Below are 141,576 nucleotides of genomic sequence, written 5' to 3' on the forward strand. Positions count from 1 at the left end.
TATATTTGTAATCTGTAAAAATTTAATTGTTCTAGGCGGTCATAAAATGGTTGAATGCACAGGTGTGGGTCTGTGCACATTTGTACTCCATGTGTTAGGAGTGACTGACGATTCCTTTATGTTGTTTTTCCTCATTCAGAAGTAAGCAAATGGTGAAAGCATGCAGTAAGCTGGACAAATGACTGCTCAGTCTAGGACAAGTGGGGAGGGGTTATTGACTGGGAAGATGTGCTGTGCTCCCCAGCAAGACCACCCTCTGGCCATTATTAAATTCATTTTACTTTAATAACAGTTTGCTAATATCAAACCATTTCTTTAAGACTTTCAATTCACTTTCCATTATATTCAGAAGCCGTTCCTAACTTTCCCAGAGCAATATGTATTAGTGTCATCAGCAAATAAACAAATTTTAACAATGTAGTCACTTTACAAATATTTAAATACAGTATAAATAACTTCAGACCTAGCACTGAACCTTGTGAAACACCCCACAAGTAACCTTCAACAAATTTGATTTTACATAAATATCATTACATATTGATATATACTGTCAAGATAGCTTCTTAGCCAAGAGTATTCTGCCCCTGTAATACCATATCTCTCCATTTTTTTTCATTAATAAGCATTGATCAATAGTATCAAATGCTTTTAAGTCTAGAAGCACCCCCACTGTATATCCATTGCAGTGGATACCCCTTCTACCAGTTGCATAACTGCCATAAAAGTGGACCTATTTACTCTAAAACCAAACTGATGGTCACTCAACAAATTGGCAAGTGGGACAAAATCAACAGCTGGGAAGATGACAAAGAATACTCCCCAGAAACACCAGCAGCTAACTAGACTGGGAAGTTTTACAGCGTAAAACTCTGAGGTACGGATAGATTAAATTTAAATGAAAATTATGTAAAATTTTGAGGTGGGTCAGGTAAAAATTTTGCGGACGAAGTGTCAGCAGAATGGTGTCAATGTGGAGACTGCACACAAAACTGAAGTATTGCAGAAGAGCTGGCCAAGAACGACCGGAAAGCAGGCAAGGTTAAGGGGTCGGCGGCAAAGTGAAGTGTGCTGAAGGTGGACGACGTGGCAGATAGGAGGTGGGAGAGCAGAGAGTTAGACCACCGCTGTCACCAGAGCTTTGGGCAGAAGTTCAACATCCTTCTCAGACTCTTAAACGATTTATGCAATTTTTAAAAAAATCGTAAATAGACTAGCATCAATAAAATATTTGAATATAATTACAGCCTCTTAATGAAAATAATTTTCAATTAAAAAAAAAGTTGCTTATGCATCTTCCTATATACTGATTATACAACACAAAGGGAATCTGGTGCTGATTCCAAGTAGCACAGAAGAAAAAGCAGGGACTCTCCTGGTGCTTGCTGGACTTTCTTGGGTGTCCTGAAGCCTTCTTCACAACAATTGAATCTCTCCTTGAAGCTCTTGATGATCTGATAAATGGTTGATTTTAGGTGCAATCTTATTAACAGTAACATCCTTGCCATTGAAGCCCTTTTTGGTGCAATGCAATGATGACTGCATGTGTTTCCTTGCAGGTAACCACGATTAACAAAGGAAGAACAATTATTTCAAGCACCACCATTTCAAAGCATCCATTCTGCTATTCTAAGTCATCAGCATTACCTTGATCCACCCAGTTTCTGTAACTGCGTGCAGGGGAGATCCAGGGTATATGCTGGCCTTTTTGGGCAGGGAGGCTTGAGCCCTGGTCTCAGAGGTGTGAGGCAGTAGTGCTAACCGCTGCACCACTCTGCCGCCCACCGCCCGTTATTCTGTCAAATCCTAGAATCTCCCAGAAGAATTTGGTTTCATTCTCAAAATGACTGACAAATGCGCGTCAAGAACAGAAACTGACACCAAGCAAGAATATTAGAATTTTCTATTTTTCATATCATGTATAGTAATTTTATATTTTATATTTATTCACACCTCCGTCCGCCCCTCCCCCCCCCCCCCCTTTTTTTTTTTTTTTTTTTAAAAAAAGCGATCACGCAAAATTCGGAACAATTTACCGAGAACACGCCCCTCTCCACGGGTTGGCAGGCGAATACTGCAAAACCCCGATCCAGTGCTGGAAGACACCTCATCCGCCCCTGGTCTGCCTTCTTACGGCAAAGATTTAGAAAATATAAGAGAATCAGATATTAAGTTTTGCTGTAACCGGCCGCGGGAGAAGCTGGACTTTCAAGGCATGAAAAATTGTCTTCAAATCACGCAGGTGTGAACTTGAACTTTAAAGAGAATGTACTACCGCCGAGACCTGGAAGATATTTAAATTGTTTTAATAGGAAATATATATAGTTGGTTTATAGTGCTGCACCAGAGAAGAAAATACACGCATACATTTCGTAGTTTATAACCACTGATACACAACATTTCCATTTAAGAGACACAAGCATTACACTGATACACAAGCATTACACGGTTCTCTTGGGACTTCGCCATCATCAGCAGTGGATAGTTCAGGTCCAGAAAATAAAAATCCAAATCAAAGTTTTGTTTCAACCGACCAGTTGAGTAGGCTACTCTTTACTGCGACTATACTGAACTGGGTGGTTGAAACAATATCTTGGTCTAGATTGTCACTTTCTGGAACTGAACTATCCGCCTCTGGCCATCATGATAATTCGCACAGCAATTTATGCAGCCACACTGTGGCCTAACAAAGCGAGAAATGCCGCGTGACATGCTTTACTGAAGCTGCACTCAGTATAGATGCTACGATGTTATGCAGGCCAACAGCAGGAACACACAGACACACACACACATCCCCATAAACAAACCCAACACAGGTTTGTAACAACAAACATTTATAGACTGTCTCTCTATTATCTGCACAGAACACTACAACATTTCAAAAGATTGGACAAGTTACAAACCACTGGGAAACTGAAGGCAAACTGAAGAAGCTCACTAGCTCTCTCGGCTTACCCTCGACCAGCGTGTTATAGTCCATCGGTGCCTCTTTCTGATTCTTGGCTGTTGACAATGCCTGTGCACCTAGGGAACAGGACTCACAGACAGCAATAACAAAGAGGGCTTTGTGTGGGAGGCTGTACACGTCCCACACTGACGCAGGACGTGTACTATTGTAAATAACACTGTATTCCCTGCTTATCTAAAAACAACTAATAGTTTACAAATAAATAATACATAGACAATACCACACCATTAGTGCAGTGTAAATTCCAAAGCGGCTAATGTTGCAAACGCAAAGCCACAGTATGCAATGGCATTGTTCCACCAAGGACAACACGAGCATTAGTAGTTGGGAACATTACACAATAAGCCACTCGATACTTCGCAGACCCTGAACGCCACTATGCACCTGACTTCGGGAGCTTACGGCCCCGCCCACGCCCGTATCTTCAGCTAACGATTGGCTGGTGTCTCACGCCTGGCACCGCCTCCTGCGCGTCATCCCCGTTACCTTGGAAGCGCTCGCGAGGCGACTCAGTTGCTGCGTTCCGTAGGAATACTAGCGAACTACGAGCGACGGCCGAGTCTCGCTATGCGGGAGGCGCTCCGGACACATTTGTGATCCCATACGAAGTTTATTTGAATGTGATCGAAGGTGAAACAATGTCGCAGCCTCAGCGGGTTGTGCAGCTGTCCGCAGCGTCACTGGCGCTGGTCTTGGGCCGGAGCGGTCAGCGCGCTGGAGGCGGTGTGGAGGCGCAAGGCACTCACGCCCGGAGCGGACAGGACATCTTCGAAGACTTTCAGGCGCAAAACTTGCGCAGCTTTTGGAATAAAAGGCTTGTCAAAGCGGTAGCGGGTGTGAGCTTCCAGGGATGGCTGGAGAATCTGGTGCTTTTGGTGCAGGGAGCCGCGGACCATGTGGAAGTGCTGCGGGAAGCATGGATGCGCCGGGCGCTAAGGTCTCCGACGGGCTTCGTCATTAGAGCCGTGGGTACGTCCTCCAGCGCCGCCTCAGTCCGTTTCCTGTATGAAAAGCAGTGCAAGTTAAGACGGGGGGGGCGGTGATCGCGGGGTGAAGCACCGATAAACTGTCTCTGTTTTCGCTTGCAAGCTGACCAAGACACACCCAGTTGTTGAAGTTGGGAAACTTCAGAATGTGTGGCTGGCGCTCTAGCCGCTTTCATGTGGTGATGAAATTCATACTCCAGCGCTATAACAGGTAGTGTTTGTGCTGTTTGTTCAGTCTGAAGGAAGTCCCCGAGGCAGGAGTGGCCGCATGAGGGTCACATCATGGGCTTGCATGGCGGTATGAAATGCAGGACCCATGGCCCCGCTGTGTCTACCAGGTGGTCCACCGTGTTGTGTTAAGTGTCCATCGTCTGTGGGGGAGCGTAAATGGCAGGATTGTGGGGGAGGGTGACGGTGGGGGGGCGACACCTTGCTAGACTCAGGCCATTCCCATGCCTTTTGTGATGCATTAAGCAGGAGACAGAATGCACATTCACACTTTGGGGTCACCCCACATGGGAGGGAATGTGTGTGCACCAAGGGATTTGAACCCACAACCTTTTGTTAGCATAATGCTCAACTTGTTGAGCTACAGGAGAGTGTTTGTGAAGCGGTTGAAGTTCACCAGTCGTGGCATTGACTGTGAGTGGACAGCTCTCCATGTCTGGTAGACGGGATATCATTTTCCGATGACGATGGAGGCACTGTCTTCAGTCGGGGTCTTAAGCCTTCCCAAATTCTAGAATCAAGGGTTAAACACAAGCAAAACACCATTTCATCTATACGTTTAGAGACACCCCGGGCAAGGATTGGCTGATGTTGTGTGTTGATTTTAATATGCAGACATTTTTACCCAGAGCGACATGCACATGTTAGGGAGAGCAGGGTCAGACTGCAGGTTAATGGCCTTGCTGAAGGGCACTCAGCTGACCTTGGAATTAGAACCCACAACATTCAGGCTCAAAAGCTAGTTTTCCTGCCACTCCCAGTTGCCCCCCCTCACCCACACCTGCAACTTGTTCCAGGCAGTTAACCATTTCTGATGGAGCTAAAGAATAAAGGATGTCACCTCTGTGAATGTGTAAGCTGCTTTAAGGTAATTCCTGCCGTGGGAGTGTTCCCGCCTCCCATGGCCTGCAAGGGATTCCAAAGCCAGGGCTGTCAGGTGGGCAGCACAGGAAGTCACCACCCAGTGGCCCTTGCCTGGCACAGCGCCCTGTTCAACCTGTTCGGCTCCCACATGAACACCGAAACCAGAGCTGATCTCCAACAAAACAGGCGGCTAGCATGCCCCAGGGAGGGAGTAGCAGCATTTTGCCAGAACGACACGGCAAAACAACACTGTCTCAAGCCTGCCCACGCACTGGTCTACATAAGCATTAGGATTAAGTTCTGAGATCGCAGTTTGGAAACGGGCTTCCCCTCACACTGATCAGGCTTCCCGGTTTTTCCCTGGCCTCAATGTCACTTCCTGCTACACTGGTGCCATTAGAAACCTCATACTTCATCTCCAGCAAGATTGCATCAAACGCACCGAGCAGACCAGAGCAGAGCTGGCCAGACCTCACACACAAAGCCGGGGAGGGGGTCGTGGGGGCCTTTTCGTGGCTCCTGGCATGACGTGCGGTTGCCATGGCAGCCTGCGACCACTCGCTGCATGCGACAAAGGCCCTGTGTGTGTGTGACGCACGTCCTCCAGTTACCAGCAGCGCAGAAAGTCAGCCACAGGCCAGTTAGAGCCCATCATGACTACTGCCCCAACCGTCACAAACAGGATGCCGTTCACCTGGAGGACACGGTCCCCTCAGCACACTGGGACAGAGCCTGCTTTGAAAGGACACTGCCCCCCTTCTCCCAGTTCTAATTCCTGGGGTTCTTTTCATCTCCAGTTTTTCCTTAGAATCTCTCGAACAATGAGCGGAATTAGAGCAGGATATCCAGTGACAGCTGGGAAGCCCCCCCCCCCCAATAAGTCCCTGTCACTGACCACCACTACCATACACACTGTCCTGAGCTGTGTATCCCTACTGGGAGGCAGACTGTCCACCTTCCCCTACATCCGCTTGTGTGCCAGCGTTTCATTCCCAACTAAACACCTAGCAAGGGAGAAGATGAGTGTATAGAGGTGAGGTGTGGTCACACTAGCGTGAAAAAATATTCATGTCTTATTCAGATTCCTCACGTCTGGGGCAGCAATTTCATCTCAATTGAACTTTGACCAGTGAATCCACACATAGCTCAACCAATCAGGTACAGTGTGGGCAGAGTCATACTTTCAGCTTCACCAGCCGTGGAGTGACCATTTCTTTTTATCAGTTGACTGCTACAATATAAATTTGTAAATTGGAGAAAAGCTGTATGAGTGGCAGAGAGCATTCAGACGGGTCTTGAAAGCGTGATTACGGTGCATTTTATGACATCGCTAGTTAGTGTGCATCACGCCTAGCTTAACCGAGTTAGAAGGCTAATATTAGTATTTATTCCACTGTACACTGCTGATTTCACCAGTACTAACTGCAGAGGTATAAGAAAAAAAAAATAGTAGTTTTCAAATATAATCTGAAAGATTCTGCATGTTAGAAAAAAAACAGCTGATGTACATCCTGTCCTTACCTCCTTTGACCTGGTGGGGGCAGCGAGCAGACTGAATGTCCATGTTTTGCAGAGGAAGCATTTCCTGTATCCCATGACCTTTGACCCAGCCATCTTTGCATTGTCCCCGCAGGTGACTTAAGCCCTGTACAGATGAGCCCCATAACACAGTCCCAGTTCATTCCTCTGTCAGAGGTGCTGTGCTCCGTCATTTCAGACATGAATGACGCCCACGTCACCGTCACCCAAGAGGCTTTGCTCAGCCACATGGCCAGAGCCCACCCAGGTAGGTGTCACAAAGCCGCCCGGGGGGAGAGTCACCTTTACAGTGGCCGCTAACTATCGCGCCCGGTCCACCCAGGCATGGCCATCCCAGGGCCGGACATCCTGCACAGCGCGCTGGGCTCCCTCATCAAGGACAGGAAGATTTACCACACAGGGGAGGGCTACTTCATCGTCACCCCGCAGACATACTTCATCACCCACCAGCGGTGCCGGCCCTCCGAGGAAGATGACCTGCCGTCCCCCCCTCCAATCACCTACCTGCTGAGCACCGAGAGCTGCATGGAAGCGGCCGCGGCTGCAGCCCACTGCGGCTCCTGCAGCTGCTTCAGCGAGCACGCCAGCAAGAGCCTCGGGCCACCCAGCGAGCCCCGGGCCTCCGTGAAGCACCGGTCCACCTCCACGGCCCTGGACCGACAGGGGAGCCGGACGAGCACGCCTGCCGGCAGCCGCGTGCAGGAGGACAAGCCTGGGCGCCGCTTTGGCTTCAGCCTCTTCCGCCGCAACCCGGCCAAGAAGGACAGGGCTAAGAAGGAGCTGGCTGCCTTCTCCGGGCAGTTCCCCCCCGAGGAGTGGCCGGTGCGGGACGAGGATGACCTGAACAAGCTGCCGCGCGACCTGGAGCATGCCATCATCCTGCGCATCAACCCTGCGCTGACCGTGCACAACCTGGCCAAGCACACCGTGCTCATGAAGAAGCTGGAGGAACGAGGGGAGCACAAGGGCACCTCCACGGAGGGCCCCCAGCCGCAGGCCGCCAAGGCCAGCCGGAGCAGGCGGAGAGGGCGCTCTGCCGGTGGGAAGCAAGGGGACGCCGCGGTAGTGGTGGCGGTGGCAGCCGCAAATGAGCGGCGCATGGAGCCTTGTGGAGATGGCAAGGATCTGGACAAGAAGCGCATTGAGAACCCCTTCCAGGGAAGAGAGAAGGCACACAAACATGGCCACCGGGGTCAGAGGAGGAGGGATGGCAAGGCCCAGCTGCCTGACAGGGCGATCCGGGTCAGCCACAGGTCAAAGTCCTGGGATCCCTGTCAGACAGACCCCGGCAGATCGTCCGCCGTAATAGAGCAGCCCTACGAGGGCCTTTGCTCAAGCCCTGGTGGGCAGTGCAGTCCTGGTTACCCTGACGCTAGCACGCTGAGAATAGAGGACAAACTGAAGCAGAGTAAAACCAGGAGCAGGACCTCCCTGGATGGGAGGCTGGAGGACACCAAACAGGGCAGGACCTCAGACCGCAGGAGTGTGTGTGGCCAGACCGGAGAGATGGACATCTCTGTGCCTCAAGGGCCCCACACTGGCAGGAAGCTCCACCACGGGCCACCAGAGGGTGACACCTGCAGCTCCCTCTACTTGAACGAGGGCTCCGTGACCGACTGCAGTGCAACATCTCAGATGTGCACCGCCCACAGCCAGGCCTCCCACACCGCTCTGGGGGGGGGAAGTGGCGCAGCGCCGGGCAGGGGCTTCCCTGGCGATGCTAGGGAAGATTCTCGCCAGGGCCACTGCAGTGGCCCCAATGCGGGTCAATCACCCGAGACCCGGGGTGTAGGTGGGGCCAGGTGGACTTCTCAGGTGTGGACCATCAGCACAGAAGCCCCAAGCCTGCCACCCAGGGGAGAAGCCAGCAGGACGGGGCTAGACGATGGACCCCAGGGGCCACCTGAGCCCCACAACAGCCTATTTGCCATCAAAACCCATCAGGACAGACCAGCAGAGGCAGGGGAGAACCACAGCAGCCCAGGGGACAGTGGCGTCGACTCGCCCAGGTGAGCAGCCCACAGATCCAGTCCCCACATGATTAATTAAGGCCTTACTCAGGGGTCACATGACCATGACCACCACCCCCCCAACCTCCATAAGAGCTCTCCATTGCTGCATGTGTATCCTGAGCCCACTTCCTCCATCTGTCCACAGGACTCAGGTCAGCCTGACGCCCAGTGCCTGCGACGCCCAGTGCCTGCGACGCCCTGACGAGCCTGCAGCAGCAGGAATTCCTGCAGGTCACGCAGCCAAATGCGCAGCAGCCCCGCCCCCAGGGCGCACTGATGCAGCTCACACCCGTCATGAATGTGTGAGCAGGACAGTGGTGTGTCACTCAGAACACACAGCCAGCTGATGTACATGTGTAAATAGAGCCAGGGGTCCCTGCAAGAGCATTTGTGTATTTATGGCTTTCTGGAATTTTATACGCTGATTTTTGGACAAAACATTAGATTTTTACTCAACCTTTACAGTACTTTCAACCAATAAAACAATGTACCCTGTTTCTGAGTTACCAGTATCAACGTCAATGGCACGGTAAGTACATTTTTAAAGAAGTGCAAATAGACAAATCTGATGACGTTGTAGGTCCTGTAGCTACAGGTGGTCACGATCTGCAAGTAACCAGCAGTATCTGAGCATCATCTTGAACATCTGCATCACAAAAGCATTCAGAGTTCGGCGAAATTTGCTACACATGCACTGTCATGCAGTGTTTGGATATAAGTCATACAGCAGAGCCCTCTAGTGGACAAATCGCTGCAAAATTTCAGATATGGAAGAGCAATTCCGTTTAAATTGTAGTTTGCCACAGTACGAAATACACATTCTAACTAGCTTGCATTGTTTTCATTGGCGTGAGGGGGGGGGGGGGGGTAGGTCAGACAATCTGAATGCAGATGTCCAGGGTGTGTGGCACTGTACAAATACTCCAGAAGCCCACCTCTATCACATATCAATATCACAGCAGCATGATGCTAAATTCTAAGAGCAATGAGCAACTCTACTTCAACATCTGAGTCTGTAACTTGCACCAAGTTTCAGAGACTGAATAAATAGCTATCAAAACATATCCTTTAACTCTTTGAGGGCAATTCGAACAACCAAGCATTATTGTGTAGGGAAATCATTTGGAAATGGACCCTCACATCCATATCCTACCCCCTAGGGATCCATTCAAGAGCACACGTTTGGTTTAGAACTAAATCAGCCCCTAATCACACACAGTATTGGTAGGGACATGTCCTTAATCAAATCCATGCCCTTGGAACCATTCAACACCTGAGGCTCAAAGCCACTGAACACAGGACCAAAGCTCAAGGGATCACATGCTTCATACAGCCTGGTGCAAGGAATCAACAGTGATGTCATTGGCCGCAAGCCCCAATGATTATTCTTACGCTAGGAAAGCCAGCGGCGATAGACTATGAAACCTGTAACCACATCAATCCAGCATACTGAGGTACTTACACTGAACTGGAGAGAAGGCAATAGACCTTGCAGCTTGTGGAGGGAAACATCATTAGCACCACGAAGCCCTCCCACCTGGAACCATATGTCTTGCTAACGCCCCAGCAAGTCAGAGACAGGCAGCCATTTGAATGTGATGACATCCTGCCTTTATTTCATGCTTTGTACAAGGTTGTCTGCCAAATATGAACATTAATGTATAATATGCAACTGATGAATACTGAAGGGATTAATAAGCAGCATCATAGCTACAGTGGAACCGTGAAGGGCTCTGTCCGCCAAGTGGTTCTCGCTCCACACCCACCCACAGCAGAACCCCAGCTCCCTACCAGTCAGGCAGTAACACAAACAAGGGTGAACAGTCAACAACCTTTATTTATCCATATGTGTCACTCCAAACCTGGGAGACAGCTGGAACAATGGTGAGCCTCTGCGGTAAGAGGCCAATCAAAAGTATGGACCAACCAGGTTGTAACTTACTCTAATTATCTACACTGTTGCCAATCAATAGACAGGAAAATTAAAAGACAATAGTAACATATTGGAAACATATTTAATATACATAGAAGCCAAACCAAAATAAATGTATCAATGAAGTCAAAGGAAAACATAGGTTAGTATGTTTAGGAACAAAAGGAGCTAGCCAAAACCTTACAAATATTTTCATCAACAGCTTGGCATACAATTCTACACAGCATGCAATAAGGCACCTATCTCTAACACAATGATTAAGTCTATGCTACGCGCTGAAGCACAATTAGCCCAAAGCAAATTAGAACGCTCACACCCCCATAAAAACATCCCATTCGTTTCCCTTTCAATAATCCAAACAATATTCTAAAAAAACCCATGTATGTAAAATAATCGTACACAGGACAGTAAGTAGAAAGCACAAACCAATGGAATTGGACATCTGAAGATGCTAAGGTCTCAGTAAAAGCGAGCTATGCTATTTGTCTTGATAAGTACACACTACGATCTATAACACAGTCAAACTGGATAGCCTGTAGAATGTATTCTGAATAAACGTTAACTATGTGCTATACAATGCTAATTCATCGTTTCCAAAGCAATTGCAAGGAATATTCTGAATGTGTTAATATGCACAACCACATATTGTTAATATACATTTGGTATTACAGTACCAGGGACCTGGCTGGGGTCTCTTTGAAGGAGTGCCACAGGATCACAACAACCCCCCCCCACGCACGCGCCAGCAACCAACTTGCCACTGGATGGTGCCAGAGGGTCTGAAAGGCGCTCGGCAGACAAGTGCCGCGTAGATGTGGAGGGAAAGCGGGTGGCGCTAAAGAGGGCTGTAGGGGAGTCAGGGGCGCCCCCCGGAGGCACCCCGCCGAGTTGCGGGCGCGTGGACTCGTCTCGAAGGGGCACGGCTCTGTGCTCTCCATACAGGAAAACATCCAGATGATAGAATTCGTGCGGCTTGGAGTCTTAATCCTTTGCTGACAGCTTTCTAAATCCCACTCAACAATCCCCCTTAACGGGGCACGAGAACCCCGGAGGCAAACAGGTCAGAATAACCCAGAGTACCTACCGACAAACTATTTACACCATTACTGACTTCAAAGTCCACAAAGAATCGAAAGGTGGGAAATTGCACCACACACATCAATTTGTGATAAGCCAATGGTAACTGAGGCAGGTGGGCAGGCAGGACCCTCTCTGCGAGGCATCCACACCTATCTCACGCGAGACGTGTTCAGGGTCATCTGCGTGTTGCCTGAACACAACCCAGCAGCCAACGTCAAGCTGTCAGCAAAAGGTTATTTCTCCTGACACCGAGTGCGAGTCGCGGCCCAAACGTCTGGACTGTTTGAAAAGGGTCACTCATCCGGTGCAGCTTCGTATACCTGGAGTAGCTAAGGACAGGAGCGTGGCGAGAAGCGCCTGAGCCAACAGGACGCACCCACCCGCCCGCTCGCGCATCACTGGTCTAGGTGGACCCGGTGGTGTCGTGACAGAGAGGATGAATGATTAAAGCCCTTCCCGCACTGGGAGCAGCGATAGGGCTTCTCTGCATTGAGAACGCGCTGGTGTTTCAGGATAGTGGTGTGCGGGAAGCCCTTCTCTGCCTGGGCAGCCGTGTACGCGGCCTTCTCCTCCAGATGGACCCGCTGGTGCCTGGCCAGCGAGGAGGAGTGGTTGAAGCGTTTGCCGCAGTGACTGCAGCTGTAGGTCTTTCCATCTAGGTGAGTTCTTTGGTGCCTCGACAATGAGGATGAGTGATTGAAGCTTTTCTCACAATGGCTGCAGCTGTATGGCTTCTCTCCCGAATGCATGCTGCGCTTTAGGTTCGAGCCAAATGGAAATGCTTTCCCCCCCGGGTTGCAGGTGTACAATTTGTCATCCAGGTGGATGCGGTGATGCCGGGACAGGGAGGAGGAGTGGTTGAAGCTCTTCTCGCACTGGGAGCATCTGTACGGCTTCCCGCCGGAGTGGATCTGCTGGTGCTTCTTGAGGTGACGTCTCCTCACAAAGCTCTTGCGGCACATGGTGCACTTGTAGGGCTTGTCGCCCGAATGTACCCGTTGGTGCTCCCGCAAGGTGGCAGCCGCGGCGAAGCTCTTGCCACACTGGGTGCAGCGGTGGGGTTTGTCGCCAGGGCCGGGACCGCCTACGTGGATCCTCTGGTGCTGCTTCAGGTTGGACGCCGCAGTAAAACTCTTGCCACACTGGCCACAGCTGTAAGGCTTCTCGCGGGCGTGCATCTCCTGGTGCTTCTTGAGGTGGCGCCGGCGGACGAAGCTCTTGCGGCATTGCGAGCACTTGTAGGGCTTCTCCTCCGAATGCAGCTTCATATGCTCCCGCAGGGTGATGGCTGCCGCAAAGCTCTTGCCACACTCAGAGCAGCGGTGCGGCTTATCGGGGGTATGCATCAGCGAGTGGGCCTTCAGGCCGAAGGCATCCATGCAACTCTTGCCAACCACCTCCACCCCTGCACCGTACGGCTTCTCCTTCAAGTGGATTTTCAGGTGCTCCTTCAGACTGGACTCCACGGCAAAGCTCTCGCCGCACTGGATGCAGCAGTAGGGGGCTGCCGCTTTGTGAATCTCGTAGTGCTGGTGGAGGTCTGAGGCACTGTCAAACAACTCCCCACACTCATTGCAAATCAGTCTCTGGGCCTCGTGGATCACCATGCCATTTTCCGTCTCCACCATCAGTGCCTGGTCTTCCGCCTTGATTATGTGTGTGGCATCTTCCCCACCCATCTGCGTCTTGATGATGTCACCCAGCAGGCTCTCACTGGTCACACACTTGATTTCAGCCCCGGTGTAACACTGCAGGTCTGTCTGGTGCTCTGCTTTTGTATAATCGTGATCCGTCTCTGCTATGATCTGGTCGGAATCCACACAAGGGACAGAGCCCAGGTCAGCACCCAGACCCTGGATCTTAGACAAGTGTGCGCCGTGAATGTGGTCCAGATCATGATCCCGCTTCACTTCCAGAGCCATGATCTCAGATCCCGACGTATAGTGCACCTCAGTGACCTGACTGTGCGGTATGACACACTCAGAGCCCAGGGTGTCGAGCCCCGGCGTGTCACACTCAGTCTCTGACTCAGCCATTATGACGGACTCCAGCCTGACGGCTTAGCGGGCTCCTCTTAGCGAGCCGGGCTTGTCCAGTGGCAGCGCTGCCGGGAGCCCCTGCACGTTGATGCAAGGCACGCCACCTGCGAGGGGGACAGGGACATGGGACTCACATCAGGACATCGGGCAGGCTGTGCCAGCTCCCACCATGCAGTCCTTTACAACCCCCGCCCCCAACCCCCACATCAAGCACCATATATTAAACGTAAATAAGACGACCCAAAAAGGAGGATGTGTCAGGCTCCCGAGAGCACAAATCCAGGCCACAGCAGGGGACCATCACCACAACACCGTCAAGTACCTACTTCCTGGTGACTTGAAGCAGCTGCGTAGAAAACGGCAGCACACACAGGCACACTGTTCACGTACAGTAAATGCATCAACACTAAGCGACTCGTTTTAAAAGTAAAACGTATATCGCAGGTACACCTCAGCGCCCCTCTCTAACACGTTTTAAAGCCCCCAACTAGATGCCTGGGCCTATGCAGATGGAGAAGGCTCCTGAAGCACCGCGCCTGCAGATGCTGCGCCTAGGCCGAAACCGATCGCGGCCCTCCACACGCAAAACCGGGTTCAACCTCTTAAGCTAGAAAATTTAGTTTAAGGGCACCCAAAAGCGGCCGGTCATTCCACTTATAAATTATTTACAAAAGCTGATAGGCCGATCGGGGCGGCGCGCCGTACGCCAGACCGCTCGGCGCAGGCATCTTGAGCACCACTCCGCCGTAGAGCTGCCCTAAGATGGCCGCCGCCGACTTCCGCCCTTGAAAGCGCATTTCAGCGGTGCGCTCAGCCAGACAGGCCATCGCCTGTTTCACACAGTAACGAGCACCACGGAACTGGGGGTGACGACGGCGAGTCCACGGGGCGCCTTGACGGGAGCTTAGTGGTACCCGGCTGCAAGACACCGTGTTACTGCGAGCGACGTAAAAGCCCGGGAAAGGGCCCCCCACCTTATATAATCAACAAAGCAGCCGGGCCGACCTGGAGCGGAGGCCGCCCCACCACACTGGGTCTCCCTGCTCCCCTCAGTCTAGAAAAAAAGAATTTTGAACCCCGAAATGCATGCAGAGCCAGGAGTGCATGACTCCGCTGCCACTTTCGGAGCAGCGGCGGCCCGTGCTAACCGGGGCTGCCAAGGTTAGCATCCGCAGCAAGGCCTGCTAACCAGGGCAGCCCCGCCATCCTACGCCTCACGGCTCCGGTGCATCTACATCATTGCCCACATACACCGGTTTCCAGCGCGGCCACTATCGGCCTTAGTCGACAGCTTTCCCACACAAAGGCCGGGAAACTCGAATCTGGGGCTCGACTTGCAGCGTGCGCCTAGCCGCTAGCGGGAAGGCAGTACGGTAGTCGGAGACGGCTAGCCTGCAGCTTCAAGCGCCGTAACCCACTCGTTACTTACCCGAGTCGCCGTTACTTTATTTTTTATCTACCCGAAGTTGGGAAGGGAAGTTTCCCGTCGAATTTTGCGCCCGGGTCGCCTGCTTTCCAACTCTCGGCCGCCTGTCCGTCAGCTCACCCTCCTTCTCCGTTCTTCCTCTCTCTGTGTTGCGCTGGCGCCACTGATCTACTGGCGCCAACAGCGTCGACGTCCTCATGCAAAGGATTTATCGCAGGCAATCCTGTATCGTGACACGCCGCTGCCCCCTGCGGGCCGGAGGTCAGAGCCGCTTCTGTTAGGATTCCTGTGTGTGTTTTGTTGTTCAGATCTGTATGTGCATTTCTGCAGATACGCTGGACGTGCCACCCAGACGGTGAAAAACTTTGTCCCTGTATCTCCGTTACAAATTTACAAAAAAAAAAAAAGGTAATAATCAAAAGGAATACCGTGCAACAATTTAAGTAGGCAGCAGATTAAATAGATACTGGGCAAACACGCAATATTATACATTGCATTGTTTTGTCGCGTGATAAACGCTGCACACAAGTGGGTCATGAACTACCTGCGTTTGGTTTCAATTGAGTATTTATGTGATTTAATCTGACAAGTTTCCCGAAGTGTTTATAACTCGACTGACCGAGCAAATAACCAAATCATCAGGTAAGTCATGATTTTACAAAACTGCTGAACGGGTTTTTCCTGGTATTTTTGCCTCCTATGAGCAGAATGCTGCTTGTAAATGCAGTCAGTTTCATTTTCCAATTTCAATATTCTTCTTTTTGATTGTTTACTGCATTAAATGTAAAGTGGCATAATAATATAAACTGTTTAGGCAAAGAAATTTGAAAATAAAAATGATACATCGTTATGTATTATGATCTATAAAACTTAGATTACACCATTCTATAAAACTCTTTGTAACATGGTTTTTATCTAACACAAATATGATATTTGACCACAAAATATAGAGTTTTTGTACTGGGGAACAAAATATGTCCAATTAATAAATAAAATTATATGCAAATGAACGTGAGTATTTATTTATTGCACTTCTAAAAAGTCTGCACTTTTTCAGCCCCTCCGTGTTTCTTTCTACCATCCGTTTGAGAAACTCCCAGTGATTAGCAATGGCAAACGCGCACTGCGCACGCTCAGTTCTAGAAGGACTCAGACACACGTGCTGCGTATTTGCGCGTTTGTCAATGCAGGGAAATCGTGTGTGTGTGTGTGTGTGTGTGTGTGTGAGAGAGAGAGAGAGAGAGAGAGAGAGAGTGTATATTTGTGTTAATATTTACACTATTTTAGTTATATTTTTGTATTTCTCAGATTTAACTGGTGCCATGGTACTAAATTACAAAACATATTGACGTTAATGGTACGATGTTAAAGTGTGATTAAATAAACCGTTTTGGTAAACTGTGTAAAAAATAAACTGTTTTGCTAAAATAAAATCTGGCATAGACGTTTAAGGATTTAAAAAGACTGACATCATTTGCTTCATTAGCTTCAGTTTAGCAGCCTGATTGGCTGCCTTGGTCATGTGTACCGCCTCCAGGTTGAAGGTCAGAAGGATCTGGCTGTACTGGTCTCACCTGTACCCCATTCCTACCTCACATTCCTGCCTACATCATTCCAAGCTGAGTTTCACTGAAACTTGTCTCTGCCACCAGTCTTGAGGACGCCTCTGTACAAGGTGCCACCAAATGTCTCAGAGAAACGGCACAGGAGCGCAGGAACAGCCAGGCACAGTGGGCAAGGGTCGAAGGTCATCTCTCGGCCACCGCAAAGCTGAACATGCGGTGGTGCTGTGCGACTTTTGCACTGGGAAGAAGCGCAAAGCTGTCAAGTCCTGCCTGTCCTGCCTTGCCTCTTACTGCGAAACTCACCTCCAGCCTCACTACGAATACCCGGCTTTTATGAAGCATGAAATTGTCAAAGCCACAGGAAAAATCCAGGACAAGATATGCCCTCGGCATGACAAACTGCTGGAGTTTTACTGCTGTACAGATCAGCTCTGTATCTGTTCACTCTGCATGATGAATGAGCATGAAAACCACAAAACGGTCCATGCAGCAGTAGAAAGGACCGAGAAACAGGTAAGGACATAAAGTGCATGTTGGTTGCCCACCTGATTGGCCTGCTGTGAGTTTAGGTGACTCTTTAGGTGACTAAGCTAACTTACCTGAAAATTCCTGATCACAGTGTGTGCTCAGTAATACTATGTATGTTACTGTATCAGCTGAAGCTGTGGACCTATAGTACATGGCATCTTTCTATTTTAATTCAATGCATTTATTTCATAGCCTGGTGCTTTTATTGAGAGTCAATGTGAATAAGAAAGACACTGTTAGAGAAGTGATGGCAGGCACTGCACACTGGCTGTCTTATGCTTTACAACATACCTCTGTATATTCACAGAAGCTTCTTGGTCCGACCTTACTGCAGTCCCAGCAGAAGATCCAGGGAAAGGTGAAGAAATGGCAGGATCTGAATCAGACAGTGGAGCTTCTCAAGGTGGACATAGATGCTGGAGAAGGGGGAAGAGAGCTGGCTTGGGGGAAATCTGACTTAACCAATCACGTGTCTTCTCTCTGCATCTCCTGAAGCATTCAGCACAGGTGGCCTTGGAGGAGAATGAAAGGGTGTTCACCAACTTCATCCGCTCCATTGAGAGAAGACACTTTGAGGTGAAAGAGCTGATCAGAAATCAGGAGAAGGCTGCGGTCTCCAAAGCAGAAGGAGTCCTAAGCGGACTGGAGCAGGAGATCGTGGAGATGAGGAGGAGACACTCGGAGCTGGAGCAGCTCTCGCAAACCGACGATCACATCCATTTTCTTCAGGTAATCTTTCTTCTGATGTAGCAGCACACAGTAGACAATGAGTAGGCAGTGTGTCTCTTAGGACAGTGGTTTTCAACCTGTGGGCCGCGACCCCCTAGTGGGCCGCGACGGTATTGCAGGGGGGCGCCAATTATTATTAATAGAAATTGTAATATTGTTAATATAATAAAAAATGTCTAATCAAAATCAAATAAATCATAATTTGATATATAATTAAATAAATTACCAGTTTATTCAATAAAGACAATTAACAGCCTTGCTTCCGAGTACTTAGTTAACCCGACACAAAAAGCGGGATCATTTAAATTCTTTTGCAGTGGGCCGCGGAAACATATGTGTTTGGCTGTGTGGGCCGTGAGTTAAAAAAGGTTGGGAACCACTGTCTTAGGACACCTGAACTCACAGTATACCTATCTATCTCCATTCCCTTCTGAACAGAGCTGGCAGGTTTTTGGTGCCCCTTCCAACTATGAAGATCTGTTCAACATCAGTATCAACCACCAGGTTTCATTTGTTGCTCTGAGAAAAGCCATATCGGATATGAAAATGCAACTAGAGGATGTCTGCAAGGGCGAAATGGACAAGATTGCTGCTAGAGGTATATAGTCTGTATGCTTTTTGGATGTGGAACACAGCATTTTTGTTTAATCAGTCACGAATATAATTTAAAAAATCTTATAGCACCTAAATGTATATGATATAGACATGCCCCATGCTTTAAATGGCTTGTGATCATCTCATTAATACCTGCCTTCTGTTCATTACCACCCAACAGCCAAAGAGATTCAAATTATAGACACCAGAGAACCCAAGGCCAGTGATGACATCTTACCCTGTGAGCAAACACTCCTACTGGACATGAGCTGTCTGTACACAGAGAGGCTAGAATCTTCCAAGTTGAATGACGGAAAGAGCCTGTGCAGAGTGCAGTTGCACTCTTCTGTAGTCCAGTGTGCATCTTTCTGTGTGACTTCAGAACAGTCAACCCACTTCCTTACCGATTAACACAGCACAGTTTTATGGGTCTTGTGACTATGTTGTGTTCATCTCCTTCCATCAGATTCCTGTCAGCTCGTGCTGGATCCCAACACGGCCCACAAAAACCTCGTCCTCTCTAAGGGGAACACGGAGCTGATGATGAAGAGCCAAGAGCAGCCGTATCCCAGTCACCCTCAGAGATTTGACCACTGGCAGCAGGTTTTGTGCTTGGAGGGCCTGAAAGACGGCAGATTCTACTGGGAGCTGGACTGGAAAGGCAGTGAGGTAGATATAGCTGTGGTCTATAAAGGGATCAGCAGGAAAGGCGCCAGCAACAACTGCAGCTTCGGCTGGAACGAAAAGTCCTGGAGTCTGTACTGCTCACGCTCAAAATGCTGCTTTGTACACGACAGTGTGAGCACGACGCTGGCTGTGCCACATTCCCCCAGAATTGGGGTCTTTCTGGATCACCGGGCTGGAATCCTGTGCTACTACAGCATCTCCGATACAAGGAACCTCATCCACCGAGTCCAGACCGAATTTACTGAACCACTGTACCCGGGATTTGGGCTCTGGGGATACGGGTCATCCATATCCCTCCACTAGGCCCCTGACAGAATGAAGGAGACCACCCTATTAAAACATCGCACGCATTTATGATCTTAGCCAATACCTTGATAGAGAAATCTATCATAATATGTTTCCTCTCTGCAACTAAAAAAAACCAGGGTACTCACAAGAACTTGATAAATTTGTGTCATTTACTTATTAATTTTGCAATATGAAGTTTTATGTATTCAAAACTTTACATGCATAATACTTCTTAATTAAATGGATATGTATGTCAAATCAATACCCACTGCACTGATAATTACTGATTACTGCATTGGTCGAAATGATTTGAAAAGCTCCATACTTTTAACACATGACAGTATTAGTTACAGGCAAGTTGAGAACAGCAGTGTACACTCACCTAAAGGATTATTAGGAACACCATACTAATACAGTGTTTGACCCCCTTTCGCCTTCAGAACTGCCTTAATTCTACGTGGCATTGATTCAACAAGGTGCTGAAAGCATTCTTTAGAAATGTTGGCCCATATTGATAGGATAGCATCTTGCAGTTGATGGAGATTTGTGGGATGCACATCCAGGGCACGAAGCTCCCGTTCCACCACATCCCAAAGATGCTCTATTGGGTTGAGATCTGCTGACTGTGGGGGTCATTGTAGTACAGTGAACTCATTGTCATGTTCAAGAAACCAATTTGAAATGATTCGAGCTTTGTGACATTATCCTGCTGGAAGTAGCCATCAGAGGATGGGTACATGGTGGTCATAAAGGGATGGATATGGTCAGAAACAATGCTCAGGTAGGCCGTGGCATTTAAACGATGCCCAATTGGCACTAAGGGGCCTAAAGTGTGCCAAGAAAACATCCCCCACACCATTACACCACCACCACCAGCCTGCACAGTGGTAACAAGGCATGATGGATCCATGTTTTCATTCTGTTTACGCCAAATTCTGACTCTACCATTTGAATGTCTCAACAGAAATCGAGACTCATCAGACCAGGCAACATTTTTCCAGTCTTCAACTGTCCAATTTTGTTGAGCTCGTGCAAATTGTAGCCTCTTTTTCCTATTTGTAGTGGAGATGAGTGGTACCCGGTGGGGTCTTCTGCTGTTGTAGCTCATCTGCCTCAAGGTTGTGCGTGTTGTGGCTTCACAAATGCTTTGCTGCATACCTCGGTTGTAACGAGTGGTTATTTCAGTCAAAGTTGCTCTTCTATCAGCTTGAATCAGTCGGCCCATTCTCCTCTGACCTCTAGCATCAACAAGGCATTTTCGCCCACAGGACTGCCGCATACTGGATGTTTTTCCCTTTGCACACCATTCTTTGTAAACCCTAGAAATGGTTGTGCGTGAAAATCCCAGTAACTGAGCATATTGTGAAATACTCAGACCGGCCCGTCTGGCACCAACAACCATGCCACGCTCAAAATTGCTTAAATCACCTTTCTTTCCCATTCTGACATTCAGTTTGGCGTTCCGGAGATTGTCTTGACCAGGACCACACCCCTAAATGCATTGAAGCAACTGCCATGTGATTGGTTGATTAGATAATTGCATTAATGAGAAATTGAACAGGTGTTCCTAATAATCCTTTAGGTGAGTGTAGGTTTATGTGTGAGAATGTGTGTCAATGGGTCATTCAGCACTCCATCTTCCTGCTACATGTGGCCTAATACACAAGTCAATATATAAGTTGGAGAAGCCATGCACACGGTATGTGAGGTAGTGAAACGTGCCACTACAGGAGCACATGGGTGGGGCTGCATCTTTTCTGCTTCTTGGGCTAGCTATACTGAAGATGCTCCCCCTCTAGAATGGGTTTCCCCTGAATGCCACTGGAAGTAGATCACTGGCAGGGCTTGTGGTGGATGTCCATGTGCAATACTGATGAGGGAAACGCCCATGTGTTCTGCTTCAGAGCAACCTGTGGGTGGAGTTGCCTCATACCCAAAGCCTCTCAGTTACACCTGCCCTGCGGGTGTACAGTAAACAACGACTGTCTTTTTATTCTCAGACTCTTGGGTTTACAGTATGCGCAGGAAATTATAGCCGTCTGCACAGTATAAATTACAGGGATGAGTATGAATTGGATCCAAACGACTTAGCTACCAAGTAAAGAAACAAACAATAATTTCATGGCCCGTGCCTGTTTTTGACTGCCCTCCTGCTGTGACATAAGGTAGAGCAGGTTGGACCGACAAACGTCCTCATTCTTGTTGCAACGTAAAATAATTTCAACCTCCAAGATAGGCTTCGGACCCCTCGCAACCCTGAACAGGACAAGTAGTTACAGAAAATAGATGGATGGATTGAAGATATAAAACAGAGGCAACAAAACTATACTGTTAGTTCACTTTTCCATCGACAAAAATGTGTATTACAGAATCAGTTGCCTGATCAATATGTTTATTTAAAAATATGGTAGAAGGATGTGATGAACGTACTTCAGATCATGCCGAATGTGTAATCTGTGCTGCATAGCTCCAAAAGAAGGCTGCTCTGGCCGGTTGGTTTGGTTTGCAGAGCTCTAGACAATGGAGACATGCAGACAGGGGCGCCGTAAGGGGGAGGAAAGCTAGGACGATTCCACTAAAAAATTAGGAAAATAACTGGATTGGTTTGGACTGGGGGGCCTAATATGATATGCTTTCATGGGGCCCAAAATCTCTAGCAACGCCCCTGCATGCAGATGAAGTAGTTTGGAAGCTGCCCCCTCCTCAACTGATGGATTCCTTCTACCGCCGTTTTCCACCTTTGGCCTGAATGAGTACAGTAACACAGTACAGACGCTCCTCTACTTACGAACTTTCAACTTACAACTTACGAACATACGAACGAAGAGGACTGTAAGTCCACATTATTTCTTGGACTCCCGTTTCCTGTCCGCAACATCTATTTTTTTTTGCACACGATGGGTTGCCAACTTTGGTCAGCAGGAAGGCGGGAGATTTTGAATTCTGCACACATATGCACACGCATTTATATGGATATAAGAGTTTTATTACCTTTTAAATAGTCTGTAGGGTTTGCAAACTACCCCAACGCTATTTAAGTATATAGGTTTAGGTTTAAAACGGAATAATATAGATTTGCCGAAAGAATTCTTGCGTGAACGTGAGAGTCTGAAAGCACGAGTGTTACACCACCCCTGCAGACGTGATCAAAAGCAATATGAGTCTTACATTTTGTCCAATCATTTTTGTTTGTAATTATTATTATTATTATCTTCTTTGACTCTTTATTGCAGTAGTTTTGAAGAAGTGTCCGTCTATTAGCCCTGAAAGAACTTTTCCTTACATTGCAGTGCTCGATTGCTCTTCCTGGATGGATCGGGTTATCATAGGTTGACGCTATACGCCTGACAGCATTCGCTGACCATCGGTAGATCGCTGTCCTCTCCTGGTTTGTTTGTCAGTAGGTATGATGGTTTTACTTAATCTGTTAAAAAACCGATCGTGTCTGAATTGTTGACAGGTGTGTGCATGTATGTAGGTTTGTAATGTAATCCTCAGTACTGCCGGGTTTTTTAAAACTGCGAACAGTATATCGTGAACATTGAATTAAATTCGTTAGTAAAATATTAAATGTATTAACAGAAGATCATTCGTCAGGTTAAATTGACAGATATGCCAAAACATTTTTGTTTTAGGCTACTTAAACTGCAAGTCTTTTTAAAAACTCACAGAAATTATTATAGTGGTTGGTTGTTTCCTGTTTATTCCCTATCATCGCGTTAAATTTGATACCGTTAATGCTTTATTTATAGCCCAGGGATTGGTATCACTGTACGCATGTATACATTGGCGGTATGAAAGTTAAAACGTATTTCTTGTCATAACAGCACGACTGGAGTTTAAAATCAGTAGGCAGTACGGGAAAAGACGCGGATTTTAACCTTTGTACCGCGAAAGCGTAGCAGTTCGTAACGATGGGGACAGCGCACGCGAGCTAGTCTGCCTGCGGTTTCCGTTGGCGTGCTGCGGGGCCGAAGGGCCACATCCGGTGTGAGACGACTTGTAGGGGCTCTGACAACACAAAAGCGCATCTCCCTCAGTGTTTACACATTACATGTACTTTGTATTCTCAAATAGGGGTTACATAATAGGGTATGTCGAGTTTGAGCCAGTTACTGACCGCATGACCTTGATATTAAATCTGCTTTTAATAATTAATTGAAAGGCAGGCTGCAGGGAAATCAGCTTCTCACTGGTTGCATTCACTCGGGTTAAGGCTTGATGAACAGGCTGCCTCTGTTCAGAGAAGGTAGGTGATTCAGGACTGATCACCTTTCTAGTTGCTGTTAGGTCTGGAAGGGGCTATTTAGGGAATTAATATAACAAACAGCCAAACAAAGAAAAGAATGAGGGAAAGCGAGTGTGATGAGTTAGGCTACGATTTACACAGCACTGCTTCTTGTATTGGCCAAATTGGGAAGTGTTTACATGAGAGTACAGTGGTATCTATTAATGCAGACAGGGCTTGGCTAAGGTCTGCTTTAATCTGGTAAAACACTGTACCTGTTTTTTCAGTATTGCTCATAGGGCTCTGTTTGGACCCGACAGTGTTTTGCTTTTCTTTCCCCCAGAAAAATAAAGTTTACTGCAGCAAGCTTTTGAAGCAAGCTGGGTTAGAGATGGTTAACTGGTAGACCAGGGGTGCCCAGACAGTCGATCGCGGAGTAATTCTCAATCGATCGCCAAGTGCGTCGCAAGCGTCCGTGCACTTTCGCGCATGCGCCCATTTGTCAGTGTGCAGCTAATCGTGTACTGTAAACATTTAGCACGCAAACATGTCAGAAGCCAAAAGATCAAAAACGTATAACTTTCACTCAGAGTGGGAAGAGGATTGTTTTTTTTTTGTTTACTCAAATTCGTGGCTTTACCGAAGAAGGGCAATTTGGAGCGACATTTCAAAACGGTGCACAAAAGCTACGAGACAGTTCTCTGCTAAAACAGCCATACGCAGCCGACAAGTGTGAGAACTGAAAAGTTAGTTAGCAGCACAGCAGTCAATTTTTACCAAGCCGAACACCAAAAGTAAGGCTGCAACTATAGCTTTCCAGTGCCAGCGGTCTCAGTAAGGTAGAGAAATACATTTATTTACACTTTTTCAATTACCTGGATTTGTCTGGATTTGCTGTGTGCATGTTAACTATGTAGAAAGGCAATAGCTTGAGTAATAATAGAGTAATGGCTGTGGCTCCCTATTTGAACTGGTAGATCTCGGCACACTGGCCACTTAAAGTACATCTTGAGTTAATAAATGCTGGGCTCCCCTGTGGTAGACTATCGAAATTTTTAAAAAGTGCAGACTGATATGAAGTGGATGTCTGTGGTGAACAGTACCGATTCTGTCCCGGTCCAGGTTTGGCTTTTCATTTCTCTAGTGTAAATCTCGTTTTTTTGTGTCTGTAAATTTAAGACAGGGAAGTAACCATGACACCTTGTTTTTGCAGTGCTGTCCTTTACCCTGTAGGGGGAGCTCCTGGCCATGTGGTCTTTGGGACTGGGAGCAATTGGTGCAGCCATTGCAGGCATTTTCCTCGCCAACACTGATTTGTTACTGGATAAGCCAGAGCCGGCCAGTGTGGAGTACCTGGGGGAGACTGATCTGAAAACAATAGCAGATGGTAAGAAAACTATTTGTGTTAATGCAGGACTGGGCTGCGTATAGAAGGCCCTTGAGAGAGGAAGGGCCTTTTCTGATATGGTCATTGTGCATTAAGGTTAGCAGTCTGATTGTGTTATGTTTAGTTAGGAAGGCTGTTGTTTAAAGAGCAGGTCCAATGAGTGCTGTCTGTCTGTCTGCAGATGAGAAGACGTTTAAGGCTGGGTCTCTGTGGGAGAGATCCGGGGCCGTTGTCATGGCTGTGAGGCGTCCTGGATGATTCTTGTGCAGAGAGGTACCAGTGCCGTTTCGGAGGCTGGGGGATTGCTGTAGGGGGAGGGGCTGTGACAGTGTGGACTGCTTTTTGCACAGGAGGCCGCAGAGCTCTCCTCCCTCAAACCCCAGCTGGACCAGCTCGGTGTTCCCCTCTATGCTGTCGTGAAGGAGAACATCGAGTCGGAGGTCCACGACTTCAAGCCGTTTTTCTCTGGCGACGTCTTTCTGGATGAGAAGGTGAGGGGGCAGCTGGCAGGGGCTCCTCCTGTCCCCGTTGTCCCAGTGAGGTGCAGTCATGGCTGATGGCTTCTTTCCCCTTTCAGCAACATTTCTACGGACCCGCGCAGAGGAAAATGGGCGGCTTGGGGATCGTCCGTCTGGGGGTGTGGGCCAACTTCCTGCGGGCATGGAGGAACGGGCATTCGGGAAATGTGAAGGGCGAGGGTTTCATCCTGGGCGGCGTGTTTGTCATCGGAGCAGGAGAGCAGGTGTGTCTTACACAGCGGCTGCTTCTCAGTGCCGCCCTCAGATGTGAGTATAAATGAAGGCTGGGTCGTCCTCTGAACTGCCACCTGTATCCGATTCCAGGGCATCCTGCTGGAGCACCGCGAGAAGGAGTTTGGGGATAAAGTCAACATATCTTCTGTTCTGGAAGCAGCCAGGAAAATTCAGCCAGTGAAATATTAGTGTATTTTTAATAGACTGTTATTCATGTCTTCTCATGGGTCTCCACTGGGGGGCGCCATTTGGCATGGAGGTGACTGCTTCCGCCCACTAGTTTACAGAAAGTAGATTCAAATTTAGAGAAGCATCCTGAACCTGTATCACTCGCTGCTCTGTGTAAACCATGGGCTGTGCCCGGGCGTCCGCAGCCAGCTCTGTGTGCGTGCATATGACAGCCTGCGCCTAACTCTGCAGAGGGAGCTGGCTAGATACTTCACACACACACACACACGCAGCCACGGCTGAGGGCGCCCCTGCGCAGACAGGTCCGGCTGCAGCAAAGGCTCTCAATAAAAGGCATTTGGACCTACTGGTCTTGACTGCATCTTACTGGGACGACTGGGACCCCCAGAACCCGGCCCTATAAGGCCCAGGAGCAGGACGCAGAACTGGGCAACTAAATGAGGACAGCAGGAGACCCATCACACATGTAAGGACAGCGTGTTTGTTCCCCATCCCTTTATTACACACATTCAGTGCACACAATCAATACAACACTGAGATGATTACCCTCAGTCACTTTGCATATTAGACGTTTGTGCCTTTAAACAGCCATTTCAAACAATTCCTGCTGGTGGCTTCAGCTAAAAAGCAAATTCATCCCGTGAATTACACTAATTGATTGTACTGTTTTTGAGAAGCGAAACTAAGACTTAAAATCTTTTGAACACCTAAGCCACAAAGCACTGGTTTAAAAATGATGGCAAGGAACAGTGTTTCTCAGCCAGGCTGAGAAACGGTGGCCTAGAACCTGTGCAGAAGATCCATTTCAATCTTTGGCAAATGTTTTCCTTTTGCGTGTGGCCTGACCCCCATAAGTGTGTATCAAGGGAAGGTGCTCAGTCCCAGCGTGCAAAGATTGTGACTTGTGACACCATCACCATCATATTGGAGATTAATGAGGGAAACCATGTAAGAGCCAGATCTGCCTGCACAGGCTCCCGGCCAGTGGCCACATTAAGGAGGCTTTGTAACACCTGATATCGAACATGAGTGGCTGTTCTGCAGGACGCCAGCCTGCTCGCAGCCTTAAAGGTTTTAAAAGGATCTCCGATGTGAGTTTTCTACTACTGGACCACAGAAAGCACACAGCGGCTGTACAGAACACTGAAAGAGCCTCACGGATGCATAGGTTTGGTCACGATACCGTCACGACGTCTCCGAAACTGCACACGAGGTAAATACGCTACAGGGGTGTGCTGAGAGGGAAGGGGAAGCACCACATGCAGCGGGCTGGTCACACTGACCATGGCAAGTGTACAACCCACAGCGGATTCCTGCACACACACACACTGTCAGCTGGAAGACATTCTAATTGGTAACAATCGGCCAGGTTTCGCCCTGCCAGCTGTACTCTGCGTTTCCTGCACAGATGCTTCTGGAAATCAAAAGTGAGCATTTAAAATACTTGTGCTGATGGAGTGACTGAAATGAAATGAGCAGGGTTTTCAATTCGAGACAAGTCTGCACACACACGCGCACACAATTACGTGTATGTAACAGTTTGATTACCTTGTAAATGGTCTAGGGTTTGCAAACTACCCCAACGCTTTCGATGTAGCTAATTTTAGGTCTATAATGGAATAATATAGATTTGTCGTAACATCTTGCGTGAGTGTGTGAGACTGAAAGTGTGTCACGCCAGATGTGTGAGAATTGGCAACCCTGGAAATGAGACTGTATGATGAGAATGGAGCAGGGTCCAGCTGCCCTTTCAGGCTAAAACAGAACACAGCATGTTAATCCTCACATGGCACATATGGAACACTGTAATGTGGTTTTTACAGGGACTGTGGCATACCACCCAGTCTGCCTTATAAAACGGACTTCTTGTAACTGTAAAGCAGACTGTGTAACTGGCTTGAAGTCACACTGTCCAAATACCTCCGGAATGACCAGTGGCACACTGTGGCTTGCCGGTGCATCGCCCCTCTTGTGCCTGTAGGGGGCCCGGCACTGGGCCGGCCAGCTACAGGCCCTTGTTGAAGTACACTGTGACAGTGCTGGGACTGATCTCAGCCACCTGCTGCTGGAGCTCTGCCTCCAGGCTGCTCACTGCCATGGAGCTGCAGACACAGAAGAGACGGGCGTCTGTGAGCACGCTCCTACCGCAGGGAGCCAAAGGGCTGAAGGTCGGCAGCTAAATGTGGTCGTACCTCTTCTGGGGAAACAGGGCGCAACACAGCGGAGTGGCAAACACCAGACTGAAAGGAAGAAAGCAAAAAAAAAAAAAGACCGTTAGGTACACTCCTGGCCACAAGGGGGCACTGCTATGTCCGTTTTGACTAAATCACTCCCAAAAAAAAGCAGCTGCATCAAGCATCTAGGTTACATGTGTGCAGCACATCCATCAGCAGCCACTAGGGGGTGTGGCCTGCTGGATACTTACCAAATTCCCACTAGGCCCACCTGCACCGGTGCGTTGAGCACAGGAAACCTCTGGGAAGAGAAGGTGACACAGGGCATTAAGGCAGACCCTCCACAGGGCACCCCCCTCACCAGGCCGGGCCCTTCCCAGGAAGTACCTTCAGGAAAGCTTTCTTCTCCAGCGCGTTCATGATGACAGGCGGGATAGCTGGGAACAGAGAGCAGACAACTGTCCTGTCAGCCTCTGGCCTCTGGCCTCACAGCCTCCCTGCCAACTAGCTGTGGTTAGCCGGTTAGCCTAATTTCCGACACACGCCTCCGCAACAAGTGTTCTAACTGCACCGAATCTGTTTTCACGGTACACAGCGTTTTTTGCCTCCAGCACAGTGTTCCCTGCCTGCCATCCCTTCGTTTTGGTCACACACACATAGCTCACTGCATGAGTTCCCACCACATGAGTACAGGAGAACGGTGGCCACCTGGCCACCAGAGGGAGCCCTTACCCATGGCTGGCACAGCCATGCCGATCCGAGACACGACCACCTGAAAGATGGCCTGCTGGGCTGCCTTGGTGGATTCACCCAATCGGTTGCCGTTCTCGTCTGTCACCGGGATGCCGTACTTCAGTTCCCTGAGGAAGGTGGCAGATCCCCGTTAGCAGCACAGTTTAACGGCCCACCCTGCAAGCAGCACAGTCCAACAGCCCCCAAGCCTTACCTCTGTCTCATGAAGGGGATATTGATGCAATTGGCAGCAGCAACCGCAGCAAAGGGAACAAACCGGCCCATAATAGCAGGCAGGTGCTGCAGGGAGAGCGGAGAAGGGGGCTTAGAGTGACACAGGCTGGCAAGGAGTGACACAGGCTGGCAAGGAGTGACACAGGGAGCCCTATGCAGACAGCAGTACCTTGGTAAGAGACTTCAGCCCCAGTGCTGTGACTACAGCCCCAGTGGTGGCACTGACATACGCAGCTCCCAGCTGACTGCGGAAACACAGGAAGGACCACATGTTGTCGGAGCTGTGCCACGTGGTCATGACGGGTCACATGACTGCCGAGCCATACAGCTGCATTTCACAGGGGGAGGACAGCCCACACCCCCCAGGGGAAACCTACTTTACAGTGAGCGGAGCATCCCCGCTGCGGTTGGTGTAGTTGACGACGGCGTTGAAGGACTGGTTCACCCACTGCCAGAACACCACAGCTGGAGTGGTCCTGTGGAGGATAGCCAATGCAGACACAGGGTGTCAGGGTCGGTCCCGGCCTTGTCTGTCAATTCCCTGTTTGGCCAGCAGGTGTCACTGGCCATCCCGTTCTTTTGTTTACCCTTGTTTATGTTCCAGTATGGATCTTTGTTTTGTTCCTTTGTTAGTTATCCCTGCATGTATCTAGTTTGTCGTAATGTTCTATAACCCTTGCTCCTAGTGTTTGAATCTGTAGCGATTGTTTAATACCCTCACCTGTTCCTCGTACTCCTTGTCCTTAGTGTTTTGGTTGATTTAGTAATAGCACACATCTGTCCCTTGTTGCCTTCAGTGTTTGTGTATTTCACTGCCTGCCCTTCCCTCGGTTAGTTGTCATGTTTGTTTATGTTTATGGTATGTGCTGCTCGTGCTGCTCTGCGGAGGTTCCTTGAATGTTTCACTGTTAGGTTTTTTTTGTCATGTTTATGTTAGCTCTTGTTAGTCCTTGTTTTACCCTCCTGCCTTTGTTTGACCCCCTCGTGATTCCTTTTTTTCCCCCCCAAGCCTTTGAGTTCAGTTAATAATAAAGTTTCCTTAGTAACTGTCAACTGTACAGTGGATTGTCCTTCCATCGTGTCCCACCATAATACAGGATGCTGGCAGCCTCTGTGCTACAATGCGTCTGTGCTCTGGGTGGGGGGGTGGGGGTGTGGCAGCGCTCACCTGTAAAAGGTGAGCATGCAGCCAGTGATCGTCATGTTCATGGGCACCTGCGCAGACATGCGGCCAACCAGAAGCATCTTCTCGCCGGTATCCGGGTGGAAAGCAGAGTCATAGATATACTTGGCCCTCCACAGCTGGTCCTCGGTCAGGCCTGGCTTCACGATGCCACGCCTGCTGACACATGATTGGTTAAGTGGTTGAGAGTGAGGCCAGTGTGGTAGAACCGTGAGACATGAGAGCAGCTGGGTGTCCTTCCTGCTCATACACAGTGCTCGTGTGCTTCATTATTGCGTCATTATTGTGTGTGCTGCTTATGGAGAAACACAGCAAGATGTTTTAGAGGTTCAGGACTTTGCTACTTAAATGCAAACCATGAAATGGAATATGAATCTTTGCACTATAGCAGAGATCACTGATCCAGACCAAAACAAAATTTTATCAGGTCTGCACATTTTTTTTTTCTATTGCCCCCCCCCCCCCCCCCCCCCACTTGGCTGACATTTTTTTTGCATGTAGTGAACGTTGGCATTGTGTTGCTGATGGAAATAGTTAGGGACCCCTGTCACATATGAATGATTAATATCAGTACAAACCCAGCTGTGAATTCTCACCAAGTACATTTCCATAGATAATTGCAAATTCAAACGAACCATTTACATGCATGCAGGCTGATCAGGCTTTTTATATGTGCATTTATTGAGAAAAAGAGTTTTTAATCACTCGGACAGCACCAAGCATGGTCAGTAACAAACAGTATGGCAGAGTCATGGCAGATCCCCCTCCCACCTGTAGCTCTCCACTGTCACCCGCGCGTCTTCCAGAGTCTCGCTAGACAGGAGGACGTTTCGAGGGTCGGTGACGGTGAAGAAGTGCTGGGCCCGACCCATGAATGTGCCCTGGTCCCACCGAGGCTCGCGGATGTTGATGTCACGGGGCAGCTCTGCCGACATGGTCCTGGAGTGGCACACGCAGGCAGAGGTGGAAAATTTCCGGTGCAGAAAGTAAAAATCAAGACCAAGATTTTGTTTCAACCAACCAGCTGAGTACTCTGTGACCGTGACTCCTTATACTCAACTGGATTCAAGATTCAAGATTCTTTATTTTGGTTAGTTTCTGAATTAGATTAGTTAGATTCTTTATTTTGGTCTGGATTTGTACTTTCTGCACCTGAAATTTCCATCTCTGTACACAAGCACACATCACATGGTGGAAATGTTCTGCATGCAGATATCATCTCACACATCACGCGTCAGTGAAAGCGCTATCTGATAGCTTGGCTGATTACGCAAACACGTCACTTTCCTTCTCTTCCAATTTGAAAGCCTCAAAGTCAGGCATGCAGCAGACCAAGGTGAGCTACTCTAACACTTGCTACAAATTACTCATTGACTGGAGTAACTCTGGGCAAAACACCAAAGCTCTTAGCTATGCACCAACAGCCTTCCTGGAAAATAAACTGCTATCTTGATGATCTGTTTAAGATGACCAGTGAAGAAAAACTTCTATTGGAAAAGGGAACACTCCTGGGCCAAAGATACCCATATTTTGAGGAAAACATGCAAACACTGAGAGAACAGGCATGGCACTATAAATACACACACACACACACACACACACACACACACACAGATTTGTATTCATATCTTTGTGAGGATTCTCCATTCATTCCTATGGGAAAAACCCTAATTCCAGCAATGACAACCTTAACCCCTACTCAGCCCTAACCAAACTTTTTTTAAATCACATTGTAGGCACATTTGGAGAGACGGTAAGATGTTTTAGGGGTTCATGGCTTTGCTATTTAGATGCAAACCATGAAAATGCCACTTGGTCCCCACAATGTACCCCCCCCCCCCATACACAATGCAAGGTTAGGACTCAAACCTTGAAACCTACAGGTGATTTGACAGTGCCGCTCACTGATCCCCCCCTTAGAACAAGGGTGTAGGTTTGGTTTCAGCATTGGTAAGGATCAAATCTGCCCTGAACCTCCCATCCCCTAAACACACGGTACTCTCACAATATTGCTAGTTACAGGCCGCTACCGTCCATACGCAAATCTATGCCCTTGTCTTAAGCATCAGTTTTCTAAATACTTATACAGTCAATGGGGAGGGGGCATATGGGAGGAGTCTGTCAAGCTGCATAGAGCACAAGACTGGGAACATCTAGGACAGGATGCCTAGGACACGAACACAAACAAATTATGGGTCATTTAGAGATCTCATCACATACCTTAGGATTACGGAAAAAAACAGAGGAAATACCGGAGGCGTGAAGCTATTGGTACTGACTGAGCCTTGTGAAGCTATTGGTATTGACTGAGCCTTAAACATCTCGACGATCAGCGATTGTCAATGAAAACACGAGTCAGTTCTCAACATCTCAATATCTCAATTCTGGATAATTCTCAATAATTGCCCTTCGTCTCCGATCTTAATCGCTAGAACTAATACGACAGATGGTCAACCATGAGCCCCCCCCCCAATAGCCGTTAAAACAACACAGACTATTCCTAATTGCTCAGATGTTCCTCATCTGATGAAATGGTGGCTAGCATATCACACAACTGAGATAAACACTACACTAGTACATCGAGCAAAGAAATGTGGAAATCTCTCGTGTCAGTGACAGCACGACTAAACACGCAAAGGCACGCCATTCTGCACAATAAATGAAACAGTAACACGGAAGAGGTGCCGCGCACTTTATACACAAAAGTCGGAACACATACCTGGGGTCACTTCAATAATACTTTCCTTACAACAACTTGACAACCGTCGCATGTATGACCTTTAAAATAAACCACCGGCACACGAACACTCCCAGCCTAACTACCTTGACGCTCTGCCGTGCTGTTATTGGTCAGATCTGGCCAGAGGCGGGGCCACGATGGAAGACAGCGTTCGTATCTAGCGTCACTGTGTGTTTAGCCTCTAAAGTACTGGATTGGCTGAGTGAAGAGGGTGTGAATAAGAGCCGCCTCATGATTGGTCTGCTAATAGATGGTTTTTATAGCAACATATCGCGGGGATTAATATCAATTTAAAAAAAACAGCAGCAAGATAAATTTTAAAACTTAATGCTATCAAACACGTCTAGTAAGCAGTTCCTATATCAATATGGTTTAAGTCTACATGTGTATATTTCATTTTAATGTTACGTCCTGGAACTCATTTAATGAACGGCACTATAACATTATTATATATATATATATATATTTAAATAACTGCTGTTATCAAGGACAGAATTGTACAGACGTTTTGAAAAATGAAGCATAAAATATATAGTGCAATTAAAGCCATCCAATAATATTCATGCAGGCTACATTACATAGATTGAATTTTAAATTACATGGTCCAACTCTAAATTCTACAATTGCGTTCAATAATTTGGAAATTATTCTTTAAAATTATTTTTATAACAAATTTTTCATTAAGTCAGAAAATGTGGCTGGCTAAAAATTCGGGTTAACCTGTGCCTTTTTTGGTGTATTACATTACTAGCATTTTTATAGTTATGCTCCTGCTTCAGATAATGAATAAGTTAATGAGTTCAACGGGAAGAGGCCGTGTGGTAGGTGATATGAACGGTTTGAAGGCGTAAAAGGCTGCTATTGAAACGCCAATAAAATTAATGTTTACAAATTTAAAAGGGGTTTATGTGTTTTTTTTATTACTAAATTATTCTTATATATAGTAATATAGTAATACAAGCGATTCTTAAACTGAAACCTGGGAGGTGATATTAATTTCATCAACGCACGCTGTTCTAGAAGCCCCAAGCCTTGTAAGACGGATATCCCGAAGAGCCAATCCAAAACAGACGCCGCCTTTGCCTAATTCCGCTAAACCAATGAGATTGTCTTAGGGGGCTGGCCCTAGCGCACCTGAGACCCACCGTTCTGACAGGTGAGGTCATTCGGCAGAACGGGAAGACATAAAGGTAATGATAATAATTTCGTATAAGGCTTATTTCGATGTCTCTTTGAGTACTAGGTAGCTGTATAGCCATTCCGCAATCTGTAGGCAGTGCAGCATCTTATACGGATGTATACGCTGAGTTTTCGGTCACTAACATTTTCTGAATCAATACAATTTAAAAATATAATTTCAAGGTTTTTGACTTCTTACAACCAACTGTTATAATTAATATAATAGAGTGACTTTTCTCTGGGGAAAAATAATTTACAATTATGAGCTACTAGTTAAAACATTTACGCATAAACCGATCGTAACGCGTCAGTGTTAATGCAGAAGGAGAGCCAAGTTTAAATACCAGTGGTGCGACTCGCGTCAGGTAGCGGCTTTGTGTTCAGGCAGCCGGTTCGCAATCGCTGTCCGAGGTGCTGGAAAACTTTCACACGGTGCTTTGTGGACAAGCTGCTTCTCCTAGCTGACGAAAAACAAATGAGAAATCGGTTAGAGTTTGATATGATACATAAAAGATAGGCTTTTGTTCCTGTATTAAATGCTTGACATTCGTGTGTGCCTGTGTGCCTCCTGGACCGTAGATGGCGGATCGGCCTTAGACAGGTGAAGGTGCAGGCATGGCCCCCAGGAGGCAGTGTGGAGACAGCTTTTAGTGCAGACAGCCCAGGTGACAGTGCCCAGTGGTGGGTGACACCCACCCAATGCTGGGGAAGCCCCACTCACCATGGCCCAGTCATCTGCCAATGGGGCCTTCCCGAGCAGCCATGCAGGGGGTGCTCACACAGCTACACGCTACCTGCATAAAAAGCAGCAACGCCATCGGGGCATTAGATCTTCCTCACCCATGGGCAGAGTCATCCTCATCAACTCACCTGTGGATGGTAAGAGCAGTGGGGCTGCAACCAGCTACAGGCCAGCTCACTGTACTGCATTGTGACACGTCTAGAGCGATTCACCCCTGGCAGGCTGCTGTGTCTCACTGTACCTGTCCACACGACACCCCCAGGGGGCGACGATAGCGAGGATATCCATACAGTCACGGTGGAGAAGAGCGCTGATGGCCGGCTGGGCTTCAGCGTGCGCGGAGGGTCCGAGCATGGTCTCAGCATCTTCGTCAGCAAGGTGGAGGACGGCAGCTCTGCGGGTGAGAGCAAGCAGCGTGACATCAGAAGAGGTGAGCGCGGGCGCATACGTGCGGATACATATGTGTCCTGTTTCCCCCAGAGCAAGCAGGCCTCTGCGTCGGAGACAAGCTGGTGGAGGTAAACGGCATCAGCCTGGAGAGCATCACCATGAGCAGCGCCGTGAAGGTCCTGACGGGCAACAGCCGGCTGCGTGTGGTCCTACGGCGGGTAGGGAAGGTGCCCGGAATACGCTACTCCAAGGAGAAGACCACATGGTATGGGTAGCCCTCAGCGGGCTGTGTGGATCGCCAACGAGGTGGCTCTACAGCCGGCAGAATGTCTGTGTGCCTGTCTCTGCAGGGTGGACTTGATTCACCGCAGGATGGTGGTGGAAGAGAGCGGGAGGACCCCCTCGGACACCAGCTCGGACGGCGCCCTCCGCAGGATTGTGCACCTTTACACCACCTCAGATGACTACTGCCTGGGCTTCAACATCCGCGGGGGCAAGGAGTTTGGCCTGGGCATCTACGTGTCAAAGTACATGCCTGAGAAAACCGCCAGGGCGTTAGGGAATGCTGCAGATTGGCAGCTGTTTTAACAATGAACAGACCTGCTTTTTGGTTGCTGTAATGTTCACTGGTTGCCTTGAAGAACAAGTTAATACCAGCTACCTTACGTGGGTCTCTTGGCCAGGCTGGACCCAGGAGGCTTGGCAGAGCAGAATGGCATCAAAATCGGAGATCAGATCTTGGCTGCTAACGGGGTGACCTTTGAGGATATCAGCCACAGCAGTGCTGTGGAGGTGCTGAAGAGCCACACGCACATCATGCTGACCATCAAGGTGAGCTCACTGCTCTCCTGCTTACTCTCACCCCTTCTGCTTGGGGCTCCTTCTAGGCAGGACATCTTGGTTTCAACCATGTCTGAATAATACTCCGGGCAATTTATCATGCTCGTTTTTTAAGGTCAACAGCCTCATTTGCTGTCTGTTTAAATCTTCTAAGAAAGGTTATGGTCCTAAATATACTGTAACAATCACCATTTACAATAATAGCTACCACTACATTTAGATGCCATTTTGTGTTTCTCTTGGAAAAGATAATAGAACATAGCAAAAGAAACCGGCATTAAGTTACTTGTCCTGTGTTTGACAAGGTTTAAAAAAGAAGGCAGAGCTTGTGTTGGCCGTATGGACCCATGTGGCAACGTGTTGGAGTGTGGAGTGAGGGGGCGTGAAGCCACGCGGGCTGATGGGGGGTGGGGGGTGCACAGATCACTGGAGTGAAGCCCATCACTGGTTACTCACCTTACGCACGGGGGCTCAGGTTCCCGCGGCGACAAACAAGCCCCTACCTGCATTATTGACAGGCTCGGGGGATCAGGTTGTGAGCGGCGGAGCGTCACCCTCCCCCGGCAAATGTAACGCTAAGCCAAGTTGTGTGGCAATGCCAGGCTGCCAGTTGGATCCTCTAGACAGGACCGCCATCTTGTCCTTCGCACCTGATTGTCAGTCTTGCTGCGTGATGAGTGCCCTCTGCCTGTAGGCTGGCCACACTGCACCCAGACTCCCCCCACCAAAAACGGCTAGCAGGAAAGCTGACTTCTGACACTTCTGTTGCAGGAAGCTGGTCGATATCCCGCTTACAAAGAAATGGTGGCGGAATACAGCTGGCTCAACAAACGTACGTCGCCTTCTGTTCCGATGTGATGTAGTTTATGAAGCCATGGTGGACAGCTAGGTTACTCCCTGCCTTATATGACATAATCACATTGTGCAGTAAGTAGATGTAATGGGCTGTGCTGGCTTCATTAAGCAGGGTTACAGAGAGCTCCACGGTCTGCTGGCCATAGTATTGGTACTGAGGCCTATTGTTGGCTCTCTCCTCCTCGCAGTGGCCAACGGCCCCCGCAAGGCCTCCTCCCAGGGCTCTGACACCAACTCGTCCACCTCATCGCTGTCCTCGGGGACGCCCATCAGCTCCCTAAGTGGCCTGTCTCACATTATGTTCCCGTCAAGCATGTCGGCCTTCGGCACTGAAATGGCTGACGTCTGCATCGCTACAGAGGAGCCATCGGCCATCCCAAGCTTCCACAAGACGGAGACCGCCATCCAGACTGACATTCTGGAGCCAGAGCTCACCCTGAGGGGGGGTGCCGCCATCCCCACGGAGACCAGCCGCACCCTGGGGGCCACCTTCCTGCTGAAGGACACGGCCATTCGGAGCAGCAGCGCAGAAGGAGGGGGACGGAGCCGCGCCAGGACATTCTCCGTAGGGGACTCCCCCAAGACGGCGGTCCTGATGGCCCTGAGCAGGCCACCCCGGCCCATACGGCGTTCCCAGAGTCACATCACGCTGGCAGGTAGGATGGGTGGAGAGCAGGCCTGTTAGCATGTTAGCATGTTGCTGGTCAACCGCCTCCCCCCTGTGTTCTGCAGAGGAAAAGCAGAAGAAGGAACAGCAGAAGCGGCAGAGGGGCCGTGAGGGCGGGGCGCTGCGGCGTTCAAAGACCTTCGTCAGCCTGCTGTTCAGAGGGGCCCGCAGGAGAGAGGCCTCACGAGACCACAAAGAGCCGGGGGTCGCAGGGAGACACAAGAGCCGCTCCAAATCTCCGTCCCAGGACAAGGAGCCCTTCCCTGGCTTAGCGCTGCTGGATGCGGTGGAGGACATGGCTGAGAAGCTGCTGGAAAAGGACGAGGTCATCGCAGTACTCAGGCACTGCAGGAGGGTGAGCAGCATCAGCTGGTGTACCCTAAATGATCATTCTGAATGTGAACCCGTGAGGGTCGTATCACACTCCCAAACAAAGGGCTTCCTGATCAGGACTGTGGACTGTGGTAGTATGTGTAGCATGATAGGACTAATGATCACGCATAATGGGGTCAAGGAGACAGAATATCCATGTACTGATCAATACAATGTTTCAGAATCCCAAAACCACTGACATGTAACAACTGACTGTTGCCTCAACTATTCCCCTCTCTCTGTTTTTTCATTAGTTTCTTACAGAGAGGGCAGTGGAGGAACTAGTGCACCCCCTGCTGGTGATTTTAGACCGGCCAGAGAAGCTGTTGTTGCTGCGGGAGATCAGGTGGGCTGCATGAGGGTGGAGATTGCTGTCACACTAATGGAGCTATGCAAAATTTTGTTGTGGGTGGTGGCAGTCAGACGAGCCCAGAATTGTCCCACATCTTCTTGCCACAGAATGTTGTTGCAGCCCACAGAGCTGGGACGCTTCGATAGCCTGGTTCTCCCTTTCGAGCTGGAGGCTTACGAAATTCTGAAGAGTCGATCTGGTGAGCACACGGAATACACCCACACTCTGCACATGCAGCACTATTCCAGCAGAGGGCGCTCTCTGTGTCGGTGACGAGTATTATGTGAGCAGACAGCTGTTAATGTTCTGTGTTTTGACACCACCTCTGCTCCTCAGCCAGGTCTCCTGCCTTGCGTTCCCCTAGGGCTGGACTCGCACCCAGACGCCACCTCATCACACCCATCCCAGGTGAGTTGGAACCAGAGGCTCTTTGGTCATTCAGCCCTACAGCCATTTAAGTCTTTAGCTCAGAACTGTTTCATTGCACATTACATGATGGCCTCTCAGCTGCTCTCCGTGTGGTCAGCCATGTTGTATAGAGTTGCCGCTGGTGACCTTTGACCTTGCAGTGCGGGACACATTCTTGCTGGTAATTAATGCTGCGCTCCTTGACCTGGAAAGCGAGCTGCTGTGCTCTTTGTCCACTGTGCAGCGTTACAGAGCTGTAACCCAAGCCCTCCATCTGAGAGCGGCCTGAGTGTTTACCAGCCGCGTGGCTGGAAGTGCCACCTGACCTTAGTTCTTGGCCTCTAATTGGCTGTTCGTCTCATCTCAGACTACAGGGGAGGCTTCCACCTGCAGCCGACCCAGGAGCTGGAGAGAGCCCGGCAGCTAGCAGAGGAGATGGCACGCCTGCAGCTGTGCGGGACCCCACTGCTGGATGTACCGGTGGACGGCCACACCGCTGACACACTCTGCCCACATCCCACCTCACCTGTGCCGCTACACCCCAACTGGCTTCTGGCCGAGTCCATCAGAAGTACCAACCGTGCCTCCCTTCGGACATCGAGCAACGACACGGTCCGCTCTTTGTGCCATGAAGTGGCGACTGTGTCCCCAGCCCCCGAGAGGGGGAGGTCCCCTTTCCGGAACAGCCACGCCAAGGCCAAGGGGAGTGCGGTGCGCAGCACAGCAAGCCCAGCACACCCGCGGAGACCCCTGCTGTCGCAAGTCTTTGCAACCCCAGTCTCTATGGCGGCCTCTGCAGGAAGGGAGCAGATAGACAGGTGTGACACCAGTGCCCGACCCCAAGACCATGAACTGACCAGTGTCACCATTTCCAAAACGAAGCAGTCCCTGGGTGAGTCTACAATTCCACCATCGTAGTTTGCCTGGGCTTGGATCAATTAATATTAATAAAGAATCAAATATACAGAATGGATACAGTGAAAATACATACAGTACACTTATTACTCGCCAAGTCATGTTTTATGTGCCTGGGTTACCAAAACACGTCATTCGGTGACAGAGCCCCAAAAAACTGCAGGTCTTCTTCACCTGTACTTTGCAGCTACAAAAATGGCTGAAAGTAGTGGTGGATGGTAGTGGAGCAGCAATGAAATTGAACTCATGATTCTGTTAGCAGCCAGGGGCTGTTTAATATAACACATCAGCATTCCATGAATCACTGATATAAAACTACTTTCAAAAGGTTTTGCAAACCGAACCATCACTGGGAATGAGCCCAGAGTGTGAGCACTTCTGGGATGCTAGCCGGCCTCCATGCTCTAATGATAGAGCGCCCCTGGGTGAAACTTTACACAGCACTAAGGAGTATGTGTGACGAAAGCCTCGTCAGATGAATGAATTAGTGATGCCCCTGAGGAACAGCCCAGTCCCACCTTCTCCTCATGTTTCCCTAGGAATCAGCATCTCGGGTGGGATCGAGTCCAAGGTGCAGCCAGTTGTGAAGATAGAGAAGATATTTCCCGGAGGCGCAGCGTCGACGAGCGAAGGGCTTAAGGTACTGTTGGCTCCAGCCAAAGCCCAGCACCATCACCCAAATTCTTGTTGGCTCCTGCTCCAAGCTCAGGGACTCACAGTCCCATTCCTTCGGCTTTGCTGTGATTTTCACGCACACCGGAAGGTGCCACCTCACTTACCTGAGTTTTCGCTAGGATTACTGTGGTCCAGCTAAATGCGTCTGTGTAATGGGGTCGTACAAAAGGTGCAGAGAGGCTGTGAAGGAAAGTGAGGATTACTGGCCCGTGCAGTAACAGGACAGCATCCCCCCTCACAGCTCTGAGCAGCACCCAGCCCTCCGTAAGGCCTTGAGACACATTCATTATTCATGGAATGGTGAGGCAGCGAAAGTCTGTATTATTGGTGAGGCAGGATAACTGCCTGCTGCTGGCCCTGAATGGCATCCTGCTTTTCCACTCGTATGTCCACCATGGTAGCGATGACCTCTGTGAGCCCTGCTGGACACACCTTTGAATGGCTAAGTCGGGGCCTCTTCAGAAGATGGTGCCAGTGTCCCCTGAGGGATTGACCAGCGCTGGCCACGCTGCCGACTCCCTGTTCCTCCAGAGCCAGAAGCACAGGCCTATAACTGATGCCCATCATGGGCTCCTCCTATTAGACGTCAGCAGACCCAGCTCTCATACCCTAATGGACATGGGATAGTCCAAGGCTGCCCATTTCTAGCCATTCAGGTCATCTATGCATTTCCTTTGGTCAGCATTGTGCTGCTGCTCCTATAGATTTAGCTTCATTGTGGTTCATTTTTAGGAGACAAAACATGTTTTGAGGTATAGAATGACTTTAGTTTCCATACCAGGATCAATTAGTAGAGTCCTTCTAGGAAACTATGATGCCTTATTTCAGCGTTTTACACAGTTCTTGCTGCCCATCAAGGCTCTGATGGATGAATATGTCTTTGTGCATCGGCAGGCTGGGTTCGAGCTGGTGTCCGTGGACAGGGAGTCTCTGCAGGGAGTCACGCACCAGCAGGCTGTGGACATCATCCGCAAGGCCTTCAGCAACAAAGCCACAGACCCCATGGTGTTTGTGCTTAAAGTGCCCAAGGGCCACAGACGCCCAGAGCCGCAGCAGGAAGATGCCGCTGTGTGACCGATGCAGGGAATCACTTGCTGCTTGACTGGGAGTTTGGTGAAAGACCAGGAATGATGCGCTGCTGTCACACAGACAGCATGGGAGGTGCCAGCGAGAGACATGCTTCACTTGAGCCTTTGTTTTGGTTTTCGACTGAAACATAACCCAAGACAGGCAAGTGGAAACACTCAGCAACCCCCAGCTCCCACTGAATGGGGTACACTGCTGAGATCTATGGGGCACGGCTCACATTCACTGAGTGCGAGGGAATCCCCTCTATGTCAGATATGCGGATGTAAAGTTAGCATAGCCTTGCACAAAACTCATACCGCCACGATCTGGAGTCGATCTAGGGGATTCAAAGCCAATTAGGCTTATGGCTTCACCAGCCTGGGGCAAGAAGAAACAACATATCATGGATAATCGCAGAGGCTATAAAGGGATCCACCATGCCTACTGTCCTTCTACTGTACTACAGTCATTATCTGCAAATGTCATGGCTTCTCTGAATAAATGGGCACCTGAGCCAGACGACGTTGGGTTCACATCCAGGATTGGAGATGACTAATAGATCCAGTGATACAGCTATCTACATGCACAAGTATTCCCAGTCTCCAACAGAGGAACCTTTTTAAATCGAGAGGAAAAAGACACACCGAATGATTTAATGAATCACATTTTTACAATTGGTTTTTAAACATTGTTTGTGGTTATTACAATAAGTATATTGCAGTAAAATACAAAATTTGCCTGTTGTGTTTCATTTAACTTGCAGCCTGGCAGGAATTGGGTGGCATCCCATACAAGTAGCACATCACTTAGCACAAGATGCAGCACTGTCGTCAGTTACAGCATGGGGCTCCGCCGAGATCCAGGACATGACTTATCAGCAGAAGAGTAAGGAGAGTCCAGAAGTCTGGGCAAGCCTCTGTAAGGCTGTTTTACAGCCTCTTGGCTTCTCCGAGGCAGGACTGTGTTCAGGGACCCATCTTATGGGCCCCTCCGCACAGATGGCAGGATACAGCTGCATATGCTTAGAGTGCCGGCCTTTCATACGTGCAGTGCGCCGCACAAGATCACCCACTCACCACAGCAGAGTCTGTCGGCATGACGTCCACAGCTCACGTTTGCCACATTTGATACACACTTTATCGGTGTTTTCTAATATAATTAAAATAAGGCAGGTATCAGTCTGAACACAAAATACTGAACATCTCACAGCAGTACATGAGCCATAACCAAAACCAAGGTGAGAGGCATGGAACAGATCTGAGCTAAAGACCAAACTTGCTCAAGGGACGACAGAAAGAACGACCATACTAAAGTACTCCATGGTTTTGTGTAGGGCTGCATGGCATAGACAAAACAAATGACCAAAGCATTGTGCCTTTACTAACAGTCTGAAGTAAAATACCTGAAAACCTGTCTGTATATTTATTAAACAAAATGTTACTGTTCAACACTGAGAAAACCTTAACTTAAAAACATGACAGTTCATTTATGGTTAGCTCTGAATACCTCCGGAAATGAGCAGTAGTGAAAATGGCGTGAAGTGTTCTCAGAGGTGCTGTGGCGAACTGGAGGCTGCATTCGCCCTCCCACCCCCCATTACCGACCAGTCCAAAGCGGCCATGTGTGCAAAGATACAAGGGAGCTGCTACTCCACACACAGAAGGGCTACGTGTCCAAGCCGCAGGGTCTGGGACGACAAGTCGCACTGGTCTGGACACACAGCGTTTAGCTGCCACCAGCAGTAGAATCTGAAACAAAAATAGCCATAAAGTTACTAGTGACATAGACAGGGCTACAAATGAAAATAAAAAAATAAATGACATACTGTGAATGAGTAAACTTAAACGTAATAATTGATATACTGAAAAAATGTATTACTGTAAGATGCGATGGCCTTTGGTTGCTTGTAACATGCGTGGTAGTCTCACAATATTAGTAGAGAGACGTCCCTAATGCTCACATCCAAATCTGCAAGCCTGCTGGTGAAGTTGTCAACCATCACGTAATGAAAAGTAAAATTCCGTGTTCCATTTTAAAACCAGCATGGGACACTGTTTGTCCTGAATCTCTTCAGATTGAGAGTGGAAACCCTAACTGCTGTGACTAAGCACTTGCATTCCGTATGATCGACAGGATGGCAAAGCTTCAAGTGGCGTAATGCTTGCTGATTTAGTTGGCACAAGTTTTCATTTTTCAATTCACAGTGCACAGAACTACTCTGTTGCAGGTCAGACAATGTCTCTCTACCTGGTTTATTTATTTTTTTAATTCTGTGGATGTTGAGCTGACACTTTCTTCAGTTTCCTCTGAGGGAGCGCTTCTCTTCCATATTACCAAAACAGGAACATGTGGCGTGCGCCACTAACTCAATCAACACTGCTGTGCATTTGTTGAACATAGGTTTGCCAATTTTTAAAGAGAGTACCATGACTTACTGGAACTACTGTAGCTTCTGTAATGCAAGAGGCTGATGTGTGCTATCAAAGAATGTTCCTTATTGACAGTTTATCATTTCTCATTTTCTTATTTAAATTAAGGTTAAGCTGACATTTATATTGCCCAGCCCTAGCTGTAATACATTTTTTACTATACTAGCCCAGTAGGCTTGCAGGAAAATTTTTCAAGTTCCACCCCTTGAAATAGGGTTTCAATGCTTTGAAGCCCAAAGATCAACAGTTCAAAAACAGTCCATCTGTTGACAAGGTGATCAGGTATCAATTAACCAGGCCTTGAGGCCTAATCCTGCGTTCGATTATTTCTCTCTGATTCGGAACTCGGATGAAAACGTCACAAAACATCACAAAAAAGTCACTTCCAGTTGGAAACACACCTTTTATGACGTTGATGTCGGACAGAATTTTGTTGTCCAAGTTGCCCCTGTGTCGTCATTTCAACATGGCGCTTACACAGTCAACAGTAATTCTATTTTATATTTATGTTTATTCTGTAAAATGTATTAATAGTTATAAATGTAATTGCACGTGTTCGATTTAGAGAATACCATAGCATGCAATATCAGATTTTTACCAGACTTATTAGTGTCTTTTGTTTGTTTGCCTCTCAAAAAAAGAATATCGCTATGAATGTACTAAAATATTTTATAAAACTTTTAATGTGGTTTGACTAGTTTGTGTTTCTTGTTTGTTTCTCGGAAAAAATTCTCACTCCAAATCTGCTAAAATATAAAGCAACAACACACAGCAGCGTGTTCATGGAGGCAGCCATGTCTGTTCCGAGATGTGGTAGCTCGAACGGGAGATTATCGGCTGTGATGTCACTCACCTCGGAATTTCCGAGTTCCGAGAGATAATCCAATGCAGGATAAGTACCAAAGAGAGATTTATGTTGACAAAGTATAATACCAGCTTATTTAAATATCTGAATGGATTGTTAGTTCACTTAATATATGTAAATAACATACTCAGAGTGTGACCGTCGTCAGGAAGTAAAGCCGCTAACTGAGAAGGACTTGAGGAACTGCGGTCAGGCTCGGGCACATCTGTGCAAATGGTTGCATCCTGACAAGTATTTGACTGGCTTTGCTGACTGTCGGACCCAGCATCCTCAGGCAAGGGCTGCCAGTAGTCATACAGCAAACCCTGGAGAGTTCCAAAAAAAAAAAAAGTGTTAAAAAGCTAAAGCTTTTCATTAGTAACGTTTACAAGCAGAGCTTTGCCTTAGTCTAGCAGAGAAGCTAGTACCTCAGAAGGCCCAGACTTCTGAAGGAGAATTTGCCATCTAGTGTAGATCCTCGCCACAAAGTCCTTCACCTGCAGGACAGACATCAAGGTTACAGTATGGTACTAGGTATTGCATTTGTCCTGAATGCAGACACCTCTGTCCTTTACGCTTAGATTGCTGTATTCTGGGGGGGGGGGGGGGGGGGGATAGACAGACAGACAGATACAGGCCCCGGCCCAGAGGGGGGCATACCTTACTCCTGTACAGACACTTCTCAGTCTCCCTGATGTCACACTTGATGTGCTTCTCCAGCTCCGCACTGAGTATATGGAGGTGTTTCTGGAACAGGAGGGGGCAGCATGTGTGAGAGCAGAGACTCACACGACCGTATTTGGGGCGGAAGGCAAAGGGCCACTTAACATGTAGTTTTGGAGAAGTGTTCACCATAACTGGACTTCCATTCCCCAGAGTGATACTTCATTCTCATTTTAGCATATTCTGGTAATAACCAGTAATTTCTTCAATTACCTTTTGGCCCAAGGGAAGAGACTCAAAATTTGATGCTTCGTTAATTAGAATCAGGAGGCTGTAGCAGAGGTAATAAGCCTGGAACAAAAAAAAAATATATAAAAAATTTTAAAGATGGTGTCATGAAAAGCATGACAGACTCTGCAGTAAAGTGACAGCTGAGGGGGACCCTGGGTTCACCTGCTGGTCTTGGGAAGTGACTCCATCCTCCGGGGCCTGGCCCTCCCTCACAGGGAACTGGACTTTGAGCAGCAGTGAGGGGCGCATGTGGGGGATGAACGGCCGCAACACTGCCAGCTGGGGGCAGGACATGGGAGCCAGTTACACAGGCTGGCTCAAGGCACAAAGCCCGGGCACCGACAACAGACTATTACTTACGTTCATACCAGCTGCTTCCTGTCATGCCATGTCAGGCTGTCGCAATCGCGATTACAGACGCTCCTCTACTTACGAACGAGATACGTTCAAAACGGCTGTTCGTAACTTGAAATGTTCGTAAGTCGTTATTCCACATCATTTTAAAGGTATATGCAAGTACTGAGAACTAGGATGCTGGGAGTACACACGCTACGCTGCTGTGTGGTGGGAGTAGCAGCCAGAAGTCGTGCTAGGCGGGATTGGCGTGCAGAAAAAAAAATTGATGTTGCGGACAGGAAACGGGAGCCCAATGAACACAATTTGGACTTACAGTCCTCTTCGTTTGTATGTCTGAAAGTTCGTAAGTAGAGGGGCGTCTGTATATGGCACATGCACAAACATCACCAGGGCTTTAGATGATAGGGCTTTAAATGGTGAAACATTTGTGACACCCAAAAGTTAGTGATCTGTATAAATTCAGCATATCCTTACATTTAATAAACGTGTCAGACTTCAAACTGCAAAAAGTTCCCCCACACCAACATCTTTTTATCTTTTTACCTAATATCTCCGCTTTTAACACGCTGTGGCTGCTGAGCTGTCCCTTTCCTCACCACCATTTCAGTGCTTATCGCTCCCGTGATTTATTAAAAACAGCAGCATGTGGTGTGCTGTGCTAACTGAATGTAATAAACATAAGGATATGCTGAATTTATACAGACTACTGACTTTTGGGTGTCACAAAGATGCATCACATTAATATCTTAGGCACACTATTCATCTGCATACCAGATTCTGGAAGTAAGTAAACGTCCGTATGATACCGAAGAGCCAGCATCTGGACAAATGTTTCACCCATCATATAAGGTCCAGGTGAGGATTGTGCAGGCACCATACAATTAGGATTAAATTACATTGCGATGTGATCACGACAGCCCTAATCCCATGTATATACAACAAGACATTTCAGGCATTTGTTTAAGAGTACAACAGCAGGATCTGTGCTGGGACTACAAGGCTACCAGTTTTAAAGGTGACAGACAGTGTTACCTGAAAGTCAGAGTTGGTGGGTTTATAGGAGAATCTGTGGTCTAACAGTTTGGAGATAATGGTCACACTGACATGCCTCCTGAGTTGCCTATGGAAGACAGAGAAATTCTAAAATGGAACATTCAACATAAAACAGGCAAACCAATGGTGACAGAAACTAGGCTCTCACTGCTGCCTGATTCCCAGCAAGCATTTTACTGGTTTCTATTAACAATAAGCCAAAGTCACTACAACAGAAAGTATTGGTCAACTTACTTCCCTCTCTTGGTGTGCGGGAGCAGATGAACCAATCTCCGGAGGTTGTGGTGGTCGTCCGACAGGTCAGCCAAGGCCAGGCAGATACGTGGCAGCTGGAGAACCAAGACCACAATGAAGTCTAAGACCCTCTCCAGTCAGGGACCATAGGTCACCCAGAGAGGGCCTTTGTCTCCAGTTGACAGGCCTGGCCCGGAGCAAGTAGTTTCACTGGACAACACTGTATCATAGCGGAAAGCCTGTCAAAGGCTCACCTGTGTATCCCAGTCTCTGCTGTTGTCCAGCAGCATCTCCAGCAGGAACCTCAGGTCCTCCGTGGTCAGGAGCTGCAGCCGGGTCTCCAGACTGAGCTTGCAGGTGGCGGTCAGCAGCAGGAAGAGCTCATCATCGCTGTAGGCCTTGGAGGCCAGTGAGGTGCTCAATGCCAGGTACTGCCCCCACCCACACATTTAGATTGATGTCAGTCCAAACACCCACAGCTCATGGGAACTAGTAGCAAGCATTCAGTGAAGCCTCCCCCTACAGCACACCTTAATGACGTTCTCCACGTTATGTTCTGGGAAGGTCACCGGCTTTGTATCCTGAACATGCTCAGTCTGGATCAGTTCACTCTGCCTGGAGATCAAACAACCAAAATAAAAATTGAGATTATGGACCAACTGAGTGCTAATGTTATTCATACAAACATCACCGGGGGGGGGGGGTTATACTCACAAAAGGTCACCCTCTGAGAAAGGGGGCTGTAGAGACTGTAGGGTGAAGAGGGTGATGAATGGCACCCCCATATTGAGGAAGATAAGGGCCACCTCCCTCAGGCTGGGAGTCCACACCTGAAATTCCCTGTTTTTGTTCTCCACTAGAGACAAGAGACAGACACATTTAACCCCCCGGCCATCACAACCTGCTGGTCTGGAACAGAGTTACACAAAGAGAAGCAGCTTGTCAGAAGCAGGACCTACCAATCTGTTCTGCAGCCATTATGGCAATATGCTTCATGGACCGAAGAATCTGTGTGGAAGTTTTTCTGTCTGGATGGATGGACATCATCTGTGACATAGTAAACACAAAGCAATTGGTTAACAAAGAAAAAAAGTTAACATATTCTCTTTTAAATGAGACATCATATATCATCAAGTATGTCCAGTCATCTGTCTATCCATCTCCCAACTGCCTATCCTAGCCATGACAGTAAAATGCTAATTAATATACATGAATTAAAACCAGGGTTAATGAAAAACTAACATTTATCTCTCTCTCTCACACACACGCACACAAACGTTTCCTGACACTACTCTCCAAAACACTCCGAAGTGGTTTGATAATTTTCAGATCTGGTGACCATGCAGGCCATGAGAGATGTTCAACTTCACTTTCATGTTCATCAAACCACTGTCACCAAATCTTGCTGTGTGAATTGGTGCAATATTCTGATACACAGCACCACCTTCAAGTTACAATGTTTAAATCACTGGGTAAACAGGTTCTTCAGAATGGTTCGGTAGTCCCAGTAGTGACGGGCCCATCTAAAACAAGTAACAGGCCAATGGAATGCCATGACATTGCAGACCAAACGATCAGTGATCCACCCCCATGCTGCACTTTCTGTATGTAACAGTCCGGGTGGTAAGTCCCTTTGAGGCTTCTCCACACCAACTCTCCCAGATGTGGGAAAGATGTGAAATAGTAATAATATATTGACACACAACTACAATAACATTGGTCAAACCTCTACAGTTTACACCAATTTTTATTTTTCCTTCAGAGAGGACAGACATACCTGGAAGAGCAGGAAGGACACCGCAGGAGGACAGGGCACTGAGCGGTATGCCTTCAGCAGCAATCCTGCACTCACCAGCAGGGGGAGCTTCTCAGCATCAGCCCTGCACAAAGACAGAGAATCTCAGAGGACATAACCAGTGTGCCTTCCACCCTAGAGAACACCAGCATTCCTGCACCCCAGGAAAAGTGAGGTGCTACCACATCGACTACTGCACATGGGCAGCCATTACTGTCGCCTTACTGTAAGAGGGTTTTCTGAACCACGTTCTGTGGGGTCACCGCACATCTTCGGAGGTCCAGGTTCTGCAGACTGAACAGGCGCCCAAAGTTGGCCAACATGAAGATCTCCTCCCCCGGGTGCAGATCTGGGATGGCACTGGAGACCAGGTAAAACCTCTGCAGGAAATCCCTGGGGAGGGCAGAACAGTGAACTCCATGTGTGCCAGCTGCATTTCATTCTCTCTCTCTCTCTCACACACACACACACACACACAAACTCTCTCACACACACACACACACACACACACACACACACAGGTAGGCACTTCCAGCCACAACATGGGCTGTGGGTGGTGGGGTACCGGTGCTCCTGACTGACAGCCTCCTCAGTGACCTCCTCACTCTGCTCCTCTAACTTCTGCAGGTTCTCCTTACAGGACAGAAGCACCTTCATCTCGATGTCCTTCAGCCTGCCCGGTAGGAGTGCCCGTTAATATGACGACTAACGACAAATACAAAAAAAGCAGAGGCAGTGCGGCACAAGCGCGGCCACCTGGCATTGTGCTCCTTCTCCTTCAGCATCGTTTCCAGGGTGTTCCTGTAGGGTCCCAGCTGACTGTTTTTCATTGGTGGCAGCTATATAGATGAAACATTGTCAGATCAAAGCCACTCATCTGCTTATATGGAACATAGAACATAACCATTACCATATCATTAAAAAGCATGCCAAATACTTATGATGTAATCAAAACAATGTAATCAACTGAGTATGTATTTGCACCTTATGTTAGCTACTTTATGTTTCTGATTCTGTTAGCTACTTTATGTTACCCCTGAATGTATGAATATCCACCTTTATTAGTGTTATATCTTATCACTATGTTGCAGGACAAATATTTTATCAACCCTCTATTAAACAATGTGCAACAAGCTGAAGCTGCCAAGGTTTCCTACTGAAGGGAAGGGATTCACCCGAGTTCACCAAATATTCACAGCTGAGTCTTTTCAAAAAACCAAGTAGAGACAGCCGTGCCACAATTATGTTCGGCCGAGGGACCAAACAGTAAAAGAAATGATTGACAAGCTTATTACCTAGGGGTGTGGATCAAGGGAGAAACCAAGTATTGTGAATGGTTGAAGGAATGATGATGTTTAAGTGACGAGATATTGTTAAACGATAGGAAAATGTATAAAAATTAGTGTAAAAAAGTATTCGACACACTTGCAAGTCTGGCCGGTCTTGGTTGTAACCTCATTGTTGCAATAAAGACTGAATTTGGATTTACACAAGCGGCTTCTAACTTCTGATTTGGCGGGAAAGGAAAAACCACAACACTCACTACCCACCCATTTTGATACAAGTTCTCAGATGTAATATACAGAACACTGCATGAATCTTAAAGATCCATGTAGCTCAGGGTTGGATCTGCTGGGAGATGCCTACCAGTGCTTTAGTCTGGGGCGTTCCAGGCTCAGAGAAGGTGCCCTTCTGTGGCGTGGTGGGGGGCTGAGCGCTGCGCTCCAGGATCTGCTGCAAGGAAAGCAGGGGCTCATCCTCACTCTCGCTGCTGCTGCTGAGCTGACAGGCCCCAAGGCCCAAGTCCAACTCCAGCTCGAGGTCCAGGGGATCCCACCTGTCTGGAACACAAGGGGCTGCCACACTCCTGCTGGAACTGGTATTGCTTTTTGGCTTGACAGGGGAGTCAGGTAAAGCTTTCAGGGCAGTCTCAGATATAGGGTCACAAGTCTCAGTAGTAGTGTCACTCTGGTCAGTAGGAGGAGGTGTCGTTGCCGAGACAAGCCTCTGGTTGCTGTCCATACCGTGCCCCACAGGCTGCCTCCAGGGGGGCTTCCCGACAGGCTGGCCTTTGGTCTGATTGCTCTCCAGCTTTCTGTGGCCCGATGTGGATGACCACGTCTGGTGTACTCTGGATGCCTCCATCTGGGTTTGACTGATTGCTTGAGCTGGCTCACCCAGCTTAGCCTCCCTGGTGTTCTGAGCTTGTTGGGAGCACAGTGGTGTAGCTGGCTTATCGGGTTGCAACACCTTGACGCCTGGGCTATTCTCCTCTTTGTTCAGGCCCAGGTCTCTGGTAGGCCTGAGCCCAGTAATGTCTGAGCCCAGGGTCCCTGAATAGGCCCTCTTCCCCTGCCACATCCCCTCCACAGCAGGCCCTGCCTTCCTCTTGACCGAGGAGGAAGGACATACAGCTGCACTGCCACCTACTGGAATGAATAGGAATTGAGTAACAAGAAATCATGTTCCAGATAACCAGCTTACTACTTTGCACATTAAGCAAAAATGGGAAACCTTCATAATTTTTGCACTTTGCCAAAGAATTCAAGTTGCCCAAAGTACAGCAGGTGTGGCATTTTCAGCAGGTGATGAATGAGACATTTCATCTTACCTGCGGCATTAATGGGGACACTCATTCGTGGGCTTTGCTCTGCTGATGCCCCTCCCTTTGGAGAGAGGAAGAACAGTCAGGAACATTCTACACAGTTTAAACTGGCCCCAGGGCCCACAACACTGTTCAGAAACTTATATGCATAGTAACACTATGGAGACAACACAACTAAAGATGGCATACATGTCTAATCTGGGAGTCGTGGGTCTGCTTTGGACTCTCATTCTCAGGCTGGTGTGGAGTCTCCGATGACCGGGGGAGCAGGGCTGGCAAGCCTGAGTGTATCCTCGGGCTAGAAGGAACCTGGGTGCTGCAGCCAGGAGTAGCTCCCTGAAACACAGGGGCCGCAAAGGGGGGTTTACATGTTGTTATGGTCACCATGGGGAAAGCGGTGTGGTGCCTGGTGGGGTTTCACCCCTCTGCCCCTGAGCTGTATGTACTGGCTTTTGATTGACTGAGCAACTAGTACTGACAGAAACATGGAAAGTATCTAAAAGAATGCAAGCATTTAACTCCATTATGTTCTAGGTGCACTTCAAACTTAATCTGTCTTCAATGCGCAATTTTCTGTATCTACATATATCCTACACACAAACATAATTTGGTGAATTTACACAAGCCAGGCGGTACACAGAGAAGTTCCAAGTAGCACAACAAAACCTTCAGAGTCACAATGTGAAGTACACAGGCTAACTGCATGTTCGCTCCTAAAAAAGATGCGTCACTAACAGACAATATGAACAGAAGTCATTACCTCCAGGCTTCTGCTCCTCACTTGATTGGATCTGTAGCCAGGGTCCCACTCTCTGTGGACTGCACCAGCATGGAGAGATGCAGATCCTGTGGCAGCCAAGCTGGCGGAGGAGGAATTCGGGATCCTCTTCAACAGGACGGAAGGTACCTGCATCTTCATCTCGGGTTTCTCCAAGACCAAGGCTTGTCTTGAGAGTGAATTGGCACTTCTTTGGGTCTGGTTTGTCTTCTGGGGGGGCTCCAGAAACCGGACACCTGGCTTGGAATGGCGAGAGCGCTTGTCATCCACTCCCGCATGCCGTGGGCCGCCCAAAGGGATGAAGTCTCTCACTGCAGGGTAACAACACAACCAAATAAACACAAGCCATAACTGTCCAACCAAAAGAGAACAAAAAGGCTTTTCATTCTTTTGGAGTTTCAGGACAGCAGATCAGCCAGCAGCAGGTATCAGTCAGGGGATCGTGAGCAGGCACACGCACATAACTGACATAGGCTAAGCGAAGCAGAAGCAATGTTCAGCAGTAGGCCCCCCAGGGGTGTAGGTAAGCCCCGACAGACATGGGACAGGGGCTCACCCAAGACTTCGAAGTGCTGTCTCAGGCTGCTCATAGCTGTGCCCTTGCCAGGCGTGGTGCCCTGCTGGGTCATGTGTGCCATAGGGGACTGGGGCACTGGGTCGCGTGTAGTCAGAGCCATGTACTGGGGGAACAGGCCTGCATAGTGAAGCAGCTCCCCCATTGCCCAAGTCAACACACACATTTCAAATGGTGTCACGCCTATGGGGATGCTGTTACACAGGCATATGATAAAAAGTACACTGATGCATCCGGACCTTTGAAGAGTTACTGTGTCTTAAGTACGATTTAGAATGCAACACCTGTAAAAGCAGAACCAACATGGTGTGCAACAAAGAAGCAGATATCACTTAACAAAAAATGAGCTCCTAAAAGCTTCCTCAATAACTTTGTACGGTTTTGGGGTTTATCGTGCAAGCAGGAAACCCCTACAGGGCGATATCTGCCCTCCTTTATAATCGGGGCAAAGAGCCAAGTTGCAATGGAGGTTCTGGACCAATATTATCCAGAAAGAGTCGTTGCATATATGGGTTTTCACTACAACTCCCTAATTAGATAACTAATTAGAGGAATATTTGGCTGAAGACTCCTCACACATGTATGGGTTGTAGCATCCCTAAAAACTGCAGACACACTGCCCACCCCTGTCCTAGACCATTTCAGCTCGGGAAGGCAGACTGATGTTCGATTAGGGGGGCAGATACATTTGCCTTTAATGTCCTCCAAAGTATTACTTACACTAGACTGCCAGCAAAGCCAAAAAATTCTAAACTAAGTTTTTATGCAATGCCTTGCAATTACATTTTTACAGTTTTTACAAACAGGACACACACGCGTTAAGAGTCTGTCAAGAAAATGTGCTGTAAGCACATTTTGGTTGTTTCGGCTCCTCCCAGCGCACAAAATTTTAGCTCATACATAAATGTAAATAACCGTAATAGTAATAATACATTTATGTCAGACCCAAACAGCATACGTATTTAGGAGCAACCCCTCCGCGAACCGCTTCTGCCAGGTTGGTGACAAACACGGTGACTTCTAGGCCTTTTCGTGAAAGCGACCAGCAAGTCACGGTCCTGCTCCACCCAAACTGGCGGCTCGTACAGCAGCACCGAGGCGGCTGCTAGCCCTCTCCTCTAAACGCCGGCCACCCGTCTCCCGGAAGTGTTTCCTGTTCGCTCGGTGTCACCCACCAAAACAAAGCGTGTTACGGCGTCCGACCATAACAACAATGTATTCACCTCACGTACAGCTAAGGAGTCGCCTAAGCTTATTTTAAGATACTATTCTGAAGTCACCATTAAAAGTGGGCGGGTTCGTTATTTCGGTTATTTAACTAAACAGCTTACTAGTTGCCGCTACTATCTGTCGTTAGAGGTTGACAAATACGCCTTACCTTTTTCCTGTTCCAATGGTCATACGTTTAACAATCAAGGACTCGTTAGATACCGCTCTTTCCATCACTTTTCGAAATCGAAACCAAGCGCCGAAATCACCCGGTACGTCCGCGGTACATCTGACTGGAAGCGCCTGTAGGCGGGCTTTTCCACCACTCGCGGCGGCGCTCGGGTGCAAACCGGAAAAGCTCAGCCCCAGTTTCCTTCCTTCGGGGCTGTGGAGCAGTTGTCCTAGATTTATTCGTTAAGTATTACCTATTGTAAAGCTTACGCAATAACATCAAGGAAGAAACAAAGTATAAATATAGTGTCCCTAACAAGATTCCCCCCCCCCATTTTGCAGTATATTTGCATGTCTATTATAGTTTTCTTTCTTTTTTTAACCGGAATAAGGATTAAAGCGAGAAAGTAAAAGTATGTCGAGAGGATGGCACAAATAAGCATTTCTATATTTTAAACAATATTGAAACCTGCAATTGTAAAGATAATTCAAGCCCCATGTGATGAAGTGATTCTCCTCTAGTACTCCCCACACTCCTCTCGTTGTTTTGCTTTTGTTTAATGCACTGACATTTAAATGAGTGTGGCAGACTCACACTTCTCGTTGTTTCGGGTTTAATTAGTCGTTTTTCGCACCTTTGTGTGTATGCTCCGCAATGGCCTGCCATCTCATCCAACATATCCCCTGCCTTGCGTCCTGCGATTTATGGGAGGTGCTCCACGAAGCATAATTTGTCAGTTAGCTGGGTTAACTTAAACTAGAAGTAATTATTGTCCAATAAGAGTTTAAGGAAGGATCATTCCTATAGCACAATCTTAACTTCGAGCTTAAGTTAACCCAGCTAACGGAGAAATCCCGTCTCGTGGAACACATTACACTGGAACAGGCACCAGTATCAATGCAACCTTGTAGTATAATAGGGGTTTGGAATGGTGGACAGATTGGTGTGTGTCGTTATGCAACATCAGTGTTTTGGTTTCTAAAAAAACTATCCCTGTTACTTTTAACTTAAATCGTATTTGTCACCTATTATTAACATTACAAGTATTTAAAAAATCTTTAAAAATTCCTCCCTCCTGTGATCAGTAAAGAAGACAATCTTGCAACCATTTCTCTAGGAAATTCTTAGTTTAATTTATTAGGGTTGCTCATATCACATCTGAGCAACGCTTACTCATGAGCTTGTATATGTACGAAGTCGTAAGCAAGGTCTCAGCATGCTCCTAAAACAGCAGGAGTACAATGGTGATGAAAGATTTATGCGCAGATTTGCTTTGGTGTGATTTCTGTAAGCATTTACCCCATGGGCTACAAAATCAAATCTAACAATGCCTGATATCATAGCCTAAATGTTGGGGTTGCTACAAAGCGATTTTTAGAACGCAGATTCTCTACGCATCGCTATAAATCTTTTATGAAAATGCCAGTGAGCAAGCTAATCTGCCGACAGAGAGGACGACTTCCACTGAAGAAAATACATATTTGTAGTGTTCTATACTTGCCTCACTCGTACGTTGCTTTGGACAAATGGGTTTGTTAAATAAATTAAAATATTTGTTCAGTAACTTGTATTCTCATATGTACAATGTTCTCCCCCGCTTTCAACTCGGATTGCTTGTCTTTCGTCTCCTACCCATCATACAGTTTCCATATTAGATGTTTCATGGTGCTGGTGATTGTAGCTTGACATTATTTTCTCAGTCATACTCCTGTTTAAATGCATACCTTTTCTTTTTTAATAAAAAAAAAGTAATGTGGGGGGAAAGTACAGAAGGGGTCGAGCAGGATAGACAGATAAGCAGAAATACTATAATTTTAAAATAATATAATTTTTCAGATTTCGTTTACAAATAACTTACATCTACGCGCACTGTACATTGACTGAATTCAGAGGCACCCAATAGGAAGTTTGCACAGAGCTTCGTACCCACCCACCCCTTACTCTGATTCGAGTAGAGCATGTGTCCGTCAAGAATGTGCCAATACTGTTGGGGGAAGCAACAAGCTGTTGGTCCTTGAACGGGAGCTACGTGCCTTCTTAGTAATAATACAAAACAAGAAACATTTCATTAGTATTGAATTCCGATACAGAGACGCGTGCTAAACAAAGCTAAAAAGCAATTAGTTACCATTCTGGCGGTCTTTCACCCGTTTGGAACACCACAGGAAATGGATGAACTGCGGCCTAGCAGCGGGTCTGCAAGCCACGGGGTGGCTTCGATGTTTCCACCGGGTCTGCAAGCTATTTACGGGGAGTGCAGACGCTTGTACCCCGACCAACCAAACCCCCTGCAAGTGACTGCCATCGTTAAATACTGGTGAGTGAGGCGCTCTTTGGCCTGTCAGGGACTCAGCCTTTTATGGTAATCGGAAATGTAGTAGTTTTGCTAGTTGGGGCGTACAAAAGCTTTTATAAGATTTTCAACCGTTCCGTTACCAAAACAGGTCTACATTTAGGAACGAAGTGCTAACGGAACTATACTTTAAATTCATACTTTAAACGTGGTAAATTAGCCGGCTAACTCTCAAAGAGTTCGGTGAAGTTGCGGATTCGGACAAGTGGAGGTCCCAGTATCATGGAAGCCGACTGAATTGAAGGCAAACTTGGTCCCTGCAGCCACCGCGTAAGTGTGCTGATCGGTTCGCACATGTCTTCGGGGCTCCACCATGGATATGACCCCGTTAAGCAGGACACCCATTTACCCCGCACCATTCCCACTTTCGATAAAAGCTGATAGGAGAAAATAAGTGCGTCAGTTTCCCCTTTGTGGTGCGTGCGCGCGCTCACACACACACACACACACACACAGATGTAGGGGGGTCTCTGGTTGACCAGGACCGCGTAGTAATGTTCTACTTACTTATATCACAGTGCATCAGACAGAAACAACACACACGCTAGGTATGGCTGCAGGTCTGCCTTTAAGGAGACACCAGGCCGTGTGACTGACTGACAGCCAATCACAAGCCCAGTACTCCATCACCTCCCGCTGTGATTGGCAGCTTCTCCGCGGCAAAGTTCAGTATCCTGTTTGGTAACAGCTGAGAATGTTTAGGTACATTCTGAGGTACAGACACACACACGCGCTCATATGTTTCCCCTATATATAGAATTGAGGTTGAAGCTTGGGATCCAATCACAGGGTCAGGCCAATTTTCCAGCACCCTTGGACCGTTAGGAGACGTAACTATTCTGTTTAGGTCAAGACTTGAACCGGTGACACTAATCATAAAGACAAAAGCCACACAAATGCAGTTATTATGACTCTGACCATAAACACAAAAGCCACACAAATGCAGAGTTATCATGGCTATCCACACCTGCCCACACAGTTCACTAAACAAGAACTTTCTTCAGCATTAATTATATTTTCTCCAGATTTTTCCAATTTAATAATAATAATGATTCTGAAATGTTACTAATAGTTCTTGTCAGTAGTTGGGGGGGGGGGGGGTAGCTCTGGACCTGGTGTTTACTGAGGTCCTCAGTCTAAGTGGTGTGTTATTTTGTGAATCAGATGGTAAGTCACATTATGTTGTATTTTGGGTGGAAATTAGGCTCCTGTATGAAGACACATTCTTTGTTATTCTGCTGATTGCCTTCTGCGTCGTTCCACAGGCTTGGGGGGCCAGACCCCCTGGATTACATCAGCATGTACCGCAACATGGGCAGTCCATCCCAGGAGGTGCAGGAGCACTGGCACTACGTCAGCTTTGGCCTGAGCGACCTCTATGGGGACAGTCGGGTGCACGAGTAAGTGCCCAGCCGCAGCACATTGGCACCATCCTGAATACCCCAAGGGGAGGTCTGCTGTCACACGTAATGCTAGGCTTTGTGTTGGGATATACGGCTCTGTTCACTCTTGGTTCCTGTTTGCACTGTTTTTGGAGTTTAACTGAATTCTGTGAGGTTTACCACATCTGTTTAGTATATTATCTGCACCACATCTGTTTTTTGTTAATTCCATGAATCCCAAAAGTGACACCTGTTTCTGCTTTGTGGGGCCGTAGAGCCAGGTATTGCTAATGGGGTGGGTGTCCAGCCATCTGGACAAACAGCCTGTCTCCTCCCTCTGGATCACCTAGTAAAGCAGTGCTCCTGTTTTTTTCCTTTTTGTTTTGTTTTGTTTTTTTGACAGGTTCACGGGCCCAGAGGTCCCCAGTGGCTTTGGTTTTGAGCTCACCTTCAGGCTGAAGAGGGAGGCGGGTGAAACGGCGCCGCCCACGTGGCCGGCGGAGCTCATGCAAGGCCTAGCGCGATATGTCTTCCAGTCAGGTACTGCCGTCATGTATCAAGGCAAAAGCGCACACACACACACACACACACACACACACACAAAGCCCGCACAAAGGGACAGCATCTGAATAACCTTATAGCCTGAACACTCTGCCTCAGTCTTTGCAGACAGAGGATGCTGCTTTCGGCTGCTTCTTTATTAGATTTTGCTGTATTGTATCGAGAGGCTCTTATTCTGCAGAAGTTCACCTACTTTATTTGCCAAGTTGATTCGAAAGGCTCTGCCTGGTTGGGGGAGGGGGGGGGGGTGCACTGGTGGATGCACACAGGTGGCTCCCCGAGAAGGAACTAAGGGGGGGGGGAGGCTGTTTACATCACAATTCTGCCTCCTCCCTCTACTGGTTTCTGGGAATTTGGTGAGGGGAGGGCAAGGGGTTCGCCGGCCTTCACATGGCCCCGGCAGATGCATCTGACCCCAGCTTTCCTTCCACAGAGAACACCTTCTGCAGCGGAGACCACGTGTCGTGGCACAGTCCGCTGGACAACAGCGAGTCGCGCATCCAGCACATGCTGCTGACAGAGGACGCTCAGCTGCAGCCCGTCCGCACTCCCTTGGGCCTCGTCACCTTCCTGCAGGTGAGCATCCTGGGTGAGACTTGGGGCCTGGAGCCTCCTGCGGTCCTACCCTCTTCCCCTGATGGCCCGGCGCTCTGCCTCTCCCTTCGGCAGATTGTAGGCATTTGCGCAGAGGAGCTGCAGGCGGCCCAGCAGTGGAACGGCCAAGGTGTCCTGGACCTGCTTCGTGGCGTCCGTGTGTGAGTAGATCCGTCTGTGGAAGCCCCGCTCCGAGTCACGCCTCTTAGGCAACCTTTCGTCACAATCTGAACAGCTGAGCGGTGAGTGGGTTAACGCTCAGAGCAGCAGGAATTCCTCGAACACTACAGTGTTTAGATAGACAAACCCAGGCCCAGTGGGACAAAGAATTAATCACTATGAAACCAGTGTATTTCCAGTCTGCCCAGGATGTCCGCAGCCCCATACCTTGCTTGTGCTGCATGTTGATGTTTTCCCACTTTCACCATGACAACCGGTTAGTTTACCCAGCTAACAACCAGCAGTACATAGTAGTCAGTTTTCTTCGTATTTTAAGCCTGCCTGTATGGAAGATTATAAGCACAAAAATTCAAATGGCAATTCATTTTGCAATTGGCAATTCAATATTCAATCAGAGCATGCATTTGTCATTTCAATATTTAATCTGAGCATGTAATTTGAAAATATATCTTGCAATCGGCAATTCAATATGCAAAGTGCTTATGCAATCCTTAATTCATTTCAAAATATTTTGAATAATAAATAGAATAACAATTCACTGAATTGCATTGCGTATTGCCATGGGTTTTTTGCCACTTTATTCAAATGCAATGGCGTCCCCGGCAATTGCATTGCATGTTGGGGAAGAAAACTCAATTTGCAATTCCCAACTGTCAGACCGCTCATCAAGGCGGACCTTCATTAACGACGTCACTTCCTTGTTTAGGGCCTCACCAGCATTCAATGGACTTGTTCGTTTAGAGAGTAATAGCGACAGAAGAGCCTGTAGCAAGTATTTGTGCCTTAGCAGATGACATGGAAAACAATCGGGTATCAGCATATAGCAGTGCGGGTACCGCTTAATTCTCATTACGTATATGATGATGCGTATACGATCCCGTATTTGCTCTTGCGACATCCCGGCACACGCCTCCACTTTACCCTGACCTGCAGAACTGTCCTAAACGTGGAAATGAGTTGCGTTGTGAACCTGTGGTCGATTACTTTTCCTCAATAAGTTGAAATTGAATTTGCGAACTGAATTCAGATTAAACTAATAAACTCAGATTGAGTTTTTTTAATGCGACAACTGCATATTCAAGTATACACAATTCATATTCAGTTTCTAGTAGCACAAATATCAGCCCATAGAGGTAACCCTCAATGGCCACCACAAGTATCTCGATGGCGGGTCTCCCCACTCTTAGATTAGTTTGCATCCTTCCCGTGTCAAGTCCAGTTAAGATGGAAAGTTCCTCTACCCTCTGTGAGAGCAAAAGCAACCTATCAAACACATCTATTGCTGATACCCGATTGTTTTCCATGTCATCTGCTAAGGCACAAATACTTGCTACAGGCTCTTCTGTCGCTATTACTCTCTAAACGAACAAGTCCATTGAATGCTGGTGAGGCCCTAAACAAGGAAGTGACGTCGTTAATGAAGGTACGCCTTGATGAGCGGTCTGACAGTTGGGAATTGCAAATTGAGTTTTCTTCCCCAACATGCAATGCAATTGCCGGGGACGCCATTGCATTTGAATAAAGTGGCAAAAAACTCATGGCAATACGCAATGCAATTCAGTGCCTTGTTATTCTATTTATTATTCAAAATATTTTGAAATTAATTAAGGATTGCATAAGCACTTTGCACATTGAATTGCCGATTGCAAAATGTATTTAAAAATTACACGTTCAGATTAAATATTGAAATGACAAATGCATGCTCTGATTGAATATTGAATTGCCAATTGCAAAATGAATTGCCATTTGAATAAATTGGCAAAAAACCCATGGCAATACGAAATGCAATTCAGTGAATTGTTATTCTATTTATTATTCAAAATATTTTGAAATGAATTAAGGATTGCATAAGCACTTTGCATATTGAATTGCCGATTGCAAGATATATTTTCAAATTACATGCTCAGATTAAATATTGAAATGACAAATGCATGCTCTGATTGAATATTGAATTGCCAATTGCAAAATGAATTGCCATTTGAATTTTTGTGCTTATAATCTTCCATACTGCCTGTGGCTGTTCCTATTGCCCGATATTTGGGGTCGCAGGTCAGGGTCTCTCTCACCACCTTACTGTGTGCAGAGCCGGTGGACCGTGGCTCATCACAGACATGCGGAGGGGGGAGACGGTGTTTGACATAGACCCACACCTGCAGGTGAGTCATCCACTGGGAAGGGGTGCATGGTGCCGTATGTAAAGGCTGGCTCACCTGCGTTTGCCGTTCGGGGGACAGGAGCGGGTGGACAAGGGCATCGACAGCGATGGGTCCAACCTGAGCGGCGTCAGTGCCAAATGTGCCTGGGACGACGTGAGCCGCCCCCCCGAGGACGAGGACGACAGCCGCAGCATCTGCGTCGGCTCGCAGCCCCGCCGTCTGTCTGACAAAGGTGTGTCTCTCTGCGCGTCTGCTATTAAAGGGGCTCTGACGGTTTCCTTTGCTGACCATGTGTCTGCCGTCCCCAGACACGGAGCAGATCAGGGAGGCCCTGCGCAGGGGACTGGAGATCAATTCCAAGACTGTCCTGCCTCCCATCAGCGGCCAGAGGCAGAGCCATGACCGGGCCCAGTAAGTTCCTCACGTCCCATAGACCTGCTTCTCTCCCTGGTAACGGGCACTGTACTGGGGCTGGGCCCCACATGTGTGTAATCTACTCCAAAAGAGAGGCCAAAATCCCCAACAGCTTCCCCAGGGCTTCTTAGCTGATCTTGGCTGGATGTCCCGTGACCTTTCGCTCTTGTGGACTGTTTTGCTGTGCTTGTTGTCCCTGCACGACACCCCGTCTCGCCGCGTCGGGGTGCCTTCCTGTCGCCGTGGCTTCAGCCTCTCATACTGCCCCCCCCCCCCCACCCCACCCCGCAGATATAAATGCAGTTCTGGGCCGCAGTGGCGGCAGTGGCTTCCTTCACAGTTCACAGTGATCGAGTGGTCAAGCTCGTCCCACTGCATTCTGACGATCGCTGGACTTCAGCCTAGTTAATCTTTCACTGTAGATACTGGAGTGAAGGATGTGCTATAAACGGCAGGCCTTTGTGGGGAGAAGGGGCTGTTTTTGTTTTTTTGTTTTTTTGCACACTGCTAGACTGAAGTGCCGGCCGGCTGTGGCAGTTTGTGGCTACATGAGCGGTTAGCATGTTTTTCTCCTAATTTCTCCATAGACAATCAGTGGGCCATTTGCAGAGCCAGCAGACGTCAAGGTAAGAACAGAACGTGGAGGGAGGTCTGTAAGATATGGAGGCAGTGGTCACGCACCATGCCCTCGCTGCCCAGTGCTAGGAGGTGACAGACAGACACCCCTGCTGGTACAGCGCCGGCTTGCCACCACGGAGAGACCGTGTGATCTCAGCTTCATGTCTCCCGACCGGTGTGCCTGGGTCGTGTTCCCCTGCTGACCAGATGGCCAGGCACAATTGGGTTATGAGGCAGGGCACCTGGTGCGCCGGCCCAGTGCTACTCGGCGCTGCTTCGGCCAGAGGTCGTCGTGGAAACAGACGTGCCGTTTCAGGCTGTGAAAGCACCGCCTGTACCGTTTGTCCGTGACGTTGGTCTGTCGCATTACAGACACTGAAGTTGCGATGGATCAATGGATCAGTGCATTGAGAATGGGCCGGGCAGAGGGGGTAGGGCTTGTGACCAGAATCTCCCGCCTGACAGGAGTCGGAAGGACAGCCTGGAGAGCGAGAGGTCAGCAGCCATTGTCCCCCACGAGCTGGTGCGCACACGGCAGCTGGAGAGCATTCACCTCAAGTTCAATTTGGAGTCCGGCACTCTTCTGCCTCTGTGCCTCAGGTACGAGTCTTGATCCGTCAGGTACTTCGTGCTTTTGGATATGAACTCTGCCTGGCCCTTTCCAAGCCCGTGTCACTCTCCCCACAGGGGACGTTTGCTCCACGGACGTCACTTCACGTACAAAAGCATCAGTGGGGACACAGCCATCACCTTCGTGTCTCTGGGCGTGGAGGGGGCCTTCGCCACGGAGGAGCACCCCTACGCGGCTCACGGACCCTGGCTGCAGGTAGGCCCGAGCGTCAGTCTGAGCCCGTCTGCAGAAAGGCCTGAAGATGGAGAGATACATCATGCTGTCTCCCCGGGGGTAGGTGCTGCTGACGGAGGAGTTTGTGGAGCAGATGCTGGAAGACCTGCAAGACCTCAGTGTGCGAGAAGAGGTAAGATGAACATGCTCTGTCTGATCCCTGTTGGCGCTGCCCTGGCTTAACTCTGATCCATTTCTGTTCGCCACTAAGCTCACTCTGCCACGGGAGTTCAGCTGGACCGACAAGAAACTGAAGATCTCCATCTTGCCAGACTGTGTGTTTGACAGTCCTTTGCAGTAAGCCAACCTGCTGATGGGGCAGCTTTCCTTCAATCTTCTGCTGCCTGAAGGCAGGTTTCCTGGGCCTGGATGAGCCCCTTGTCCCTGGGTGCCTTGTGGCAGCATCCCTGTGGTGTGAGCACTGAAAACACAACAGGTCTCGCAATCTTTCCTCTGGACCAGTCACTACAGCTGCGGCCCATAAAAATGCTATATACTTTAGTGCGTGTGTGTGTCTGTGTGTTTCTCTCTGGGATTATGCCAAAAATGTGTTTGATTGGTGGGTAGTCTTTTCTATTATGCCTGAGGACTGAATAGGTTTCCTTTAACGTTTCAGTGAAATATGACAACCTGATATTTCAGTGCCCAAGGATTATGTGCTAAATGTGGATTGAACAATCAAACAAGGAAGATTCCTCTTTATAAGTTGTAAATTGTCGATCGGTTAGTTTTTAAGAACAGTTTGCTTGTATTTATGTAATATAAACAAGGAGAGCATCTGCCCAGTCAGAGCCCCTGCATGTTATTACACTACCTGAGTGACTCCTATGTCACATGTGACCGTCTTGGGGCTGAACCCAAGTCAGTGCCTTTTCCTGTCATATCAGACAATACTGTGGCCAAACTCTTTTACCCTGCCCCTGTAAGGTTGCTGGCTGTCCACTTGGATGTTTCCTGTTTACAGCTGATGGATGCCAGGTTGATATCCAACCCCTGATGTCAGTAGGAACATTTCACCTGTATATCTACCCTCATGGACCTTAGCTCTGTCAGAAATAGGACAGCTTCTGCAAACCTTCCTTCACATGCTCTTGCCTTCTTTTAACCGGTAATGTTTTAGTGCAGGTTTTTATGCACACTGACTCGCAGTTGTCTTTGTATGGGATGGTGGAATACTGTCTGTCTGTTCATCATTTGAAAGAGCATTAAAACTATTTACATAATGTCTGCGTTTTGTCCTCTCTCTGAATTATTCTTTTGACTTAAGAAAGCGACAAATCGAAGGGGGATGCTCTGCTTTCTCTCAGTGAATCCTTATTTCCCTTGAAGATACCGCTACCCAGGAGAGCTGCGGTACGTTAATTTGTGGTGTTGGAGGTTGTGGTTACAAAACTGAAACATAGAGGAAGGGGATGATTTCTAATACGGCTGTTTGATATTTGACCAGCCAAAGGGACGCTCAAAGCCTTATGAATACTGGTGTTTCTTATCCAGGCTTCCACCAAAGTCTTTTGTGTGAGAGTTTTTACAGAAAGTCTGTAAAACTGTATCTGAAATTATCTGGGGGTGGGGTAACTGTTCCATCCCTCCGCCATACATCATACCAGGTGGTCCTAATCACTTAGACTTCACCCGTCGCTAGGGGTGGGTAGACAAGGAGGCCTTGCCCATATTAAATAATTCTTCACGTTCTTGTCTGAAAAACAGCTAGGTCAATTCCCACAGTTAGGCTGATGCAGACAAGATCAAAACGCTTACAATATTCTGTTTGCTTTCTTAATTATACCTGTTGGTTTAAAAAACCTGTTTTAATTGATCCGCACACAAGATTAATCAATTAATCAGAGTAAAATATGTGACTAGTAATTAAAAATAATTGAGTGTAATTGAGTAATCGCATCAGCTTTAAATGACAGCTTTTAACTGAGGCAACAGAAAGATTCACTCGCAGTTATAGCCCTCTGGTTAAAGTTTTAATTTCCATGTTACTACGTTCTAATTCAGCCCGAAAGTTCCTATTACAGCCACTAGAGGGCCTCAGTGTTCCAGAAAATTGTGAATGAACGTATTTCTTTCTGATGCTGTTTTCCAATATTCGATCCCTTTTGAAATAACTGCATACACTGTGTTAGTGCTATTCTTCAGGGAGCACTTGCATTGCATATTGATATATCTGCATCTTGGGCTTTCACTGAGAACTGGGAGCAATAAATATTAGAAAGTAGAGATCAAATGAGAAACTGCCTTAATAAAGAAAAAGATTTTTTTTTTTTTGTTAAACAAATCAGATTAATTTGGACTAAATTAGATTAATTAAGATTACCTACCATCCCAGACCTACTACAGCATTTTGTTTTGAATGTCTTTTCTGCCTGTGGGACCAGGCAAGGCATTAATATGCAGGAAAGGTGACACTGGGAGTAGAGCAAGATGGAATGGCCAACAGTCTTCAAGACGACATGGATCTGGCACCCAGGACAGCTGCCAGTGTCACACCTGGGATAGGTGAATCAACCCCAATTTGCTCTCTCTAAGTCCATGTCAATGCAGTGACAAGCCGCAAGCTACATGTACTGTAGCTAGTTTGCTTTGTTGTCCTCCCGTGAGCCTGGTGCCGCTTGTCATTGGGCCTTAACAGAGTGGCTGGGTCAGCGTTGTAGCCTTGGTGTCTGTAATGAACTTTTCATCTTAAAGCATGTGCTTCCCGCTGTGTTGTTACTTATTGCCAAAATTCCGCTTCGCTTTTAGTGAGTCTCTCGGGAAACACCCACACAGGGCCACTTCCTGGCTCCTGGTCTCCATTGCAGTTGTGTAAGCAGTTGCCTGTGTGCGTGCTCTCCACAGCATGTTGCGTGCCAGCTCTAAGCACGCAAAAGTGTAGATGCATACCTCTCACATACCAAACAGTCAAAAAATGTCCATTTTAAACACCATTCATTTCTAGCATTCATGTTGCTATAGCCAATAAACCTTATCATACACTATCAGGCACTATATAAGCCTATTCACTTGTACCTATTGTCTTAGGGTGTCTACTTGTGTGAAAGGGACACGTTCCCAAGTCTTCTAAAGCCCGACTGGAATGTCACAATTATTTGACATAATATGCAGGCATGTGTTTATGCATCTAAATATAAAAGGGCTAATTTTGTCTTTTTTCCTCTCTACCTTTTAAACATTTATCTTCTTATCTACATTTATCTTATTATTGTGTTTGCATTTCTGTGTGCCGACTGTTTGTGTCTATATACCATGTCCATTTATGTACCAAATGAATCCCTTTCAGTGAATGGCACCCACCAGCCATCTCTTCTCTGTCAGCCAGCGGTCTGTTTGCTTGATTTCATCAACAGTTCAAGAATTTCCCCCTTGGGATCAATAAAGTATTGTTATCTGGTCTTATAAGAATAGCTGCAGAACCAAACAGACATACAGATGAAGAGGAAGAGAGCAAGCCATTTCCCACTGTCTGTGTCTTGAAAAATGACCAGAGAATCTCTTGTATAGACCTCTGCATCTTGCCTCTAAAATGACTGAGACAACTAAGTAAGGGAATCAAATAAAATGTGCCTGCAGACAAGATACGCAAAGTTTTTTTGGTGTGTGTGTGTGTGTGTCTCGCTGTAGGCCCTTGAGCAAAGTCCTTAACCTCCAGCTCCCTGGTCACGACTACAGAGAGCAAGATGAGGTAGGCAAAAAGAGAATGATCGTAAGTTTTTCATATTTTTAGTATTTTAACTTTTCATTTTAAGGGTTAATAAAGGTATTGTAGCAACCAGAACTCAGAGCATTTAGTTGTCGCCGTACAGAAAAGGCTGGAAGCGCCGTGGCATGTTTTCTGTCTGACGGTCTCTGAGATCTCTAGACTTCACACTGCAGGAAACAGGTCTCTAAATGGGGCTTGTGGCTGCTGACTGGATGCAAAAAGAAAAATTTTGAAATGGATTAATGTCTGTAAGCTTAAACATTTCTTACTATTCAGCAGGAAATAGGATTGCGGAGATGCTCTTTGTAATTATGTACAGTAGTTTGAAAGCCTAAAGTATCATTCTCTGCGGAGACCTGGACATCTGGCTGCCCGCCAGCTACAGCATTCCTGTTTCCCCTCTGCTCTCCTGGCCAACCGCTGAACCTCATCCTCTGCCTAGGAGAAGTGAACGTTCACGACAGCAGAGCCCTGTGACTATTGGAGTGTGTCCCTGGAACTGAACAAAAACACACGAAAAGGTTAATCTTCACCGTTTGGCCTCCATTTCGACAGCAGCCCGACCAGAAGCGCGTGCTGGATGAGTACGGCTGATTAAACACTGCTGCAGTTTCCTCCCAAACACACTGCCTGAGGTTAAATGGACCTGTGGAATTATTCAGCTTCAGGAAAGAATTACAATATAAAGATCTAACAACCAGCACAGCACCATTTTAATCATTAAGCCTTAATATATGCTGTGTGACTGTATGCGTGAATGGTGTGTGTGCGTGTGTGTGTGTGTGTGTGTGTGTGTGTGTGTGTGTGCGTGTGTGCCCAGTGATGGGTTCTTGGGATATTCTCTGCCTTGTGCCTGTAGCTTCTGGGATAGGCTGCAGTCCCTCATGACCCTGAATAGGACAAGTGTATACTGAAGATGGATGGATGGATGGATGGATGAAATATAATATGCTGTGAGGTCCTTTATGTTTAAGAGCTGGATTGTAGGTGTATGGAATCCAAAGTCCAAGTGCTCCAAGTGATGAAGTGCCCCCCCTAAATTGCCCATAGAGTGTTTGTGCACATGTCTGTGTGCTGTATTGGACTGACACCTTGTTCAGGTTGTTGCCTTGTGTCCTGCGTTTCCTGCTTAACATCCAGACTCACTGTGACACTGTACAGAATAACTTGCTACAGAATAAGATGAATAGGTGAATGGATGAATGGATGGATTAATTCACAACCATATATTGTTATCAAAGTGAATGGTTTCTTATTTGTATTACGTCATTTTTTAAAACTTTTGTTGCCATTATGTTCTCCATCAAAGAGCCTGCTCATTGAAACTGTTGGTTGGTCCTTAATTCTTGTCCTTTTGATTTTTATTTAATGTGCTGAGCCCCCATTGCCACTAAAAAGATCTTTTGCACCCTAAGGACAACCTGGTCTGAAAATCTGGATTGCTTGTAAAGAGGTGGTTACATCACCTTGCTGGAGGGAGCAAATTCTTTGTTGACTCACTTTGACCCCAGTCCTGATGGAAATGGGACATGTCTGGACTGGGTACAGTGTGGGGAACACTTCCCTTCAGTGCTGGAACATTTCCTTTGGAAGCACCTTTGCCTTCTTGGCACTGGAGTTGGAATCTGCCTGCATTATTAACCCTTTAGGTGCTGTTTTCTGTAAAACATTACTTTTACCTATGTACTTGCTGATAGAGTTGGGTAATTCAGGTCCAGAGGGTAAAATCCAGAACGGGATTTTGTTTCAACCAACCAGTTGAATACCCTGTGACTGTGACTTTTTATGCTCAACTGGTTGGTTGAAACAAAATCTTGGTCTGGACCTTTACTCTCTGGAATTACCCAACTCTGCCTGTTGATAAATAATATTTACTTCATCGTGGGCAACCTGTGTTTATCATTCCACAGTCTGACAAAATGCTTGTCGAAGTGTGTGATTCAGCGTGCATGCCCCTGCGATGGATCGATATTTCAACCAAGGTCAAAACTACTCTACATCCTTTACTCCAGGACCAGTGAGACACTACAATGTATTCAGCAAGTCTGTAACATCTGTAACTACTGAATCACTCAGTTTACTTCTGTGATTGATTTATGAATCCAAGGCATATGATACCTCACAACAATGTCTTGCAATGTCTTTAAGATTTAAAGTTGATAAGAAGCACCACAAGTTTTTTAATAAAGAATTAATCGACTATGAAAACATGATACAAAAATGCTGGCAGTAATATTTCAGTAGCACCTTGGTTCTTAATGGCATCCTGTCCGATGTGTAACTTTAACCTTGTGTCCTGTGATGTTCTGGGATAAGCTCCAGGCCCCCTACAATCCTGACCAGTATAAGCAGTTAGATAGATGGATGGATGGATGGATGGATTTTGGTTCTAGTATTATTCTTCATCCCATAGCATGAAGGGAGTAGCCCAAGAAACATTACAACATTTGTTGCTTCACTCGTGTTGTTTAATTTCCTAAACAATGACTACAAACATGATCCTGTATGGTGTTTGAGGAACTAACTAATTTTAGCATTGTATTTCTGTCACGGATATGCCCAACAAAAGGCGAAGAATTCACTTTATAACCCTTTAGCAGGGACTTAGCCTGATATGCACCCATGAATGAGGATTGTATGTGTTATGCAGAGAATGTAAAACAGGCAGGTTGACAGCTGATGATTTGCTGTCTCAGGCAGAAGCCACTGTGGTTACTTTCTCAGGGGTAGGTTGGGGAACAGCTGTCGAATTGTCCCACACTAAACACATTTTAATTGGTTTGTATTTATCAAATGATAAAAGAAGCTCCCACAAACAGCAACTCAGAATGAAAAACCGTGACCTTTGGGGGACACACAAGTGTAGTGATTACATAAGGAACAAGGACCTGCTTCAGACATACACTGGTTAGCCAACAAACCACTAGTTACCAAAATAAACCTTTTTGTAAAGGAACATCCATATCCTTAAAATATGTTTAGCAAAATATAACAACATATGTAAAATATAACCAAAAGAACATATTATCACTATCCCTTGATTGTATGTGTTGGTTTTATTTATTTATTTTTTTATCCGTCTCATCATCATATTAATTTGTGCAGAGCTGAATCCCACAGTCCATAGAGAGACTCAGTGGACAGCTAGGGGTAGGAGCTATTGCAGCCCTGTTGTGTAAAAATAAACTAATCACTTGTGAGGCGTGAAAATATTGTATCTAGTACATTGTGGTGGATAGCCCTGTTTCCTTCAGAGCGTAAACATTGTAGTAAAACGTGAGCGCTTCACAACTTTGCGAGTTTCACGACAGTTTATGTAAGCTTTTATATGAAGCTAGAAGGACATATTTGCACACATGAGCCCGCAGAGCCGCTTCTGACTGATAGGCTTTAGCGTTCACGGAGTAACACCCCTCCTTCAGTCTGTGTGCTGCGTTTGCTCTCATCTGTTGCTCTGCCGTTGCCAAGTTTCCAAACTGTCACACATGCTTGGGCCAGCAGTAAAGCCGCTATGAAACTTTGTCACGCAAACCTGTACAGGGCGGGATGCCTCTCACCTCGGCTTGTCCCTCCTCATGTACGTGCCCTGCCGCAGCCTCATGTACGTGCCCTGCCGCAGCCTCATGTACGTGCCCTGCCGCAGCCTCATGTAGCGCATGCTTTAATGCTGCATTCCCCCGCAAGGGCCGGCTGCCAGCTCAGGGTGGCCAGGCTTTTCCTCTCAGCCTTATCTCCCTCCGGGTTTTGGGCCACGCTTCCTGCTCTGACATCAGTTTCTCCTTACGACTTGAATGGGTAAGTTAAACCCAAAAAGACCGGGATTTTACCTCAGTTTCACCCCATCTTCTATACACTGACTCGCTAAGTTAAACAAAGCGACTGTTCTGTTCGGAATAAAATCGATCTAATCTGACCCCTTGTTCTACTTGCTGACACCTGAGCCATATAAGTGTGTTAGAGAAGAAAGACGGTGCTATTTTTTCAACATTCAACAACGATATAACGACAAAATTCTGAAAATTGCTGTGAGTGGAGATAATATTTACAGGGAACAGCATTCCGCTACCAGCCGTCAGACTGCAGCCGAGACCTTCCTCACTTCAGGTTCACTGATTCACACGAGGTGTAATCTGTGGAGCCATGATGTCATCCGCAGGACATCATGCCATCGCCCTAAGTGAGGATTTTTTTCTCAAGGGTAACAATTACCATGGTGACGAAACCTTAAATGGGGTGTTACCGCCTGTGGAAACATATACGTGTGTAACAGATATAACCTATGACTCGGAAACCCATTTACACAGATGACTGTATGGAAAAACTGAGCATATGTAACAAATTATTTACATGATTAAAATAATTGCCAAGATCAGAGCATCCCAAGAAATAAGTCTGTCCATAAAGGGGCCCAGTCGTTGTCAAACATATTTAATATTTGTAAATGAAAATCTACTTTTTCAGAAGGACTCTTTGTCACGCCCCGCTCCGTCCGCTCCCGATGTGTGCCACGCCCACCTCATTACCTCCTGTTTCGCCCTAATTGTTCCCACCTGTAGCTCGTTATCTGTTGCCTAGTCCTGTGTATTTAGTCCGAGTCTCAGTCTGTTTCCCCAGATCTGTCATCGTTGTATGGTCCGTCGTTGTCTGCACCTGTCCTTTTGCCTTCAATAAACCCTTCACCGGACCTTTTGGCTTCGTTCGCCTGCTTCCGTGCTCGCGTTCACCTCCGAAGCTGACAGAATGACAGATCTCTGGAAGAAAGGATCCCCCCTAGCCGAGGAAGAGTACCTCGGCTTGGTAGACGAGGTCCTGCACTGGCTGACCCAGCCCGAGATCCAGGAAGATCCCGCGGCTCGCCGGTTAGCTCACCGAAGCCGGGATATCCTGGAGGGGATATCTGTACCCGGCGACGCGCACCAAGCGGACGTGGTGCGCGAAAACCTCCAGCAGCTTCGGGAGGTAGCGGCTGCAGCCCTGCAAAGGCAGGTGGAACTTGACAGCGGGCTGATGTACCGCTCGCCACCCGCTGATGCGACCCCGCTGCTGCCTACCGGATCCGGAAGGAGAAAGAAGAGGCGAAAGGGAAAGGCTGAAGAAGCCGCCCCGACTCTCTTCTTGGGAGCGTGCTCCCTTCGCCCCGCCTTGGAGGACGCCTGGGTGATAGGTGGGCCCCAAGACGCGGAGGACCTGCCTCCATTGGAGACTGGAGATGCCTGGCCAGAGCGCTGTCCTGGGAGATGGAACAGCGCTGTCAGAGACGCCAGTCCCCGGGTCCCTAAAGCGCGAAAAGGGAGAGCGCATACGCGCTCAGCACCCCTCCTTCCTGCACCGGACCTGCGTGTTCCGGATCTGCCCGCGGCACCGCCGGCTGCTGACGCCGCCGCCGATCTGCCAGCGGCATCACCCTTCCTGCCTGCTGCCTCCTCTGATCCGCCCGCGGCTGCGTTGCCTGCTGCCTCCGCCGATCCACCCGCGGCTGCGCTGCCTGCTGTCGCCGCCGATCGGCCTACGGCTGCGCTGCCTGCTGCCGCCGCTCCGGATCTGCCTGCGGCTGCGCTGCCTGCTGCCGCCGCCGATCTGCCCGCGGCTGCGCTGCCTGCAGTCCCGCCTGCTGCAGCCGCCGCGAGGACAGCAGCACCGCCCGTCCTGCCTGTCTTCCCTGCTGCAGCTGCCGCCGCTCTGCCTGCGGCACCGCCTGCTGCAGCTTCCGCCGCTTCGTCAGCGGCACCGCCCGTCCTGCCTGTCTTCCCTGCTGCAGCTGCTGCCGCTCGGCCTGCGGCACCGCCTGCTGCAGCTTCCGCCGCTTTGTTAGCGGCACCGCCTGTCCTGCCTGACCCGTCTGTCCCATTTGACCCGCCTGTCCTGCCTGGCTTACCTGCAGTCCCGGTGGCTGGCCGCATGGAGGCTGCGCCCGCCGAGGCGCCCCCTGCTGGCCGCGTGGAGGCTGCGCCTGCCGAGACGCCCCCTGCTGGCCGCGTGGAGGCTGCGCCTGCCGAGACGCCCCCTGCTGGCCGCGTGGAGGCTGCGCCTGCCGAGACGCCCCCTGCTGGCCGCGTGGAGGCTGCGCCCGCCGAGGCGCCCCCTGCTGGCCGCGTGGAGGCTGCGCCCGCCGAGACGCCCCCTGTTGGCCGCGTGGAGACGGCGCCCGCCGAGGCGTCCCTCTCTGGCGCGCCCGGAGTGCGCGCCTTTGGGGGGGGGGTTCTGCCCCGCGACGGCGCCCCCTGCTGGCCGCGGGAGGGCAGCGCCCATCCTGCCGGCACCTGAACTGCCTGTCCTGCCGGCACCTGAACTGCCTGTCCTGCCGGCACCTGAACTGCCTGTCCTGCCGGCACCTGAACTGCCTGTCCTGCCGGCACCTGAACTGCCTGTCCTGCCGGCACCTGAAGCGCCCGTCCTGCCGGCACCTGAAGCGCCCGTCCTGCCGGCACCTGAAGCGCCCGTCCTGCCGGCACCTGAAGCGCCCGTCCTGCCGGCACCTGAACTGCCCGTCCTGCCGGCACCTGAACTGCCCGTCCTGCCGGCACCTGAACTGCCCGTCCTGCCGGCACCTGAACTGCCCGTCCTGCCGGCACCTGAACTGCCCGTCCTGCCGGCACCTGAACTGCCCGTCCTGCCGGCACCTGAACTGCCCGTCCTGCCGGCACCTGAACTGTCTGTCCTGCCGGCACCTGCACAGCCTAAGGTTGCCACGGTTATGCCCCCTGTTGCCCGCGTGCTGGTGGCGCTCACGGAGGCGCCCCCTGCGGGCCGCACGCCCGAGCCCGTCTCACCTGACTTGCTCGTCTCGCCTGTCCAGCCGGCCCAGCCCGGCTCGCCTGTCCAGCCGGCCCAGCCCGGCTCGCCTGTCCAGCCGGCCACGCCCGCGGCTCTGGCTGCCCCGCCTGCGGCCACGCCCGTGGCTCTGGCTGCCCCGCCTGTTGAGGCCTTGACACTTGTCGGCCCAGACTTGACCTCCCTCCTGACTCCTTCTCCCTTACCCCGGCCAGACCGACACCGCCCAGGACCCCGCCTGTCGGTGTCCCGTAAGGGACGGGGACACAGGCGTCGGGCCTGGGTCCCGCCCGCCATGCCCCCTGGCTCGCCCGTTCGGCCCCTGGCTGTGGCTCGGTGGCTGCCTGCGGGTCCTGCGCCTCGGGGTCGGCGGTCGCCGCCGGGTCCCCCCCTGGTCCCTGGGTGCCGGTCCTCGGTCCCGCCTCCGGCTCCCGGTCGGCCGCCTCCGGGCCCCCCTGCTCCGGCTTGGCGTCGGACGGCGCCTTCGCCGGCTTCGGCTGCGCCTCCGCCTGCCGCGGCTTCCCCCTCCTGCCTGCCTTCCCTGGTGTTCCCTCCTGCTCCCTCCTGGTCCCCTCCGTCACTCCCTCGTCCCGTCCCCTTGGTCCCTGGGTGGTCCCCTCCTGCTCCCTTCTCCCTCTCCCCTGCGGCCCCTCCGGCCGCTGCCCGTCGCCCGCCTGGGCCTTTTCGTGCTCCCCTTGTTCCTCCTCCCTTTCCGTTCGTCCCGCCTGTCTCTCCCTCTGGTCCCTTTGTTCCTCCTTTTGGCACCCCTGGCCCTTTCGTGTCGCCTGTGGGTGTTCCCCCTGTGTCTCCCTTCTGGGTCTGTCTCTCCGCCTTCCCTGTCCTCTGTCAGGTCTTGTCCTTCTTTTCGTCCCTGTTCGTGTTTTGCGTCTCCGTCCTGTTCCCTGGGTTTGGTTGACGTTCTGTTTTGTCTTTCAGGTCCTGTTCCCTCGTCCCGTCCGTCGCCTCCTCTCGGGCGCGCCCGGTGGGCGCGCCTTTGGGGGGGGGTTATGTCACGCCCCGCTCCGTCCGCTCCCGATGTGTGCCACGCCCACCTCATTACCTCCTGTTTCGCCCTAATTGTTCCCACCTGTAGCTCGTTATCTGTTGCCTAGTCCTGTGTATTTAGTCCGAGTCTCAGTCTGTTTCCCCAGATCTGTCATCGTTGTATGGTCCGTCGTTGTCTGCACCTGTCCTTTTGCCTTCAATAAACCCTTCACCGGACCTTTTGGCTTCGTTTGCCTGCTTCCGTGCTCGCGTTCACCTCCGAAGCTGACACTCTTTCAGTAAGACTCCTTTTTATTCTTGTCACAGCACCAAAGCATAGAGATTGTTTTGAGACCTTCTGTCTGTGCACTGGAAGGTGGATGGATTTCTATGTGATATTTTCATATGTACGCATCACCCAGAGGTTGTTTAAAAAAATTTCTGATACATGCTTTAAAGGTACAAAAGAATAAAGACAATTCCTACAAAAATGAACTGTGAAAAACATAAGAATACTGTCTTTGATTTTTAGCCACGTAAGACATTTCCCTTATGCATAGTTTACAGTGCTTAATAAGAAGGTTCTGTTTTTTTAAAAAAACCCTTATCTCTTGGAGAGATATTTTTAGAAGGTTTATTAAGCTTATCAGGTAACTTGTAAGAGAATTAGAGGCAAGCCAAACCAAAGATTGCTGTCCTGTGACAATCCTGATTAGGGGCAGGTTTCACATGAAATTGCATCATAATCTGGTGGTTTAATATTAAGTTTCACAGCTTCTGTCCAGAGTGGTTCACATATATTAAAGAACACTTGAAATAGATTTTGCACAATATTTATGACCACACAGGTGTTTCTGCACGCATTCTGTATTTTCTGACTTCTGTTCATCGCTTGACAGTAAAACAGTTGCTTCTGGCAAACGCAGCAGGATCGGATAAAACAGAATATAAACAGATTAACATCACAGCAACCGCAGGAAGGAAAGTTTTCGTCCGCTGTGCCAAATTCCTGGTACAGTTCTCTAGGCACAAATGCTACCTGTTGCCACACTGTTCGGTGTATAATTATACACAGGTGAGTCCCACTGAATGATGGGACCGTTTTAGTGTCATAAGCTAGTACTGCTCGTCTTTAAGCCCGACAAAACATTCGAGATTAGAGTATGTGGGAAAGCTTGGGTGGAACAACAAACAGAATCATGTGAGGCAGCGATTTCAGAAAGGACCGATCCCTTTTTAGCAATGAAAAGAAGAATGTCATTTAAAGAAGTAATTTAAATAAATAAATGTACAAACTTACACCTTGATAGGGAATAAAAAAATACAGTAGAAAAGTAAAGTAGCAGGTCTGTCTCACACACAGATAAGTCCATTAAAGACACGTTCCAGTTTCCCCACAAACTGCTGAGGACGTTTATGCCTAGAGTACATTACTGGTGTGGATTGGGAGTGACACAGCCATTGTAGGAAAATAAGATAAACGGCAAGAGCAAGGACAATAGCTCTCTGTCATGAGCATGTTGATTATACATTAACGATAAAATCATTTGAAGTGGCCCAAGTGCCGTTCACTCTTTATGGATTCTTTTTGAGTGCCAAAACTATTTCAAACACAGGGAAATACATGCTACTGTAACCAAGGCACCAGATAAATCAGCAGTAACGTCATGACAGGTAGGCCTAGTATAATTTGCAGTACTATTGTTTTATTATTTCCCATCTGACTGAAGCTAAGCACGGCCACAAAGGCGATGTTATACCTGGCCAGCATCCAAGACCTACTTCTGACTGCCGGGGGGGGGGGGCTTTCACTGGACCCTAAAAGCCCGGCATGAATGATTCAGCACCCGCAGCTCTGCAATGGGAATATTTCCCTGTCCATCTTTATGGTGCATGGCGACAACAGCTTTGCGTGTGAGCGAGGAACATGGTGGGGCTGACACTGGGCACAGTGAACCTGGGGAAACTGCACAGCACTTGATAAAAGGGGCAGGGCAAACAGCACCAACGGGCCCCTAACAGCCAAGATGGCTCCCTTCTTTGTGGTTTTCCTACAACAAAACAAATATGCTGTATTTGTACAAGTACATCACACTGCTTTGCCTCACTGAGCCCATCTTGCGCTTCACAGCTTGGAGGGGATCATAGCACAGGTTCTGCCCACATGCCGCACCCCTGGAGATGGGGGTAAGGGCTTTGTTCAAGAACCCATGGACATGTGACTATTCTGCCAAGGCTGGGACTCAAACCAGTGACCTTTTGATCACAAGCACAGAGACTTAGCCCATTGAGCCACTCATCACCCGCAGAACAGTCGACGTGCTGTGAATTGGGATAGATTAAGCAGATGCTTCCCAGCCCTTTGGCCATAAATGGTCATTGAGGGACTATAATAATGTGGCAAGACGGCCATTCCCTAAGGAGAGCCACCTAATTAAATGCGACTTACTCCACATAGCATTCCAAACTGTGCACAGGGCCAAACTGAAGGATACTGGTGGCTTCAGACTGACCTGACTCAGACTGACAGTTTGCTAAGGGCAAGAAACGGCAGCTCCGCACCTGGAATTCGCTTTCTTTACACTTGGAGGGAGTTTGACATTCCCATGGTGCAGTGGGGTGAAGGGAGGTAGGGATGCGATACCATCTTTGAGCGGCGTCCCTCTGCGAGAGGCGATGGGGAAACGGCACGTCTCACCGACACACTCCACTTACGCTTCAGATGAAGCTGTTTACACCCTGTTCAACCTCACAAACAGCAACAAACGAGTCAATTTCTGCACCGGCTGCGTTACGCCCTAATGTGTAAAATCGGCAGATCCTATCACATTTCGTGAGGTGCTGACATGTTTCTCCAGGGTGACAGCAAGCAGCAACACAGTGCTGGACTAAATAGGGGCACTTGGGTATCTTTGCATCCATCTAGAGATATATAATTATAGTAGGCAGTGGGTAATATTATTAGCACACTGATCAGGTCAGGATTTCAATAAAAGAATTTCCATATGAGATAGGTTTATTAATATATTAATTACAATAGGGGCCCATACAATAGTTCAAAGAACAATTCCTACCAAATGAACTGAAAATAATCAGTTAATACGCCTGTGTATACTCACAGGTGTCAATTTTTCCCACCCGAAATATGAAACTTACAATGTTCTTTCCCAAGATGCTAAAAATAGCCATTCTTAAAAAAAGAGGTGACCTCGATTAGCAACGCACAAACAAAACAAAACCAAGGGCCTGTATCTAAGTTTTACTAGCGTGTTAAATGCAACATGTATCCTTAAAAAACAAAAGAGGGATTCTCTGGGCTTATGCACCACAATGGCGAACTGTCAGCGGAGAACATCAGCCTGGCAGTAATTACAGAACGCTACCCGTGCAGTTCCTATCCTAAAAAACGCCGATCTCAGATCCTACAGCACCTCCAGCAACATGCGGCAGAAAAAGAGCAACATACAGTACTATCAAAGTTTTCTTTTGTCGTTCATGATTAGTTTATGACCGATGTGGATATTGAAGGCAAATGCTTTGAAAACAGTAAGAAAAGTGATGAGATTCACGAGTAGCTTCTCCTTCTGGTTATTAAAAGCAGGTCTGTCTGCCCCCAGCACATAACACCATGGTTTCTCTCAGTTGTCTTTTTTGTTTGTTTCCATAGACGTTCCTCCCTAATAACATTGGGCTGAGAGGAATTTAACACTCACTGTGACTGTGAAGAAAGCTTTTGAACTCTGAGACTTCCTGAGACATTTGCTTTATGAAGACAAAGGTTAAATCATACCTAAGACAGATAAGTATCTCTGTACCATTTATATACTTGTGGTTTTTGTGCTAAAATGCATTATATCCTAAGACTAGGGACAAGATATCTTGTGAGGCACTTCGTACCGTATGTTTAAAATCGATCATTCTCATTAAATCTCACTGACTCAGAACAACATGCAGTTACGCTTTACAACAAAATATGCTGTGTGTGATAGTGAAAGATAAGGAGACCAAAAAAACTCATGAAATGGACCCAAAAGAGACCTGCTATATCACGAGACAGATAAGCCAGAGCCAGACAGCCTTGGGGGTGACACAGAATACACTTTGGTCCAGGCAAGAAAATACAAAACCAGTGTAGGTAGAACAGAAAACCAGAGAGGACAGTTAATAGATGAATTGTTGGGAAATTACTGTAGACACATGGAAAGAAAAGGACATTTCTTCAGAGCCATTTTAGAAATAAAGTTAGACCACAGAGGCATCAATGACCAAAATACATCTTATGAGGTCAGATACATGGAAGCTACTGAAGAAGAATCAATAATGAGCCTCAATTATGCCAACATACTTGAAAAATAGAACAGAGGCACTTTATTCATTACTATGGAGAAACAGAGATTCTTTGCATATCCTGTGAGATGCAGAGACATGCATGAATATACAGATGAGGAAAAGTTTTGGGGTCGATGCACAAAGTTACCCAGCCTCCAGCACCTAAAAACATGTCAGGGTCAAAGACCTTGTTCATAAAAAGAGAAAAGCCAGGAGAACCGGCTGGATTCAGGAATGGCATGGGAACAGCAGACGTCATTGCAAACACACGTCGGACAATTCGAAAAAAAAATGAGAATTCCAGAAGGAGGCTAACGTGAGCTTTGATGATCAAGTATTGCATTGTGTTGACCATGTGAAATGATGGAAAGTTCTCAGAAACGTGGATGCATCCTAGCAGCTCTTTTTACTTATGAAGATTCCTTACACTGGAGAGGAAGCCACAGTCAGGAAGGAATATAGAGAAGTTGACTAGTTCTTGACTGGTGGAGAACTTTGCCAGGTTGCATACCATCATCATGCCTTTGCTACTTTTATGCAGATCACACAATGTGAGATCATGGACTGGGAAAAGGTAATTGCAGGCTCAAAATTGATGGAAGAAACATGAGCAACCCTTGATATATGAATGATCCCATACTTCTAGTTAAAGAAGATCTGAAGATACTTCAGTGGAAAGTATAGGACTATGGCTCAATGTGAAAAAAGGAAGGTGATAACTCAGGATCAACAGCTGGCTTTATTGTCACTGGTGAAGATATAGAGGTTATAGACAGTGTTTGCCTCCTGGGAGCAATCATCAACAACAAAAGATCTAGCAGCCAGAAATAGGTCGCAGACTGCCATTTGGCAGAGCTCCAATGAATGACCTAAAACAATCTTAAGTTGCGTAGGATAGTTTCCTAATTTGTTTCATGCGATGTAAACATCTGTAATAAAAAGGTCAACGGCGTTCTCGGAAATGTTCTGTCATCAAAATGTTTCGCCGTGTAACCTGACAGTTTACACTTACGTAGAAGCTTGTATTGCAAGCTAGTGCATATTTGAACTGGTTTATAGTATAAATGAAAGGGTATATAGCATTGATTTGGTCTGTCAGCCGTTAATAGAACAGGGCCCCTGTTGTGCAGGTGATCTCTGCACTGTTCCTCTCTTTTTGATGTATGAGCCAGGTGATGTCAAAGCTGGTTTTCTTAGTCCATCCCTTGAGCTGATGGTATAAACTTTCTCTTTCACTGATCAATCATATAAAGGCGAAACGGCAAATACGGGCCACCAACGCCGCTTTCAGATTTCTACAGAACACAAAGGCGTTATTAGGAAATTCTGGCATTGTAAATTATGCAACTAGCCTGTTCCTCCCTGGCCCAAAGCCTACAAGGACATTAAGAGGCTTATAATTTTGGGGGAACAATTTGCTTGTAACATTTGCTCAGTGTGGCAGCACTCATAATACAGCCGGTTGTGGGTTTGAGTTTAGTTTCGTCCGTCTTTTGCGTGCATATTACACTTTTCCGGGTACTCCGATTTTAGGAGAATTAGTGACTCTGATGTGCACTTTGCACGAATGCTCATATGCGACTGCCCTGCTTGTGTGGGGGCTGTCTCCAGACCACGGTTTTAATAAACATATATGGGAGACTGACATGCAGCAGAACTTGGAAGACAGATGTAACTTTTTCCTATGCTATAATATCAGTAGAAAGATAAATGTGATCTGCATCAAAGACGTGTATTTGGTACAGTGTGTGCTGCCCCTAGTTTGCTTCTGGGACATTGCAAAAGTGATATGGCAACATTCACAGGAGTTTGCGTGAGAGAGCCTGCCACACCTCTGTCAATCAAAGACAGACCGAGACAGGCCAGGACACTGAATGGAAACAAACAATATTATACATTCTAAAAATAACAAATCACCAAGAAAACTGTTGGCATATCGCATTTATAAAGATGAAATTGCTTAGATTTGAATGATCTTTAAACTGCTGTAAGAACCAGTTGTTGTATATGGAATATAAGTCATATAGTCAGATTTCTGTACCTTAGGGACCAGAATTTTCAACATAATGAAAGGTTACAGCAATACCCTTGATCACAAAATCAGTCAGCCTAAAAAACAGGGCCAACTGGTCAACTCCTCCCCAACTCATTCGCACATAAACACAGGCTATATTAGTCAACACAGGTATCACACAACAGGGAGGACATTTCTCTCTTCACTGGAGCAGTGAGGCTTTCATGAGTATAAAATTGGGCAGAGCAGAAGCCAAGAGGTGTGTGTGCGTGCGAGTGCCGGGAGATTACAGAATCTTTGCTTGTTCCTTCCTCCCAGAGCTCGCCAATCCAGTCTGACATGTTCCATTCACCCTGGTACATGCTCCATTATAAGATTACATAAGGGAATGTAAACTACAAAGAATGTCTTAGTCCCTCTTGAAAGAAGCCCTGTATATTCAAAATGGGAAGCGGATTTCAACAACGAGAAACAAAAATCACTCTTTCTCAACAATACCAGTGAATCCACTATGGCTATTTCACATACTTGGTAAGGAGACATTAAAGTGCTGTGATTTACAGATTTAAAAAATACGTTACAGACCTTTCAGGTGCAAATTTAATATGACATCTGCATATAGCATTGAACCTGCATGGATTATGTTTAAGGTCTCAGTCATTGCAGTAGACACAAAGATCTGAGACCACATGCCATGGTGGTGTCCCAAGAAGCTACTGGTGAACATCATTTGGGGTGGATGGTATCCAAGCCTTCAGGGTAAAGCTGCCTGAGACCACTGAGAGGTCCTGACATGCCAAGAGACGGCTGAGGTGGTGTAAGACAGGGTAGGACTTAGACTGTGGACAGGGACTGTCCCAGATAAGATCAGCGACAAAAGTGAGTAAGTAATGGAAGACTTTGAGGAACTCCTTAACGTGGTAGATATGTCCTCTAACCTGGGGGAAGTGTTGGAAAGCTCTGGTTGAAGAGAGTCATTGCTTTGGTGGTCAGGTATCTCCAAGTGTGCAAGGAGACATAAAAATGTTGATGTTGTTGGGTCCATGTGACTGATGTGCCCCTTCAGCGTTGCGTGTTTCATTTTGATGAAAACCATCTTTATTTCTCTCATCGTTTACTCTATCATACAGTGAGTCATCACCACATGAATCAGGCCGCTCTTTGCCCCTATAGAGTAACAAGATGCACTGTTACAGCTCTCCACACCTGTAGGTACATGCTAGGCTGTGTTCCCCTCCTGTCAGCACATGTGGAAGTGTGCCTTGCCTCTAAACATCACCTTGAGAGCTGTTTTTCTCCTATGATCGCATGCCAAAGTATGTCACAGCCTTGCAGTCACATACTAGCCTGTGCTCCTGTCCTACAAGTGCAAACTGAAATGCACCTTCCCGCTAACACTAACCCTCTTCTGCTCACACGCTATGCTGTTCTTTCCTTCCGTAGCTGCATTCCAAGGTAAACACTCGGAGGAAGCCTCAGTTCCTAGGCGTGTAAATGTCGTCTTGCACAGTCGGTGCCTATCGCAGCTCCCTGACAAGTAACTAATTTCTATAGATGAACAGGACTTCATCTTCTCACTAGATGACCACGATGGGTCAACTTTTGTTTTTGTTTCACATTAAGAGAAACAGAAATCTGTGTCCTTTGGTAGACATATTGAGGAATTAATATTAAGATGAATATTAATAGACTAAGGGGATACAAAATGAAAAGGTTACAAATCTAAAAAATCTCCTACCCTGCTGAGTACTCTGAGTATGTTTAAATTCACTACAAGTAGATCTAAAGGGGAATTGAAGGGGTGTTCCTGTATATTACAGCTCAAAGTCTAAATGAGAATAACAAAGATAGAGCAAGCATCCCGCATGAAGACAAAGTGTATGAGCTTAAACCATTCATGGAACTAAGAGAAAAAAGATACTACCTATTCATTTAATTGTACTGGGTTTATGTTTATGCATGACAAACAGAGTTCAACTAAGGACTTGACTTAATAGTCAAAGCAGTGTAGGATTGTAATTAGACAAAATATAAAGCTGCATCAGGCTACTAGATCAGATAACGGCTAAGAAACTAACCTTGACAAGGTAAATGTTTTGCTGAGGAGGATTAGATTTTGGTTTGATGGTAAGATAAGTAGCTGGTATATTACTGAACTGCACACGTCCAAAGGTTTATGATATTACATGATATTATAATATAAATCTACTGTAATATTAAGATATATAATTATAAAATGCCCTTTCAGGCTTTGGGTTTCTCACGTTCCCACTAGGCTTGGTGTATGTGGAGTTCCCCGAGTTCCTGGTTCTTTCCCACAATCCACGGTAATTTTGCTGATCTGTAGTCTGAGACGTGGTATGAATCAGAGTACAATAAATTTTTCCGAACCATTTACAGGAATTTTATCAGTATTTCCTTGTGATATGCGTGATACAAAATACGGGATTTCTTGTGTCATCATCTCACAAATCAGAGGGCTTGAAGACAGCTCACTTTGTGGGTCAGTGCATTCACCTCACCCTGAACGCTTCTCTATGTCACATTACTGTTGCAGTAAGGAAATGAGATCATGAACATTACTACCATCCTCATTTGAGTAATGTCTTGAGGATGTAGCACGTGGGCAATTTTCAGTGATATTAATTTTGGGGAAATTTGTAGGGAATTTTCCGGCCATACAGAATGCCAGCCATTGAATATGATGTTATAATGGTTCACCTGTCGTAAGTGTACTGTTATGCGGCATCTAACAAATACAGAATAATAGTGTAACCCAGATCAAATACATCCCTGGGGAAACATACTTTGCCTTGAAAAACTCACTCTTTTTACTCAGCTCTCTTATGAACTACTGGAAAGCAACTTCAGCCGGCAAAACACGTTCCTCTAACAACAATGGTCCATCTGCGTCGGATAAACCTGAGGAAACTTGACGGCATCTGACCTCACTTTCCATACGAAGTCCTTCTGAGAAATGAGGTTACCTAAGGCAGCTACGGAACACCGAGGCTGATGAGATGCAGTGACATTGACCTGTGTGGCTCGGCGTGTTGGTCAGCGTGTGGCCATGTGGACTTTCACGTGTCCCCTGATCTGTGTGTGCGTGCGTGTGTCCCCACAATGTAATGAAAACATGTTGTTTTGATGTTATGGGGACCATTTCTCAGGTCCCCACAAAGAGCTATGATGGCAATCAAAAAACTAAAAGTGTCGTATTTTGTTTGATTACTTATACAGTAGTTAAACTTAGGGCTGGGTAGGGGTTAATGTTATGTTGTGATTAGAATTTTCCCCATAGAAATTAATGGAGAGTCCCCACAAAGATATGAGTGTGTGTGTATGTGCGTGTGTGTGTGTGTGCGTGAGTGGGGAGACAGTGTTACATCAGTAACACTTAAGGCCATGGTTTTAGTCATTTATAAACAAATTCGTAACAAATAATAATGCATTCATAAAGCATTATAAACATGGATATAAATGTTTATAAATAAGACATAACACATTATAGCCATGTGTATTATGCCTTATGACTGTCTTGTATCTTCTATAATGCACTATATATAGATAAAAACACGGGCAAGTTAAATGTTACTGCTACATCCAATGGTGGGAAAGATCCTAAAAAGCACACATAGATAAAACATCCGAGGGGACGCTAATATCCTGCCACAGGTTAAATTCCACAGCACATTATGGCATAAACGCTGCACAAAGGTTTGCTTAAATTAGACATGTGACTGTATCACTGTACCCTCCTGTGTAACATGCATCGAGGCCCCTATCCTAAGCCAGAGGCACACTTGGCTTCGCTATCGCCCCGTTTGCATCCCCTTTGGGAGTCCAGGGTGTGTATTGTCTCTATGCAGAGGGATGTGGGAGGTGGGGGAAGTGGCTTGTTTGTCTCTCTGAATGCTGAGAAAGCACAGAGTTGCGCCGTGAGCCTGGGTGCAGCCCCGCGGCCTGGCATTGTTTCACCGGCGCCGCGAGATCCCCAGGCTTCCCCCCCAGGAAGCCAGATCTGGACGTGGATACGGCAGTAACGCGGGTCGGCAACGAGGGGAAGAACCCGCCGCTTCCAGCCTCTGCCGGCATTACGTGCAAGATCACAATAACAGCAGCGACCAATATCTGATCAACATTTCTCAGGTCATATCAGGTCGGCTGTTTGCATTCCTCGTGCCTTTGGCTAGGACTCCAATCCCTCTGGCTTTTATTTCAGGTTTATAACCAAGGTCTGACATGCTACATTGCACCACCTGAGGTATTTAAATAAAGATAAATCACAAACGTGAATCTAAATGAACTTTTATTTTTTTCCACTGCAACAAGAAACGTTTGATTGTTTGCGTAGTTTGTATCTGTTTTGTGTGGTGAGATTCCACGTGTATCACAGTATCCAGAAGTTTGTCTAAAGATCATATTTCATATTTATGCAGTTCACAGGTACAGTTTGCATAAGTTTTAATGCACAGGGACTGAAGAATGCAGGTACAGTACAGCTTGAGTACTGATTTGATCACTTTATTGGCTCAGCTACTCGTGATCTTCTCTTTTAGTCAGAAACTACAGTCCCCAGCGAGAATATACACGTCTGCCTCAACAAACCAATTCTGTTCTTGATTAAATACAATGCTGTGTTTCAATAACAATTAGCTCTGGCATTTAGGTTTTGTTCAGATGTATGTGTTAAAAGATCAGGCGAACTCTTCAGAATGATGATGTCAAAGGCATTCTTCTTGGGACAGAATGAATCTATCCAGCTAAGCTTTAATAAAAAGGTCATCGCTGTTGTAGTCGCTGCAATGATCATTATCTCTGTCACGTCCCCGTCGTCTGGCTGCTACAGGAAGGGGAATTCCGCTCTGGTCACTGACTAACGTGCCATTCCTAACATTAACAGTTTATTTTTAAAATTGGCTGGATTATATAACTCCATTGCCCACCACACAGGAGCTGCCATCCTACGGACAGCCAGATTCACCTCTACAGGAAATCGTGTGAAATGCGATGCTGCAGAACAATAAGACATTTAAAATACCTATTTCATGAATAAAAGACCAGCACAAATATAGGCTACTATGTACGATATTATCAATAATTTGTCAGATAAAAACTTTCAGAGTACTTGAGAAAGACGGGTACCGGTGTGACGCTGGCATTTACAAGAATAAAATGATCTCATTACATTTCATTCCACTGATGATGAGAATGATGTCGGTGACTAAACTTTCATAAATATCCCCAGGCAACAATCCATCATAAGTATGTGTTGCAACACATCACAGGTAGCTTCTTAAAAATCCAAAAACATGACCTGTAATGTGTAGGACAGACTTTCTGTTCTGTGAAATATTCATCATATTCTGAGGAATGCGCTTTCCCATTATATAACCACAGCACAAACTCATGTGTTCGGTCCTGGTCAGCGTCAGATCAAACCCATTAAATTCCATGTTTATGGATCAGGATACTCAGTCTTCTCAAAAAAGCAACTTGTTTTGACGTCTCATACAAAGAACATTACAGTTCAGTTATTCCTATAATTATATTATAATTATCTATACAGTTTAATTAGAACAAATTATGTTATATTAAAGTGTATCTCTTTGAACTTTTGAGTATCAAACAAAAAGGTTTTTAGCCTTTGAGTCAGAACTGCCAGGGTTATCGTATACAATAATCTAAATTGAGATGTACATAGAGAATGGTAATATTTAACCGATTGTGACATCATCACAGCTCAGCACTGTGGGAACCATTTCAGCATTCAGTCTTCGAGACAATTATCGAGGATCAAAGCAGCTGACACTGTAGGCATTTAAGGGGAGGAAGTCCTTAGAACGGGAGCCTGATCTCCACCAACATTTGAGGATGTGTAATGGCCGGTTTTTATTTCCTGCTTTGACTGAAGCAGGAGTTAATCTCTGATGGCTAGGCCACACCCCTGCCAAGCACGATCATGCGAAGGGCCTGCGTGACTGCCTGTCATCATTACTTACTAGTAAAAACAAGTCGATGATCCCAAGCGGGGGGCTTCCCTCCCCTTTGCATGTTGCGAGACCCCTGACCTCTTTCTGAGGTGACTGACAAATGCAAGAAGAAACAAAGCCAAGCTTCAATGAGCTTTAATGACAGACTGTTAAGGTTAGAATAGCGTCACTGCCATACTACTGAGATCATATCAGATGAGACCCAGGGTGGCCCCTCAGTAAGGCTGGCCTTGTCTTCTGCCTGAATTTACTCTACCCATATCCAAATACTTCATTCGATCCAATTTTACGAATGCAAGGCTGCAAAAAAAAAACGCAAGGATATGCAACCGTTAACCTCATGTATTACATGGGACAGTAAAACATTTGCACATTAACTGGAGAAAGTTGGACCAAGGACAGAGGATATATTCTTCCACCCCAAAAGGCTTCCTCAAGGAAACCGCTATTTGAGGAAGATAAACAACCAAAAAAATAATTCATATCTGTCTGGTACAAATACATCATTACTCATTTCTTCACAGTATCCTGTCATGCTGTGCACTGTGAAGAGAATAAGTAGGTTTAAATATAAAAACTTAAAACATATTCTGTTTAGCTGGCATCCTGTCCAGAATGTTCCTGTGCCTAGTGCCCTCTATTTCCTGGAAAATGCTCCAGCCGCCCCCCCCACCCAACCCCCCCACGCCCCCCGCCAATTCAGGATAAACGATGGAAGGATGGGTTAATAATTATCTTTAACTGGAAGGATATGTTACATCCAAGACTGATTTTCACATATGAAACTAATCCATGTTCTATATAATACAGGGTTAACATTAATATGTGGTTCACAAAGATCTTTTGAACCTTAATAGTTATATTTAGTGGTGGGCACGGCTAACCAAAATGTTAGCTTCAACAAACGCTAATCCACTAATTCCAAAGTTTAACTTGATAATGTGATAGCAGAACAAATACATTTGATTTTAGAATTTACAAATTTTCTTGACCGTGTACAAATGTTAGCGGATTTACAGTTTGTAGAACATTTAGTGGAAGCTAATTGGTTCGCAACCTGATTTTAGTGGAAACGTTAATCCGCTAACGAAAAAGTTAGCTTCACCAATGAGCGCTTAGCGGATTTGCAGAACCCTGCCCACCACTAGTTACATTATTGTTCATCTTATATTTTGGTCAGTGACAGTTCATCATTCTTGCCATCATTACTCCTTTTATTTGTATTTTTCATATGTATTTGTTTTTTTTAACCAAAGTTTTTACAAACCTTATGTAAAATGCTCTGCTCCTATCTGTGTGCATGCTGGAGGGGGGGATTCACCCTCTTATGCCCTTTGACAGTGCACAGCTGTGATAACTGTAGGCCAAAAACTAGATATTACATAAAAAAAACACACTTAAAAAAAATACATTAGGAGGCTTTTATCGGTCATAATTACTTGCCAATGCAGCAGTTATAACACAAGTCTAATTTGGTTATTTTATTAAATGTGTCATTCTTCAGCAAAAGACAACAGTACCAAAGTAATCTCTGCAGATGACTGGGTAAACAACCTCACAAATATCAATATATTGAAATATACATTCCTAATACAATTTTGGCAGAATAATTCTTTAACCTGGAGAACTATTTTAAAAAAGCTGTTTCAAAAACAGGTATGACAAAGACACAAAAAGGGAAGGCCCGGTCAATTCGTGCTGTACCACCACCACAGAAAGTCCCGTCATGCAGATGGTCACGTACCAGACAGCAGAGCCCCCGTTGTGCCAGAAGCCGCTCTTGTGAGTTGTCTCCCTACACAAATATCTGCCCCGCCTGCCTATTCACAGCGCAGGGAAAGTGCCCTTTCAGGAGCGACGCCTTCACGGACTGCTGACTACGCCTCGACCAGGGCCAATAAAAAGGCCCACAAACAGTGGGCTCCAGCCTGGAGGAGTAGGAAGCTCAGGCCGGGTCATTAGGGCCACTCAAGCCCATTAGCATGGCCTCCCCTTTTCACCCATCTTGACGCATTTTTTTTTCCAGCTTTTGAAAAAATGAAGGTTTGTCGATTTGAGAACTGCAGCCCAGAGAGGGCCGGCAGTGACCGAGCTCTGCCCGAGTCGCATGGCTAGTCTGTTGTAATGAGGCTGGGGAGCTGCGGGGGGAGGCTTATTGTTGCTGGTTTTTCTGAACTTTTTTGTGTTAAACTTTGACTCCTCAGCGGCTGGCTCAGTGCGGCAAGTTTACATCCATCTTAATGAGAAGCAATTAGCACAATGGGGCCAGACAGACACATCCGGCTCGGTCACTGTAACATGTGCGTGTCTGTGTACATGTAACGTTGGTGTGGACAACCTCCCATGTCACGAATAACTTCACCTTCAAAGAATGACACTTATGAAGGTATTCAATGTTTCTCAATCTACTGAGAGAGTCAGGCTGAGATCCTGGCTGAAGAAACTGCAGAGACAATCTCCTACAGTCAATCCAAAAAAAAAGGAAATTATATTTCCTATAGACTGCTAGAATTAATGTCAATAAGGAAAACCCAGCTTCATACTCAGCGGCCATTTTCATTAGTAGCTCTGACCAGACATTCAGTTCTCGAGCAGATGAGGTTTTCCTACATGACACCTCGATTTCTGTACCGTGTTTTTGTATTTTGACATTTCTCTTACCATTCTGCTGCCAGAATTTGACTTACTGGCTAGACTATGCCAGAGGCAAGACTTGTGTAAGAAGTAATCCATGGATAACTTGATATTTTAATGTGTTTTTATGGAGACATTACGAATGAATGATCAATAATATTACTTGCAGTGATAAGGCATTTCTATGCATTTTTAAGTTTCATTTACCTGATATGTTTAAAAAAACACAAGTACTATTTAACCACTCAATATGTACAAATGCCTATATCAAATTTAAAATAAATAAATAAATTTTGATCACACTGTCATTCAGGCTGTTGTGGCTTTTCTGCTAGCTTTAACCAAACATGTTGCATAACTGACAATATGAATACTTGAAATATATTAAATTAAGAATAAAGTAACGATTTAAAACGTCTTGTGTTAATATCCAGTATGACTCTAACATTAAGGTGCAGCAGCTTAAGTCCAAGTACATTACCATGCATTCTCTTAAAATCACTTATCGAACTGAGGGATACTGACAAGAAAATTTATATCATATTTTATGGTTTTCAACTGTAAAAAATAATTAAAATAAAATTAGAAAATGGTAAAGCTGTGTTCAGTAATTAGATTACAGACTCAGTGAGACATATTGCGTCTGGAAGCTAAATTCAGAGGGAAAAAAAAAAAATTTAGACTGGTGACAACATGCTCATATTACTAGCGAGAAATATTACAGGCCTATCTACTACAAAAAAGGAGCAGCCCTCTGACAGATGAGCGTCAGGGATCAGAGCTCTGGGCCCTAATGGCTGCCAGGAAAAGTCATTTCCACGTCAGAGGCAACACCTCTGAGAAAAACCACAGACAATTTGCCCCCAGCAGCTGAAAACAGCACACAATTAACCAATGTGGAAAATCAGGCCTTTATTTTGACTGTTCATTCAGTTTTAGCTAATGTGGCACCATCACTATAATAAATTTAGTAATTGTTCGTATAAAATAAGCAGGATAGTCAGATGGGAATATTATTCGTTACATAATCTTTGAGCAGCTCAGTGGGCTAAGTCTCTGTTACCGTGATCTGAAGATCGCTGGTTCAAGCGTCGGTAGAATAATCATGTCTGTGGGGTCTTGAGCAAGGTCCTTAACCCCCAGCTCCAGGAGTGTCCCCTGTCAACTGGCCCTGTGCTATGACCCCCCAAGCCGTGGAGAGCAAAATGCGGTAAACAGAACCATTCCAAAGTACTTACACAAACAGAAAACAAAGGATTTATTGCTATTTTACCACTTCCAGATAATTTTGGATCGAATGCAGTCTTACCCATGGTTCCCATATCTCCACTCTATTAAAATAACATGTCCTGAACATAGTTCTAAAATCTCAACAACAGTTAAGCCCCAGGGTGAACACACCTCCCATGTGTACCGAAATATTACTGCGGCTGCTTTCTGACCTGCCCTGCACAAGCATTCATGCACAATCAGATGGCAGGCAGCCCTACCAGTGAGACAACGGCAGCTCATTCCCCTCTGATGCCAACGAGACGCAGACATTGTCCTCAGTTCAAGCGGTTACTTGGCTTCACACCAGAGATATCAAAACAAAAGAGCTGTTGGCAGGATCAGTCACAGAAAGAGGCAAGCAGGCAGGTATTGGTTCACTTTGAAATAGGGTGACCAGATAATACATGCAGGGAGGACACTTTGATCTAGCTCAGAATTTTAAAGCAACCATTTCAATTAAAATGACCTGGATTTCACTTAAGTACTGAGTTCTTGCTGTGTGCTGGTTGGCCTGTCTCCTATAATCATGCATGCATCACTCATGTTAATGTGAAACAGCTGGATGAGTCTTTCAATCAAGGAAGGAAACCAGTCAAAGCACAAGAAGAACGTAGTTTGTAAAACCAGCAGTAGCACAAATTGTCTTCCCTGACATGGATTATCTGGTCACTGTACTTTTAAGAATTCACGGGGAGGTTCACTAATTTCACATTGTTAGAAAGATGTGAATAAATGAATAAAATTTAAAGTAATGGACAGATGTAAAGAGACGTATTGCTGTTTCAACACACCATACAGGTTGTACATGGGGCTGGGGTATTTGTCTGGTGGCCTGTGTTATATGGAGAGCTGTAGTTCATATGAGAGGAATATAACCTGGTGTATTAAATAAGGGTTACAGTGACATTCAAGTGATTGTTGTAACACATGCTATTTGAATATGACTCTACAACATGTGCAATTCTCTATGGCAGAGAGGCTGAGCTATTGACAAGATTTTTAGCAGGACAAATCAATCCTATGAAAGTTATGTGAGAAATCTTTCAGGTGAAATTCTCAATACAACTAAAGCATTTTTTGTTGGGGGGGGGGGTATGGAATGTAATTGTTCTGATTCGTGCCCACTGGTGTAAACATACACAAACACCACCTTCTGACTATGGGTTGATTTCACTTCATAGTATCTGACAAGGTCAGCACATGGTTACATACTCCCCTGGTTTACAGAGGGTTAAAAACTGTGAAAATCCCAGAGTGAAGCCCCCAAATCCTTCTGTCAGCCTTTAGATGTGGGTTCAGGGACAGTTCAGCTTGCCGGCTGTGGTGGGTGTTTGTGTGGGCTGCGGATCATGGGAATTGTTATGTGTCACATCCAGTCACGAGTGTTCAGGCTGATTTGGGGGCGATAATGCTGGCGAAGAAGCTGAACCCCTATTGCTGTGGAGCCAAACACAAAGGAGCTGAGGGGTGCACATGTGATGGTCTGAGGGGGATGCAGCGTTCACACGCCACCCTCCTCTGGTTATCAGCCAGTCTTGTCTGCCCCCACCCCTTCTCTCCCTAACACCTCCCCTATCCTGTGCCCCCACTCCGGAAGGTAACACATGAGTGACACTCATATGATAATAATCATAATTAACCGTGATTATAAAGAAAATGCTACGGTTTCTTCAATTTTAATGTTCTATTAAACTATAAATAAATCCTGAACATTATCACTGTAAAACTGAGAACTTTCCCCATAAAAAATCTTAAGAGTCGCATGTTAGTGTACATAGCAAAAAAATGGCCCAAAGTTTAATGTTGTGCAATTAGGGTTTGGCTCATTTTATTTGCCCAGTGTACATGATGTTCCTGTGTCTTTAAACGAATGCATCATATATGAGGAAAAACATCTCCCAGTTGTACTGATACCACACCCATCAAAGGCAGATAATGCAGTTAATCTATTAAATATATGAACAATATTTAATGACAGTACATTAATATAACATAACTAAAGTACTGTTATTTTCACTGATCACTGTTCACAAACCCCAGTTGGACCAGAAAAAGTCAAGCAGAAGTTAGAAAAACCGTAATAGACGTGAAATAAAATTATGATGTAGTGTACAAGATTGTTTCAATGTAAAGGTAGTACATTAAAAGACAGACCACTAAAAGATAGTACAAGAGAGACATTAAAAGAGTGCTAAAAGATATCACACATGCTGTGTGAACCAGGCCCATGAGGGGAGATCTGAGTTGTTTGACTTAAGGGGAATGAAGAGATGCATGCAATCTTAAATGCCTCCAAAATGTCAGATGTATATTTAGCTGCTGCTAAGACCTCACTTAACACATTGTATGCCTGGCCACTTCATTTCTGCAAGGAAATTGCTATATTTGTGTAGCAGGAAGTTTTACTTTTTAATTCCGAAACAGTGTTCAGGCCAGATGCACTGAAATCCTTTAATGCCCAACAAAGGCAACTGATCCCAGTACAGATAGTCATGAAGGAGACAGACGGCCTGTGATGGACTGTCAGCCCGTCAGGGATATTCTCCTACCTTGTGCCCTGTGTTTCCCCCTTGAATGGATAAGTGGTTAGAAGATGGATGCGTGTATGAATGGATGGATGAAGATGAAGAAGACAGAAAAGGATTGTAGAACCAGATAGGCGCAGATGGAAGCTGGGCGGAGACTGGTTTATCAAACAAGGTATTTCTTTACGTAAATGCGTGTGAGTCGAATCAGCGTCATTATTTTGAAGTTAATTTCACATTTCTTTTGCATTCAAGTTAGCAGCTATTTTTTACATATCCAAAAAAGCTAAATCTGATGAGTGATTTCCGTCGAGTCGTAGTACTTCATTTGTTCTTATCATACAAACAGAACACAAACAGCCAAAAAGCCAGCAGTGAGTTACCCAGTGACGCCTGTACCCTCTCTGTAAATCAGTTTTCTAGCAGTCAGTTACACCGGCCTGATTTAGGTGTGGATAGCATGACTGCAAAGGAAACTAGGGACAAAGATATGCAATTATACCAATATCTCATCTGGATAATTAAAGACACCAATGTGAAAAAACTACAGAGTGAATATTTCATTTTTAGCCTTTGATCCTGGACTATAAAGCATGTTTCTCTTGTTTGAGAAGGTCTTCCCTTTCTAATAAGTGACATACACATTCACACCCCCCCCCCCCCCCCACACCCCCAGCCCCCGTGGGCTCTTTTCTCTTTAAAACATAACTCATAGTTATAAGCTGATCTCAATGTTTTTTTTAACTTCAGCTTGTTGTCTAGCCAAAATCCACCTGTTTTTAGTGAGTTTGACAGCAAATATAGGAACAAAAAAGAAAAGAGTTGTGTCTATTTAGGACATTACAATGAAATAAGATTAAACACGAAGAGCAAAGTTTGTCTTAAGGTATGAAAATTAGGAAGCTGTATTGAAATATTGGTTTGGGTTTTATGTCTCTGTTACACAGTACACCATGTCCATTAATTAGTGGATCATTCAGAGTAGAGTAAGAGGTGTATAGTTCATCCCAGTTATCTGTTAACTACCCAGCTACTAGCCAAACTAAGTGGGAAATAAATTAATGAGCTATGACAGGATGATGCTTCTTCCCAGCACCTTGACCAGGAGAAGTGGTTAGAAAGTCCACGGATCAATGGATGGATGAAAAAGATTGCACATAAAAAGTGCTGATAACAGGAGCCATATGAAAGCAAATGCATATGAATTATTAAAAAAAAGTGATATTTAAAATGTAAAGCTTGAGGTTTTCTGGGAATAGTTTTTAACTGCATGGCGTGCCTGCCACCCTTTCTCCTCTTATGGTTTTGACAAAAAGTTAGTCAGGAATTTGCGTAACAGCAAAGAGATTTACAGCAATCACCCACACCCAAACACACGCAAACACATACGCAGTCACACACACATGCATCCGCACACATGCAGAAAGATTGCCCGGCGTGTTTGCTGGAGAAGCTTCCCAGATTGCTAATTGCATTAATGATGGTTAATTAATGATAATTTCAACCAATGCACACACAGTCTACAGGTCATTAATAAAATGTGGCTAACATAAAATGAAAAATAAAGTCCAATAAAAGAACATTTTTTCGATCCATCTTGCACATGCTTATCCTGATCACGGTCAGGACTTTTTAAGGATTATTTTGTTAGAAGCTCTTTGGTATTATTGACGCTTGTGTTGTAGACAATAGGTTGTATTAAGTTACATGCGTATTACGTCACAGTTTGAGCGTAGCGGCCATTTTACCAAGGAATGTCGAATATGTTGTATGTTGCTCTGTCAGATGCAGAAAGTTCGATGCGGAATTGCTAGGACGAGTAGGAAAATAGCGGCAGGAATCCATATGATATAATATATAACAGAGTGTACATAAGATGAAGGATTTTTTCCCCAATATCGTGGCCTTGTTTACCTTCTGGGCAGCTGCATTTATGTGATTTTTAGTATGACCATATTAATTTTTCTTTTTTTTGGCCATTGTATTCGTGTGAATCTAACCTACTTGCAAGGAATGTTCAGAACATACAACTTGCCACTACTTGACAGTATCTTTCATGTTCTTTTGAATGATGGACATCGATGGAGTCTGTAGTGAGGTACCCGCTATCGTAATAATGTTATAAATTCTCCATAGCTACAAGTGTCATGCCCTGCTCATCCAATCCTCCTGTGTGCCATGCCCCCTTGTTAACCTCATGTAGAATCCCCGTGTTTACCAGCTGTTTCGTGTTATTTCCGATTAGTCCTTTGTATTTCAGTCTACGTTCGAGTATGTTTCCCTAGGTCTGTCATTGAAGTCTTCACCGTGTTGTACCTCGTCCTGCTGTTTTGTTGAATAAACCCCTCGTTCCCGACTCTCCGTCTCCCTGCTCCTGCTTCACTGCATGCGATCGTGACAGAATGATAGACCTCCAAGAAAGGAAGTTACCCCCCCTGACTGAGAATCACTACCTTGGCCTGGTAGAAGAGGTAACGTACTGGCTTGCACAGCCCGAAGTCCGGGAAGATCCCACGGCTTGGGCTCTGGCAAGCCGGAGCCGGGACATTCTCGAGGGGATGTCCCTGGTAGAAGATGTGCATCTCGCGGGAGAGGTGCATGATAATCTTAGGCAGCTGTTAAAGCGGGTGGCGGAATTGAGGACCCAGCTGGTAACCCTCAACAGTGGGATGTGCTCCGATCTGCCATAGGACCTCCCCGAAACACCCCAACCTCCACCGACAACAGGCAGGCAAAAGAAGAAGATGAAGCGGAGAAATCGGAGGCCGGAGGACAAGCCGGCGATCTTCTTGTGGGCTGTCTCCATCTCCGCTTTTTCCCCCGCTGGGTGTTGGGAGGAGCCCCTCCCAATTTTAAACCCAGCGGTGTTTGTGCCGGTAGCCGCTTCCACTGCCCCGTTTCCTGCGGCTTCGCTGCCGGCACCAGCAGCACACCCCTTTGTTGGGATGCGCCTGGCTCTTAACGGGGCCAGGTCTGTATGGGATGCCATCCCACGGGTCCCCAAGGTCCTTGAGGTCCCTGTGCCAGCAGTTCCTGCAGTGCCCCCCGTGGTCCCTGTGCAGGCGGTTCCTGCAGTGCCTCTCACGGTCCCTGTGCAGGCGGTTCCTGCAGTGCCTCTCGCAGTCCCTGTGCTGGTGGTTCCTGCTGTGCCGCCGCCCGAGGTTCCTGCTGCGCCGGCGGTGCCTGCGTTGCCCTGTACAGTTCCTGGCCCAATGGTTCTGCCCCCCATGGAGCCTGTCACTGCTCCTGTGACTCCTGCTCCTGTGACTCCTGCTCTGCCCATTCCTGCTCCTGATCCCATGCCTCCGACTCCTGATCCCATGTCTCCAGCTCCTGATCCTCCGGCTCCAGTCTCTCCGGCTCCTGACCCTGCTCCCACAACACCAGCTCCCATGACCCCAGTCCCTGTCCCCGAGGAGGTCCCGGACTGCCCGACCACCGCTCCTTTCCCCTTGTGGGAGGAGGACCCCTCTGGGATCTCCCTGATGGCCCCACTGGACCCCTCCTGGGGAATGACTCCTCCTCCACCACCACAGCAGGGCAGATCCAGGCCGGGTCCCCGCCTCTCGGTCTCCGGGAAAGGAAGGGGACACCTGCGCTGGGGTCGGGTCCCTACCACCCTGCACTCTGGCTCGCCTTCGGTTCCCCTGGCTCCTACTTGTTGATTGCCTGCGGGTCCTCCGGCTTCAGCTCTGGGGTCGTCTGCAGTACCCCTGGCTTTGGCTCGGGGGGGTTACCTTATAAAAAATAAAAAATTACTTATAGTATTTAAAATAGCACGAAGGTTTTGCTTCGTTGTTTTACAATACAATTTACACACCCATATGTATACTGAAACCTGTTGCCTGTTATTCTCTGCTTGTCTTGTGTATATTAGTCCTCGTTCAAGTCTGTTTCCCTAGGTCCGTCGTTAACGTGGTTTTTCCGTGTGCGCCCCTTTGTCCTGTCCGTTCGAAATAAACCCCGTTTGATAGTGTTCACAGCTCTCTCGCCTGCTTCCCCGCTCGCCGACACCCGGACGTCACAATTATGATTTTTTTTTTTTTTTTACCAAGTTAACCAGTTTTCTTAGTTCATAATTTAATAAAATCTGCTGATTGAGATGGTTTGATAGACAGCTGTTTTATAGCTTTAATGGCGTACTGACCGAACATTGAGTTTGTTTAAAACATGTCTTTTGTTAAAATATTCTACTTAACATCACTAGTCTAAGTAGATATATGGTTAATCTAAGAGCTGTCCGTGGTACTGAACTCGCTTCTGACAGGGTCAGGGTCTGTCAGGGTCTTCATAACACTGGTTCTCCTCTCTTGATTTAACAAATCAGGTTTCCGTTTGCACGAACATGCTGCCCGTCGACTCTTCACAATTCAAGTAAAAGCATTAAATGCTGCATTATGTCTTTCATTACAAAATGCGTAAATATGGGATTTTGAAAACAAAGCAATTACCGGGAGCATAGATGATAGGAAACGCCATGACTGAGCCCTGAGTCAAGCTCGAAGAAACGTCTTTGACAACTATAACATTGTAATAGTATTCCATATTTATAGTGGTCCACGTAAAATCCCATAGATATCGTCTCCTACAAGCAGTAATAGCAGAAAAAGCAATCTCACATCCCCTTAATTGTAAAAAGAAATGTCATTTCTAAATACCTAGGCAACAAAACAATTGCAACAAAATTTAAACGGATATATGCCAGAACACACAATTGAATACCTAATATTCCTAAATACCTAAAATTCAACGCACCTAATGCGGGACATTAATGCGCTTAAGCTATACCATATTACAGTAAAAATGGAAAGAAAGAAAATTTCACTTTATATATCATAACTCTAACAGCAATAACTTACGAATAAAAATAAAAACAAATTGTATACAGCGCGACTACAGAATCGCGTTATATATAATACGACGAGACATCACACCCCTGACCCCTCTATGTAATTTGAAACCTACGTCCCTGACTGTCATCACACTATTATTCTGAAGTAATTTTTTATTAGTTACAAGCATTGTTCGTTAGAATAAACGAGATTTTTTGCACGTGTCTTTGATTTTTGACTTTATTAACGGTAAATGATAGTTAAATATGTATCTTTCCGATCGTAAAACTCAAAGAGATTTGCATGAAAAATGCAAATTGCCTTAGGTCTCAGATTTGCACAAATGTAAGCAGATTAATTAGCATTTATCTACACGTGTTTATACAATTAATGCTGTAGAGGGTTTAGTCAGGTAAAATGCGTATTATATGGATGAATGGGACAGAAAATGCGGGGTGTTACTTTATCGTGCACAGGCGTGGATTTGTTTAAATTTGCCTGCAGCGGGTCTTGCCTGCCATCGCGTGACAATGGAACCATAACTTTAAGCTATAGTGCAACTTAACAGTCAACTCAATGGTGCCTACCGAGATAGCCAACAGGAATATCCGGTCTTGTTTCATTTATTTGCAATTCTCTCGTCTAATTAAAAGGACATATCGCCTAACTAGGTTAATAGTTGAAAGGGATAACGAATTATCTTGGTTATTATTGTCATAATTATATGAATATATATATTTATTGTCATTATATCAAGTTATGAACTAATTAAAATAGCCAGGGTTCGAATCACACAGTGGCTTTTGAAGGGGGAACTCTATTTTCCGGTGTGAATACGCATTCCAAAAGTAACATGCACGCGCATACATGCTAGTTTGCGGCAGTGAGGTCAATAACAGGGATACTGTGAAAAACATTCTACTATTACTATACTGCAGACAGTTAATACCATTAGTAACACTTCATACAGGCACATTACAAAACGTTTAATAGAATAAACACACAACACTGATATATTTATACTACTGTTTTTATTCCAGGAACCTTAATCTACGTAAAATAAAATATAAGATGTAATACAAAAGTGGATATTTTTAGAGCTCCCCCTAAACATCTCACGGGAGGGTTTTTTGGATAAGCCAAGCTCCCCTTAGCTCCCCCCTAATTCGGGATTCATTAATTCTTATCAATGCTAATATCCCTATATTACTGTAAGACACAATTTTACAATGTAAATCCAAGACGGCAGAAGATTGGCCAAACACAGGAAAGGCTCTGCGTATAATTATGATTTTAAAATTCGTGCCCATATTGTTGGCTATTAAACGCAATTAGTAAACGTAGGCCTATATATCTGAACACTTGTAATATATTATAATAAAAGCCAAACCGTGGGTTATCAATTGTGGTCAATAGGCCTAATAAATTTAATTTCTTTCGTAGACGACTTTGTGTGATTTTTCCTAACCTTCATAATGAGACTGATTGCCTAAAACTGACGAAGAAATTTCTAAGCACATCGTAAACGCAAATCACACCTGATCACACCTGAACTCCTTAAATAAAAATATCTAAATTAATAATTATTTACAGATAACAATGAGATGCACAACTTTGGTTATAATATGTAATATATAATTTGAAAAGAATTTACGTCAGTCATGTCTGTACGTTTGGTTAAACGTACTATACAACCATACTCTCTCTCTCTATATATATATATAGGCTATGTTGCCAACGAGCGATTAAAACGAATACCGCGTATCGAACCCGCAATTCTGACAATGTAGTGGCCGCCACGCGGGTCACGACTCGAGAGAAGCAGTCACTTATCCTGTTAGAAGGCGAGGGTCTAATCAAACTGTTCCCAGTGTGTGGGGTTATGACAATCCAGGGGAGCTACAGTTAGAGAGAGAGAGACACACAGAAATAGAGAGAGAGAAAGAGGGAGGGAGAGAAGGAGGAGGGGGGACGGAGATCACTTCGAAGGAAAAGAAAAATATATATAAACCACTCGTCGCTAGCGAACTAAAATGCGATGTGTTAGTGCAGCGTTTGGGATAAATGATTTCATTAGGAACTTATGAAAACTATATACGTGTTGGGTCGTTTGAGAGCCAAAGCACCGGACTGAAGCACTGAAGTCTATACATTCATGTAAAGTAAGTGAGAACTCGGACATAACTCGGGTAAAGTATGATATGCATACCAGGGTACAGTTTCCGATAAATAATTTTTAACTTGTCACGTTTAAGAAGTGTCAAAGAAACGGACTGCGCATTGCAGTATAAAATTAACTGCAGAAGAAAAGCAGAGGCAAATTGTGCAATGTGCAAAAAGTCGATTTTTATTAGGCTATAGTTTGCATGTTATAATAGTACAACCAGAATACTACAAATTTACGTTCTTAAATTTGGAGACGATGTGCAAATGGGGTAACTCACTTAGATGTAACATATCTTCTGTAGCTGACAGGACCGTTTCGCAGACCTCGTTAAACAATCGGTTCGGCAACTGCTGTGGTTGCGGCGTAATTTGATATTCAAAATAAATTTCGAAATGTGTGGATTTATAAAAGGTATATGCCTACTTCGGAAGACTTTTTAATGTCTAGCTCCTTTTTACTGATGTATGTTAACACCTAATCATTAATAGCCTAAGTTGTTGATTAAAATATAGTTTATTTTGTATGAACATAATATTTGGAAAATGACATTGTTCTTTAGTTTCATATTAAGAAACACTTAAGAAAATCTGATTTACCTATTCGAATGACATTTTATTTTTTTAATCCCTTCCGTCGTAGATACCAGGATGACTAGCGAGGAGATATCTGAGGTCATTCGAGCATCGCCACGTTCTTTACTATTGACGTCGCTCTCTTTGCTTGTGACTGTACGCCTGTGTTTGTGGATCCAGCGGTACCTGCGCCTTCACAGCCCCCCGGGACCGTTTCCTTGGCCCATTGTCGGAAATGCCGCTCAGCTTGGATGCGCGCCTCACCTGTACTTCACTCGTATGGCAAAGAAATACGGTAATGTTTTCCAGATCAAGCTCGGTAGCCGGACCGTCGTGGTCCTTAACGGTGATGTTATCAGGACGGCGCTCATCAAAAAAGGAGCTGATTTTGCCGGTCGGCCAGATTTTACTTCTTTTCGGGTCGTTTCAAATGGCAAGAGCATGGCTTTCGGTAACTACAGCGAGCAGTGGAAAGCGCATCGGAAGGTCGCACAGTCCACGGTCCGGGCGTTCACCACCATCAACATGAAAACCAAAAAGACGCTTGAGAGTCACGTTGTGAGCGAGGTCAGGGAACTGCTCTACCTCTTCTTGGAAAAATCAGCAGAAAAGAAGTACTTTGAACCGCGGTCATACCTCATTATATCCATCGCAAACGTAATGAGTGCCGTTTGTTTTGGGAAGAGGTACTCTTACACCGATTCGGAGTTTCGAACGATTGTGGGGAGAAACGATCAATTCACCAAAACGGTGGGTGCTGGGAGTATCGTGGACGTCATGCCTTGGCTTCAGTATTTTCCAAACCCGATTAAATCTATATTTATTAATTTTAAAAAACTCAACGCGGAGTTCTACGATTTCATCCAAAACAAAGTTTCCGAGCACCGGAAAACGATTAAGTCTAGCATCATTCGAGACATGACTGATGCTTTTATTTTTGCCATGAATCGGAAACTAACTGGCCCGCTCGGTGTTTTCCTGGACAAAGAACGCATCTGCCCCATGATAACCGACATTTTTGGAGCAAGTCAAGATACACTATCAACCGCTTTGCAATGGATCATACTGATACTTGTAAGGTAACGATTCAACCGAATGATTTTCTGAGCAATATCATAACTAATTTAGCTACCCCAATGGGACGACGGAACCAATAGGTAGCCTAATGTTCCCAAGTTTCATTAGTATGGAAGTGTGGATTGCTATTTCTGGGTTACTGAATTCTTTTAAAATATTTTGACATTTTAATTGCTTGGCGCGTTTTGAAGCAGTGGTGTTCTGTTGTACAGTATAATGTGTAAAAGTGCTTCCGCGTTTGGCATGCATTTCCACTGTATCTAGGAGCACATAGATTATGCACCACAAACCGTCTAATAGGCCTATGTTTCAGAGAAGAATGTTGCAGGAATATCTGTTGACCACGGTTATTAATGAGTTATTTACCGCCCAAACTTAGCCAGCACCCCCCCCCCCCCCCCTTTTCCCGACTGACCCTCATCTTCCTCCTTGAAATCAATTGCCTGGTGATCTCTGAAATTAGGGTCTTCACAGGGAACCATTAACTTGTTCCTTTCCTTTAGATTTCATCTCAGTCGCTACTGTCATTTCAGTACTGCAAGGTGTCTTCTATCCCAAAAATTGCGTCAAAAGATGCATATGGAGAACCTGGAGAGAAGAGAAGCCTGATTTTATTCTGATGCTTATGAAATAGGAATAAGAAATCATCTTTTAATTATCAGTTTGAAAGGAGTGCAAGTTCATTTTTAAAAATGAGAAAAGGTATTCTGTATTTGAAGGAAGGTCTTAGATGCCATAAAATAGTATATTATTCACCCATATGTATTTGTGTGGGTACATTTGCCATTGAAAGTAGTGTCTAGCTTATAACTGCCGTCCTTTTCCTTTTCGACGTCACAGATTTCCTGATGTCCAAGCACGACTTCGGGAAGAGGTCGACAAAGTGGTGGACCGGAGCAGACTCCCGACCATCGAGGACCAGAGTCAATTGCCGTACGTCATGGCCTTTCTCCACGAGGTCATGCGATACACCAGCTTCATCCCTGTCACCATCCCACATGCAACAACCAACAACACTACCATTGAAGGCTACCACATCCCTAAGGGCACCGTGGTCTTCATTAACCAGTGGTCTGTCAATCATGACCCTGGCAGGTGGATGAATCCAGAAGTTTTTAACCCCCTGAGATTCCTGGATGCCAGTGGGGCTCTGGATAAAGATCTGAGCAGCAATGTTCTGATATTCTCAATGGGAAAGCGCCGCTGCATAGGGGAGGAACTGTCCAAGATAAAGCTCTTCCTTTACACATCCCTGCTGGCTCATCAGTGCCTCTTCTCAGCCGACCCAGAAAGCCCCCCCAAAATGGATTTCGAGTACGGCCTGTCCCTGAAGCCCAAAAACTTCAAAATAACAGTCACACACCGTGACACCATGGACCTGTTGGACTCCTCTGTGGAGAAGCTGTTGGATGGTGTGAAAACAGAAGATAGAGCGGGTTAAGCAAAAACGAAACAAAGAAGACTATGAATGAAGGCATAAGGAAGTGCAAGTGAAGTAGAATGGCTATGATTTCCTAACATAGAAATATATATTTATAGAGACTCAAACAAAACATAGTATATTTTTATATAATTTCTAAACAGGGCATAATCATCTGAAGGACTTTTAATCTGCTTGATAGACAAATAAAAGTGCAATAGGAATTCAGAATATAAATTTACACACATATAACATAAAGCTGCCATGCATGAGAGCATGGAAACACAGTTTTAAAGCTTGAGTCTCTACATGCCAGTCCGTAATGCTGATCACAGGCAGGCTTGAGAGTGTGCTCGCCAACACAGTATGAGAGAGACTTTTAGTCAGCATTTCTCATAAGCTAAGCTTCATAAGTAGTTAGGCTGTCCAAAGACATGTGTCTGATCATAAAAATAGGCCCACAAGTGCTCAGATTTTGTCTGTTTCATGGTACTAAGAAACAAATTGACACATTTTAGGTCTTTTTTGGATCTATGGATCTCATAAAACACGATTAATATTTGTCAAGGGTTTTACTTTACATTTAATGTTCAAACTTGTATGCTTCACTTTTAGCAGTACAATATGGTAGCTTGACTCGCATAGTTTCACTGCAAAAAAAAAACAATAAAGATTATCATGGTGCTGAATTTCAAGCACAGATTTTCCAAATGTTCAGAATAGTTTTGGACAAACTGCACACTGGATCACCATTTCTGCATGTTTACTTACATAGAAAATATCTTACTGAAAAGTCTTATAACTGTTCTTGGGTGTGTATCATAGCACAGTATGAAATAATCTCTGGGTTTATCACAATATCAAAAAGTATTTAAAAAAATTATGTAACAGTATGGTAGGATGTATAAAAACAAACAGGCCTGATTAAATTGTCCTAGCAAAATTTGAAGAGTTAGGGTGTAAATGGAGAATATGATTAACAGGTACATGCCCAAAGTGCTGGCATTTGTAGAAGACTTGAATATATACAGGAATATATAATGTAATGTTTGTTTTGTACACGCTTCAGATTTTCAGGATTTAAGATACAGGGTAGCCTGTGTGTATGAACTACTGTATTCATGCATTTATTAAAAATGCTTCACTCACCTGACGTGTATTAGACCAGGATATTTTCGTACCTATATTTCTGCAGTGTTGATCAAAGCACTATCAATTTTTATGTGTTTTGATGTATATGATTCAGGGATTGTCTAGTCTTGTTAACTGCTTTATTTCATGTAGAAGCTCAAATATACACAGTGGTTAAATATCTCTGTAAAGTTTAAACCCTGCTAATTAACCCTTAATTTAACAAGCTTCATAGTAGGAGTTTGCCAGTTTTATACATTTTAAGAAATTTGTAATATATTTACTAGGGGTGTGCTATCACTGTAAAAGCATTATATTTATAGTTAAGATAATCATATATCATTTTATGACTTTTTAAAATAAAATGTAAGTAGATTTTTACAAAGCCTTTTGATGTTGTCATTACTATCATCCATCTACAAGACAAGTCATGTCATTTCTTTAATCTTTTCAGCAGATTTGAAACTGAAACGAAAGCTGTAACCTTTAAAGACCTTTAGAGAAATTCAGTGATGAGCTGAGTCAGTTTAATGCAAAGAAACACTGCAACTTCTGACAGCGGTGTGTTGCATTATGGGTATTTTTTCATATAACCAGACACCAAAAGGGTTTGCGATAAACCATTCCCTGCACAATTCTTTAGCTGGGCCTTCCAGAACATCCTGTACTTTATCAGAGGCCTATAGCAAGCCAGTGAGCTCTGAGTGCGTGACAAGTTTAGATAAGGTAAGCAGATGGCTGATACCCTCCCCACTATGCACCCATCATAAAAAGGAAGAACTTTCCTTACATTTCACCTGAATAGAATTCTTTAAATGTCTATTAAAAGCTGACTTAGGTAATCACAGAAATTTCATTAAATAAATTATTTCTTGGGAATTACGAAGCATCTGAAGGTAAAATGTTAAGGTATGTACAGTATTAATAAGAAAATGGCCTGCAGCAATATACAGACGCTCCCTGGGTTATGATGGTCCATATTACGATATTTTGACTTTACGACGGGTAAATGTTTTTCACTTTCAGTACCTTATTCAACAAATGACATGAGATGTTCAACACTTTATTATAAAACAGGCATTGTGTCAATGATTTTTAATTGTAGGCTAATGTAAGTGCTCTAAGCATGTTTTTAGGGTAGGCTAGGCTAGTCTAGGCCAGGGGTCTCCAACTGTGGTCCTAGAGAGCTACCGTCCAGTAGGTTTTCTATCATACCCAGCTTCTGATGAGCCACAGCTGTTCTCAGGTAAATACCAGGAATAGGTGTGACTCATCAGAAGCCAAGTGGGACAGAAAACCTACTGGATAGTAGCTCTCCAGGACCAGAGTTGGAGACCCCTGGTCTAGGCTATGATGTTTGTTAGGTTAGGTGTACTGTATTAAAACACATTTTCGCCTTACGATATTAGCACCTTACAATAGGTTTATCTGAACGTAACCCCATCATAACCTGGGGAGTGTCTGTACAAGCAATACACTTTGAACAGAAAGAAAAAGGTGCACTGAAAGCATAACCTAGGGAATACATTTTGGTACTGTGAAACTGATAACAATTACCATTTTTGCTAAGTGGCAGCCCGTTTACCAGAAATGCTGGTCCCAGTTTAACTTAACAGACACTCCTGCATTGTAAGCACTGACGAGAGTGAGAATAAACACATACTGGCTGAAATGCATCAGGGTGAGCCATAGACCGTGGAGTCTTCCTATTATAGACAGCAGAACAAACTTTACCTCCAATATGCCTGTCACTGTTAGTCAAGTTACATGAAGGCCAGGAGTCTGAGCATCATCTCCATCAGTAGCAGCAGAACATCGCAGCAGTGATGCAGGCAGCAAGAGAGCAAAGCGCTTGTAACAGCAAGACTGCTAGTTCATGTCCCAGAAAGCAGTGGTATTTCGGAATCTGGGACCTGATTTAGTTCACGTATCCAGTTGTATAAAGAGTTAAATAGTAAGTTGCTTTTTTTTTTATTTTGGGGGGGGGGGGGATCCAGCTAAGACACATAATAATGACAAAAGGGGGACTCGACTCATTTGCAAATTCTGTATTGCCTGTTATATTCTTGTTTAATTCAACAATAAAGATACAGGCCACCCTGGCTTGTTAAGGTATTTATATCTTCATGCAGAATCTCCATTAATATTTATGGCCCTAATCCCTGTCCTAACCTTAACCATAAGTAACGAAACAAAACACAAGACTTGTGGCATATTTAATTCTTCAATTGCATTCACAGATTAAAAAAAGAAAACGTAAAAAAAAAAATTCCCGTCTTGTGGAGCGAAAATAACTAGGTGAAAATAACAGATTTTACCACATTGTGGGGACATTAGGACCCACATGAATAACCACACACAGAAATACTTGTCCAACACAAACCCCAGCCTTTCAATTCCTTCGAGCCACAATCATCAAACTAAAATCCACTGGATAATCCAGGCAGAGACAAAACACAATGATTCCTCTGCATAAAACCAAAAACTTATAGAGCCCAGGCTTACAGGATGGTAAGAACTCCATCAGCATGCTCAGAAGCACTAATGAGCTACGGCAAATAGATGAACATACTCACCTAGCTGTACTTACACTATGGTTGCCAAATGGCCTCAGTCTGTCAAATTATGACAAAGATTACAAACTACTGCTTGTTGAGACATTGCACTGAAAAAAAAATTCTGGCCGACTTTGTATTAGCAAAAGAGAGCTTAGCCTCTAAAGCATCTTCAACTCAAAACTCGTGCAAATACACAGTTTGTCAGTGAATGGAAGAAAGACAACTCAGCCAAAATATTAGGTTTTTCAGGTGTAAACCATTTTCTCTGGGGTGGTGTAACGTTAACTAATTCTAATATAAACTATGACTGTGGAGAACTGTATTAATTTACAAATTTCTTCTTTTAATATCCTGTACATACATAACCATGGTGCAAATTTTAAACCATTTTTTCAAAATGGCTACTTAGATATTGCTAAATTAATAATCTTTATCTATATAGTACTTTTTTGTACATGGAATGCACCTCAATGTGCTTCACATTTGGGATTAAAATAAAACCAAAGACAGAAAAGTAACCAACATACAGGTCATTGAAACTGGAGAAAACTCAAATAAATCTAAATGAAATAAGCGAGATTAAATAAAAGCTAAACAAATGAAAAAATAAAACAGGATATATAAAACACAAAGGAATGAAAAGGTACAAAACAATTAGTCACTTTTAAAACAGAAAATGCTCCAGATTAGTAGCTGATGCAAGTGGGATAGGTCATAAGTACCCGTTTGGTGTTCAGGGAGCTTTGCGTGAAGGTGAGCTTGGATGTTGTGCAAGGATGGCCTCATCAATGTGCTCTGATGAGCTAGTTCCCACCCACATCCCGGCAGGAGTAAAATTCCCCATCTATGCCAGGTGTTTGAGATAACTGTACGGAACAGGAACAGCTGTAATAAACTGACAAATAGTGGAAAAAATGATTCACTTTTTCAGACAACTCCCATTTCCACAACAGAATTTTCATACCCAGACACCCATTTCATACAAAGTGGTGACTAACCTTGGACAGACATGTCTGTCCCTAATAAATCCAGTATTAATAAACAAAACTGATTAAATACTGTAACATATTACCTGCTGCATTACAAGAGTGAGATGGGAGACGTGGACAAAACCTGACAATCTCTAGAGTGGCTCATAAACATATTTACAGCTTTTGGTGCTGGGAACTCGACGAACAAAACTACATTTTACCGTTAATAGTTAAGCAAAAACCGTGAGAAAAATGCATACATTGGATTACGACCAAAAGTCAAGATTTGTTATACAGAAATTCCCCTTTTACCAAAAAAACAAAGTTAAAAACTGTCATACAACAACATCCAAAAGCCACTATAATTTTAATATTGTCTTTATTAATCATGACAAAAAGAACATTCTAAAATTATGTTTTGTAGTTGTAAAACAACAGTCAATGGCTTTTATATAGAGTTAACAAACTGCAAATATAATTAGTGTATGAGAAACTGAACATTGCTAAAATTTAAAATACGTTTATGAGGAACATAAAAAAATATAATCTCTATCATTTAAAGTATTCCATCAATTAAAACATATTTCAGAACCGTTTATAGCTCCAAAAGCACCAAATTCTGAGATGTACCTTAACAGAAAAACATTTAAATGATCCCATGCAAAAAAAAAAAATCAATGTTAACAAAGATAGAGTAAGAAAAATAAACTGTCCACATCTCTGCTTCAATCAAGCTGCACCTTAAATAGATGAAAATTTCTTATAATATTCAAATACCCAAAAATACAGAAATACCCACAAGTTAAATTCAAATCGAACACAGGTCCCTTCTGATTTTTTAAATGCCTGCCTTTCGTTCCATCATACTTGTAAAACATGTTAAAACATAGCCATTAATTCTAGCTGCCCAGTGCAGGAAATATGACACACTTAAAAATTATTACTGGTTCTTTGCACTGCGGTAAAACAGACTGACTGCCTTTGGAATCACAAGTAATCTGTCAGGAATAAGCAAATGTGACCCCGGTGGTATGATCTGACGGGGCTGGGTTAGGCAGAGTGGCGGCAGAGAAGGGCAGGTAATGTTCAAAGTGGTACAAGCCTGCTTCAGTTAGAGCAGAAATCTGGTGCATAGATAAATCATGCCAAATGCAAAAAAGAATGTAACTGCTTATCCAGTACTGATTCATAGTGTGTATATTACTGCAGGGATGGCATTTTAACCTATGACACAGAAATGGTGACTGGGTGATCACTGGCCATGTGCACGTCATTGCATAACAGAGGAGCAGAAACATCAGGCACCGTTATAATGATGGGGCAAGAAGTGAACATTAGCATCAGCTGAGATGGTTAGCACAGTTAAGTCAGAATGAGTGGTTTTGTCTTTCATCTCATTTCATATCTCTAACTTCCCCCGGCGTCAGTCAGCTTCCTCGAAGCTGATTTTTGTCAGGTTCCCAGACAAAACGCAAAACCAGACAGTCTCTCCTGACCTTCTGTTATGGTCCTGATATCACTGACATGACTGCTCAGGTCCCAGTGCTGAGAATCCAGTGGGTGTGGGACAAGGCCACACCATTAACATCAAGTAACCTTGAAAGCATTTGTCTGATTGGAATCATCTTGGTTGTCTCACATTTAACCAGAATTAATGAGTGCCTTGGTGCAATTTCCTGGACAGAAGACTCAACTGTGGTATTATCTGATCAGAGTTTAACAGTTCGGGCATCATACTTTCCAACTGGACCTGGTCCTTGCTTATTTGGAATATGCAGCTATGGGGGAGGGGGGGGGCAGGAAAACTCAGATGGTGCTGAGAAGCACAGAGGTGCTACAGTAGGCATGGATGGTAGTCACTTGGATGTAAGCTTTGCAGATTCCTTCAGCCAGAGCTCCAGCACCATCAGAAACTGATTGAAGAGAGGAGAGACTCAAGCATCGTCTGAGCTTCCTCATCCTATAAGACAACAGCACCAAGTCACGCCGTCAGACAGCAAACCCCCAGTGTTATGCAGGCTAAACAAAGAACGAATGGATATCACCAGCTGTCTGCTAGAAATAAATGCATAATAATTGGTAATAAGGACCTTAACTGCTTAAGCCAAAATACCATAGGGCCAAAGGAATGTTCAGAATTAGAAAACGTCATTATGCAGCAAATGACTGCAGAGGTTAGTATGTGCTTACACAGTACATACTGAGTTTTGTTAGAAGCCTACTACTCAACCATTAATTTAATGCATACTGTATGTATGCATGAGAACAGTACTAATGCACTTGGACACACTGTGGTTGGCATCTTGCACATTACCTGACCTGGATGGGTACCAATGACGTAGCTTGACCACCCAAAAAATTAAAAACTGTTACAAACTATCAATGGAAAAATACATATTTGAGTCAACTTGATACATACTGCTACATGACACATTGCATACTATATTTCGCCTACTACATAGTAAACAAGTAAGCAATTTTGGATGCACACAATGTCACTTTTAACAGAGGTGTCGGTATGCATGGTGAAAACGTAGTGGATGTGTGGTGAGGGACGAGCACCACATTTCATATATACCAACCTCTTTGGAAAATATGCGCAGGGCAGAAGCAGCCTCACACATTTTTCTCGCCTCCTGCATCTGTCCAAGGTCCTTGTAACACTGAGGAAGGAACAATTATGCATGAATATGAGAGAAGGATGCAAATATACTTTAAAAACTGAGACTACATTTAAAGGGCAAAAACGCACTAGAAAGTAAGGATACATTCAACTCCTCCAGGAGAAACATGCAAATAGGCAATTCAACTGCACACACCATGAAGTGAGTAGGAGTGCATGAAAGAATATTAATTTGTGGAATAAAAAGAGAAAAAAATTGACCAGGTCTCAAAAAACACTCAACTAAAGGCTTCGCTTACCTTAGCTATAAATACATAGTTGAACTTCGAATATTTAGGTTGAATTTCCTCTACCTGTCGGCCAAAGTAAACATTCATGACAAAGCAGCAATGACTCGTGGGTATTTATGGTTGCAGAACTTTGAAGGACAGTTTAATGATTCATTCTGGAAAGAAAATAAACTGGAATCTGCTTGGATGTGTTTCTTCATCAAATTTTATATTCAGTGGTCGGACGTGCACAAAGCAATGAATACAGGCAAGATATTTAGGGGAGATTACATTGGAGAAGCCCCAATCACATTCATTTCCTTCTCTAAAAAGTCAATGGACCACATAATTTCTTGATGCATCAGTGATGCCTTCTATTTCAGTAGTGAAACATTTATATTCTTCATAGGAAAACAGAACACCAGTCTGGCAGGTACGTTTCACTTGCCCGTTTCAGAAAAACATGTTTCCCAACCACGAAGTGATAGAACGGAAAAGGTGATGAGGTTCTTTTCACTGCACTTGTTGGTTCTGGCTTCTCTCAAACACCAAGCCATTGCTCAACAATTTATATCGATTGCAAAAATATACGAGAATCACAGACTTTTTTTTTTTTTGTTTGCTCCGAGCAAAAATGATATATGTGATTAACTTGTTCACAAGGATTAGAGAGAAATGAGAACGACTTGGGAGACCCAGATGGTGTATAAGATGCAAGGATGTGTTCATTGAAGTCAGGCGGCTTTGTCAAGCTCCTTAGGCAAAGCATAACAAGTCACAACACAAACCACTTACATAAATCCCATGGCAGAAATGCACATGATGTGAGGAAGCATAACTCATATGATTGTGGGCTAGAAGCAATTTCATTTCTTTATATAAACAAACATAACATTTGAACAAAGCCCAAAGTCTTTTTGAAATGTAAACAGTCCGGGCTTAAAAATGCAGTGCAAAAGGGTATTTACCTCGACACAGTAATGCACAGACTGGGTCCCGCTATGCGCTGCCATTTGTGGAAGATACCACAGCTTTTGGGACACTGGATTAGGTATGTGAGAACATGCAAACACATGCACTAAAGCAAGTCACACAAACATCTAAATTTACAAGCAGACGCACGTACACAAACAGATAGGACAAAAAAAAAAACCACACAGGGATGCACGCTATAAACATGTAAACAGACCAACATGCGTTCATCATCGTTTAGATGAGTGCTCATCACTAGAAGAGCATGAGTTTAAGTGGTATTAAGTACCACGGAACAGCTGCGTTTTCTTCCGTTGTAAGGTTTATATTTTGCGAGGATTCAGCACCCAACCAAATAGGACTTCACAAGGCACCAATGCCACCAGTTTTCTGGGGCTATCAGGCATGTCCTATTACATAAAAAACACCCAGCATGACCAGTGTGCAAGCATGATACCTTGAGGAAATTCCTTAATGCGTCATGGACAGTGGCACTGGGAGGCTCTCCAAACAATGTAGCTGCTATTTTCCTCTCTATCCAAGACAGCTGGGCCACCTGCATGCAACCAAGTATCTGAGGTGAGTCATTCTGCATTCCACACAACAAACCATCAATGAGTGACTCTGTTGGTATATAAACAAAATGAATAAAATTTTAAAATAAATAGCATTAAACCAAATACCTACAGAACTAAAAGGACATTGTGAAATCAACCGGTCATCTGCGAATTGGCTTGAATGATATTTTGATGTTGATAAAATAAAGGGTTATGATGTGAACACATAACCAAAAGATTTTACTGGAGGAGTATTGTTATATATTTACTCAGCTGGTAATTCTTTAAAGAGCAACTATTTTTGTCTACTTATAGAGCTGAATTGTTGACGGAGGTTTACGATGGTTGGTGTCTCCTGGAGCGGCCACATCTCCTTAAGCACCACCCTACCCTGCTGTACCCCTGAAGCACTGCAGCAAAATACCTGCATAGGGACTGGAACTGTGCCCAAAAATAAACAAAATCCCAACCATTTAGACCAGTACTACACAACCTGCTCCTCAGGGGCTCCCAAATTCACGTTTTTGTTCTTGGTAGGGAGCTGGGAGGGAGCAAAAGCACGGACTGTCTGAGGACTGGATTGAGAAACACTGCTTTAGATAACAAGTAGTAGGAGAGAACGTCTTAGACAATACAGTAATGGCATGGGAGGCCCCCCAAGGAGGACATGCTCCACTGAAGTCACTATCAAATGATGTGGGAATGATATTCCGGTCAGGAAATGGGGCCCAAGCAAACAAACTATGCCACTAAGGGAGACGAGGACACCTGTAATTACATAATCACATGAATCGCTTAGCACATCAAACCGGGACCCCACATGCAGATTCATCTTCTTGAAGGAGCGAACAGTGTTTGCAAAGGTGAACTGGTGACCTGTGCCATGACAACCCCCCCCCCCCCATCCCCCAACCCATAACTAAATGTTCCAAGATGATGAGCAGAAGTGAGGGTTCCAGGTCTGACGTTCCGTGGTCATTCCATGGAGTAAATACAGGTGTCCTCAACATGATGTCACTGCATGGCTTTTCCCGGAATTCCAGTGTGTGACTGCACAAACCTACCCGGTGCTTACAGAGAAGCCTCTTGAAGCAATTACACAGATAGAGCTCTTCAAAACATGATTAGTAGTATGTGTTTATGGTTTGTTCATTCCATCATCCTGAGTGACAAGGCCGTTCCGTTTGACCTTTGCCACAGAAGTCAGTGCGTGAGAAAGCAAGTGACATCATAGGGAAGAAGATGGAAACGACCCTTTCCTGTGTAGCCTGGAGACTCTTTAAAAGCAGATTGAAAACATGTTTGGCCCCCGCTACACTCATTATATTGTGTCTCTTGAAAGTGTTCTGCAATGATGGTAAAAAAAAAATGTTACATCGTTTGGCAGTGTAACCAAATGAAAATAATTCCTTTGAAGATGCCACCTAGCAACACCTTAGCAACCACCTAGAATAGCATTGACTTATACAAAGTTTCACTTCACTACTGTATGTCCTCCAGCACATTTGTTCTCAGTTCATATTGCTTTCAAAGCAGAAGGTGATTTTTGTTTATAAACAATCTAGGTTTAAATATAACTATGTTGCAAATGGCTCTAAAATCAGACCTGACAACCATGTGGTTAATTGGAAAGACTCATTTTAACATATTAACCCTCAACAAAATAAAACAAATATTGTAAATTATAATATTTTTAACAATGTTTTAAAATTAAATGAACAAAATAGCATATATAGTTTGCCTTTTCCCTCCATCAACCTCCCCATGAGACGTTAACCGAATGGTTTGATTTTAGCTGTGAATGCTGAGACTCTGTGTAACATTAAAGCCAAAGGTCTTGTGCTGTCTGAAACCAGGAAGAAACACTATTGCTGATTTGTATTAAAACATTTTAATGAAGCCCTAATTTTAATGCACAGGTTAAGCATATCAATATGAATGGCGCTGTGTTATTGAATATCTCATTTTGAAAAACCATCTATATACTGTATAAATTCAATACAAGCTACCGCCCAGCCCTAGCATTAGCAATGTGGCGATTTTCTGTATGCTTTTCACAGTTTTAGTCACTTACAGCGTAGCACCAGCGGCCCAGGAGATAGTAGGACAGGGGATCTTCAGGATTCAGCTCTATGGCTCTGTCAAGGTGATCCTACAAAGCAGAAGGTAACAGTGTCACTGTCCCACACGGAGCATGTTCCTCCGCGCTGCCTGTCCCGTCCTGCTTGACTGTACCCTCAGTTTCTCACATCACGCGCGCCTGTCTCCCTTACCTGTCTGTCGTGCATTTCTCCGCTCTCCCCTACGCCTTCTCTCTTTGTGATTTAATTCCCCCCCCCCCCCTCCGCCTGTTGACAGCTTGGTTCTCACAGGGCTCCACACACAATCGCTCTGTTTTAGAAAAGCCTGACAGGTGATGCGAGCGGTACGTGCGGAGCTTCCATCCGCCGCGGTTATGCAACCCACCAACACTATAACCGCCAGCACTACTGCCGGCCCAAGCCAGCGGTGAGAGGTTCGGCGGGCTAAGCCTCTGCACCCACGATCAGAGCATCTCTGGTTCGCGCCCTGGCCTCGGCAGAATAGGCACATATCTGTGGGCCCGATCAAGACCCTTAACCCCCAGGTCCAGGGATGCTGCACATGGGCTGAACTTGTTCTGCGACCCCCAAGCTATGGAGACCAAAATGGGGTATTATTATTATCGTCATCTGACAGATAATGGCTAGCAACCAGTCACACGCCTGACCTGCTCCCATCGAACATATCCACTGTCATATTACTCGATCAGATCCCGGCAGTCGCTGCTCCGTAACAGACTCTTCTGGGCAGTGGTGGCCTAATGGATGGGAAAGTGCCCTTAAATTCGAAAGACTGCTGGTTCGAATCCCCGAGCAGCAACGTACCACCAAGGTACCCTGAGCAAGGTATTACCCCCAAGCACTGGGCAGAGAACATATTTTGTTGTTGCGTGCTGTGGTGTCTCAACAATGAGAACTAATCACTTTAATTTCAGCCACTTTATGAGACATGATCACACTCAGGCCAAATTGTCGCACAAAACATTTTCGATTTACTTTCTGACTTAGTGGTGGCCCAGCCTTACCCTGCTGTGTGACAACCTGCTACAAGTCAGCACTGTATCATTCTCAAAGAATTTCCCCATTGTGGGATTAATAAAGTCTAATCTAATCTAATCTACAAGCACTACAATATTAAAGGGCTGACATCTGAAGCATATTTATCTATTATTGCTTTTTCTTCTCGCAACCTTTCATAATGTTCAACAGCTGATACAGTTGGAGACACGTACACTGATCTCAACCCTGAATCCACAGCCCAGTTTTCAAATTGTTTAATATGAGGTGATGCTTTTGATGGATCCACATTTATATTGTTCAAAAATCACAGGCTGAGCCGTCAACAGGCATCCGGAAATTGTCACACATGATATTCAGTGTTTGGGGGAGATGAACAAATCAGTAATAATCAGCGGGCCCGGAAGGTTCTGATCCATCGCAGACAACTTCCAGGGTAGGTAATGCACTTCTCCTGTGTCCCCTATTCTCTTTTATATCTTATATTTCATATTATTTATTGTGTGGTTTTAGTAATTTATGGGCATATTTATAATGCATTCATGTATCATTATGAATATGGCTATAAATATTTATAAAGAGGCATAACACATTATAGCCATGTTTATTATGTATTATGAATGCCTTATGAAGCTCTCATTAATGCATTATAGATATTGGTATAATGCAGTGCAACGTGTCCTTAATGCTTATACCGACCATTATAATGCATTATAAAGGTATCTATAGTGTATTATAGATGACAGCTTCATAAAGCATTCATAATACATAATAATCATGGCTATAAGGTGTTATGTCTTTAGATAAATATTTAAAGGCATGTTTATAATGCTTTATGAATGCATTACTATTTGCTACGAATGTGTGTATAAATCACTAAAAACATGGCCTTCAGTAAAGTGTTACAGTATTTTCCTGCAAGGATTAAAAATGGGCTCTGCTCTGATTTCCCCTCCAGTCTGCTGGATGCAGATGGTTTGCACGTTTGCAGCGTGAGAAACCCAACGTGCGTAAAGTGCATCGCCCCGCAGCCCCGAATGCCGGAGCAGCGCGCCTGGAGGCCGCCCGGGCACGCCATGCGGGCAAGCCGCCCGGGCACGCCGCAGCACCGTGGGGCCCCCTCCGGCGTGCGTGCCTCCCCCTGGCCCCTACGCCCCCCACCCCAGGCACCGTCAGACTAAACATCAGTGGGGCCGCCGCAGCCGTCTGGGCTGCACACTGGCAAACACACACCTTGAAGAGGTAGCCGTTCTTGATTCTGTTCTGCACGGATTCGTACTCCGACATGAGTCCGCACATTATGGCGTACCTGGGGAAGAAAAGAAGGGGGGGGGGAGGGACAGAGGGAGGGAGAGGGGGAATTGAAGGGGTTAGACCAAAACACTGAGTGCTGTATCCACGTTCATTCATGTGTATTATTCTCTGGTACAGCATGAATGAGAGCCTGTGTGCAGAGATTGCATAACAGTACATTGTTCCTCTCAGGTATATTAGCCACCCAAACAGGAGGCTATAAAATGATCGTTAAGAGTGTCAAATGTATTTAATATCCTACCTCATATGCACAAAGACACAGACCATACATGCAGGCTGTACCTCCTGTGTGTGTGTGTGTGTGTGTGTGTGTGTGTGGTTAGGGTTACACATAAACACAGACGCACACAGAATACAGAATACTTCCCAGTGTGTTTGTCTTTTGTGCACCTGTATACCCTTCCAGCCTGCATCAATGTGGCAAATTTCTCTATTTTTTTTTTTACCTACAGAAGATTAATGATGGTGTAAAGTAAACACACCGACTTACACGCCATACTGAGGGGTGGGCAGTCAGCGGAGCAGATGAAGACATCCGACGCAAACATCCCAGCAGCAATTAGCAGAAATCACAGACCAACGCGTAGAGCACCCATGCCAAATAAGCATGTGACCAGCATTTCCGCAACACGACACGTATACGATACATAACTCAGATAGCTGCCCGGAGTTTCGTATCGCCGACTGTCTCTCACCAAACCGACAGCCTGGTGATACGAGCCGAGATCTTCTGTTACTAAACTATATAGCACAGAGGAGAGAGGACCTCCTTATGAAAGAGTATCCTGGCGTTAGGATGGGATTTAGCAAAAAGCTAAGCGAGATAAGCGGCATGAATGGAGAGACAGTGGCCCCCTGTGCACTGCAGCAAGTCATTTGAGACAAGTGGATCACCTTGATCAAAGGCCTTTCATCACCAACTCCACTAATCCTGCTGGTACTCAGAGTCAAACACACTGACAGGGTACAAACACCTCTAATGAATGGGAGAGCAAGGTGAAAAGGTCACTGCAGGGCTGGAGGAGGGGGGGAAGAGGGTTTTAATGTGTTCCCAAACTCGCTGGAGCCATTTTTCCTTCCAGTACGTGGCTGTCAGATTAAAAACCTAAAACGGGGCGTGAAAGAAAAACAGTGAAGCAACCTTATCTGGTAAGGTTCTTCCTCCTTGGCACAAAAATAACACTTTCACACAAATTCATGCTGAAGATTAGAACATAAGAACATAAGAACTATACAAACGAGAGGCGGCCATTCGGCCCATCGAGCTCGCTTGGGGAGAACTTAACTAATAGCTCAGAGTTGCTAAAATCTTATCTAGCTCTGATTTAAAGGAACCCAAGGATTCAGCTTGCACTATGTTATCAGGAAGACTATTCCATACTCTGACTACACGCTGTGTAAAGAAGTGCTTCCTTAAATCCAGTTTGAAATGTTCTCCCGCTAATTTCCACCTATTGCCACAAGTTCTTGTATTTGAACTAATGCTGAAGTAACTATTCGGTTGAACAGCATCCAAACCTGTTAGAATCTTATAGACCTGGATCATGTTCCCCCTCAGTCTCCTTTGCTTGAGGCTGAACAGATTTAGCTCAACTAACCTAACCTAACTTAACCTAACCTCAACTACTAGGATTAGTTTAGGATGCAAAAGTCCTGATCCAGAGGAAGAAAATTATACCACTGAATACCAAAACTGCTACCATAATTAAACTATAAAAACTTATGTTCACTTTGAACAAGTAATTAATCAAATAAGGTATGAGATAATGTCATTAAATAATGCCTCTCCCCCCAAAAAAATACACTGAGAATTGAGAAGGGAATTCCACCAAAAAATATACAGACGTGTGCTTGGTAACAAGGCATCTTTTCAGTCCAGATACACGTGTAGATTTACTGAACAGTGCACTCTGGGAACAAAACAGGAGTGTACAGACACTTGCCAGCCATTTGCCAGCATTTCTGCTGGGGTCGATGTCGAGATATCAGCAGAGAGAAAGGATGCATGGATACAAAGATGTGGCTGCTTTCCACCTTTGGTTGAGAAGCCTTTTGTTGCTTCAACAGTACCGGCATCTCCTGTTACGGAGCAGGGTTTCTGGTCCAGCCACAGTGGGTTAATCGTCTCCAGCTTCACCCTGCTGGCTGCCTATGCTGTCTGTTGTCTCAGTCCATTCATTGTTTAGGCCAAAGTAACATCCAAGAGAATCACGAGCAATAAGGCAGTTATTAAGGGGGCAGGGGGCAAGGAGGTCATAGCCGGCAGGAGTGTCGGTAGATTCAAGAAATGCTTAAGATGGTGAGAGAAACCGTAATTAATAAATAAATCAGTATTCAAGCTTCATGAGCGTTTATAGAAAAAAATTAAGCCTGGATTCAGGGAGAACCGCTGACATCTTCTCAAGAGCTACTGGTTGGTCTGTAAAGTCTACCAAGTCTCTGTTCCCGTGAGGGGGGGGTAAGGAGGTGAGACCCTCTGGGGGTAACCTGCAAACACTTTGAGTTCTTTGGCTCCACTATAAGAGGAACAGCTGTGTGCTGCACTATGTTGCAACCCATCATCTTCACAGTGCCCAGCGTCCTTCTGCTGCTCTAAAATCCCCACCTAATTAGTCAAGCATGAATCCACTTCCATATATTTGGTGACTGAACAAGACCTAAGTCATCATTCTTAGGTAAAAGCAAGGAGTCACCAGATAAAGGGAGAACAGGTGCTCAAGGTCAAGCTTTAAAAGGGAAGAGGAGGAGGACACTTTATCCAGTACAGATATTTTATGGGTTCCACTGAAATAAAGGTAGCTGATTACGAGAAAGATCTCGGTATGTATGTTGATGCTTCCATGTCCCACTCTCGCCAATGTGGGGAAGCAATAAAAAAGGCGAACAGAATGTTGGGTTATATCTCTAGATGTGTGGAGTTTAAGTCAAGGGAGGTGATGTTACACTTATATAATTCCTTGGTAAGACCCCACCTAGAATACTGTGTGCAGGTTTGGTCACCATACCTCAAGAAGGACATTGCTGCCTTAGAAAAGGTGCAACGAAGAGCTACGAGAATGATTCCTGGTCTTAGAGGAATGTCTTACGAGGAGAGGTTAGCGGAACTGAATCTGTTCAGCCTTGAGCAAAGGAGGCTAAGGGGGGATATGATTCAGGTCTATAAGATTCTAACGGGTCTGGATGCCGTTCAGCCAAATGACTATTTCAATATTAGTCTAAATACTAGAACTCGTGGCCATAAGTGGAAATTAGCGGGAGAACATTTTAAAACAAATTTGAGGAAGCACTTCTTTACACAGCGTGTAGTCAGAGTATGGAATAGTCTTCCTGCTATTGTAGTGGAAGCTAAAACCATGGGTTCCTTTAAATCAGAGCTAGATAAGATTTTAACAACTCTGAGCTATTAGCTAAGTTCTCCCCAAACGAGCTTGATGGGCCGAATGGCCTCCTCTCGTTTGTAAATTTCTTATGTTCTTATGTTCTTATATGGATCCACAATCACCATCATCACTGGAGAACAAACTTTTCCATATTCATTATCATGAATGCAGCAATGATTAACTAGAAGTTTCACTGTAGTAAAGCGTTTTTAGCCATGTAAACGCACAGTATGCCAACTGTAACACGTCAGAGGGGGATAATTCCCAAAGTGCAGGTTGTCCGACTGTGTCAAATGTCACATGACCCTGGCCATGCGGCACAAAAGACCGCCGTAAAAACGCACCATTAAAGCCTCATATAATTCAGCAGCAGAACTTACGAATAAAAGCATGGAAGCATTATCATGCAGGTGTAAATGTCCAAGCAGAATGACATAATAAGCACTGCAGACATTTATGGAAATGGTTACACTGTAGGTCCACATATTGCATCAGCACCCTGCAATTTCAATGCAGCATCACTGCCATCACTACTGAGCCCCTGATCAGACTAGGCTGAGGTCACAGGCCTCCGCTGTGATATCAGCTGCTGCTGCAGGACATACAGACCCCTCATCTACAACCATTTTATTACTGTCATCATGCACCAATCTCCCAGTAGCCGGGAGGCCCGACCTGAACTGACGACCAGCCCACCGTGAGCATACAGACTATCACTCCACTCTTACCAGTTTCCCCAGTGGATAAATTAATAGTTCACTTTCAAAAATGTTGAAATTGCTCTTTTCTCTGGTAGTACATTGCAATCTAATCCAAGTATCAATCCAAGTATCAATGCTCAGATGGACTGAAAAAGCTCTATGCTTCCAAGGCAGAATTCAATTTAATCTCAAATTGAACATAATAGTTATAAAATAAACGCTAAGAGGGGAAGGTACAGTGCCTTCCATGACATTTGGGACAAAGACACATTTTTCCTTGATTTACCCCTCTGCTCCAGTTTAAAATTTCAAAGCAAACAATGCAGATGTGATTAAAATGCACATTCCAGACTTTAAAGCTATTTGTGTACATTATGGTTACCATGTAGAAATTACAACACTTTTTACTCACAGTTCCCCTTCATTTCAGGGCACCAAAATGGTTACTGTGTATTCCACTTTATCTATTTCCACTTTTCAGATAAGGAAAAATGACTTCCTCTAACAACACATTTTACCTTTACAATCCACCTGAAATGCTTTGTCACCTCAGGTAATAATCACATAATACACTATTTTTACATCAGCTAATACACACACACACACACGCTTGATCTCAGTCCATACAGACCTCCTACTTGTAACATAACCTTTCAAAACACTATACATATCATCCACCTTTGCAAAGTAGGAATTTGAAACAGTTTCTTATAAAAGATCATCATTTTTACTGGTTAGAAGATGAATGTCAGACAGAAACACAGAAAACAGCAGAACCCAGGACAATTTCTCATTTCTCCAACTGCAAAATGCTGTCCATTGACGTAACTGGAGACCAATGATGAAGAACTGGAGACCAATGAAACGTCGTCCTTGTATGACTTAGTAAAGCTGCAACATTCTTTGCGTCTTGAATTTGCAAGGGGAGTAGTAATAATAATAATAAAGGCGATACCTCTGCGAGAAACATTCAGTAACCTCAAAATATAGCTTTGCTCATTTATTTTGTCCATAATTAATCGATTTGAATGGTTTTAATAAACAGTGCCTGCAGTTTCAAGACAACAAAGCCAAAGAACAGGATAAATGCATCATCAGACTTGCAGCATGGCCCTTCTGTTGATCTAATAGAGATCAAGCTACAGTACAGGACTTGCACAAATGTATTGTGGGAATTGCTGATCTCAAAACGCCAACTCTTCCAAAAGAGCTACGATGCCCTATAATAATGCTACGGGATAATTACTGGGCTTAATCAGCCCAAATGACCACATGTTTCTTCAAGTAGTTTTTGCATGACAAGCAGACACGTTGAAACTTGAAAAAGCACTTCAAATGAAGGATGCATGTGCTCGGCACGCCTTTACTGTACTCATGTCCTGTTAAACAATGACTGGGGATGTGTACACCCCTCTGCTCAGGACTGCAGGTGGAATTGAGAGGGCAGTTGTTATGGTGTACCCAGCAGAGGTACTCTCCCATTACATGGCAGGTCAGGTTGGGGAGCATGCACTGGTGCAGTGTGCTTCCAAGCCCATCACGCAACGAAACGCTTTGCGATCCCGGTCGATGACCCCCCCCCCCCAGGCAGACACACAATCTAATCCCACCCTTCGGAAACAGCCATCTCTCTGCCAACAGCCAGGCATTACGTGGGAGTCCCCTTGGCCTGGTCCAGCCCCTCGGGTCCACAGCAATGAGGATCCTGAGAGCCGGATCACCATCAGGGAAACGCACCACATGGCCTTAGTGCCGTGACTGACACTCCTTCAAAATGCGGGTAATGTGTCTCCTTCAGGACTCCCTCAGCAACCACTCATTCGGCAGAAAGGATTCTCCAAAGAGACATAGGCTGCCGTCATCGAGTCGGCTGTTTGGTGAGAAGAGCTCAGGTGCCCAAAAGACTGGTGAGAGGTGCAGAGGTGCACCACCAAGCTCTAATGAAGAGCCAGCAAGACCTGAATGCTATTTCTCTCACCGCACAAAACTGGTGAGAATCAGGACAGCCAGGAATCAAGAAGGGCACCTCCAGCAATTATTCAAGGGCAAGCATAATGAAGACACTGATACAGGGAATTGATATATCATTAAATATGACAACTGTTAGATGTTCTTTTTTGGTAATGAAGAATGTAAGAGCTGTTGCAGTGGTGACCAGTTACATCACACAATCACTGGCAGTCCTATATTTATTTTGTACAGGACTGCATGCTTGTTCTTGTACATGTTTGTGTATCTGCACCTGTGTGTATGTGTGCATGACCACACACACGCGCACGCACACACAGTCGTGCAATCATATCTTTTTGGGTACCGCTCATTCATTTCTATGGGAAAAATGCTAATGTCAACTATGACAACCTTAACCCCTACCCAGCCCTAACCATAACCATAAGTAACCAAACAAAAAATTTGTTCAGTTTTTTCATTGCAGTCAAGGATTTTTATAAAATAGAGTTTTCCCATATGCGCCTCCACACCACAGAACAAAACCTTGTAAACTTTGCTTTTACACTAACAGTTGTAGTTTTCTGGTCATAGTGAATATGAACACTGTATATGAGGGAAAGTGGACATATTACGCAATAATCTAGGTGTTAAACGTTTTAAAATAAGGGCAATGCAAACTTACCATTGGTGACATTCGGCAGATCTCGGGTTCACCGTGACAGCTTCCCTTCCAATGGTTTTTCCTGTAAGATACGACGGATGATCCTCAGCTCCACACAACACACTACTACAGTGTTCACAAAGTCTTGGGATGTTTCCTTAATTCTGTAAAAAATCTCGCAGATTTATTGGTTTCATAACAAAAGTCCATTGACAAGCAATGTTTAACATATAAGAGACATTTTGTTATTATTGTAATTTTTTTTTTACTCATTCAGTTATATTCTTGCCATTCTGCTATTAATTGCAATTGCAGTCATTGGCTCCAAGTTATTGCAAAGGTGTTACTAATCAAAAACTATCCAGTGAGACTGCTTGTTAATGAACTTTTTAACTCAGAACAGCACTTTTAGAAGTGAAATGAATGTTTTACGTTATTGGTTGTTTCTAATGTGATAAATATTTTTCATAAACAACAAAAAAAAAAAAAAAAAAGCAATAAATTTGCAATATTGTTACTGAATTAAGCAAGTATCTCAAGACTTTCTGTGAGCACTGCATGTAATTTTATTTATACGCTCTGCAAAATACAAAAAAAAGCCTCAAATACAACAGAAATTAAAAAAGACTGCAGGGCCCACGCTTCGTAAAACGTGGGCAGACTGAGGGGAGTTTGCAAAGAACACATCAAGGATGGCCAACCAAGGGAGCGAGACCTGCACTCTGGATGGTCTGCAAACACCACTTACTGTTACTCTAAATCGTGATGATTATATTACAGTATTTCAGTAGTGCCCCGTGACCACAGATCTTTTATAGTAATTCTCTGCAAGACCTAAAACTAAATGTTAACAAAAGGCAAAAGAGGTGGGGATCTCAGCGAATCAACTGGGGTCTATGGTTCATGACCTGCAGTTTTGAAAGTTAAATTGAAAATAATTGTACAAGCGAGCAGATAGAGATAAGCGAATCATATCAGGTTAACAAGAAATCATGAGCTCCACATATGGGCTTTAATCATATCCGTTCCAAGTGATTGCGAATCTAGTCTAATATTTCAACCTGATGCACTAAAACTTCAGAATGTGGTATGTTGGAACTGTAGGCATCACAGGGCAAAGCGTGTTTTATTGAATTCACCCAACCTGCGGCGACTGACACTTATTCTGATCGAAACATGACAAAAATGTTAAAAATCTCAGGCTTCTGCGGAAACCCACAGAGGAGCTGGCTCAGTCAATGATAATTTATGTGCAATCCCAGCACATGACGCATTTCCGTGGTTATATAAGGACAGGAAGAGGCTAGGCAGCTCCTCTCACCCCTGGGAAAGGTGTGTGTTTGACTGAAGCCCCCACATGACCAGCCTCCCAACCCATAGGTGCATATTAACCACTTAAGACGCCGCGTTAGTTTCACAGCAGGAGCTCCGGTGCATATCCGCACTTAAGAGTTCTAAGGAATTTATTACCCACAATTTCCCTGCTAAACCCCTAAAGTGAGTTTACAACCTTGAAGTGAAGATCACAAACAAACGGAGGTGAAACGTGTCCCTGTTCACAGGCCGGATGAGTTAATAGAGTTTTCATACCACGCAAGCAGCTAGAGCTATATTCATGGCAAAAACTAGGTTAAATATAAGGGTTACAAATTTTGGTAACACTTTAAAGGCCATAATTTTAGTAATTTCTAAACACTTTCATAATGCGTTATAGTGCATCCATAAAGCATTATAAACCTGGCTATAAATAGTCATTATAAAAAGCATAACACATTATTGCCATATTTATTATGCATTATGACTGCTTAATGAAGCTCGCATCTATAGTGCACTATAGATACCTTTATAATGCAGTACAATGTATCCTTAATTCTAATACCTTTATAATACATTATAATGGTCAGTATCTATAGTGCATTATAGATGAGAGCTTCACAAAGCAATCATAATAAACATAGCTATAATGTGTTGTGCTTTTTTATATTTATATATTTAAATAAATATTTATAGCCATATTTATTATGAATGTATTATGAATGTGTTTATAAATTACTACAAACATGGCCTTAAGTAAAGTGTTACCAAAATGATTAAAGAAATAGAAAATAGAATGGCGTGGTGGTGCAGTGATTAGCACTCACACCTCTGGGACCTGAGTTAAAGTCTCCGCCAGGGTTCCATGTGTCGGGAATTCGCATGTTCTCACTGTGCTATTGTGGAGTTTCTTCCAGGTACTCTGGTCCCCCTCCCACCACACTCCAAAAATGTGCCCCAGTTGCCCATAGGTGTGCGCGTGAGTGAATGGTGTGTGAACGTGCCATGCGACGGGCCCTGCCTTGCACCCATAGGATCCGGACCCCCCCATGACCCTGAATAGGATAAGCGATTTCAGAAAATGGATGGATGGAAATAAAAAACAACCAGTGATAGTAGAAACACAACACAAACAGACAGCATTAAGGAGGTTACCTAAGTACGATTCTAAATAAGGTGCTTTACATTGACTTGTCAAAAAAATCTAGAACTAGAACCGGGGGATCCACAGGCTGCATGAGGTTCCACAGATACAGCAGCTGACATGAAGCCGGCTTACCGGCCTCGGCATAATACTTCTTGTCCTCGAGGCTAGTGGCCATATCATGGCAGTCCTTGTACGCCCGAGCCAGACGCCAGAGGAGCTGCTCATTCTCTCCAAACTGCAGACAGAGGACCATGAATTAACCACCTGTCAAATTAACCAAGTCATGCATAGAACAGCAGGCCCACCTCCTCTCTGAAGACTGCTGTATACAGTTTAAGGTGAAACTTTATGGTCCTTTTCCACTGGCATAGAAGAACCGACCCAACCCGAGTCATGCCGCGGAGGGAGTAGTTAGAACACAGTTCCAGCTGCACGGAAAAGGGTCGGCTCTGTAAAGGCATTGGCAGGTTTGGAGAACGAGGTTTTGGAGGTGTTTACTGTTCACACGGTGTACATCATGATTTACAATGTGCAGTTTTTATTTAATTTTTTTAAAGTGTGCTAATTTCCACTAGCTTGTCTGTGAGAATCGCCACGTTAAGCAAGTATCAAACGCTAGCGGAATTAACTTCTGCTTGCATGAATTTACATTACTTATCTATTCCGTTCAGCTGTTCCATAGTGCTTTGTGAAGTAGTTCCGAGTTCTTGAGAATGCACTGCGATGTGTGGTACTACTAATAATGAATAATATACAGAATATACACTTTTTATCTTATTGATTTATATTAATGCTTGTGTTTTTGCCTTGAGGAAGGCCCTTAACCCTTAGAGTGCTGCTATGGGTGGCTGCCGTTTGCACCCAGCTTACTCTCACCTACAGAAAGACAATTTCCCCAAAATTCTAAAATAAAATAAAATTAAAGAATAAATAATAATAAAAAAAAAAGAGAATTTCCCCACAGGGATCAATAAAGTATCTATTATTATTATTACTATTATTACTATTATTAAGCGTGTGTGTAGCTTCATATGCAGAGCATTTATATTTGTTGAATCTTTTGGAAGATTCTGTATTTAGTATACTTTGTTCAGGGGACACAATAAATTTCACTGTACATCTGTGCAATGACAATAAAACATTCTATTCCAGTCCATTCCTTCAGATAATCCATGCACAGAATACCGGTTTCTCCACGTATTTCGACCAATCAGATGGTGGTGATGCAACCAGCTCAGTCTAGTTCCAGTTTTGGCCCATGTCAGCACGGTTTCGGTCCAGGTACGGCTCGTATACTTTTCATTGGAAAACTGCCAGTTCACAGTACATGTCAGGTATGGTCAGTGGAAAAGCACCACAAGGCTTTGAATAAGTTAAAAACATACTAATCACACAGTTTTCTGTGATTAATCGTAATTAATCACACATAACATTAAAACTTATAATCATAAATACCTACACATTAAATCTCTAAATTTCAATGCTTTCGCAAAGAAACTGAAAAGGCATATACCACATATACTGTAACTGCAGGTACTCAAAAGATGGACTGACACACTAATTCCAGCCAAATTATCAATCTAAAACCTATTTGGCAAATGGCTCTAAAACAGAAGCCTGACAACCACTGAAAGTGAACTTAATAACATGGAAGATCTTAAATTTTAAGGCATAACACTTCAATTAAATAAAAGAAATAATGATATTTTTATACTATGTATGTCTGTCTGGCAACTCTTAAAATTAGATAAAATGTATCATCAGCTTCCCCCTGAGATGCTAAATGAATGTTTTGATTTCTGGGATTCTGTGTAACATCATAACATAAAGTCTTGCGTTGTTTACTACCAGGAAGAATATTATATAATAGGTTTGCTCATACTGTTCTCCCGTTGGATATCATGGATATCAAATGCATTAATTCGATCACAGAAATAATAAAGCCTCGTGACTTTAAAAAGAATGCTATTCTTTAATGTGATAAATTTCCCAACTCTAGTTAAAAACAGACAGACAATTACAAATTTAAACCAGAGAAAGTGATCGGGATCAAGCTGAGACCAAACCGTGTTGAAGTTTAACATGACTTTCTGCTGCCCGTTACCTTGTCCTTCATGTCCTCCAGTGCCCTGAAGCCCTCCTTTTTCTCTGCATCTGAGCCCTTATGAAGACCGTCCACCCTCTTCAGCAGAAGGCTGAGCTTGTCCGCCACCCCTCCAGTGCGGGCTGGGACCTCCTCATCATCTTCGGTGTCTGTGTGCGCAGTTACATACCTGGAGGGCAACAGAAGGGAGAAGCTTTGTCCTCGTATCCCATCATGGGCGGCACATGGCATGGAGATCCGTCAATGAACAGCAACGAGAGGATTCCGCGAGAGAAAGACGTCAAAGATGGGTCTGAGAACTAAACAAGGTACTTTACATGGGACCAGAGAGACATAAAAGAGAAAGAATCAATTAATGTTCCTGCTCTATTGCTTCAGTGCCCAAACTATTGATTTGACAAAAACTTCTGCATTTTCATTAGCTAAAAATGTAAATATCACTATGCATATCACGGGCACTGAAATATGTGATAATTTGTTACTCAACGACAGTACACAACTTCTGCAAAGCATTGCTTATTTGGCAGATGCCTTTATTTAAAGTGACATACAATTCATAAAGCCAGTCCCAGTCCATGAAGCAACTGGTGTTAAGGGTCTTGCTGAAGGACCCAACTACAAAACCACAGGATTTCAACCAGCAGCCATGGACATTAAGCGCTAATCCTGAGTCACAGGCCGCCCCTGCTACATGCATGTCCTGAACATGAGGTCTCATGTTCCGAAGGTGCGTACAGCACACTGTGCTATTCCTTAGCAGGACTATAGATCCATGCCTCAATCAGCCCGATAGTCCATAGACTGACTCATCCTACATTCTTCCGCTTTCTGGAAGCAGGTATTTACACAAACTAGCAAATGCCCTCAGTGACGGCAAGGGCTCACCCTCCCCAAACCAGTAAATTTAAACCCCCTTCATAAACCCCATAGCCCTGACCATCGTGCCACCTGCTACGAGATGGAGCAGAACATTCAGTACCTGATTTATACCTCCCAAAGAACACTGCAAACCATGCGCTTCACACAGTAATTATTGCTTAATTTATGTGTCAGTAAAAGAAGTGACGTCTCATAATGGATATTTAAAGGGTTACTCACAGAGTGCTTAGAGGCTTGTTTGTTTCAAATACCTCTTTTCAACTAGAAGTGGTACTATACCTCAGATCACACCGGGGGGGTGGGGGGGGGGGGAGGAATGGGGAAAAAAAAACATAACACAGTCAAGTAAATGAAAGACTTGGGGGGGGGATGAAAACACGAAAGGGATCTATTAACTCTTGGCAGAAGCTGCATTTGCGTCATAAGTGGTTGGAGAAATGCCTAGTAGTGATGGTTTTGTACTCAGAAGAGGAGCCGAGGCACTTGCTGGAGGCCCAGGCTACGCCCCTCGATCTGACACCACAGTGACATTAAACATCACTCACCCTAATCCCAGGAGGAAAACAACGGAGCCGAGGGAGAAACAGGATGACAGACAGGCTGCCAGGCACCTGCAGGCAGATGGGCAGGAGCTTCACCGTGCCGGACAGCCAACAGGAAGATAACGGCTCGTCCTGCAGGCCATCGGGCTGAAGCTTCACCATGTTGGACAGCTAAACGGAAGATAAAGGCTCGCCCAACCAGTTGGGGCACAGACGATCTAATTCAAATTAAATCCAAATGAAAACCATTCAAGCCAGAGCAGATTCAGGCAAACGAGTGACCATGCATCACACAAGCTTCCAAATGGTATTCAAGGAAAAAAAAAATAATTAAAAAGCCCTGATCCTACAGCCAACAATTCACATCTGCTTCAAATGGGGTCTCCAGCCTCAAAAGGCCTGAATCTTTCTAGGTAGCCAACAGTGCAATCAGCCTAAAAAAGATGCTCAGTCCAGCACCAGGCCGGATAAGTGTGTAATGCACCCCGTCACAGGAGAGCACTGGCAAAGCAGCAGAGGAACAACTGGGCAGCAGTAAATACGACAGGCCGCTGAGAAATACAGCTGCCATCCGCGCTTCGCTTCAGTAACACTCAGCACAAGGGATTTTGAAAAACATCTTCCCAACAATAACACTGACAAAACAATAAACTAATTAAATAGTCTTCAGGAATTCTGGAGTTCAGTTTTTTAGGTTAAACACATTGAAGTACAGCTACAATTAAAAACAGATTAAGTATGAGAACATAGCAGAGATAACTGTCATAAGCATTTAAGATGATATAAAAAAAACTGAGGACCATTCATGACAGAGATTAGGCTGCCAAACCACAGATTTTTCTATTGATCTTTTCCTCCACCTGCAAAGGCTTTTCAGTTCAACTGCTGCTGCTGTATCTAGTACTTGCCAAAATACCAAAGGTTTGGTTTGTTGTCCTCTTGCTGGGATCAATAAAGTTTATGTTAAGATTCTCAATCATCCTGTTTGCTATAGACAGCTAGGCTTATCTATGCTGTATCTGCATTCATTACACACCTTTGAAATTCAACGGCTCAAAGAACCTCTGCTGTCCCCACCTGCAGAGTCATGGGGGTGCAGGGTCTAAGTTACGGGTGCAAGGCAGGAAGTATTCCAGGACAGGGTGCAGACCCATCGCAGGGCACGTGCACCGCTGAGACACAGACACACCAATGGGCAATTTGATAACTCCACTTCACGTTAGCGAGTTTTTTGACTATGGGAGGAAAACGGGGAAACCACAGAACCCAGAGGAAACTCCACGACAACACAGGTAGAACATGCAAACTCCACACACGCTGGGTTGTGGCAAAGACTCTAAACTCAATCCCAGATAAATTTAAATGGATAACACCCATCCATCCATATTCCACATTCGCTTGTCCTACTTGGCATCTTCTTCAGGGTGTACCCTATCCTCGTGTCCTTGTTTTTACTTTAGAGTTTCAAGGTCCGTTGGGCTGCAGGCTCCAGCATGGAATGGTCAGCCTTCACCATCCTTCAGATGGAGCCTGTTTTTGTGCAGATGCTGGCAGCCTTTGCAGCAACAGGCGAGTTATTAAATTAGAGCGTCTGGGTGCTGACAGACATGCATCAGAGGAAAGTCGTTTGGAACAAGCGTGAATTACTGTTATCAGCTCACAGCAGATGGCTGGAGATTCACTGAAGGTAGATGGGGGACTTTCAGACTAATCATTAAACTCTTCCAGGTAGTTCAGGGATCTTCTATAGCTGTAAGGAGCATCCGAGGTCAAATATGGCTGGACTAAATCGAGCAAGAACGGATGGACTGCATCCGATGCAGGAACGGCGCAACGTTTGAGCTGCTCCTCTCGTTAGCCGAAGCGGCCATGTCCCGCTATTTGCTCGGCAGATGTGGCGACAGAGGCAGCCCCGATAAAGGAGAGATCAGCACATTCCTGCCACGTTACCCCTCCAGCCGCTACATCATCTCCTATCCATTGCATTTATAGCTGCACAGGGAGAACATAAAAACCCCCCAAAAACCAAGCTCCTCACCGTGATAAGCCGCAAAGCGTTTTTTTGGCAGAACCCCATGGAAATCTGGCCGCCCGCTGTCTGTCTCTCTCCCAAGTGAGGGATTTAGTAGTGCTGATGCCCGCCTCCAGCGACAGCCTCCCTGGCCAGGCTGGAAACACTAGGAGCATGAAACCAACGGGACACCTGGCTGCTCCCAAACCTCACCAAGCAAAGAAAGGGGGGAGATAACCTGACAGGTCCAGCCAGAAACACATAAACGACTGCGGGCCAATGAATGGGCTCTTGTTTATTTAAAGAGAACAGCAATAGGAACCAAAGGAACACTAAAATATATTTTATCACTGAAAATTACAGCTCACTGGAGTGGCTTAACCGGATATATAAAAACCACAACTCTGTGAAAGCCGTATCACGGTATTACACAGCAGCCATGATGAGGGCGACTAGGCTGCGGGAGATTATCAACACAGCCAAATGCAGTGACCTCACTAAGGCTCCCGTCCCTGTGAAGATGAAGATGCTCATTATTTGCAATCAACCCTGCATGCAATTCGCCCATGATTGCTATTCGGTTTCTCTTTCTGCATTCAAAGGTAAGGCCTTCAAAGTGAGATTTAGGCAACTGCATAGTCTGCTCACTGTTCCATAATAAGTCTATTTATTACCTCAGGCTAACATAACTACTAAAACAATGCCTCACAACAGGGAAGCAATTTATGCAAACCTGACGTTAGCCAAGTCAGTGGTAAGTAGTGCGGTTGCGCTCATGACCCTGGGTTTCAGCCAACGCTAAACTGCAGGCGGTTGTATAAAATATATGTTCTTCCACCGATCTCCATGTTTAGGAGGTGCGCTCTGCCTACTGCATGCAAATTTTATTCCTTTCTGCCGAATATCAAGTTCTGCCACTTGTACTTTGAGATGTTTTTATGTAAAAATATCGCAGCAAGATAAAAACTGACACGCAACCCCTTCCCTGAGCATTTCCAACACTACTGACACCACAAATATCTGTGTATGTATAAGCAATTAGAAAGATTACAAATCCCAACATAGCTACCACCATTAAAAGAAGTCTGGCACAATTTACCAAGCATTTCTTTTCCTGAGTTCATGGTGCAAAGCTCACGGCATCGAGCTGAAACCAGGATTTACAAATAGACAGTAAAACCCCTCAGCTTCAATCTGGCACGTTCCTGAACTTTTCTTTAGTCTGAAAACACGTTTTGTTTTTATGCTTGCTGTCGGGAACGGGGTGACACTTTAACGGGAAGAGAATCGGTAGCTGAGCTTTTCGATATTCAGCCAAACCCCCACAAGTAGAATGCCTGTCAAGAGGTAGCCAAGAGAAATGGCCAACAAAACACCCTGGAAGAAAGGTTGCCATCACAACCATTTACAGGGAGCTCTGTATTTGGCTGAGGTCACCCCACACCCCCACCCCCCCACCCCCCAGTGGAGAGTGAAATAAGAAAGCCTAGGGGTACAAAATTAGCTCTGGAGCTGCAGGGTGACAGGAACTTGCCTAAGAGCTACAGACCGCAAATACAAAAGTATATAAAACAAAGTTTGATCTGACAATTGAGGTCCAAGCAGACCGTACTTTCTCAGACATCAGCTTAATCTCCGTCAGAAATGCAGTTAGCACGTGAGATGGTTTCAAGGTAAGTTTTATGGATGTTAAAGAACAGACAGGTTTCCTCCACTACATTCCAGCAGCTATGAGTAAACACCCACAAACAACTGGCCCTTTGAACAGAGACAGGAATTCACAAACCGATTTTACAGCTCTCTCTTTTGGCCAAAACAACCGTCTCGCTAAGGAGAATCTTTCATTAGGGAAGTGGGGTTCCTTTTCATCCAGTTTGCCAAAATGCCAATGGGCAAGATCTTCTCTTCCAATAATGTAAAATAAAAAAAAAACAAGGCAGGAGGGAGAAAACATAAGACAATAATTACAACTGAACAACCTCTGTACTTGTAACTAAGTCCTGCCAAAGTGTTTAATATGAACGATGCAGAGTGTCTTTGAAGCCTAAAGCATAGAAAATACGCAGATGGAGAGATAACAAGGTCTACTTGATGAGGTATAATGACGCCGGATTTAACGAGGGGCATCCCCAGCCACTGAAGCACAGCGATGCAGTTTCCACACAAATAAGCACAGAAGAGTGCAAGCGGCAGGTAACGGCACGACATTTCAAATGGAAAAAACATCTGATGGAACTGAACGATGAAATATGGACACAAGGCAACGTTTATGAGGCCAATCAGTAAACGGCAATCACATACCATCCCCCCCCCCCCCTTTGGTTTTCGATTTTTAGGCGAGGATCTATAACCTCTTGAGGCCCTATCATGTCGCCGTGCCAATTTCAACAGAAAGCTTTATATAAACAAATGCTATCATTTAAGGGAGCAAAACCACAGGAGCGACGAGTTGCTACAGGATGCGGGTAAATTGGCGGCCCGCTCAGCAAACAGCGGCTGAGATTTGTGGCTTCCTCAGGTCCGGACAGGGGGAAGAATCTGTTTTAACAGGTGAAAAGCAAACAGTGCGAGACTCCCGTGTGCAGAGGTACGGCGCGGGTTTGCCGGCGTGGCCCCGGTGCTGCCAGGTGCCGCCAGGTGCTGCTCGGTAATTAGCACGCAGACGCAGGTCTTGGCCGATGCGGGGTCTGCATCGAGGAGGGCTTTGCGGACTGTCTGCACGCATGCAACAGCTTCTTATCGTTTACTGCTGAAAATGCATACAAATGAGGCATGTCTTACCAGCTATGCAGAGCATAATCTCCTCAAATCCAGTTAGTAGAAAGTCTACAAGGATTATCTTAAAATTGTTCTTTCCCCTTTTGGTATGGGGGATACAACACAGCTGGCCAGCTGTACAGTACTGATGGGGGGAGAAGATACCTCTACCCCCCCTCCCCCAGAGGGGACTGGCAGGGGGCCCTTGTGCTGGTATATGTGTTTAGACAGACCTGTTACATTATAATGTACTGAACTATGCTCTGGAGCCAGATGACATCACCACATCACTTCAGCTATGGCAAGGCAAAACGTGGGGACAGAGAGACGCCCACACTGTCACCGGACATCATGGGGGGATTACCATGCCCAAAAACTGCTCATTTAACCCATCCACATCACACTGTCACTGGACATCATGGGGGGATTACCATGCACAAAAACTGCTCATTTAACCCATCCACATCACACTGTCACTGGACATCATGGGGGGATTACCATGCACAAAAACTGCTCATTTAACCCATCCACATCACACTGTCACTGGACATCATGGGGGGATTACCATGCCCAAAAACTGCTCATTTAACCCATCCACATCACACTGTCACTGGACATCATGGGGGGATTACCATGCCCAAAAACTGCTCATTTAACCCATCCACATCACACTGTCACTGGACATCATGGGGGGATTACCATGCACAAAAACTGCTCATTTAACCCATCCACATCACACTGTCACTGGACATCATGGGGGGATTACCATGCACAAAAACTGCTCATTTAACCCATCCACATCACACTGTCACTGGACATCATGGGGGGATTACCATGCCCAAAAACTGCTCATTTAACCCATCCACATCACACTGTCACTGGACATCATGGGGGGATTACCATGCACAAAAACTGCTCATTTAACCCATCCACCTCACACTGTCACTGGACATCATGGGGGGATTACCATGCACAAAAACTGCTCATTTAACCCATCCACATCACACTGTCACTGGACATCATGGGGGGATTACCATGCCCAAAAACTGCTCATTTAACCCATCCACATCACACTGTCACTGGACATCATGGGGGGATTACCATGCACAAAAACTGCTCATTTAACCCATCCACATCACACTGTCACTGGACATCATGGGGGGATTACCATGCACAAAAACTGCTCATTTAACCCATCCACATCACACTGTCACTGGACATCATGGGGGGATTACCATGCCCAAAAACTGCTCATTTAACCCATCCACATCCCTCTTCTGGCTGTGTAATGTGTTGCCTGGGGAACACTAAGAGATAATCAGTCGGACTCAAAAGCAAATGGCACTGCTAAATTGTGTGGTTTCTTTCAGTTATTTTACTCTAAAATTAACAACTGTAGACCAAACTTCTTGGCTTGATACAGCTGCAAGTCGATAAGTGTGTACCTGTTAATCGATAATTAGATTCCCCCCCCCCCTTATATTTCTTACCTCATGCCCACATGAAATATTTGAACAGATGTTCAATATCCCCCACAGTCCGCATTTACCTTACCAGCTAGCATTAACATAGCATTACTGCAGGATTTTTAGAGGGATTAAACAAAAAAACAAAAAAAACCAGAAAGTAACAGTTCTTATTAACACAGACCAAGATAAAAATCTGAGCAGATTATATAAAGTTTACACCTAGTGCCCATTCCGAGGGTTAAAAGCTCCCTACCGACAGTTTTAAGGATGGATATCGAGCATATTTGCGTTAGTTGTGCGGACAGCCAACTCTAGGTTGAGAGAAAAAAATGTTTGTTCCCTTAATGACACCCATAGGGTAAATACTAGATTGTCAATCGTTTTTACCGGCTGTGAGAAACTAACTTTCTGCTTCGATTGTTAGACGCTGTGATTGTTAGAGGAGTGGCAGACTCCCATCTAAGTGGTTGGGAGACACAGTTTAAAGGGCCAGTCTGATGTTGGCCTTCTTGTCGCCTTCTATAGAGAAAAGTTCATGCGATATCGCCCACCCCCATGCCAAATCCCAGTGCCCTGACAGCTGCAGCATGCACTCCCCATCTCAGGCTCCTACCCCACCTGGATGAGGCCACAGTGGACGTGGCTGCCCTGGTCGCCTACAGCCTAGCGGGTCTATGTACCGTCTGAACAGACGCACTGCGCTAAGCATGACTCAGATCCTCAGACCTCAGCCCATGCAGGTCCCATGGAGAAATTCTGCCCTCGGGGCGCTGATCCTGTCTCCTCTGCTGGCACTGGTGTGCGCGGTGACAGGCACGCCACCGAAACGAAGTGCTCGCGATTAAGGTGTCAAAAGATCCACCATTATCACCTTCCGATGAATAAAACACACTGCTTCAAACATCAAGATGACTGACCGCCACCCACCCCAGCTAATCGAAATACATCACGGCGCAGACCTCAGTATTACCAAAGATGAATCATGATAAAACAAACTGCTGCTAACAATCCTGAGCTTGTAAATGAAGACCTGCGCATTACGGTATTGATGACACAGCACACAGGATTCTGGGTAACCACAGCACTGGCTGTAAGGGGATCCACACTGGGGGAGCGATCCCAGAGATGCAGAAGAGCTCAGGATACGACAAAATCCATATCTAAGTAATTCCAGTGATACTGTACTCAGTGTCCTCAGTCAGTGTCCCTGACCAATGAAAGTACAGCTTTCTGGATGGCGTGTCCAATCAGCACAATATAGCATGCAGACTGATAAAGGCCACCCAGGAAGTTGATATGTGGTAAAAAGGCAACTGATAAGCCTTTTAAAAAGCAGCAGCCTTTTTTATTTCGCCATTTAAAAGTACAATGTTTTACTTGCAACAATTTGTATGCTTTTCACCGCCGGCCCTTTAAAAGTTTGAGTTTTTCTGCTTTGCACATGCATTTGTCAGTCCGAGTCTCTGCTCTCTTACAGCTCTGTGGCTTCGGTCCAAAACTGCATGGAGGGATTTGTTTTTTCAAAGCTGCCGAAAGCAGGTGTTAGCGACGGAGAACTGGGTTACATTCAGAGTATGACCAGACCGGTAAAGTGCTGGCACTTCAGGAAGGGGGGAAAAAAAAACTGCTGAAACACACAGAAACTCCTAATGAAAGACATAATGCCTCAGCGATAGGCTCCATGATATTCCTGTTAATGTTTTGTTCTCTTGAATTGGGAAAAAAAAACTGTTTATGTTACCTCGTCCTGGAATGGGATCAAGATATTTGGCTCTTGGCAGAAGAGGAAGGCGCTTTAAAGGCACCAAGGTGGATCGCAGACCTGCCAGTTGGGGCACAACACGGATCAACTAAGGGGCAGAGCACCTCTGGCGAGAGACCCCGGGAGAAAACGCAGCGGGGCGTCTGGGTCGACCGAACGGCGAGCTCAGCTTCCCACTTTCGTGTGGCACATTAAGACAGAAGAGCATCTGCCCATGTGACTCATCCAAGCGACTTACGGCGGATCGTCAACTTTCAGCACATTGTTGTGTTGCCAGAGGATTGCGATGAAAGACATCCAACCACCCAGCCAAAGTATAGGAAGGTATAACTCCACAGTAGGAGCCAACACCTCTGCAAGAGTGACATTATTTCTGCTGGTTTATAATCTGAATTTCCAGTTAGGGGCAACTAAATCAATCATTATGGAAATCAGTCAGTTGGTGACAATTGTGACGCAGATCATTATGTAAAGAAGCAATACAAGATCAGTCATACATGATAGTGCTTCTCTTGGTGTTACTACTGCTATGTGGAATGGTCTGAACGAACACAGAGATGTTTCATTGGACATCAAGCATACCCACCCTCCCTCGCTCTCGCCTTCCTCGGAGCTCTCCCTCTCTCCCCTGCTGCTCCCAGGGACCCTCCTCCGGCGAGGGGTCCGGGGTCCAGAGGCAGAGCGCTGCCCACGCAGCTCATCCTGCACCAGGTCCTGGAGCTGAGGGAGGGCTTTCTTCAAAGCCAGCACCTCCTCCTTGAGCTCGGAGACACACTGGACGAGGGCGCACAGGTGCTCCTGAATCTCCTGCTGCCTGTCCAACGACAGCTCCACGGGCGGCCCCCTGCCCAGGCCGGCCCACAGGGCATTGCTGGAGAGATGTGGTGTGGGGGGGCTCCTGATGTGGCTTTGCTGCCGGCTCCGGTACCAGATCACCGCCAAGCTGACACCAGCGGCCCCAGCCAGGGCACCCAAAACCAGGAGCCTGGTGTCCGTTTGGGCCATTCTGGAAAGATGGCGACACAGAAATATGGAAGACGTGCCATTTCAACCACAATATTTCACAACATAAACCATACCTATCATCAAGACCTGCAAGTGCAGTTTTTGAGCTTTACTGTATTTGCTTATATACTGCTAATACTTTATGAAAAACTATGGGGTGTTGAAAGAGGGATGAATGTAAGCAGGGTCTCTGAGAAAAAGGTTGTATCTGGCCTAATAGAATCAGTGTATCACACTGCAGGCCATCAAATCACAGCAGGCATTTTCCCCGAGGACAGGAGTTACAGATGGGAGCCATCATAGTTTTCCTTGTTACAATCCTGTGAATATCAAGAAGTCTTTTAGGTGCCACTTTACAATAAGGCTACCCATATAAAGAGTTTATAAATGGTTTACAATCTGGTTATTAATTAGGTTGTAACACTTTGTAAATTATCAATAGACAATTTTAAACAAGTTATAACAGTTTTCTTTTTATTAATGAGTTACTACCATTTACAAGTGGCAAAAGGGAGCCTTATTGTAAAGTGGTAACGTCTTTTATTTTTATTCTAAGAAAACATATGCTATCCAGAAAAAGAAACGCCTGAAGACAGATTATAAATATACAATAAAATATATTTTTAAATAAACTATATGAAGACTATGCATTAATTGTAAATGTAGCTGTTCCAAGATATGAAATAATTATTAATGTCAAATCTTTCATTTCTGTCAGGAAACTTTATTCAAGCATCCATCATTTACTACAAATTACTAAATGAGATGTATGTGCTTTTTCTCCAAGGAAAAATACTTTAGTATTAGTTTTCCTGCAATATGAACAACTAGCCAAGACAAGTTCACAAGATACACAGCCTTATATAGTAAGACATGACATTTATTTCACAATATACTTAACAGATAACTGAGCTGCCAAAACCAGATCAGCATTATATAAGCCAAGATTTATTTACTTGGCAAATAACCTCACCCAAGATGACACAATGCTTACAATGTTTACCTTCCACTTTTCCTTCCCAACAGACTCTGAAGCTATTTATATGGAATGGAGTATTCCTATTATGTGCACAGTAACAGTATGTATCACAGCACACATATAATCCCTTTCATTATTTAAGTAAACCCAGTTAAGAGACACTGCAAATCCACGATTATAACAAAAGAAATTCTCTCAACTATATACTCATAAACCTCATTGTTGCATATTATTAGCTACTGTGGAAAAATGCATCTGGGTACATTTCATGGAAGAAAGAAGAAACTGTTTGTTTCCCCGGGTGAAATAAACATTACTTTTGGAATCTGTATCATAATACAGCAACCGAGTAAACCATAAAAAACGACAGCAAATAGATAAGCAGGAGACCTTCAGAAAATAAATAACTAACTAGGTGAATCAGAGGTGCTGCTCTACTGGACAGTACTACTCCGAGAGTCACCTGGGCCGAGGAGTACGTGAGTTTGTGGCTAACGAACAAGATAAAGCAGATTAATCAGATTAACACACCAAAACAGCTTTGCCTCAGTGGATTTCTCGCATCCCTGGGAGCACCAGACCAGGCGCCATTCCCCAGAATAACACATGCTATAAATGACCCAAAAAATATGAAAAGCTGAATCATAAAAACTCTACACCACCCCGCTAGGTAAACGGCTAGAGTAAAAAGCTAATGTCAACCAGAAAGCCAAATAACAACACAGGCATCTACCAAGAAGACACCTGCACTATGTTGAACTCGATCCTGAAGGAGAAACACAAGCTCAGATATCACAGAACAGGTATAAAGTTTGCTGGCTATGCGGCCGATACGGCGGACATTTTCACGACGACAGCAATACAGTAGATTAAAGTAATATTTTTATAGTGAGTGGAGAAAAACACTAAGTTCTTAATGAAAACTGTCATTATACATAAGCCTATAAAGGCTCTTACTCTGGGAGTAGAACAAGGTCCCTCTTCCCGGTGCTATCAAAGTTTACGGTGCAACAGTGAAATCAGTCCGGCGCCCGCAGGTATCTCGGAAGTCCCGTTCCACCTGGAAACCCGGCAGGTGACCGGTGTCAGTACGCGAGAATTAGAGAACAATATAAAGAAAAAGTCCAATGTCACTGTCACACACAACAATTGTTATCCTTGGAGCGTCAGATACGATACTGCCTTAGGTTTATAACTAGGAATTTGAGTGTTTGCCCTCCTGTCGTGTGCTTAAATAAGGCATTTAATAGTTATTTTTGCAGTGAATTTTAAATATGTGTAAAATTATTGCTTCAAATTGAAAATAAAAACAGATTTAAAATAAAAAAACATAATAATAATATCATCTAAATGAGCAAATGTCAATAAAAATCTGAGGAAATTATTTAACATTTTTCAAATTTTAATTTTAGTAAGAGACTGCTAGATTAGACAAATGGCTGCTTGACTATTTTGACATAACTGGCTTGTTTTCT

At 45.5% G+C, this 141,576-nt stretch overlaps 10 protein-coding genes across 21 annotated transcripts; 6 read left to right on the forward strand and 4 right to left on the reverse strand.

Annotated features, from left to right (window-relative positions):
* The first annotated feature begins 3,386 nt into the window (after window positions 1–3,386).
* stox1 (storkhead box 1) lies at window positions 3,387–9,096 on the forward strand. Its single transcript, XM_023822542.2, has 4 exons — window positions 3,387–3,934; window positions 6,677–6,829; window positions 6,905–8,591; window positions 8,740–9,096. Exons 1-4 carry the CDS (start codon window positions 3,604–3,606, stop codon window positions 8,939–8,941), a joined length of 2,373 nt encoding a protein of 790 aa, XP_023678310.1. The 5' UTR covers window positions 3,387–3,603; the 3' UTR covers window positions 8,942–9,096.
* A 1,317-nt stretch (window positions 9,097–10,413) lies between these two features.
* Window positions 10,414–15,296, reverse strand: LOC111849564 (uncharacterized). Of its 2 annotated transcripts, none has more exons than XM_023822544.2 (2): window positions 15,193–15,296; window positions 10,414–13,750 (listed from the first exon to the last, which is right to left on the reverse strand). In XM_023822544.2, the coding sequence occupies exon 2, from the start codon at window positions 13,641–13,643 to the stop codon at window positions 12,003–12,005; it is 1,641 nt and encodes a 546-aa protein (XP_023678312.1). In that variant the 5' UTR covers window positions 13,644–13,750; window positions 15,193–15,296; the 3' UTR covers window positions 10,414–12,002. The 2 variants fall into 2 exon arrangements, with proteins under 2 accessions (XP_023678312.1, XP_023678311.1); XM_023822543.2 differs by having other exon boundaries at window positions 15,076–15,285.
* A 79-nt stretch (window positions 15,297–15,375) lies between these two features.
* Window positions 15,376–19,623, forward strand: ftr14l (finTRIM family, member 14-like). Its single transcript, XM_023822545.2, has 7 exons — window positions 15,376–15,714; window positions 16,725–17,150; window positions 17,473–17,568; window positions 17,661–17,894; window positions 18,333–18,492; window positions 18,670–18,729; window positions 18,955–19,623. The coding sequence occupies exons 2-7, from the start codon at window positions 16,758–16,760 to the stop codon at window positions 19,476–19,478; spliced, it is 1,467 nt and encodes a 488-aa protein (XP_023678313.2). The 5' UTR covers window positions 15,376–15,714; window positions 16,725–16,757; the 3' UTR covers window positions 19,479–19,623.
* Window positions 19,624–22,758: 3,135 nt separating this feature from the next.
* Window positions 22,759–26,365, forward strand: selenou1a (selenoprotein U 1a). Of its 4 annotated transcripts, none has more exons than XM_023822489.2 (6): window positions 22,759–22,867; window positions 24,905–25,078; window positions 25,260–25,351; window positions 25,429–25,569; window positions 25,656–25,820; window positions 25,921–26,365. In XM_023822489.2, exons 2-6 carry the CDS (start codon window positions 24,940–24,942, stop codon window positions 26,017–26,019), a joined length of 636 nt encoding a protein of 211 aa, XP_023678257.2. In that variant the 5' UTR covers window positions 22,759–22,867; window positions 24,905–24,939; the 3' UTR covers window positions 26,020–26,365. The 4 variants fall into 4 exon arrangements, with proteins under 4 accessions (XP_023678257.2, XP_023678258.2, XP_023678260.2 ...); XM_023822490.2 differs by having other exon boundaries at window positions 22,766–22,863; XM_023822492.2 differs by lacking the exon at window positions 22,759–22,867 and adding an exon at window positions 23,561–23,712.
* Window positions 26,366–26,490: 125 nt separating this feature from the next.
* On the reverse strand, window positions 26,491–33,195 carry sfxn3 (sideroflexin 3). Its single transcript, XM_023822488.2, has 11 exons — window positions 33,062–33,195; window positions 31,114–31,281; window positions 30,328–30,498; window positions 29,537–29,635; window positions 29,329–29,404; window positions 29,140–29,225; window positions 28,926–29,053; window positions 28,581–28,630; window positions 28,445–28,494; window positions 28,212–28,259; window positions 26,491–28,121 (listed from the first exon to the last, which is right to left on the reverse strand). Exons 2-11 carry the CDS (start codon window positions 31,275–31,277, stop codon window positions 28,025–28,027), a joined length of 969 nt encoding a protein of 322 aa, XP_023678256.1. The 5' UTR covers window positions 31,278–31,281; window positions 33,062–33,195; the 3' UTR covers window positions 26,491–28,024.
* A 1,029-nt stretch (window positions 33,196–34,224) lies between these two features.
* On the forward strand, window positions 34,225–42,177 carry pdzd7a (PDZ domain containing 7a). The gene is made up of 15 exons (XM_023822484.2): window positions 34,225–34,272; window positions 34,841–35,140; window positions 35,266–35,403; window positions 35,484–35,658; window positions 35,744–35,920; window positions 36,077–36,224; window positions 37,005–37,065; window positions 37,277–37,744; window positions 37,821–38,110; window positions 38,382–38,473; window positions 38,587–38,678; window positions 38,816–38,887; window positions 39,255–39,779; window positions 40,342–40,442; window positions 41,372–42,177. The coding sequence occupies exons 2-15, from the start codon at window positions 34,984–34,986 to the stop codon at window positions 41,549–41,551; spliced, it is 2,676 nt and encodes an 891-aa protein (XP_023678252.1). The 5' UTR covers window positions 34,225–34,272; window positions 34,841–34,983; the 3' UTR covers window positions 41,552–42,177.
* slf2 (SMC5-SMC6 complex localization factor 2) lies at window positions 42,177–57,541 on the reverse strand. 6 transcript variants are annotated; one of them, XM_023822482.2, is made up of 23 exons: window positions 54,547–54,750; window positions 53,151–53,274; window positions 52,577–52,905; window positions 52,006–52,152; window positions 51,823–51,877; window positions 51,236–51,640; window positions 50,859–51,052; window positions 49,968–50,050; window positions 49,777–49,884; window positions 49,437–49,604; window positions 49,194–49,296; window positions 48,376–48,463; window positions 48,131–48,272; window positions 47,947–48,031; window positions 47,671–47,847; window positions 47,417–47,511; window positions 47,162–47,249; window positions 45,935–46,051; window positions 45,755–45,832; window positions 45,479–45,565; window positions 45,247–45,315; window positions 44,967–45,144; window positions 42,177–43,293 (listed from the first exon to the last, which is right to left on the reverse strand). In XM_023822482.2, the coding sequence occupies exons 2-23, from the start codon at window positions 53,269–53,271 to the stop codon at window positions 43,271–43,273; spliced, it is 2,940 nt and encodes a 979-aa protein (XP_023678250.1). In that variant the 5' UTR covers window positions 53,272–53,274; window positions 54,547–54,750; the 3' UTR covers window positions 42,177–43,270. The 6 variants fall into 6 exon arrangements, with proteins under 6 accessions (XP_023678250.1, XP_023678248.1, XP_023678246.1 ...); XM_023822480.2 differs by having other exon boundaries at window positions 50,859–51,637; window positions 54,547–54,751; XM_023822478.2 differs by having other exon boundaries at window positions 50,859–51,640.
* Window positions 56,506–64,874, forward strand: sufu (suppressor of fused homolog (Drosophila)). Of its 2 annotated transcripts, XM_023822486.2 has the most exons (13): window positions 56,506–56,866; window positions 58,168–58,302; window positions 58,688–58,824; window positions 59,279–59,421; window positions 59,515–59,600; window positions 61,703–61,775; window positions 61,854–62,007; window positions 62,084–62,186; window positions 62,777–62,815; window positions 63,273–63,407; window positions 63,495–63,633; window positions 63,716–63,784; window positions 63,863–64,874. In XM_023822486.2, exons 1-13 carry the CDS (start codon window positions 56,718–56,720, stop codon window positions 63,950–63,952), a joined length of 1,452 nt encoding a protein of 483 aa, XP_023678254.1. In that variant the 5' UTR covers window positions 56,506–56,717; the 3' UTR covers window positions 63,953–64,874. The 2 variants fall into 2 exon arrangements, with proteins under 2 accessions (XP_023678254.1, XP_023678255.1); XM_023822487.2 differs by lacking the exon at window positions 62,777–62,815.
* Window positions 64,875–100,481: 35,607 nt separating this feature from the next.
* On the forward strand, window positions 100,482–105,463 carry cyp1b1 (cytochrome P450, family 1, subfamily B, polypeptide 1). Its single transcript, XM_023822463.2, has 3 exons — window positions 100,482–100,873; window positions 101,518–102,529; window positions 103,368–105,463. The coding sequence occupies exons 2-3, from the start codon at window positions 101,526–101,528 to the stop codon at window positions 103,966–103,968; spliced, it is 1,605 nt and encodes a 534-aa protein (XP_023678231.1). The 5' UTR covers window positions 100,482–100,873; window positions 101,518–101,525; the 3' UTR covers window positions 103,969–105,463.
* Window positions 105,464–108,969: 3,506 nt separating this feature from the next.
* On the reverse strand, window positions 108,970–141,273 carry rmdn2 (regulator of microtubule dynamics 2). Of its 2 annotated transcripts, XM_023822592.2 has the most exons (11): window positions 141,059–141,272; window positions 138,704–139,123; window positions 128,698–128,866; window positions 126,726–126,828; window positions 124,154–124,214; window positions 117,360–117,435; window positions 115,103–115,180; window positions 112,929–113,027; window positions 111,530–111,583; window positions 111,190–111,270; window positions 108,970–110,567 (listed from the first exon to the last, which is right to left on the reverse strand). In XM_023822592.2, exons 2-11 carry the CDS (start codon window positions 139,120–139,122, stop codon window positions 110,514–110,516), a joined length of 1,194 nt encoding a protein of 397 aa, XP_023678360.2. In that variant the 5' UTR covers window position 139,123; window positions 141,059–141,272; the 3' UTR covers window positions 108,970–110,513. The 2 variants fall into 2 exon arrangements, with proteins under 2 accessions (XP_023678360.2, XP_023678361.2); XM_023822593.2 differs by lacking the exon at window positions 111,530–111,583 and having other exon boundaries at window positions 141,059–141,273.
* Between the last annotated feature and the right edge of the window lie 303 nt (window positions 141,274–141,576).

This window comes from Paramormyrops kingsleyae, chromosome 3 (assembly GCF_048594095.1).
Source record: "Paramormyrops kingsleyae isolate MSU_618 chromosome 3, PKINGS_0.4, whole genome shotgun sequence".
Lineage (NCBI taxonomy): Eukaryota > Metazoa > Chordata > Actinopteri > Osteoglossiformes > Mormyridae > Paramormyrops > Paramormyrops kingsleyae.

Bases quoted from the DNA above. Each gene is read 5' to 3' on its own strand.
- stox1 (XM_023822542.2), top strand. From the start codon at position 3,604: ATGTCGCAGCCTCAGCGGGTTGTGCAGCTGTCCGCAGCGTCACTGGCG. The intron at 3,935-6,676 runs GTACGTCCTCCA...TTGTCCCCGCAG, and splicing joins CTTCGTCATTAGAGCCGTGG to GTGACTTAAGCCCTGTACAG. The intron at 6,830-6,904 runs GTAGGTGTCACA...CGGTCCACCCAG, and splicing joins CATGGCCAGAGCCCACCCAG to GCATGGCCATCCCAGGGCCG.
- LOC111849564 (XM_023822544.2), bottom strand. From the start codon at position 13,643: ATGGCTGAGTCAGAGACTGAGTGTGACACGCCGGGGCTCGACACCCTG.
- ftr14l (XM_023822545.2), top strand. From the start codon at position 16,758: ATGTCTCAGAGAAACGGCACAGGAGCGCAGGAACAGCCAGGCACAGTG. The intron at 17,569-17,660 runs GTGGACATAGAT...CATCTCCTGAAG, and splicing joins AGACAGTGGAGCTTCTCAAG to CATTCAGCACAGGTGGCCTT. The intron at 17,895-18,332 runs GTAATCTTTCTT...CCTTCTGAACAG, and splicing joins ATCACATCCATTTTCTTCAG to AGCTGGCAGGTTTTTGGTGC.
- sfxn3 (XM_023822488.2), bottom strand. From the start codon at position 31,277: ATGTCGGCAGAGCTGCCCCGTGACATCAACATCCGCGAGCCTCGGTGG. The intron at 29,054-29,139 runs GTAAGGCTTGGG...CACCTTCCTCAG, and splicing joins ATCCCCTTCATGAGACAGAG to GGAACTGAAGTACGGCATCC. The intron at 28,260-28,444 runs GTAAGTATCCAG...TCTTCCTTTCAG, and splicing joins GTGGGCCTAGTGGGAATTTG to TCTGGTGTTTGCCACTCCGC.
- pdzd7a (XM_023822484.2), top strand. From the start codon at position 34,984: ATGGCCCAGTCATCTGCCAATGGGGCCTTCCCGAGCAGCCATGCAGGG. The intron at 35,659-35,743 runs GTATGGGTAGCC...CTGTCTCTGCAG, and splicing joins TCCAAGGAGAAGACCACATG to GGTGGACTTGATTCACCGCA. The intron at 35,921-36,076 runs GTACATGCCTGA...TCTCTTGGCCAG, and splicing joins CTGGGCATCTACGTGTCAAA to GCTGGACCCAGGAGGCTTGG.
- slf2 (XM_023822478.2), bottom strand. From the start codon at position 53,271: ATGGCTCTGACTACACGCGACCCAGTGCCCCAGTCCCCTATGGCACAC. The intron at 51,641-51,822 runs GTAAGATGAAAT...TATTCATTCCAG, and splicing joins TGTCCCCATTAATGCCGCAG to TAGGTGGCAGTGCAGCTGTA. The intron at 46,052-47,161 runs GTAACACTGTCT...TCCTGCCCCCAG, and splicing joins CCACCAACTCTGACTTTCAG to CTGGCAGTGTTGCGGCCGTT.
- sufu (XM_023822486.2), top strand. From the start codon at position 56,718: ATGGATGAACTGCGGCCTAGCAGCGGGTCTGCAAGCCACGGGGTGGCT. The intron at 58,303-58,687 runs GTAAGTGCCCAG...TTTTTTTGACAG, and splicing joins GGGGACAGTCGGGTGCACGA to GTTCACGGGCCCAGAGGTCC. The intron at 59,601-61,702 runs GTGAGTAGATCC...TACTGTGTGCAG, and splicing joins CTGCTTCGTGGCGTCCGTGT to AGCCGGTGGACCGTGGCTCA.
- cyp1b1 (XM_023822463.2), top strand. From the start codon at position 101,526: ATGACTAGCGAGGAGATATCTGAGGTCATTCGAGCATCGCCACGTTCT. The intron at 102,530-103,367 runs GTAACGATTCAA...TCGACGTCACAG, and splicing joins ATCATACTGATACTTGTAAG to ATTTCCTGATGTCCAAGCAC.
- rmdn2 (XM_023822592.2), bottom strand. From the start codon at position 139,122: ATGGCCCAAACGGACACCAGGCTCCTGGTTTTGGGTGCCCTGGCTGGG. The intron at 117,436-124,153 runs GTAAGTTTGCAT...TTTCTTCCCCAG, and splicing joins TCTGCCGAATGTCACCAATG to GTACGCCATAATGTGCGGAC. The intron at 110,568-111,189 runs GTTGGTATATAT...GTTGTCTTATAG, and splicing joins TGCGCATATTTTCCAAAGAG to GATGAGGAAGCTCAGACGAT.